At 31.3% G+C, this 141308-nt stretch overlaps 9 protein-coding genes across 10 annotated transcripts; 2 read left to right on the top strand and 7 right to left on the bottom strand.

Moving 5' to 3' along the window:
- Window positions 1–1287: 1287 nt before the first annotated feature.
- Window positions 1288–8945, bottom strand: lovit (loss of visual transmission). The gene is made up of 10 exons (XM_077441087.1): window positions 8796–8945; window positions 4773–4995; window positions 4440–4702; window positions 3887–4183; window positions 3708–3809; window positions 2991–3235; window positions 2552–2899; window positions 2339–2469; window positions 1933–2107; window positions 1288–1827 (listed from the first exon to the last, which is right to left on the bottom strand). The coding sequence occupies exons 2-10, from the start codon at window positions 4976–4978 to the stop codon at window positions 1597–1599; spliced, it is 1998 nt and encodes a 665-aa protein (XP_077297213.1). The 5' UTR covers window positions 4979–4995; window positions 8796–8945; the 3' UTR covers window positions 1288–1596.
- A 14097-nt stretch (window positions 8946–23042) lies between these two features.
- LOC143918822 (synaptic vesicle glycoprotein 2B-like) lies at window positions 23043–32330 on the top strand. Its single transcript, XM_077440892.1, has 11 exons — window positions 23043–23389; window positions 24256–24309; window positions 27761–27922; window positions 27999–28161; window positions 30098–30219; window positions 30304–30545; window positions 30633–30838; window positions 30917–31173; window positions 31466–31625; window positions 31703–31830; window positions 31906–32330. Exons 1-11 carry the CDS (start codon window positions 23386–23388, stop codon window positions 31959–31961), a joined length of 1554 nt encoding a protein of 517 aa, XP_077297018.1. The 5' UTR covers window positions 23043–23385; the 3' UTR covers window positions 31962–32330.
- A 1565-nt stretch (window positions 32331–33895) lies between these two features.
- LOC143918578 (phospholipid-transporting ATPase ABCA3-like) lies at window positions 33896–48910 on the bottom strand. The gene is made up of 32 exons (XM_077440518.1): window positions 48905–48910; window positions 43742–43791; window positions 42681–42917; window positions 42361–42596; window positions 42080–42253; window positions 41744–41994; window positions 41530–41640; window positions 41013–41157; window positions 40751–40930; window positions 40457–40669; window positions 39197–39288; window positions 38991–39120; window positions 38683–38912; window positions 38417–38582; window positions 38066–38317; window positions 37846–37987; window positions 37665–37771; window positions 37200–37582; window positions 36815–37024; window positions 36624–36728; window positions 36360–36531; window positions 36148–36273; window positions 35938–36061; window positions 35752–35861; window positions 35550–35674; window positions 35294–35477; window positions 35034–35195; window positions 34796–34953; window positions 34624–34720; window positions 34371–34550; window positions 34158–34290; window positions 33896–34076 (listed from the first exon to the last, which is right to left on the bottom strand). The coding sequence occupies exons 1-32, from the start codon at window positions 48908–48910 to the stop codon at window positions 33896–33898; spliced, it is 5172 nt and encodes a 1723-aa protein (XP_077296644.1).
- Window positions 48911–54160: 5250 nt separating this feature from the next.
- On the bottom strand, window positions 54161–76587 carry LOC143918577 (phospholipid-transporting ATPase ABCA3-like). The gene is given in 31 exon segments (XM_077440517.1): window positions 54161–54341; window positions 54423–54609; window positions 54689–54868; window positions 54943–55068; window positions 55174–55272; window positions 55353–55514; window positions 55591–55774; window positions 55839–55963; window positions 56041–56150; window positions 56215–56368; window positions 56459–56584; window positions 56669–56840; window positions 56934–57038; window positions 57128–57337; window positions 58219–58601; window positions 58691–58797; window positions 58873–59014; window positions 59093–59344; window positions 59444–59609; window positions 59706–59935; window positions 60014–60143; window positions 60225–60316; window positions 60464–60676; window positions 60759–60938; window positions 61021–61165; window positions 62198–62308; window positions 62411–62661; window positions 62749–62922; window positions 63034–63269; window positions 63359–63722; window positions 76281–76587. Coding segments are annotated over 30 exon segments (5181 nt in total). The 5' UTR covers window positions 63607–63722; window positions 76281–76587.
- A 973-nt stretch (window positions 76588–77560) lies between these two features.
- Window positions 77561–80352, bottom strand: mRpS7 (mitochondrial ribosomal protein S7). Its single transcript, XM_077441710.1, has 5 exons — window positions 80151–80352; window positions 78656–78841; window positions 78322–78556; window positions 77740–77948; window positions 77561–77658 (listed from the first exon to the last, which is right to left on the bottom strand). The coding sequence occupies exons 1-5, from the start codon at window positions 80231–80233 to the stop codon at window positions 77649–77651; spliced, it is 723 nt and encodes a 240-aa protein (XP_077297836.1). The 5' UTR covers window positions 80234–80352; the 3' UTR covers window positions 77561–77648.
- Window positions 80353–82057: 1705 nt separating this feature from the next.
- Window positions 82058–85808, bottom strand: drongo (Arf GTPase activating protein drongo). The gene is made up of 6 exons (XM_077441708.1): window positions 84919–85808; window positions 83216–83641; window positions 82998–83128; window positions 82842–82910; window positions 82633–82760; window positions 82058–82561 (listed from the first exon to the last, which is right to left on the bottom strand). The coding sequence occupies exons 1-6, from the start codon at window positions 85395–85397 to the stop codon at window positions 82511–82513; spliced, it is 1284 nt and encodes a 427-aa protein (XP_077297834.1). The 5' UTR covers window positions 85398–85808; the 3' UTR covers window positions 82058–82510.
- A 3155-nt stretch (window positions 85809–88963) lies between these two features.
- LOC143918848 (heat shock factor-binding protein 1) lies at window positions 88964–90079 on the top strand. Its single transcript, XM_077440922.1, has 2 exons — window positions 88964–89227; window positions 89352–90079. Exons 1-2 carry the CDS (start codon window positions 89042–89044, stop codon window positions 89505–89507), a joined length of 342 nt encoding a protein of 113 aa, XP_077297048.1. The 5' UTR covers window positions 88964–89041; the 3' UTR covers window positions 89508–90079.
- Fam92 (CBY1 interacting BAR domain containing protein Fam92) lies at window positions 90066–91678 on the bottom strand. Of its 2 annotated transcripts, XM_077440920.1 has the most exons (7): window positions 91500–91678; window positions 91262–91421; window positions 91028–91177; window positions 90731–90955; window positions 90586–90618; window positions 90328–90447; window positions 90066–90255 (listed from the first exon to the last, which is right to left on the bottom strand). In XM_077440920.1, exons 1-7 carry the CDS (start codon window positions 91631–91633, stop codon window positions 90196–90198), a joined length of 882 nt encoding a protein of 293 aa, XP_077297046.1. In that variant the 5' UTR covers window positions 91634–91678; the 3' UTR covers window positions 90066–90195. The 2 variants fall into 2 exon arrangements, with proteins under 2 accessions (XP_077297046.1, XP_077297047.1); XM_077440921.1 differs by lacking the exon at window positions 90586–90618 and having other exon boundaries at window positions 90072–90255.
- Window positions 91679–110554: 18876 nt separating this feature from the next.
- On the bottom strand, window positions 110555–115447 carry LOC143918576 (uncharacterized). The gene is made up of 2 exons (XM_077440516.1): window positions 114735–115447; window positions 110555–111699 (listed from the first exon to the last, which is right to left on the bottom strand). Exons 1-2 carry the CDS (start codon window positions 115192–115194, stop codon window positions 110555–110557), a joined length of 1605 nt encoding a protein of 534 aa, XP_077296642.1. The 5' UTR covers window positions 115195–115447.
- Between the last annotated feature and the right edge of the window lie 25861 nt (window positions 115448–141308).

Genomic DNA, 141308 nt, shown 5'->3' with positions numbered 1-141308 from the left:
GGCTGCTCTTTCGAAATTACTATAATTTTTTCGGGGTTAATATGCGCTTGTGATTTCAAATAATCGTCAATTTTTTATCTCAAAGATGCTAATTTAGCGCTCATGTTGTTTCCGTAAGTGTTATAGAAATTGAAATCGAGCTCCATTCTTCAGAAATGCTAACTCCTTTAGATTTAGAAGTTGAAAGACTTTTAAATTACAACAAATATCACATACAATATTATTAGACTTACATATTAACAAGGGATATTTGTATTTTTTCTTTCCACATCTCCATACTCCAAACATCTGGCCAGGAAGACAAACATATCGCATCACCATCACTACCATCATTTATTATATTTATACTACGAGATTATAAATTGATGTTATTTTCTTCATTTGATTTTACAGACGCAACACTGTTTTCAGATTCATTTAATTTACTTCGTTTGACAAAAAAATTTTGTATCGAACATAACTTTCGTTTTGAAAAACTATTTTTATAATTTTAAATCAAATTGAAATACGTATATTGTATATGTATAATGCAGTAAACAAAACAATAAACATACATATGGTTAAACTACTTGATGACTAAACATGAATTTTAATTACGACATAAAGCTATTTAGCACTGTCTAAAATATTATTATTAACTAGAATTAAATTAACTAATTTAAAACTTTAACAACTTTAACTATTTAAAATAAAAAGAAAAATATTATCGCCCGTCTAACTCAAAGGATGAGAACGAACTACAGAAAATACAGTATCATGTTATTTGAGACACTTGCCAGATGCGCACCCAATACTCCTTAATTTATTGCATTGCTTCTCGTGACCATACAAAAAATATCAGACTTTTTTTTGCATTGTGCAAGAAATACATCCTCAAAGCAATCTTCGAGCGATGAATGTATCCTTCGTCGCCGCCCCTGAGAACACTTAAACATCCACCCTAAACAATGGTTTGAGCTGTCATACTCAAAAGAAAAAAGGTCCAGGCCCCATTTATTTCGTTAATGGGTCCATGAATGGGGACCAATATTTAAATGTGCTAGAGACACATCTGGTGCCTCGTATATATACAGCGCTCCTTGTTTATAGTAACATTTTTCTAAAAAATTAAAATTTTATACTAATTATTTTTATTTTTGAAATTTTTATGGCGGGTCGCGACCCGGTGCTGATAATAGGCAGCGGGACGCCGTACCGGCGCGTACCGGCTATTCTACAACCATGAGGATAGCTTTAAAGAATCTTAAAGTAAAATAAAACTCAGAAATACATTTTTATATTTTTATTACACATAAATATCAATAAAATTAATAATACTATTTTGCTACCATTGAAATAAAATATAGAATCATAAATCATAAAGCTATATCATACTCAACAGCAAATTTGTGCTTAACGGTAAAATTTACATATACTTCTGAAATAATTTAATTTTTCTTAACAATTAGATATACATACATTTCAAAATTCAGTTTAATTTGATAAATAACATTTTTCCATAGATGAATATCTAAACCCTGTTCTTTTTTCAATTCCCATGTTTAGACATGAATAGAAAATGTTGCGAAAATAAATTTCTCTTTTATGTTTTTTTTTTTACAAATCAAGATACATAATTTGAGATGCAGATATAGCACCAAGAAAAGCCAAACAACTTGCTACACTAACAACTGCCGTGGTAGTTCCTGAATAGCTCACAATTGAACCCATGCACATTGACAACATAAATTGTGCTAAAAACACCATACTGCTAACGATTGCTACATCAGTTCCGAGTCCTCGAAGTTGACTATCAAACTTAGCCTCACCTTCAGATGTTACTTCAAACTAAAATGAACAAGTATATAACAAATACATAAGTTACACTGCGTGGAGAAAGTTTAATATTAATATTTTATACCATTATTTCATATTTAAAATATATATATTTACCACTCCTCGAGCATGATAATGCGCCACTAACAAATAAGGCATTGTAAACAATGTAGAATACATTACTCCAGCCGTCCAACTAAAGAAAATCACTCCTGCCTTATGCTTAGTCAAAGCCATTAACATCATTCCCAAACTGTATGTAAGTAAACCTCCTATATACATTTTTTTAGCTCTGAAATCAAATTATACAGAAATGAAACAAACTTTGCAGCTTCATAAAAAAAAATGCTTATATCGATTTTTTTGCATATTTTGTACATGATATGTGTACATTCGATTAATGACGTGTGCGAAAAGAAGCCTTATGAACACAGTACAGTGCTAAAGATGAAGACATTGACATTGGAAAATATAATCTATTAAATCAAGGTTAAATAGGCTTTAGATAGAAATGCTTAATAACCCATATTTCTTGATCAGTTTTTCTATTACTAAAGAGTAGCAAGCACAAGAAAGCGAATACATCGACATTCCCCAACATCCAAATCGAACACCTTGTTCGTATAGATCTCGTGAAAGTGAACCTTCCGGTGCCTAAAACAGATATATTCACGTATTTTAAAATTTGAATTATTTTTGATAATACATAATGCATTTTTATTGAAATGATCAATACCGCTGGATTTCCATGAAAAACTGCTTCTCCCACAAAATCAGTGAAGTAAAGTGAATAGCACACATGTGCCATCCAACAGAATAAATTAGTCAAGCATACTATTCTCAAAGAAAATGGCATTATAACAATTGATAGTAAATAGTGTTTTAATGATATTGTTTCCTCTAAATCGGTAACTTGTGAAACATATGGTTCTTTTTCACAATTGTATGATGTATTTTGATCACTACATAAACAATCGTTGGTTGTTTCGATTACTGTATGTCTGAAAGGATTTGTTTCTTCAAAATTTTCAGTACTTCCACCATCTGACGACATTTCATTTAAAGCATTTTTAAATGGATTTTTCTAAAATAAATAACAATCCCACATTAAACCTATTTTTTTAGAATTACATAACTACGTTAAAATAATTATATCAACATTAACATTTCATTACATTTTCTGTGGTTGTCAATTGAACATTATCTTCTACAGCACCATAAGATCTTTCTGGGTCACAATTTATCATTTTATTTTCATCATGAGCGTTTGATGTTAAAATAATATCATGGATATGAGCTTCATCTTCTAATATATTAAGTGGAATTTCATCAAAACTTGTAATTGTATACGTGACACATATTATAAATATGACAGTAATCAGAGAAAAAACTGCCCTTACATGTCCACCAAACAACACTCCTAAAAACAATAATTTATATAGAATCTTTATCTTCTTAAGGTCTGTTCATACATATGCAGCACGACCCGAATCCTGCAAGTATCCTGCAAGTACGGACAGTATTCTTTAGTACATTATATTTGGACGCGCATGATTGCGTAAATGCGCATGCGCGAATGGAGTATGAATACGTCCATATAATGTACCAAAGAATACTATCCGCACTTGCAGGACACCTGCAGGATACGGGTCGTGCTGGATAGGTATGAACAGACCTTTATGCATCTTTTCAAATTATGTTTTTTTATTTCTCTATTAATGCACTCATACTTCTAAAATACCATTTACAGCTGAAATTTACATTTAAAGATGAAATATTTATAAGAAAAATAAAAAAAACCTATTTTACCCAATGAATCTGACAATTATGTATATGTATGATTAATTTGAATTATTTTATTAAATGGTTTGAAAATAATAATAGTTGTATACCTAATGCAGTTACGTCCCAGTTTATCCCACCAAGAGCATATCCACAGAAACCTCCAAGACCAGCCATGACTGTAAATGTGCTTAATCCCCTTGCATGATCTTCTGTAAATGTGTGCATATATATTTTGAACAATAAAAGTTTTAATATATATTTCAGTGATTTATTTTAAATGACTTACCCGGTAATGTAACGTCTAACAGATAAGCTCTAGCTGGACTTTGACAAGCGTCAGCGTCGAAATCTAATAAAACCGTACCCAGTATTGTAAAAAATACTCCCCAAGGATGAGGAGTTATTGCGTTTGTTTGTCCGGAGTAGTCGGTAGAATTGTTTATATTAAATTCAATGTCTTTATTCGCCGATGTTCTATGGGACAATATTGGTAACGACATTTCGATTTCAGTTTCGTTTCTATGCGTATAAACATCTCCGAGGGCATATCCAATATCTTCACCATTTGGAACCAGTAGTAATCCTTGATGTTATAAAATTATTTGTTGTGAACATTGTTGATTTAATATGTGATATTTTGTATGTTATTCCACTACGCTTTTTATATTTCATTGTTAATTTGTTGATGCAAACATTTAATAATATTTGATTTTGTAATATTATACTAGGTTAGATTAAAATTTATTTGCTACATAATGCACCTTGATATATGATTGATTAATATACATATATGTATATGTAATAAACATACCCAAAGTAAAAAAAGCGCATCTGATTACCTAAGAACACACCGACAGAGAGCAAAAGTATGAACGGTCTTCTCCGTCCAAAAGACATCCTGCAGCGATCACTTAACGATCCCAATATTGGAGTCAGAAAGAATCCCACCAACGGAGACAATGCCCATACTAACGTCATGTGCTGATGCTCCACGCCTATCTTCAATAACGTCGGAGACACAAAAGCAGTTTCACCAGCATATGAAAATTCAATCCCCATAACAGCTGAAGAAATGCGTACCAACTCTCTTCTGGTTTTCTTTCTGTAAAATAATTGCTAAAATCGTTTTGTTCTAATATACCGTATTATTAATAGAAATTTTCACAAATTACCTGTAAATATGTGAGTAATCTTCATCAGATTTTTTCACTTGCGATATCTCGAGATCTGTAGGGGGCCTTGGTTTTCCTGAAAGTTTTGCTTGGAGATCTTTTAAAATTATGGGTTTTTGCCAATTAGTCACTCTTGCACGAATCTGGTCTCTCCATATATGAGCTCGACCCAACCATCCTTCGTATTCGTGCAGTTTATCCACCATCTTAACTCTTTCTTTACCTAAAATTTACTTTTTGGTTTAAACTTTTTTAAAAATAAATTTTGTTACAAATATTAAACACATTATATGTATATGTATGACATATTTCAATCAACCTAACTATGAAATTAATTAATTAATTTTTTTTAATCAAGGCAACATGTTTATTATTCACAATAAATCTCAAAAATTAAAATGTATATTCATCACCGATATTTTATTTAATAATTCAGTGAATTATTATGAAATAAATGCTAGCTTTCAATCTTTATTGTTTATACAAAATGATATCGATTCAAATTTAGATACTTTGTGACGAGAAAGGAAGAGATCTGTCCTCTACGCTGGACAAACGTTCACTGAGGAAAATTCGTAGCGCGTCGTAGAACCTACTACGCCGACTATAATACGACCTTTTCCAATACAATATACAGTACATATACTGTTTACAAATTTAAAAATACACATAGCATTGGAACCTTCGAGAAACGTAGCGTAGAAATGATTAAGAATAAATTTTAATACAATCTATGAGAAAGGACAAAAAATTAAATTAAACGAATAAGTAGAAATTTCAGTACATTATATATGTATGGATATATTAAAGATCCAAAATATATCTATATATATAAAAATGAATGTCTGTGTGTGTGTGTGTGTCTCGAATAGGTTGCTAAACCACTGAACCGATTACGATGAAACTTTCAGGATTTGTTGTGTGCATGTCCGGGATGATTACTGTCAAAAAAAACGGTAACGGAAACGGGAAAAACGCGAATGAGTGTCATTGCAACGCAATAATTTCAAATGTGTTCGCTATCTGCGTTTTTCCGACAAGTGGGAACGGGAACGAGAACGGAAACGGGAACGAGAACGGGAATGGGAATTGCATGCGTTATTATGGCATTGCAACGCATGCCGGGGTTCAGCTAGTATTATATATAAAAACAGTATGTACTTTAATCTCCATCTTCGGTTGTTCAACAATATTAGATCCATGAAAATAAGTGCATTTTTAGAATTTTCATTAAAACTGTAAGCATTTACATATGTATATGTACTTATGATTCCACGTTCCTTGGATACGTAATAATTGGACCAGTCTGCTCAAACGTATCTACATAGAAACGCACTTAATTATACGATGTAAATTGGCTTCTGGGATTCGAATGTCAATTAATTCTTTCAGGCGCTTCAACCTATCCAATATCCGGTTGAATTCATGCATGTAATGAAACTGAAAAATAAACCTCAGTAACAACTGTTGCAATATAAAAAACAAATTAATTTGAGGGCATTGAAATTTAGATGCATTTCCACGAACAACAATAACCATACGAAGAAAATTCGAAGGAAATCAGTGTTATTCGTCATCGATTTTCTCAGTAGAAAGGTTTAAGAAACCCTCCTTGACGGTCAACACGTGAAGACCTCGATCTTTACATTGAATCTTTTCAACGAGCACTCGCTAATCCTTGAAATGCCTTTAGTTTACACTTGACAAACATCGTAAAAGCTTTATCGACTGTCTTTATTGTGGTGTCTTTTGACTTACCTCCGCTCTGTCATATCTCAAATTTCATTCTTTTGTGTCGTTACACTGCCATTAGCTCTAAGTAACCTTTTCATGACTACCAGTGGTCAATTAAAACCCTATCAATTATATTTTGTAATAGCGCAATATTTTATTCAATGGCCATTTAACGTTTTTTTTATTTAGTATGTGATTTAATAAAAAAAACTACGCATCAACCACTTGTAGTCTCATTTGAACGATTACACCACCTGTTGAACAATATTCCGAAAAATTTAGACGAATTCAATAACGGAATGGACTGAATTTACATATGTATATTTTATATACAATGTAACTTATCCCAGCGATGCACAACCCGTGGCAAAATGATTTAATTCATCACCAAGTGTTTCATTGAATATGAAAAATATCTACATATGTCAAAATACAGAATCAAAATATAAGCCGCTATTTTGAAAGTGGTGAAATTCCAATTTTCAGTTCCAAAAACACTATTTCTGTTTGACTTAATTGAAAATTTGCTTCTTTCAAATCACTTATTTTAAGTCGTTATGTCCAGAATCTCAGAAAAACAGAATAAACGTATTACAGGCCACCAGTATTTTTAAATATAGATACATATTAAATATAAACGCAATATATTTTATTTAATGTTTTGCGAGATATTTCTCGAAATGAAGAAAAGGGGACTAATGCCACTTTCAATTATAATTGAATTCTATATAATTTTAATATGGTTATTATTAAAAATATCACATTTTATCAAAACAAGATTTTTTTTTAAATTTTTACACAGCACAACAAAATGTATTTAAACAAATTTTGACATATAAACAATATGAACATTAAGAGTAATAAAGAAAAAAACGGCGCATGCCTTTTCTGTAGTAGTTATTTCACATTCCAAAAAGGGGGAATATTGTATTTTCAAAATTATAAACAAGTTCCTCCCCCAAAAATGATTCAGAATTATTGTTTTCCCAAGGCTTGAAGAGGCTTCACAATTGGATAGCCTAGTCTTTATTCATTTCAATCCAGCTCTGTCTGAACAATTAGAAAATAGACAAATTGGCCTATCTGTCAAAAAGGTTGTGTATCACTGACTTAACCGCTCATTTTTTTTTTTTTATATTTGAGAAACTTCGCCAGGAAATTTCTCTATGGATAGAAAAGATAATTGCACTGGAAGCTCCTCTCAGATGAGCATTTTGAGAAAAGTAAACACCATTGTTTTGAATACGAACATAATGAAATAATATGAAATTGACAACTTATTGTGAAATTTTGATGCAATATTGCATAAAACGATAAATATTGATTGATTATATTATGTTAGATTCAACTTCTTTTTTATGATTCTATACAAAATTTGTACCAGAAAACATACACCATCCCTACGAAACTAAATAATTGTCATTTATTACTTTCCATTCCATCCTATCCAGAAAGCAATGATGACAGATAATTTATTTGAATATGGAAATATTATAATTTAATTTATTTGAATACTCAAAAAAAAGAAATTCATATTGAAATATTACTTTCATGTTTGAATGTGAACAAAGCGTTTACTTATCTCTAAGGTTATTGTACATAATAATAACGCATTAACGTTCAACACTCTATAAAATCCTTTGATTTTCACGGCTACACGTAAAAGCTATTTTTTCCTACAAATGATTTTCCGATATCAAAATGCATTTTCAAAAGTTGGTGTCGTTCGGCGATACGTATTTTATACACTTGTACAACTTCTTAATCCACCGTTGACTTAATTTACCAGCCCGTTGTTTTGTGACAGTTTAACGGATCAATTGCTACCACGTAAAACTATGACGTATACACATAATACGAACAAACTAATCAATCGCCAAAAATACATTACTTGAAAAATCAAATATTTCCGAACTATAAAATATGCACATATATATTTTATGTTACAGCTGGAACATCGCTGGAACTTCTATAACAAAACTAAGACCCAAAATAAATGAAAACTCATAACTGTGTAGAATATTTATATATTTAAAATAACACATAATGATTGATCTTCCCTGATATTTCTCATATCGTCCACATACGAAACCTTATTGTTCTCGCACTAAATCCTGTTATGTGTGTTAACTAAACAACCACTGGAAAATTGTTTGTGTGTGTATGCTTTCTCTAAACAAGCAGCCGAACGAAATTAAACGTGGCTCAACTTTATCCAGGGGTGTTCAATGATTTAATGCAAATATTTTATCCCTATCACAATAATCTGAAAATAAATATAATATTTACTTAAAAGAAGTTCTGTTTGGTTCGGGCGTTTCCACTCTGCTTTTCCTGCGTCTGCCTTTGTACCACTTCTTTTGATCCACCTTGTAATTGAGTCCTCTCGGATATACAGGAGAGCTCCCACTGGCTGCCATTCATATCTGCGATTTGTGTTTTTACCTGCGATAGTTTTTTTATTGTTGTTGCAAAAATTTGTCAGTTGACACAGTCATTTACATATGTACAGTAGTTATAGATCATTATTTTATTGTCATCATGTACATATACTCAATGCTAACATTTTATTGATTATTACTCTGCAGTGTAACTGACACATACATATTTAAATTGTTTGATTTTCATTTGGATTTGAATGTGTATTTATATATGTACTTGCTATAAGTACGGAAATGTCATATCCTTCCTCAACATTTATGTACACATTGTTATTTTTACACATTCAAGTGTATGCATGTACATATGTATATAAATATATTATAATTCAATATTGATTTATTTCGTGTATTTTCTTTATCGTCAAAAAAACTAAAATGAGAAAATATATACCACTGGGTTTGGTGCAAACGATCGAAAAGCGACAGACAGACTGAACCACAGATTAACTGGATGGCTACTTTAAACGCAATTCTCGACTTCACGAATGATAGATTGCACATCAGATGACGAGTAACCTTTCGATGTGCACAGATGCAATTATTAAAATGGTAATTATTAAAATTGAGTTGGATCTTTCTGGCGAGTTTAATAAGGCAAAATTTGGAACTAAAGTATCAGAAGCACAGAACGTATACAGGGTAGGTATGTCGGGATTTCGGGTAGATTTCGCTTAGTGTAAGTGCGAGAAGTGCGCACGCATAAGGTACATGTGTCGTTAATCTGTGGTTCAGTCTGTCTGGCGCTTGTCGATCGTTTGCACCGCATCGATACCACTCTATGTATGGAAAGTAAGAATAGATGAACATCCTCAAAGAGCTGGGAGTCTCACAAAGACTGTAGTGTAAACAACGTGTAGGAAAATAGTTCTTTCCTACTTTCCTATATGGCCAGGAAGAATGTGAAGAGTCTGGTAGTCACCGGAACGCTGGAGGGAAGGCGAGCGAGAGGACGGTCTCCCAAGAGATGGTCTGACCAAGTTCCTTAACACTGCCTTTAACTTGGCACAGAACCGGGAGAAGTGGAGGTGGATCGTCCATCAAATTCCAGACATCGATGACCACGACTCACAGCATTGAGCAAACGAGGAAGACGAAGATGTATGAATATTTATGTATCACTATTATTTTTCATCTGTATATATTATTTATTCATCCTCACTAGACCATTCAAAAAGATAAACTACATATACTTCGCGAAATCCAAAAGTGTAACGTTTCATCTCCAGAACGTTATTAAATTTAGCTGTAGTCTCTCTGGGAGAAGTGGGGATGTGGTGGTGGCGCAATACTCTGGGCTTTTAATGATGTATGGAACTATCTATGTATATAAAAATTATATGTATATAAATGGAATTGATTCATATCAATGCGAATCTACATATGGTATGTATGTAATATTTATACATCAAGATAAAGGCGATGCATTTTGTATTGGATCTATGATATATTATTTATGTGTGAATTTATAAATACTAAGCTATCGCATTTCGATGTGGCAAATAAATTGAAAGATTCATAATTTTCATTGCGAGTTGTTTATCAACACGTATTTTCATAAATTAGAGGTTGATTAATTATCTTGAAGTGCGATCTACTATGACTGTTAACAATTATTTACCGAGGTAAACATCAAAACTTTAGCAACAAGTTATAAAATCGATACATCGATATAATACGTGACGGGGAAGTAATATAAAGGTGTTTGTAAGGAAGAAGCGGAAGGGTTATGAAAATATTTGTATCAGTATGCCGTTGGGAAATTTCAAAACAAGGCAATAAGGAATGAAAGATTTTTTCCACCATTTTTCAATGAATAATAAATTAATTTTTATATGCGACTATGAAAAAATTTCATTCTATTTGTAAATACATACATAATTTATATTGAAGAAACTGAATGATATATTACATATAATATACTGTCGGTGGAACAAATATACGGACGAGACAAATAACACTGATGAAATTTTATGTTCGGCCTTTAAACGAATAGAGTCTGCAATGTGCAAACAAAATGTTCTACGTCTCTTTCCTACTAAATGAAATAATATGATTACATTTGTCAATTGATCCATATTATAAACAAACTAGTGTTGTTCCCGATGAAATATCATCGCATGGGTTATGGCATATTAGGTTATTAAATAAAAAAAAATTAAAGAAATGTGTCGGTGCTGTGTTTGATCCGCATGCGGTCGTATTTTATTCAAATACCTTTTAAATATATTTAATTTAATATTAACATTTAATTGTTTAATATGAAAATAATGGTAGAAGCTACCTACCTACTTACATATAAACAATATAAAACACAAGTAGAAAAATTAATTAATTAAATCAATTTTCAATAGATGGCGCTAAATGCTCAGAGACTTAGTGCCGTCTATTAGCCGAGAGGAGTGATTCCCAACCTCTTTTGACTCGCGTACCACTTGGTAGTACATTACGCTAAATTGTACCACCATATAAAAATGATTGTATTTCATGAAATTAGTTATTGCAAGTGTAATTACATATATAGTATTTGCATGGTAATGAATTTGAAGACAGCGTAGACGCTATGGATCTGTTTTGCTTGAAATTTTGTGGAACAAAAGTTATTTGCAGAGTTTCAATTATAAAATGCTCAAAGTTAAATAATTATTTAAGTTTCATCTATTATTTCGTCATACTTCTATTACTGATAAATGGTTTTAATAAAAGCAAAAGTTAACAAAGTACATATAAGATATGTATTTTCCTTTCGTAAGTAAATCTCCTTACAAAATAAATTCAATGAGATTCAAAATAAATTCAAATGGTGCGAGATATACCCTTAAGTCTGGAGCTGCATTTAATATATTTCCATATTTGTCTTTTATAAAAATTATATGAGGAGATAGCTCTCTCAACCAGTGCAGTGCTAGTAAACGGTAACAGAAATTTAAGCGCTTTGTCAGCAAGCTGTTCATATTCTTCACAGATATAGATATTATAATATCTAGCCAAAAGAGAATTACCTTATTTTTTTAATTCTAAAATGCTATCACTTTAAATTTCAATCAAGTTCTGTTTTTCCTCGATTGATAAAGATTGTCAAGTAAGGATAAACACTACTATACAATTTCAAAGAAACAGCTCAAATGTTTCGTTTTGAAAAGACGGCACCAGGTTTGGTACCATGAACGCCATATTTTTAAAATATGGCGTTCATGGCGCCATAAAAAAAACCACGTCCCACATCCCGCGCTGTGTGATTTCGCCCTTAACCGCGCACCACCGAGTGGTACGCGTACCACGGGTTGGGATCCGCTGGCCTAGAGGTAACATTGGCAGCAAACAGTATATATATAATTTTTTTTCTTTTGTTATTATATTCGTACGGTTTGTTAGCAGTATTTTAGCTGTGACGTACATATGTATGACGAATCGAAACGACTATCGTACGGCAAGCGTTATCTTACACAGACACACAGAATACCGATATTATTTATATGATGTATGTTTATACAAAACAAATCTAATATAATAATTTTGTACAAATAAACTTATTCAAATCGTCGCAAACATATCATACATATATAAGAAAATATTCCATGCACATAAAAGTGTAAATTGTCGTCACTGAAAAGGTTAATAAGAATAAATAAGGATCTATTATAAATAAGATCATTATTATGCGATTAAAATGTTTACATGACAATTTATTGTAATTGCGTAAATATATCACGCGAATATACATACGTACATATCATGTAAAGATGTTCACGATAATGTTTGATAATATCTTCATCAGACATTTAATTAGATACAATCTAAATTTGACAAAGTCAAATAGTTGAATGTGCATTCAGAATGACAATGATTTTTCAAACATATATCCATTATTTCGATTTTTGATGATTTTACCTACAGATAGAAAAATCACAAAATTTTATTATAATTTTTATTTAACCAGCAGAATATACTAGTGGTTAGCATATGATGCTTTGAACAAAGTGGTCACGGGTTCAAATCGCACTGGTTTATGTTGGCCAGAACTTAGATTTTTGACTCTAGGTCCGATCGTTTCATACCAAAGTTTACAAATTTATCTGATTTGCATTGAAACGGTTCCAACACATTGGCAACCTTACCCATTTTCTCGCAAATCTCAAGTTTTCAGCAATCTTGAATTTCGCTGAATTGTATAAAATGCTGCAAATTTATAAATTTCACCAAACATATGTATGTAGATGTTTGTATTAACTTTGTATAATACTAGTATCAAATGTATAATGTTTCTGGTCAGGAAGGCGCATTGGGTTTCCTGTAAGGCCTTTCTCGTATAAATCTATCTATGTATATATGTACATATGTATATAAAAATCAATGTTTGTCTGTTTGTCTCTCACGTATGCGTTCCTATACCATTCAACCGATTGCGATGAAATTTACAGGAGTTATTGTGTGTATGCCCGCGATGGTTTCTGAGAAAAAAATCAGCCAAAAACGGGAACAAGAACGGGAAAAAAGGAATGAGTGGCATTGCAACGCAATAATTTCAAATGTGTTCGCGTCACAATCTGCGTTGTTAGGGTAAAATAAACAAACAATTAAATAATTTCAAATGTGTCTGCGTTTTTCCGACAAATTATCATTACTATAATTTAATTTGATTATTAAGTATTAATTTTAAACTGAAACATTCACTTATCGAAACACATCGAGAAACGAGATTGAGAACGGGAAAACCGGGAACAGCAATTGCATGCGTTACTATGGTATTGCGACGCATGCCTGGTTCAGCTAGTTAAAAATTATTTTGAATATTATTTTATGGTTACTGCAGTAAAGATAAATTAAATGTGATGCATGTACATATGTATTCAACTCAACATCTAAAGCATTTTCTTATTTTCCGTGTCAATACGTGGAAATGGATTTAGAACACACTCCCTATAGATCGTCACTGTACGTAATATTGGAAAACCAATATTTAACAAGATGTCAGTAAAGCCCCTAATAAAACAGCAGGCATCACTATACGAGCAATATTGCCAGGCTTATTTCTAAGCTGAAAGTTTCACTATAGAGCGACCGATTCTCAAATATTGTCCTCGGGTATTCGTAATCTATTTGCAATTCTCTTTATGCGAAACGACAATTTTTCCGCGTCGCCGTAACGATCGCCGCGGGAGAGAATATTCGCAAACAGATTGAGGACCATTTGTTTTTGTGGTCCCGCGGGGAAAAGCGCTGAAAGCTCATTACCAAAGGACGTGCCGTTCCCTCATTATATACGAGGACAGAAAACGAAAGACATTTTCCTGCACAAATCCAATTGTCAGTAAGCTGATCGGACTAATTAAAAAACAATCTGTTTTTACATGTCTATTTTTACGCGGATGTTCAATAATTCAAAGATCAACAGCTTCGAGACGATGCATTAGCGATATGGTCGGAAAACACTTACATAAATTTGATAAATTTGGACGTATGCTAAAAATGTACCATTGTCTTGAGATTATTTCGAACTTCCATTCATTCTTTTGATCATGTTCATTATTCACTGTAGGTGATATGATTGCCATCTTCAGGCACAAACAAAGAAGTCTATTTTTACAACAGCGATATTTATCGACTACGGAAAAAACCGGTCAATTTGAAATATCCATACAAATCACAATATCGTTTCTAGATAGGATGTGTCAATTTCTAATTATACATATGTACATTCACTCAAAGAAGTAAGGAACGCAGTATGCTTGGCATAACTAGGAAATACAGGAAAGGGAATACGTAGGTGAGAAGTATGACAAGAGTAGTGGATATAATGGATAGAGTGAAGAGATTGAAATAGCAATGGGAGGGCCATGTAGCTAAAAGAATGGACAAATAAAGTACTAAAATGGTACCCGAGAGAATGCAAAAGGGTAAAAGGAAGACCGGAGGGAAGATGGGTAGATGAAATTAGGAAAATGTGTAGGGTGAGATGGATGAGAGTTGCGCAAAATAGAGACGAGTGGAAACGTGTTGGAGAAGCCTTCATCCAGCAGTGGATGGTGAGCGGCTGTATATGATGATGCTGTACATTCCTCATGTTAAATGAAATAAAAAAGCGTTAAAATGAGACTTATAAATAAAATATTATATTTACTCAATGTTTTATGATTTTTATAATATCAAACATGCATAGTATATAATATTTATAAACAAATTATAATTCTCTTCATACTTACATTACAAATTTTAAAATAAACTTTTTATATTTTGTTTTTTTTATTCGTTCAATTATTTTCAAAATTTCATAACTTTTTGTGTACAAACTCATTTACATATGTAAGTTTTTAATTAAAAATATGTAATGAACTTTATATTATATGTGTAATATAATACTATTTACACTGATTTGAAATTGTAGTATGCAGTTGAATAAGATGGAAAAAAACATCATCAGTTCACTTTTCAATTCAAATACGAACAGCGAAAACATATCGAAGTCACATTTAAATTTTTTCGAAAATGTAGCAAATAATCTACGAATTTCTGAGCAAAACCTTTCTATAATTTCCTCTGAAAGTGATTTGGACGAAGCATACCATGTTTTCAATTATGTGTTGGTTGAGTATTGCAGACGAGCTTGTCGCATAATATTGGAAAAAAATAAAGAAAAATCAGACTTTCTCTTACAAATTGCACCTACTTTGGTAACAGCTGAAAATAATGATTTACTGAAAACAGAAAATAAGAGAAATCACACGAAGAAAGTCGACTCGGAAAAGGAAGAATCATTGAAATGTTTCGTTTCTTCTGAAAGGAAAAAAAATGCAAACGCAAACAAATCAATAAATAAACAAATGAATTCAACAAAACCCAAATGGCAAAACATATTTTCGTTTAGAGAAGACCTCGCTAAAAGAACTCAAAATTTGACATCAAAAACGACTAAACATCAAAAATCACTCCCATTAAGAGTTCGTTCGATTGATACAAAATTTATGTAAATATTATATTTTTCTACATTATAATATATAATACAATTTGCTAGAAAAATCTCGCATATGTACATATGTATGTATGTACATATGTATTTAATAAACACAATGTTACACTGTTTACATAACTAAACATCCTTGTGTTACGTTACATGAATGTGTACGAAATAAAACGTAGCATTATATTTACTTTCTCAGCACGTTATCAAATAACTTGCCTTGGTGAAAACATTGATTTTTAAAATACGAAAACGTACACATCGCTCTCAAGTTTGCACGTCGTCTTTTTCGCTGCGAAAATCCCCTTTTCTGCCATTAATAAAATATCTGCATAAGAAAATTAGTCGTGAAGCATGAAAATGTTCCGTATGTTAATTGATATGAAATACGAAAATTTATGAAACGAGTAATGTCAATGCATGATTTTCATTTTTTATTTATTTTCGATCATATTTATTTTTCAACAATATCAATAGTGCAACTATTGTGTTTTTACGATTTGAGATATCGCTTTGTTGAAAAATTTACATTCATGCACGTATTTTATTGCACTGAATGCCTTTGCCGCATATTTCGCAATAGTACGTAATTAATTGTATGTTAATCTATAAAAGATAAGAAATTGCTTTATTTATTTTTATTCGTATCTTAAACTTCTTTGGGTGTATTAAAATTTACCGAAAAATAAATAATACACAATTTAATGCCTGCAGTATTTTCATTTTAAATTTACAAGTTTTAATTATTAATGTAATAATATCTTGCAAGCCATAAAAGTGGCTTCGGTTCATCATAAAAGCAATTTATTAAGGTAGCCCTTATTCTGAGAAGATATTTTATTTTATCGATCACGCAATAAGCATATGCAAATCGCAAAAGTATAAATAAGTACACATTACAATAATTATTTTTATACTATAAAAAAGTTTAATCAAATAAAAATAGCACCAGTTTAGTGTTAAATACATACATCTTAACAAGTTACAATTTTTTTTATTAATATAATAGTCCATTTCAATGACCATGCTCACAAAAAAAATCTATATGTCTACTTATAATAGTTTTTCTATCGATATATTGAAGAATTTAATTAAATTCACTCGGAAAACTTTCTCACAACCATCGTCAATTATTTCTACATACGTATGTATGTACATATGTTTTAAATAAGGCCTTTCCTACTAAAGCCATTCATAAACCTCTCAGTGAAGTAAGATAATGATTCAATACTGATGAATAATAATACATTCAGGTCTCCTAAAGGAGACCTGAATGTATTATTATTAAAATGGGGCTCATATTTAACACAAATTCTCAAAAAAAAAATTACAATTTCGGACGTTATTAACATAATTTTGCACCGTTATTTTAGTTGTTTACATACGCCATGTCTGAAATCCGATATATATATATACATTTCGCAGTAGCTGTATCAATACAGAAAGCTCTATATATACAGAAATTTCAATGAGGCGTGTAGCCACTCGAGGGCCGTCATACAATGAATATGTCGAATAAGCGTTTTTCAATTTGAAAAATTTGGTGTCACCCCAAAAATGGTGCATATTTGCATTTTAGAAAGTTCAATAGTGAATATTACTTTTCAACGAAAATATAATATTTACTGTTGTTCTCTTTTCAGTTCACAGGCTCAGTCTTTCATACAAATTTTGTAGGTGTGTATGTATGTATGTGTATACTCAGATCTTGTTAAAATTGTAAGTTAAATTTTGAGATACAATTTAACCAGTTTATGCCGGCTAATACCGTCAATGTCTACTCGGCGATGAAAACACACACTGTCTTTGACGTACATAGCTGAGCACACATAAATTACGTCAGGATGGAGAGAGAAAAATAACGCATAAAGTAAAAAGTATTTGAAATATGTCGGGAGAAACACACGCTCTGTTTATACGCGGGATTAATTTCCAAACGATAACGAAATAGTCGTGTCTTATTCGACGGGGATTTTTCGCAATCGTCCGGTGAAAATAATGCAATAGTCGCGCGCGCAATGGCGGATTCGAGTCACGCGGGAATTTCATCGATATTCAAATTTTCAGAGCTCGAGCTCGTTTAGTATGAGTATGATCCGATTCGAGATTGGCACGGTGCCGAATCACGTGCACCAACCTATCGTTTTTTTAAACTTGACCGTTTACACTTGACCCGCAAATGTGTCACGCAAGCGGATCAACTAGTAAACAGGTAAAGTCCGCGGTAACTTGTCGCGGTAATTAACGGTTTGACAGTCGAAATGTGTGCATGAATCTGTTTGTTGCTTTTATGACAGCTGCCACTGATCGAGATAATTTAATCGAAACATTGCAAGGTGTATCGAATCCAACAGCAAGAAGCACTTGCTACTTGATGTAAATGACTTGCATGAAGATTTTTTCAATATTAATTACCTAGAAGAGCAATTCATTGGAATACAAAGTGAAGGGGCACTTCGCTACAGTATTAGCAAAAGCACCGAGTCGTTGTGTGTATTCTGGTCAAACTTTTAAAACTAAAAGCCAATCATAGTAAACCAAGCACTGAACGTGAAGTGAGCTATATGAGTTGGGGTTTTAAGCTTGAATTTATAATCATATTTAAATAAATTTAATAAAATCATATTTCGAAACATACTGCAACCTGCCTAATATAACACCATGATTTGATGATCTCTCAAAACTTATCCAAAACCTATTATGATACAGTTTTCCAGTTATTTTTATAGTTAGTTTTACAGTTGTTTTTATAATACTTATCCGGGCTTATACAGTTTTTACACTTCTAATTCAACCTTTTGAAAATGAAATTCAACTTTTTGAAAATCAAATTCAATTTTTAAGTTTTAATACGATTTGTAATAAGGTTGAATTTCATTATAGTATCTCATCTTGTTGCCAGTGCTGTATTTCGCATAATAAAATAATAGTAATCGTAAGTGAAAGTAAGTAGAGGTATGTAAATAAAAAGGAACTGTGTTTGTACAATTAGTTCATATTGTATTGGGTCGCGAAATCAACACCATTTGAAGTTTAAGAAACGTTGTTCCATTCAAGATTGGTTCAATAGCTTAAAAAGCGTAAAAATTATGAAATGAAATAAAGTTTATGGTCCTTTTTCATTGACTTTTAAATAATGGACCATACAATGTTGTCAATGTGCCTTTGACGTTAAAATTAGAGCAGGTTGAAAAAATTCGCGAAATCGGCAAGATAATTTAATAACAATTTTAAATGATGTTAAAGAAAGGCTGTTATGTCTTCTGTAATACAATAATAATACCGCTCTTTATTGGTGAAATATCCGTCCGATTGTGATTGAAAAATGGATGCAGTACCATGGTGGTTCTTATTTCCAAAAGCCATACTAAAAATGTATAAATCTATCTACATATATATATAATATTACATATATGTAATAAACATATTACATGTTTATACATATAATACATAAACAAGCAGTATAGCTCAGTGGTTCCCGTTAAATTTTAGCAGCTGAGGGGTCACTAGTTCGAGCCCTGATCTAGTGTTGTTGACAAGACCTTGGATATATACAGGCGGGTCTACCTCACGGCACCGAAAGTCAAAAGATCGAAAAAGCAAATATCAGAAGGCAAAGATCGAAAATCAAAAGATCAAAAAAAAACGGTGCATGGTAAACGGTACTATGTATATATAATATATATCAGTGTCATGCGGTGAAATTATCTCTCTTTTTGTCATACGGCCTTGTTTAATGTGCGCGCGCAGGATATGGGAGAAAAAGCCTGTTCCTCTTGTTCCTGTTGTATCATGCTCGCGCAAATTAAGTGAGGATGTACGACGGGGGGAGAGAGAGTTTTACCGCACGCCACTGATATATACATATACTAACCGTTTTTCATATGTATGGATGGTAAACGAACATTTTTGATTTTTTGACTGTCGGTGCGGTGACAGTCACCCATACAGGGCCGATGAAAGGGGGTAAAGCTTCAGAGACTGGACTACTCGAGGGGCCCCGTGTCGGAAATCGTACCTATTATATCATATTTGCTTATTCAATTATTTAAAAAAACAGCAACCAATATTTTTCACATATTAAAAATATAAGTATAAAATCTTTTTTTTTAGTTTGTCATAAGGCACGAAATAAATTTTTCCCAGGGCCCGGGATTTCTCTCGGCGGCTCTGGATATATGTACATATGTACATACATATGTCACTGCAGGTCAATCGTTTCCTATCAGAGTTTGCCAATTTATCTGATTTCATTGTTGAAACGTTTCCTACCAAATTGGCCACACAACCTCATTTGTCACCATTATTTGTGTTTAATTTCAAATTTATAACAATATTATAAATTTATATATAATAGTAATGAAATCATGGTAAAAATTGTAAATGTACATACAAATGAAAAATCTCATTCAAAATAAATCGACAAATTTAATCATTTTGAAACTACATATTTAGGATTAAATTCAATGCATGCATTTAATTTGTTCATATGTCAAATCGCAAATTAGGTCTAGGTATTTAATTTTACTGGTGATAAAATTAGATTTTTCAAGATTTTCAGCAGTCTTGACCCAGTATACAATTTAGGCTATTTAGTCACATCTTGTGCTTTGCCACGACTCCCTTTTACTATCGTCACGTTTTCAGTGCAAACATAGAAATGTCAAATCTGATGATCTGATGAATATATGATCACGATAAGACAGCAAAAGGCCGCGAACGCGCGCCACAGTTTAAATCCCAAAACAAACTGTGCGTTGCAGCGACTGACAGCTGGCACCTACCGAATATCGTTCTGTTGACATTTTATGCGAGTGACTTTGCAAATATTTTCACGGGAGGCTGTAAAACCCTGTCGACGGTCGTCGTCTGTAAAAGCTCCATAAATATATGTATATACATACATCTTTTTGATTATTCATTTGTAGGCAGAACGTAAATAGCAATTAAGTAATCGTGAAACTTATCTCTTCGCCTTCAAGGACACAAAACATTACTGTATAATTTCAAACAATTTAATTTGTACCGTCATCAAACGTTATGTTGCCGATTTAAATCTAATTATTTTTATTTAAAAAGAAATAAGAATCCGAATTTATGAAAATAAAATACCATAATTGTAATAAATAAATTTACTAAAGATTGCGTTTTTCTATTAACTTAATTTAAATTTGTAACATTTAAGTCGATCATTATCCAGCATATGTATTTATCTTTACATTGTCCAATAATCCTGTTTTAAAACTAAATAGCTTTCAGAATAGTTCAAATTTCACATCAAAGATAAGTCCATTCCGGAATAAATCTTAAAATTTACATTATCACTCAGTTTCTTTTATTTACATTTCTTTCTATCACGATTTTTGATTTGTTTATTGCCTCAATATACTTATTACACAATATAATAGGATTATATGCTTAGCATACCATTTTTTTCCATCGTATAAATGTGCTAATTTCAATTGTATCTCAATATAAAGTATATTACCTTTACATTAGAAGATACAAATGTACATATGTACATGTGTATGTACATACGTACATATATCCGCTCGTCAAAATTGCTTTTAAAATTTAAAGTTAATATCTTAGTATAAACTAGGCTGAGATCTAAGATCTACGGTGTAGTATGTCTATATTATATATGCATATATTCTCAATTGTTCCAGGTTTCAATTACATCATTAATTTATTACAATTATTGATTACTCCTAATTTTAATATGTAATAATACTTGATTCTAATTTATTTTTGGAATTCAATTCAACATTGTATTAAATGAAATACGTATAGCATATTTACTGAGTAATAAGATCAATGATTTGAAAAAAATCTGAATCTCATTAGGTCATTCAATAATCTTATTCAGGCACGTAATCAAAATAAACAAAAGACTTATTTAGGGAATTTTCTATTTTGACGTTCCTCATATTGATAGATAATCTAATATATAATTTTGAAAGAGACTTTGTATGTTTGTAAGTATTTTTGGTTGGGAACTTTTCAATAGAGTAATTATTTTCGAAAACGCATTAAAACTTATCGAAAAAAATGATTTTGCGCTGAATTGTCGTTGCGCTGAATATTCCATGCGCTGAATAGTCCATGTGCTGAATTGTCATCCGCTGAGTTGTCGTTGCGTTGAGTTGTCTGTGCCGAAAGGTCGGCGCTAAGTTCGTTTGCGCTGATTTGTCGTGCCACCAGCTATATCTTATAAAGAAAGTAATTTTTTTCAAAATAAGAACGTAAAATTTTGAAAATGTTGGGTATGAATTAAGGCGCAAACACACGAACGGGTACGCGGTACGTGTTTTTTTTAATCAGATAATTTTGAACATATAAAAAACCGCTAGCAGACCTGATCTATAGGCATCAGGTCCGAAATTCTTGTATTGACAAACTACGTTTGATAATAATCGATAACGGTGATTCCCATATTTGAAGAAATGTAGGATAAACTTGATGAAACTTGAAAGCTCGAAAAAAAAACTACTGCGGTGTGAGATATACTCTTTTACCACAGGAAGCCAAGAACGTGCCCGTGCCGTAAAATTCAGTGTGTTTAGTCTTTATCTTATTTTCAAACAATTTTTATAAGAAATTTAAAATTTTCCACGAAATTTTCTTATAAATTAAAAAGAAGAGATGATTACATACCTTTCGTTGTTATTAAAAAAGTGAATAAAAATTATTTGAGAAAGTTTTCATTTATATAAATGAAACTATTTATATATTACAAATTGTTTTAAATAAAACAAAAACAGCTCGCCTAATATTCTTATATTTACATACATAATATGTAATGATGTTGACATTTATAGACTATGACATAAAAAAAATCATGGAAGAACTCATTAATTAACAAAAAACTCTCGCATTATCTCTACAAATGTATAAAATCATAATGAAAATTAAGTAAATCAACTTTAAATCTCGTCGTCCATATTCGCAAATGCAGTGAAAGCGGCAAGTAAAGGTCGATTCATCGAAACTGGACCTAATTAAAATTTTACATCCACACAATTGTCTCGATTACTATCTGCCAAACATCTCTTCATAATCGGACTTCACCGGTGTCGTCAGGTGGTGGCTACCCCTACCACCATTTTTGCGGTTATCGCGACACCACGTGCTTCCTTTGAAACTGATTTAAGTTCGCACCACTGATGATATGTTGGTCATTATACGTGATGTAGTTCGACAGTGAAATAGTGTGATCGCAGAAAAGCACAAACTGTAGCCGCACGCGTATCTGAAAACGCACGTTTTGCCATTTTTTTTATCTCAATTAAAAAATAAACTAGTATTAATCGCACGTAAAATGCTATTGTGGAGATCTGCGTACAAGTTTAAAGTGATGGGACGATAAAGTGATCATAGACATTCGCTAATCGACACTTCTTTATTCTTCTATATAAGAATAGAAAATTGTGAATTTTGAACCGAGTTCATTGCAATATTTTTAAAATTTAAATAGTACAAAATGGGTGAGCTATTTTTTTTATTTATCATGCTATAATAAAATTGTAAAAACAATTGATTCAATTTTTAAAATTAATTAATGAAAATTTTGTTTTTTTTTTGTGGAAGTAAAATTCAATTTAAACTTTGAAATTATTCATGAATAATATAATATATTATTATATAATATAATTTTATTATTACAAATTTCACGTTTTTTATGAGTTGAAAACTTTGCTTTTTATTTTTATGAAGATTTTACCTATAAATTCAAGAAATATATTTTTACAATTTTAACAATACAATTAAAAATTATATTTTGTTTTGCATTTTAAAATTCTTTTTCATATTTTTATTTATGCACATTGAATTATTTCCTAGTTAATTTATAAAAAACCAATTTCTTTATTTTGATAACTGTTCTAATCATATTTGCAAATGTGTTAATATACTACACTTTTTTACATTTCATTTAAAATATAAAAAACATGAATTGTACTTAATCAAAAAAAAAAAAATATCTATTGTATAAAAAATTGATATTAAATGTATGTACATACATATATATTTTTTATGAAAGTTAAATATACATACTACATATGTATGTAGGTATATGTATGCAGTATGAATCAATGAGTCAATTAAGTCATTATCAACTATTATTATAACTAAGTCATTCGCACTTATTAGAAATAACTATTATATTAAGTAATGAATTTTCATTTTTAAATATAAATTACTTATTTTACAAAATAAAAATGACTGCTTTTCTAAATATTAGACATATATTCGTATTATAAAATATTGCATGTACTAAATATCAACATTCATCTTCAAAAACTCTAGATTACAGCAAAGTAAACTGAAATTAAAATATTATACATAATTTTAGGTCTCGACTTCGTGGAGCATGGGGCTGATTTCGAAAATGCCATTACAGCTACAGGTAATTTTTTTTAATTATTTGTTTTGTCTACTTTGATATACGCAAAAAAAAGTCGTATTTTTTTGGAGCAGACAGAATCGTAGATAAGTGATAAGTTATGAGCCAGTATTTACGTATTTACAAATGTACGTAATTTGCCAGTTGCTTCTGTTAATTAGCAGTGTAGGAGCTTTTACGATATTTGACGAGAAAAATTGAGTTTACATATCGCACTAACCATGTACCTTGATAACGGAGACAAATTCTAAATCAAATCTGCCCCCGCGTCAGCGGCTTATCATTCTAGACGCGATCGGGCGTCATTAGGTCTAGGCCTAGGCAAACAGTGCCTAGTAATCGCCTTGCGAACGCATCACATGATAATCGTATGCAGTTTCCTTGGTTGCCAATTTCACTCTTAATGCACGTACCCGTTCAGGAAGTGAATTTGAATTTTGCACAATGCCGTGAGACTTCTGTTATATCGATTAAATTCAACGTCTGGGTCACCAAATACATCAATATATCAAGGGCAGATTATCTCGGTGGGCTATCGTTAGGAATGCAAATTTTGAATTGAAGATCAAATGAAAAGCATCATGAAATTTAATCATAAAACCCATTTTTCTAGAGCCGTGGCTAGGGTAGTTGGCGCCCGAGGATAAACATGCTGCCAGCACCCCTCCTTACTTCCATTACGTTTCTCATTTAATACGAGCAACAAATAAATTCAATTAAAAGGAGAATACTGTAATTTTTGTAAATAGATAGGGTGAATGGCGCCCCTCCTTGAAACGCTTATCTACATTTTAAATACATATAAATTGTAAAATTTCAGATAATAATAAACATTTTGAAAATCATATGAAAAATACCACCTTTACGCCTCTGAATTTTTTATTAAAAAAAAAAACAAAATATATCCCAATCGGAAATTTCACTTAATTATGTATACAAAACTAGAATTGAAGAATTTATAAAAAAAATATGTATAACTAGAATTTAGTTTTCTGATTTATGAATTTTGCCTCGCAGAAACCTGAAACGCTAAATAAATCAATGAATTGTATTTGTACTCTATTTTTATTATTTATTTAAAGAATGACTTTTTTTTCAAATATCCCTTTTATTTGATATGGTGATAGGATAAATGCACTCAAAAGAGCCGCACTCTACAGACGAATTCCACAAAAAAGCGTCAACGGATATTTGTATGTAATCCGAGGGTGTTAACCCTTTTTTCTGGAATTCTGTTGCGTAAGTTTTTCTTGAGTGCCTCTATTCAGAGCAATTCAGTGCATTCTTCCGGTAACCATTTGATATTAAATAAAATTGAAAAAATTTCCATTTCCAGGAAAACCAAACGGAAAATTTATTTTTACGCCATTAATTAATTTAATATCGGATAGTTTCATTTCAAAAATGCTTCTTCTTGGTGAGAGTTCGTACAAAGCTTTTCTTAGAAATGACCCTCATTTTAATTTGTGCCGATTGGCCATGATATCAATGTCGGCCATTGATACCAAGAAAATAACCAAAATCGCGGTTCAACTTGACAATGGCAAAAAAATATATATATATTATTTTTATTTTATTTTATTTTTACATACATACATATGCACATATATATTATACATATACCAGGACGGCCTAACAGGTACTAAATACGCCTTAGGTAAACCCCAATACGCCTTCCTGGCCAATTATAAACATCGATATATAATACAATTTTTACAATAATTTTAACAAATTTATCATGGATAAATTATGACCCGTTTTCGGAGGATTTTTTTAATATAAATCGTCAAATTTCAAAAACTCGAAATTTGATGGAAAAATTTGCAGTATTTTTATACGAATCTGCGAAATTTGAGATACTCTAAACTCGAAAATAGCGAGAGATAGATAAAGGTTGTCAATTTGTTGGAACCGTTAAGATGAAAATCAGATAAATTGGCAAACTCAATCACAAACCACGGTCTGGCCATCAGCAACCAGTGGGACTCGAACCCGTGACTACTATGTAATCTAAAATCAGAATTCAGAATTCAGAGAAAGCATCGCTTGCTAATTAAATATGTCCATATGCGCACTCGCGCTTAATGACCGAACGTTTAAATGTCCGCGTAATGGCGGCGCGACTACAAAATGTCGCACGACGACTCATTCATTTCTCATTCTTTCCTAATGATCTGTATCGGATCGGTCAAAAGCTTTCGATACTAGTACCTATTCGCAAAGATATAAGGAATTATTTTTGAGTAGTTCGCGCGCTGTATATTTAATAATATGAGCTCGCTCGCTCTTGTTTCGAATTCGCCACGCGCCATTGTCGTTGCTCAATTTGCGGCCTTCGTCGCGATGGCCGTCTACGTCACGTACCTCAAGACAAAGCACACACATTTGTATTTTTTTACACCGATGAGCAATGGCACTTATCGATCGATCTGATGTAATCATCTCGATCACTTCACAAATTCGATAAAATCACTGTAAAAAGTGCAACGAACCAAAAAGGCATACACACATACATTTATTTATGTATAGACTTCTCTATGTACTATCTACCTATACATCTAATATATAATTTCGAAAGAGACGTTGTATGTTTGTAAGGTTTGGATGGCAGAATCCGTGACGATAAATTTAATAAAAAAACAAACGAATATTAAATGAAATAAAACTATACAACTAAATTTTATAAAATGCTTACTATTAGATTTGCCATGTTTAAGCAGTTTATATTACAAATACCGAGCAAAGCCGGGTAAAACCTCTAGTACATTATAAAATAAACATATGTACACACAATACAAAAATATTTTTTTAATATAATTTGTCAGCATTGTGCTAGATTCCGATTTATTTTATTATTATTTTTATCATAGCACACTTTTTCTATTGATACTATTGTATTTGTAAGATGCATGGTTTTGATAAAATAGTTTAACCAACAAGGTATTTAAATTCAGCAAATCACTAGCATCTAACCAATAAGAAAAAATCGACTTCATGATTTAGCCCTAGACTTACAGTGTTTTTACTTCAAAATCGTCATTTTACAAATCAAATTCGTCGTTTTACAAAATCGAATCTAATTAATAAATTAATACCATTATTTATTTACTAATTAAATTATTAATAAATGAAAAGTCTGAAATTACATGCAGCTGCAGCAAATGAACTTTTATAAATTATAAATAATACATTCTCTATGTATAATAGGTATATTCTCTATACATAAATATTGTATTAAATATTCTCTTTTTCTCTATAAAGTTCCCTATGTATAATAGAATATTTAAAAAACACATGTAATTGTTTAATTTGATTTGCAACATGATGAATTTGATTTGTAAAATGACGAATTTGATTTGTAAAACGACGAATTTGATTTGTAAATTGAAGAATTTGATGTGTAAAAACTGTATATTCTTTTTTATAATCTTTATAATTTATAATTTTCATTTAGGATTTGGAAAATTCCACTTCTTACTATTGACAGTATGCGGTTTAATATACGCAAATACTGCCATGGGCATTACGATTGTGTCATTCGTATTGCCATCGGCTCAATGCGACTTCTTGATGACGTCTGAAGATAAAGGTTTACTCTCAGCAACACCTATGCTAGGTAATGTCTATTCTTTTATTTTTTCAAATTAACCTTACTGCTTTGATTTGATTTTCATACGTACTTTCAATTTCAGGTATGGTTATAGGGTCATACTTTTGGGGTTGCTTGGCCGATACCAAAGGAAGAAAAGTGGTTTTGATAGCAACTCTTCTATTGGATGCTGCTTGCGGCTTGGCTTCTTCAGTTGCTCAATATTTCGCCTTATTCCTATTTTTTAGATTCTTCAACGGATTCGCGTGAGTATATTTACTATATCATATGCACTCATTGGAAAATAATGTTTGAAAAAAATACTAAATATAATAGTATTTCTTATATAATAGTTTCACTAGCAAAAGCATATATTATACTATGTACGTAAATCCTAATCGGAAAAATAAGCAATATTCTGTTGGAGTATTTAAAATTTAAAGTACATATAGATGGACCCCAATTTTGGAAATCCATCAATTCACGCGGTGAGCGCTTTTCCTCGAATTTTCCGTCGCTCTCGAATATGTTTACATACAAATTGCAACGGGTAATAGGCGAACAACCGCATGTGGTGACAATGCCCGTGAAATTTGCGTTCGCATAATGAGAATTTTTCTTTCAGCCGTATATTGCCGTGAAAATTGGTCTAACACTTTTCGACGTTAGAAGAATGGCGCGGGAAAATAAAAATTTTAACTACTCCTCTGGTCAAACGGCCGCGTTTTGTCACCGATTATTTTTTTCTATTATCGAATGTCATCACTCGATATATGTATATTGACCTGATGCGGTAAATCCGTATATGGAAATATCAACCGTACAATAAAAAAAATATTTGACAAATTTAAACTACGACATACTCGCATGTGCTTCTTTATTATATGTACATATGGAAACCTTGTATAATATTTCTGCTTTCAAAGAAATTAATTCCTTCTTTTGTTATTCATCTCTCGGCTTAGTAGATTTTTATTGAAAAAACAATTTAAACAATTGAATTTTTTACTTTGCCCTTTATTTGAATTTCTATTATTGATTCAAAACCAAACACAAGTTTATTCAATTACTAGTGTTGTGCTTGATGAAATATAATCGCATGAGTTATGGCATATTAAGCAATTATTAAAAAAATTAAAAGAAATATGTCGGTTCTGTGTTTGATCAGCACACGGGCGTGTTTTTTTCAAAAACCTTTTAAATATATTTAACTAGTATTGTTACCCGGCTTCGCTCGGTATTTGTAATGTAAGCCGCTTAAACATGGCCAATCTAATAGTAAACATTATTTTAATTAAATTTATTTGAATATTCATTTGTTTTTTTTATTTAATTGAACGTCACGGATTTTACGAACCAAATAAACATACATACAAAGTCTATTTCATATTTAATATTTATATGTAAATGTTTAATATGAAAAAAATGGTATAAACTATACATATAAACCATATAAAACACCAATAGAAAAATGAATGAATTAATTAATTAATTAAATAAATCTTCAAAAGATATACATATGTATATATAATAGCGCTATCCTGTGTGTCTGTGTGTGTTTGTGTATGTGTCTGTGTGAGATAACGCTCACCGTACTATAATAGTCGTTTCGATTATTCACATACATATGTAAAAACACTGCCAAAAAAACTATAATGATAAACTATATATGACATACATATGTAAAAACACTGCCAAAAAAACGTATGAACATAATAACAGATGAACAAAAAACTTCTATATACACTGTATGCTACCAATGTTTGCTCTAGGGAACTTAGAACTAAGAGAATTTAGCGCCATCTATTGAAAATGTATTTAATTAATTTTTCTATTGGTGTTTTATATTGTTTATATGTAGGTAGGTAGGTAATTTTTACCATTTTTTTTATATTAAACTGATTGAATATATTTAAAAGGTATTTGAAAATACGACCGCGTGTGGATCGAAAGAGAACAGACACATTTTTTTGAATTATTTGTATTTAATAACTTAATATTCCATAGCTCATGCGATGATATTTGAACAGTAACAACGTATACGATAATATTACAATTAAAAAATACATATAATATTCACAATTCACATTCAACAAGTTTTTAGTAAATACTTTGTAATTTTTCATCTGAATCTAATCGATGAAATTAAAAAAAAATAACAGGCAAAATAACCTTAAAGCGTATTATTTTTTAAATCCAAAGTGTCGCCGGTGCTATGGGTATCTGTTTCCCTTATTTGGGAGAATTTCAACCGACAAAGTACAGAGAAAAAATCCTATGTTGGATGGAAATGTTTTGGACTGTCGGCATTGTAGTACTTCCACGTAAGTTTTTACTTATATGTATATATGTGCATACTTCAAAGTATTATTTTTGTTATAATATATAAAGAGTGTGAATAATTTCAGTAATCGCTTGGGGTATTATACCGATCGAAACAATACGAGTGGAAACTGCTCATTTTATATTTGACTCATGGAACCTTTTCGTTGCCGTGTGTGCCATTCCAAGTTTACTGATAGCTTTGTGGCTGTTTTCTTTCCCTGAAAGCCCCAAGTTCATGATGGAGTGTGGAGACTACGATGACGCTCTTGATGTTCTTAAAAATATATATCACCAAAATACAGGAGACGCCCCAGACAATTATGCAGTACGCATAAAAATTTAACAGTTAACTACTGAACATTTATGTATGTACATATGTGGGGCTTAATTTGTGAATTATTTTTAATTTTAGATTAAAAGCTTGCGAGAGAAAGTTCGCCCAGTGTCAACGGTATCTGGAGACGTCCAGAAATCAGTTCGCAACTTGAGCATGAGAAAACCCAAAGATCTGAAGAGGCTATTCTCTGAAATTTGGGACCAGACAAAGTCACTATGTAAACCTCCCCATCGAAAGTATACTATTCTCACGTGCCTCATACAATTCGGACTCACTACCAGGTGTGTATGTACCTATTTACAGGTACCATATGTTATTTGTTATCAATATTTAAAGTATAATTGTGTTCTTTTTGGTAGCTACTATACGCTTATGGTATGGTTTCCCGAGTTGTTCAATCGTTTTGAGGAGTTTGAGGAAATGTTCCCAAATAGAACTGGATCCGTTTGCGAAGTGTCTTCCATCAATCTGAAAGCTGATGGTACAGAAATATTTTGTGGAGATACAATCAACGAATCTGTTTACGTACACACTCTCATTGTCGGATTGGCATGTATTCCCACAAGTTTGTGGCTACCCCTATGTGTACATCGACTCGGAGCTAAGTTTTTCTTAAGTAAGTTGAATTAATTTTCTTCATTGCATAAAAAAAAACAACTTGATTATACTATTTTTATAAGTGTTTGCTTTTTATGCTAACTTTTTTCGTATGCACATATGTACTATACATACATATGTACATACAATGCATAAGAAGCCCTACGCATTCAAGTATTATCAACTAAGCTTGTCTTGGCATGAACTTTCACCCAATTTTTTAATAGTTATATAATAAATGTGAACTAAATTAAACCTGGCACTTACATATATCTATATTATTATATTTGACACAAATATTTGTTTTAAAGTTTTCAGCTTGGTAGTAGCTGGTGGCGTAACAGTTGGACTATATTTCGTACAGACAGCTTTCCAAAATTTAATATTATCTTGTATATTTGAGGCACTGACATCCCTCGGCATTAGTCTTGTATATTGTGTCATGGTGGACTTGTTCCCTACAAATCTTAGGTAAAATATTCTTTGAAATATACTTCAATATATGTATATATGCAGATAAGATTTAAATTTATTTCATCTACTTTCAGAGTGATGGCAGCAGCATTGTCATTAACAGCCGGACGTGGAGGTGGTCTAATAGGAAATTTGGTGTTCGGCTATCTCGTAGACCTCAACTGTGTAATTCCAATTGCACTATTCGCTGCTATGCTGTTTGGTAAATTATAAGAATCATGATAAACTGTGAATATATTATTGTGTGAATGTATTTAAAACAATGTAAAATTTGCAGTGAGCGGATTCCTATGTTTCTTCCTACCAAAGACGGGTAGTGAAGCGCTGGATTGAAGAACCACCAGCGGTATCTACTATGTAGATTAAATAAGACCAGAAAAATCTTTTCAATACAAATGGGTTTGAGATGCAATCATACTCATATTGCTCATAATCTTTGATTACAACTGCGAGTGGATGAATTTATTGACCGGCCTTATTCAAATATGTCCATACTTTCAAAAAAATGAAAACATGTAATAGATAAACAATTAATTAATTAATTTACCAAACATGAAAACCCAACTTATTTGTTTCACTAATGTAATAAAATATAATAATATGAGAAATTGCTTGAATAGCAATCAAAAGAAAAACCAAAAGATATTTTAAACTGGAATAGATTTTATTAAAAACAAAAAATCTATATTTTTTTCAAATTTGATTTTTGATTTTTAATTATAAGATATATATATATATATATATATATATATATATATATATATATATATATATATATATACATACATATACATATGTATGTATATATATATATATATATATATATATATATATATATATATATATATATATATATATATATATATATAAAATATTAATATTTGTAAAAAATTATAAAGATCTTTAAATTAATAAATAAATAGAAAAATATACATCATCATTTTGATCATTTTGGATTTTTGACGAAATGTAATAAAAATAAATAAAACGGAATTTAGAAATACTTAATATAAATAATAAATAACACATACAGACATTAAAAATATTAGAAAATATAATCAAAGTATGTAGTTATATGTAGAACGATACAAACGTGTTTAAACCATTACATATGTACATATTTTTAATAATAAATTTTTTTTTTCAAACTATTACTAATTTTGTTTTCAAACTATTACTAATTTTGTTTTCAAACTATTACTAATTTTGTTTTCAAACTATTACTAATTTTGTTTTCAAACTATTACTAATTTTGTTTTCAAACTATTACTAATTTTGTTTTCAAAAAAATTGTTAGAATATCAAATAATATATAAAAACATACACATATACATAATACATGAAGTATTATAATTAAGTATAAGTAAATATCTATTTATTTTTTTGACAAAAATTTTGACCTACTCAAGTCTACCAGTGATAATTATGCAATGTTGAAATCAAAAATTTTCCAAATAAAAGCAACAAATGGGTCAACTTCATGCTTAATCAAAATTAGTAAACATATGTTTAAAAAATTTCTTGTTATAAACAGCATACACATTTAAAAGAACATTTCATATTAATTACAAATAAATAAACCAAACTAAATAAAAGTACATACGGATATAAAAATAATTTTAAGTATTATCCTACTCTTTTATATATAAATAAATATCACACATTTCAAAATTGTTCTATTGCACACATTTCTTAAGAAAATAACAAATCAAGGCAAACAATTTGCAAACCAATATATGTTTACTTAATCAAAAATAAAACGTTATGTATAAGATTAATACAGAAACATAAATTGCGTTTAATCGTATATGTACATTTTGGTCAAAAACTTTGAAACATCACAGTCAAGTACACAATGGTATAACTTCACAATACTAAACTTCACAGCTGTGAGTTACATTACTGCACTTGACTATTGTCATTATAAGTCACTGTAGAACAAACAAATGGAATGTCACATGTGCATATTCATATTATTCAACATTTCCAGACTATGTTAGCTCTTCTTCGGACCATGAGAATCTTGAATTTTCTTGAAATTCAATAAAATTGAGAATAATTCTAGGGCTTGCTTTTCAAATCATTAACAATAGGTGTACATATTGTCATCTTATAAAATAACAATATTCTTAATGTTGAAATAATAAATAGATCACAGTTGACAATAAAGTAACTCGACTGATAAATAAATAAATAAAGTATAATTATAATAGGGTAAATATTTTAGATTAAGTATCTAAAAATATATTATATAAAACTATAAACATTCAAACATGAACTCTTTGATCGTTAGTAAATTGCAAAAATATTTGCTCAAGACTAGTTTGTCCTATTGAATAATCTTCTATATTAAGTTCTTCCTTTGCTGCTTCCATCACACCGAAAATTGTTGACCACCTTACATTTATATCAGGAAGATAATATGTAATTAATCCTTGATAAGATTCACTGAAAACAAAACATTAAACATTAATAATTTCAAAAAAATAGTTTGGTTTACATATAAATAATTAGATAATAAACACCAACATCATTTTGGCATCCGGGAATTTTGAAATCAAAAATTGATTCAAAGGTATAAAGTCAAATGAGGAATTCAATTGGAAGTTCTGTTCAATTGGAAGCAAATTAACTCTCTGTAACTTCACTATCAACGTATACCCTGCAAATATAAATATTTATTATAAAAAAGGATTATAAAAAATACACTATCTTACAAAGTAAAAATAATACAAAACAAACCTTGAGAAAACTTATTTTTGAGATGTTGCGGTGAGCCAAGGCACTGAGGTTTTCCATTAACCATTATAGCGAGTCGTGAACACAAGGCTTCACACTCTTCCATACTATGAGAAGTTAATACGACGCATGGGCATTCTGAAATAGCATTCCACACGAGACGTTTAGCTCCTGGGTCCATACCTGTATCACAATAAACTTTATTTTTAATATCAGTTCGAAATTAAAATATAATATAAAAAAAACAATTCAATACCAGTAGTAGGTTCATCTAAATAAACTACTTGGGGATTTCCGAGAAGTGCTATTGATGTGCTCAACTTTCGTTTATTACCTCCGCTGTATGCTTGTACCTGAAACAATGAAATAACTTTTAAAACACGTCACTTCTTTAATCAGCTTTAAACAAAAACTTAATTTCTAATAACCTTTTTATCTAAATGCTTTGTAAAGCCTAGTTTGTCACTAAGATCTAAAATAAAACGATCTCGGCGGTTTGAAGGTATCCCTCTAAGTAAAGAGTACATTTTCAATGTTTGCCTTCCAGTCATTTCGTCCAACAATGCGTCAAACTGAGGACAATATCCTAGAAATCATATTAGAAAAATAAATTTAGCTGCAAGTTACAATTGATGAAAAATAATAAAAATAAAAAATTTTATATACCGATTTTTTTATAAACAGTCTTCATGTCGTTGTTGATAGAAACACCTCTCACCCAAGCACCTCCTGATGATATTTGTAAATCACCAGTAAGCATTTTGAAAGTAGTTGTTTTACCAGCACCATTGATACCTAACAAGCCAAAACACTCGCCCTCTTTTATGCCTGAAATTTTTTTACAGCATTATTGTAGTAAAATCATTTAGTTATAAAAAAATATATTTGTAACTAATTGAAATAAAAATTAACATATATAATTATACCGAGAGTAAGTTGATTAACAGCAAGAAAATTGTTATAATATCTGGTCATATTTTCAGTAATTAAATTGTATTTCTGGTAATCTGCTGGACTCAACGATAAAACGCGCTTTCGCTCTGAAGCTACATCCGAATCTTCTTCATCTGGCATTATGGGAGATGGAGGAATATGTCCTGGTCCACACATCTAAGAAAATTAAATATTTTTACTACATTATTACAAATGGAAGACTAGATAATCGAAAAGGAAAAGTCTTACCATATTGTGTATTCTATATTCTTTTAAGAGTAGAACCAGGAAGAGTACAATCCCAACAAATATTAAATATATTAAATGAACACCTACTCCAGGCCGTTTAATGTCAAAATAAGGATTGTCAGATACTAAAATTCGACAAATTACAACACAAATTAACCATATAGATAATTTATCAAATATTAAAAAAAAAATTTCTACTCACAACAACAAAATTCAGAAATATAACATAATGAACTTTGATCGCAATCGTCCCCTGCAATATCACAAAATCTTAAACAATTTGTCAAAGTCAACGAAGCGAGACTAAGGTATCTGTAAAATGAAACATACATATAATGACATCAAATATTAAATACATTTAAATATACATAGATGTCAAAATGATTACTTCATTGCACTGCACAAAGTGTAATGTGGAAATAGCAAAAACACATAATGCAGTATAGTTCCAATATATTTCAAATCTAATCCTGGTGCGTTCATCACTTCGACTACTAGAAACATTGCTACACCTAAAATCAAATTGAGTGCAGTTATGAAAAGTGTGAATAATAAATGCATAAAGACAATATATGTATGTATTTACAATATAACTCACCAGTAAACACATTGAACAAGCACATTCTAGAAAATCCAGTAGACGGCGAAAGGAAGAAAGATGATGCTAAATAATGTAGAGGGAGCATTGCCCAGCCAAATAATATGAGAAGCAAAAACACTCGACCTAATTACCCAAAACACATATGTATCATAATAATATAACAAAAATTAATAATTCTATGAAAAATAATCATATAAATAAATTTGCACCTAGTTCATCGCCTGTTGAAAATCCTTCTTGTTCGAAAGCCAATAGCGTAATACATGAAAAGATCGAAATAACGACGAAACACAACATGTCCCAAAGGAATGCCACTGTCCACAAAATAAAAGGAGATGCACCAGATGCCAATTGCAGCAATTTTGAACGGCTCACGTTTTCCTATTTTCATTAAATACATACATACACTCATACTTATATATATTTATTAGAAGTTACTTCATAAAAAAATAATATGCAACAGTCAAGCATACCTTTATATAGAATAATACGAAGAATGATGAAACAAACGCCATACTAAAACCAATGTTAAAAGCTATTTGGAAACCACCACCATCACCATACTGAAGTAATTCAAACTGAAATTGATAAGACAATTAATGATATGCTCTTAGTATGTATGTATGTATGTATGTACATACATATACATAAGTAAATTATTAACCTTGGATTCTAGTGTGAACGGTAATGGATAATTCACTAAAGATATACTGGATTTAGGAGACACTGACTTTAAAATAGCATTGTGTGCCAATATAAAAGAAGCGGGCAAATCATGGAAGGCGAAATTCGAAAACCACGCAATAACTCTCTTAGTGTCAATAGTTGCTCCAATTAAATTCCTTCTTCTCATTGAAGGCATGTCAACATCTGCCTGCAATAGAAAAATATTTAGTATAAAATTATACTGGTGCCAGATTTGATTGGGGAGTTGCACAAAATCAAACCAGTAGCCATTACGGATTTGACATACGATTTACAACATGCATATGTATACGCATAATTGAACCTTTATAATATCTGAGTGAATTCAATTTCCCAAAACTTACAGTTTCCAAATAGTAATCTTGCATATCTTTTTCAACTTCTACCAATTTCATGGACTCGATATCATACTCGTCGAAGTAGTTTTTATAGTGTGTTTCTATAGCTAAACTTTCTGTAGATTCACTTATCGTATTCAAATAGGTCACACTGTCTTCATATCCGTTTGCAAGTTCAAGATTCCTTGCGGGAAGTTGTGTAGGATTACCCCACATTCTAGACACTACTATAGCAATTATCAGGAAAAGAACGGGAATAACTAATTGCAAAATGCCAAGAATCCATGTATATCCGGTGACAAGAATTTTTTTAAAAAATATCGCAATCCACTGATTTAAAATTAGGTCCATTCCAGTATGAGCAACAGGTGCGCAATCAGGCAACTCCTCTGAAATTTTATAAAAAAAGCAAATTTTACTCAAACATATGTATGTATGTATACATATATCGTGCGTATGTAGAAAACTCACGTTTTTCGATATTTTCACTGTCAACTTCGTGTTGAATAAAACCATTAATATCGTCTTCTTTAACACTATCGTCTATATCAAAAGTATCGACTGTATCTGAACCAACCCTTTATAAAATAAGAAAAATTATAATATTATGTGAATGTTAAATTCATTTCATTAGAAAAGAAAAAAATATAACCTCATAAACACTTCCTCTAATGTTGTGGCAGATATACCAAAGCTAACCAACCCAAGTTCAACTTGTCTATTCTCCAAATCTATTAACATTGGTTCGAAATTCCCCGATTGATCCTCTGGCAATATATATGATAATTCCGATCCTCAAAAAATTAAACAAAAATGATAAAACACTTGAACGTGACGAGAAATATATAACAACAAATGTTTTGAATAAATACCAATATCGGTGTAAAGTTTTATAACAGGTATATGTGTTTTAAGCAAATTAGTCACAGGGCCAGCCGGAGCATTATATGAACCATCTAGAGATGTTTTACGGGCTGCAGTCAATCTGTATCCTATTCCAAGTTTCTTTTTCAGATAAAAAGGTGATCCAACACACCGTAGCTTTCCTCCAGATAAAATCGCAACTCTCTCGCCCAAAATCTCTGCCTCGTCCATGAAATGTGTGGTTAAGATCATGGTTCGTCCTGTGCATATTTAAAAAAATATATTGTAAATTTATCACTGGTGTGGTTATCTTTACTGAATATTCCATATGCAATAGATATGTATTTATTTACACCCACCTTTCTTTTCAAGATGTAAAAGATCCCATAATTCTCTGCGAGCGGATGGGTCCATACCCGATGAAGGTTCGTCCAATAAAACAACTCGAGAGCCTCCACACAATGCAGCTCCAACACTCAAACGACGTTGCATTCCACCAGACAAAGAACTCGAATTTACATTTTTCTAAAATCAATTTCAATCGTTTTTATCAATATTTCTCATCCAAGAACTATGTGTACATGTGTGCACTTAATACGTACATATTTATCTAAAAGTCAAATACCTTATCTTCCAAACCCAGTAATTTGACATATTTTTCAACTTCTTCATCCAGAGTTTTTCCGGCACAGCCTTTAAGACGCGCATAAAAATAAATATGCTCAGCTACTGTGAGATCAGAGAAAAGGACATTGTGTTGAGGGCAAAGACCTAAAGATCCACGAACACCACCTATGTCCTTTCTTATGTCGTGACCTGCAACTATAGCAGTTCCTGATGTAGGAGGAGATATACCTTAAATGAGAAAACAAAAAAGTTTAAAATATTTTCACTGGTTTAAATGACATTAAAAATAAATATATAAATTCAAACCAGTTAGCATAGACATTGTAGTAGTTTTTCCTGCCCCATTGTGTCCCAAAAGTACAGTGATTTGATCTTCAAATATTTTCAAATTAAGTTTATCCACAGCTATTTTCTTGTCATAAATTTTTGTCAAATTCTATAAAATAAAATTTTAATAATTTAATAAATCAAATAAAATTAAAAGAAAATGTAAAAAAATATTCCAGACTTACAATTATATTAATGCCGACTCCCAAACCTTTTGGATCTGGTTCAACTGTATCACCAATTTCAGTAAAATCGTTGTGTGGAGTATCCATAACGGCTAAAAATGATACACAAAGCTCAACAATCTTAATGGGCACTTGAATTCAAATCAAAATTGGCTGTTATATTATCACTTGATTACATTTAAGTGTACATATGTCAGTGGCGTCGCTAGGGGTGGTGTCACCTGGTGCGGTAAAACAATTGTCTCCCAAACTTTAAACAAAACACCCCCGGAAATCTTTAAGACGTACTTTAAGTAAAAAAAGTTCACGCAGAATAACACTTAGAGATGGGCAAAAATGAAAATAAAAACAAAAATGAAAAACGCAAATATCGGAAGGCAAAGATCGAAAATCGAAAGATCTTACGTCGAAAGATCAAAAAAAAAAATAGTGCATGGTAAACGGTACATACTCACTTAATTTGCACGGGCAGGATACAACAGGAACAAGAGGAACAGGCTTTTCCTCCCGTATTAATGTGCGCGCGCAGAATACGGGAGGAAAAGCATGTTCCTCTTGTTCCTGTTGTATCCTGCTCGCGCAAATTAAGTGAGTATGTACAGTTTACCAAGCACCTTTTTTTTTTTTGATCTTTCGACTTAAGATCTTTCGATTTTCGATCTTTGCCTTCCGATATTTGTGTTTTCTGTAATTTAACATTCTGTCTCGTCACGTAGACCCCTTTTTATCTATTTTATTTTATATTTTTATCTATTTTATCTATTTATATTTTATTTTTATATTTATTTATATTTATTTTATTAATTAATAATATTTGTTAATTCTTATGACTTACAATAGAGAAACACCAAAATAAAAGCCAAGTTTACACGTTGTTTCTGGATTGCGTTTACATCTGACTGAATCAGTTTACCTTCTTACTTTTAGATTAATACATACATTGATTTCTTAGGAATTCGAACAAAAGCCAATTATGGCTCAGATTTGATGCTATATATAGCTGCACCAGATGAATCACGGTAGCAGTATAAATACAGAAAGCTGTATATATATACAGAAATTGCGACGAGGCGTGTAGCTACTCGAGGACCATCAAACGAAAATGTCGAATTAGCGTTTTTCAATTTGAACAATTTGGTGTCGCCCCAAAAATGGTGTCACCCGGTGCAGACCGCACTCCCCACACGAACGCTACTGCATACATATGTACATACCTATATATGCGATGAGAAGCATTCGAAGATTCAAACGAAAACTCACCCGCAGACGATCCACAAATGCCCGTCCAAAATTGACAAGTGACTGGAAAATACCATGGTTGAGGAACACCATATGAGCCAGGAAATATCTGCTCAACGTACAGGGCTATCAAAAGATAGAGTATGGCATCCACGATCAACATCAATATTACGTGAGCCATCACAAATGAATCGTCAGTGGTTAACGGTTTAAAGAAATTTGACCATTGTAAGCCTGCAAACGAGGAAAAACTTACAACTATCGCTCACACTTACACGATACATAGCCATTAAAAATATAATAATTATTTTATACCTCCTCCAGTCCCTTCATTCAATAAAATTATTTCAAACCCATAAGCCATAGCTGTATTGGACGCAAGGCAAGCAAGCAATCTTGTGGCAAGGGATGGAATTACTTTGTCGTTAGCCAAAAACATGTATGGGGCATACGATAAAAACCATACTAGCCCTGCTACTGTCGCTGCGGTATTGGCTGAAAAATATTTATTTATCTTTAAAATATATAATTTCAGAAATTTGAATATTAACTATTACATAATAAAACTTATTATTACCTTTGGAGAAAAATGTGCTAATCATAAAACAATAACAAATTGAAGTGATTATAAAAATTATCATAAACACCAAAATAACGTGCCATGGAGTAAATGTGAACACTGAGTAGCCTGTAAGTCCTTTTTCAGTCTTATACCACTCAACCTATAAATTATAATAAATTTTAGTACAAGATAATTTGTTTTTTTTATTTTTCCAGATTTCCAACAAGTAACAAGGCTTTTGGCGAAGATCTCATAGTCTAATAATTTTCGGTGCTTGTCATTATTACAGTTGGGTCTTCAGTGATAAAATCAGTATTCGCGCGCTATCCTGACAGTGACATTTATTATAAATGTCATTGTTATAATATAAATGACATTTAGAACGATATGATTTTTATACTAATTCTATAATATGTATATACATTTATAATCAGACCATGAGACTTCCACTAAATGGTTCATACCAAACATACATATTATTGAAAAACCAAAATTAAGTTTAGTATAAAAAAGAGCATATTTTTATGCATACCTTTAAAAGAATTACTATCAAAATAATAGATCCGATTAGATACGAAAACGCCTTAACGAACCACGCCATCCAATGTAACCAATTCGATAAGCCCATAATTTTCATTACTTCCTAAAAATAAAATATCAATATATACATATTATAATGTCAAACAAGTACATACAAATGTATGTACAATATAAATAGAACATTCTTATATTAATAAATAGTTAACCTTCAATTGCATCTCTTTTTCTATTGCGATCACTCTTACAGTGTTTATGCATGTATAATTAAAGCTGAGCATAATAATAATAGAGATAAATCCTTGCAGCGCTGGCAATAAATCGTCTTTTAAAAACCCTGGATGTGGATATCGTTGCATAAACAAATCTGGCACAGCAAGAGCATTATTTTTATTTAATTTATTTGTGATTTCACGAATGATTCCATGTGCTATTTGTATGAAACCTTCTTGAACGTAGCCTACGGATTTTTTTTTTAATTACAATATTTTTACATAAACTTTATAATGTAGATAAACCAAATACAAGGCATTTAGATTTTTTACCTGGCCAACCTCCAGTGCTTTCATTACGACTTCTAGGACCGGGAGCTTGTATAACGGAATACAGGAAATTTGTTCTCCAATTCAGAAAAGGGTTAGGTGGAAATATAGTGCGCAATTGAGCTGGAAATCTTAACGCTATATTTATATGATCCGGCCAATTTTCAAATGTCATGCCTAAAATTAAAAACAAACACAACATAAGTTTAATGACATAGAGGCATCCGTAAACCAAACCAGTTATATATGTAAATATATATGTACTGAAAAATTAAATTTCTGACCTGCTAAATCATCATCAAATTGTATTCCACAAAAATTTGAATCATTCATGCTGGGATCAATTAATTTTTGTTCAAGTGTTAATGCATTTGGATATGCATTAATACGGACCCCAAGCAGTATCTTAAAACACGGCAAAGTTTCATTGTTTTCCGAAGCCAAGTAACAAACAGCATCTTCTACAATTTTTCTTATAACAGAAGATTCAGGCGAATACGATATACGATTTGGAATGTTACTAAAATATAAATAATATATTCAAAATCGAAAACCATTCTTTGCAAATAAGTGTGTAGTACAAAAACATTGTGTTTGATAATACCTTATATTATTATTGGTTATATTCGAAGGAAGTCCAGGCAATTTAGGCGAAATAAAATGAGATGGATCAAATCGGTCAAACCGTACTTCTTTGGCGGTGTCTGGTTCAACGAGACTTCTAACGAGCACCAACAATGTAACAAAAATGACTGGTGCGAGTATTTCAATCACCGTTTGCAATTTGTGCCTCTTCTGAAGCACAAAATTCTTCCATATTAAAAGCTTGAATTTATCCCAATTACCCGGCATGGTTGCGGTGGTCGATTATAAAACCTGATATTTTTTCACTGCTTAATGTTATCGACTAAATATCATGATAGCTTGTTTTGTAGATAATGTAGGTCTCACATTCATTTCCAAACCTAAAAAAAAAAACAGCTTTCAATCAGTTACAGGCAGCATAGTCAAACATGTATGTACATAAAACATGTCAATTCAATATCTTCATTGATTTTATCATATTTAATTTTAATAATTATTTTATCAATCAATCAATCGGAATCGGAACTAAAACAGAAATCGGTAATCGGTAATTTACATAAATAAACATATTATGTATTTATTAATTGATAAAGATTTAATATTTCTACCTATAATTATTTTATACAGGGCTTTTTTTTAATAAAAACGTACCGAAACGCACTTCTTGTTAAGTTAATTTCGAATCAATCCATATTTCATCCCCTTCATAAAGACAACATATTTTATCATTTTGGCCAATTATCTAATATATAATTTGGAAAGAGACTTTGTATATATGTATATATGTATCCTTGGTTCGTTCGTTCGCCGTCCGTAGATCGGGGACGTCATCGAACAAATGATTCGATTTATTTTTTTTTTCGATTCATAGGCGCCGATTTGATTTATTTTTTAAAGGTCAAATGCTCAGGGGGCGCCGAGGGCGAAGCCCAAGAAGGCAAAGGCTCAGGGGGCGCCTAGGGCGAAGCCCTCGAAGGTAAAGGCTCAGGGAGGCGCCGAGGGCGAAGCCTTAAAAGGCAAAGGCTCAGGAGGGCGCCGAGGGCGAAGCCCTAGAAGGCAGAGGCTCAGGGGGGCACCGAGGGCGAAGCCCTAGAGGGCAAAAGGCTCAGGGGGTGGCTGAGGGCAAAGCCCTAGAAGCAAAAAAAAAAATATTTTTTTTCGATTTTTTTTTTAATTTTAAATTTTTTTTTTAATAATAATTTGTATGAATAAATAAATAACTTTTTTGGCAACCCTACTTATAATCGATTTACTTATCTTTACAATCATATTGACATAAGTAGATACATAATTCAATCATTTTTTATTACAAAGATAAAATTAATTTATCAGAAATATGTACATGAAGAATGTGTCAGCAGAATTCCACGATACTACAGACGTATCACAAAATACTCTTTCCTGTAGCGTTATTTGCGAAACTTAAAGAATATGTGACAAAAATGTGGAAAACATGTGTTTATTTTCACTCTAGTGCGTAGATCGAATAGCTATGTATATTCACATATGGTGGAGGAAAAAAAACACAATTTTCGAAACTGGGGACGAAAGAAACAAAGAATCAATTCACAGTTAGTTTTCGTTCTTTTTACTCGTTTCAAAAAAAATTAAATACTCACTTAAAAAATAGACTTAAACTTTTATTATTTTTAAATATCTTAAATATAAGTTGTTACTTAATATATTGTTTTTACGTTCGCATTAATTTTTTATCAAAAACTTTTGGTTCCAAATTTTTTTGGCTACAAAATGACTCCAAATAAAACCGTTTCAAATTATGTGAAAGTGGTCATCGCAACGCTTATTGGTAAAAAGACGTACAGTTTCACGCAAATGAAAAAAAATTATAAATAATTGTCACCCTTCAGTGTCAAAAATTGTACAATCGGTGCGATCGGGTGTTTCTACAACTGCTACCCTACACGGCAATTGTGGAAGATTACGAAAAACCAACTCGTGAATGAATCGAAAAATTATCACTACAACTTTGTAGAATCGTTGGATGCCTAATAAAGGTGTTCAGGCTATTCTAAGGGCTAAATCACACAGCGGTGAATGTGGGACGTGGGTTTTTTTAGATAGTTTTAAGCATATATAAAAATTGACGCGTTCGTGGAATGCGTACGTGGTATAGTCCTTTGAAAACGATACATTCGACCGTTCGTCGTTGAAATTGTATGGTAGTATTTATTCTTGCTTGACAGTGATCTATAACGAAACGACCCTCGGACTGAATTTTACCGAAAATGGTCAGAAGGGTCATTTTTTTATAGATCACTGTTCTTCTATATATGTTTTTTTGCCGTATTTTGTGTCTGAGGGCATGGATGCACATATGTACATAATTACATCTTTATGCAAGATGGTGCCCTATGTTACACGGCAAAATCGATTAAAAATTACCTGGCCATATAAAATATCCGAATTTCATTATGGTCAGGTTATTCAACGGATTTAAAACCAATTGAAAACTGTTGGGGGCAGTGGTGTAGTCGGGCCAGGTCGCTGCCCTGGTACTTATTTTTGAGCCAGGTCCCCACCATAGCACTTTGATTGATATAAACATTGTTTTTATAGTACAATTAAAAAATATTTTAACTAAAATTTCATATAAAATTTTGTATTACAAATATTGTGAGCAGGCTTTCGCTGTAACACTCGATGACCACAATCGAATAGTAATCTGAGCACATTCAAAACTTAAAAGCCATTTCATGAAATGTATTGGCTTATTTATTTAAAACCACCCAAAACTTCGAAAGAAAATATTCTTTGAACTATTTACCATACGCACTTAAGGATAGATAAAATGAGGGAACTCAGCTTAAATTAATAGTCATCTCTAAATTCACATGTTAAAATTGATAGTTTTTTGACATATGTATGTATGTATACCTACATATGTACATGGTTTTAGCATTGCTAAAAGCAAATGTTGCTGTTGACATACAAACACGGTTTTTGCAAAATCAAAGATGTTGAAGAGAATGCACTATGGCAGTTTTTATAAAATATAAAAAATACATCATAATTTCAACAAGTAAGAATATTTGTTAATTATTATTTGATTTTTTTTTTAAATATTTGAACTACCATTATTAGGATACAACTTTTTTTAGTAAGGAAAAAAGCGGGGGGGGTGTCGTAAAAATTAAACACCAACCTGGTTCTTTTTTATTTAGCACTACACCACTAGTTGGGGGGTATTAAAAAGTATTGTTTATAACAGCCTTAATACTAATTTGAATAATTTAAAAGAAAAAATAATAAATACCTGAAAAAATAATTCGCAAATAAAAAAAAACAATAGTCATGCATAGAACGTATGTATGCCGCGTAGGATTAGTGCTGTTATAAATAATAATAATAGTGATAAGCCCGATGAAATATCATCGCATGGGCTTTGTCTTAAATTATGCAATAAAAAATAAAATAAAATAATAAAACCCATAGTCAAAATCAAAGGCGAAATCGAAAAAAAAAAAATATATATATATATACAATGCCAGTATACAATCTCTACAATGCCAGTAATGTTGAGTTGGTTAATTATTATTTATTTGTTTTTTATTATACATATTTTTTACATGCTCTATATTTATATTTTTATTTGTATTATAACGAAAGTGAAGATTTGGAGCTACCTGCCAAGTCACTCTAGTATTGTTAAAAAAAAAAAAAAAAAATATATATATATATATATATATATATATATATATATATATATATATATATATATATAGGGTCTCCGTCACGGCCCCGAATGTGAAACGCCCGAAAACGCAAATATCGGAAGGCAAAGATCGAAAATCGAAAGATCTTAAGTCGAAAGATAAAAAAAGGGTGCATGGTAAACGGTACATACTCACTTAATTTGCGGATACAACAGGAACAAGAGGAACAGACTTTTCCTCCCGTATTCTGCGCGCGCACATTAAACAAGGCTGTATGACAAAAAGAGAGATAATTTCACCGCATGCCACTCATATATATTATATATACATAGTACCGTTTACCATGCACCATTTTTTTTTATCTTTCGACTTAAGATCTTTCGATTTTCGATCTTTGCCTTCCGATATTTGCGTTTTCGGGCGTTTCCCATTCGGGCCCGTGACGGAGACCGATATATATATATATATATATATATATATATATATATATATATATATATATATATATATATATATATATATATATATATATATATATATATATATATATATATATATATATATATATATATATATATATATATATATATATATATATATATATATATATATATATATATATATATATATATATATATATATATACATATATATTTTATTTTATTTTTTTTAACAATACTAGAGTGACTTGGCAGGTAGCTCCAAATCGTCACTTTCGTTATAATACAAATAAAAATATAAATATAGAGCATGTAAAAAATATGTATAATAAAAAACAAATAAATAATAATTAACCAACTCAACATTACTGGCATTGTAGAGATCTAAGGAATGTATGTGCCGGTAAGTAAAGAAGTCGAACAGCTCTCGAGAAAGGGGAGTTTATGATTACGTTTGTTCTAGCCCTAATTGGCAACAAGATATCGTGTTTTCGTAAAACCCTATGATTTTCCGGGGCCAAAAATTTTAGCTTCTCCAAGTTTATTGACATTAGCCCATTCGCTATATGTGTATGTATATATCATATATTGTAAACAATATTGCGAAATTGCGCACAGCTTACCTACGGCCAACCAACCCGATATCGTCTGAAACCTTGGGGTCAATCTGGATACGAATTTGCACTAGAGAAACCTTCGCCGTGAAGTGAGATAGTGGCACACACACACCGATAGCCCCAAAAGCCAAAACTCATCTAAGTAATTCATTACTATCAATGTATTATCTATCGATTTTTATCAGACCGTAATCGCGTTTGATACTGCGAATAAAAACAATGAAATACATACTCTCTATGAGAAGCTTGAACTTTGGAACCTACAAATTATTTCAGATCTCATAACCACATGTACAATACGATAATCCGCGTCATACCATAGGACTTATAAATTTGTTATATAAGGCAGTTAAAATGAGTCGGACGGGCGAATTGACGTAGCGCAAATTGCTAAGCGATGATATTCTACATATATATTTACGTAATTTGTTAATTAATATTTTTCGTCTAAAAATTTCGGTTCTGATCCGTGTAAATGCAAAAAATTATACAGCAGAACTTGATTACACGAAACTTCTGTAAATCGCTCGAAAGACAAAGACTCATATTAAGAAATAGTTGTTTCTAAAAAATATTATGATTTGTTTGCTCAAAATAATCACTATTTTCCATATAGACTTAATGTGTACGAAAATAATATCTCATACTAAGAAAATAGCAAAGTTTTCTATCGATGTCTCCTCCTGATAAAATCTTATCTCCTGGCATCTATCGATGACAGGAGAATTGAGCAAACTTCTAAGAAATTAAATTTCATTCTAATTTTCACGATACACAAATAAATATGACATGACTATGCAATAACAGATTACATATACTATATGGCGTGTATTTAATTGATCATTAATTTATTCAGCTTTTGATCAACAAATATAACTAAATTGTAGGTAAATATTTCGAAATTATCGGTGAGCATTCTAAATCAGTACGCTGTGATCAATTATCATACATATACTCAGTTATTAAACTAAATTGTCAGTTATTAAACTAAATTGTCAGTTATTAAACTAAATTGTCAGTTATTAAACTAAATTGTCAGTTATTAAACTAAATTGTCAGTTATTAAACTAAATTGTCAGTTATTAAACTAAATTGTCAGTTATTAAACGAAATAATCAGTTACTAAACCAAAATGATCAAATAATAAAATGAAAAAGCTTTCATTCTTTTCCTTTTCATTTGTTTATCTTGTATTTACCTTTTTCATTTGTTTATCTTTGTAAATTTCCATTTCTTCTTCTATTCTATTTTATAACCTTTTTCCAATATTTTAACACTTTAGTTTAGTTATGCAATGTGCTATTTTGTCATGTTATAGCTTTTATTATTTTCTTTTTCATTTGTTTATCTTGTATTTATCTTTTTCATTTAGTTATCTTTGTAAAAATCTGTAATTGGACTCGGATGTTATATACATACATATATTTTATATATTTACTCTTTGTTTTTATGCATGTCTACATCTTGTTGTCTCTCGATTTTTCAATAAATAAAATAAAATAAAAACAGTACAGCCATATCGTCAGTGTTGCCATATCGCATTATGTAAATTATGTAAGAATAGATAAGAATATGGTTTCTTTCGGAAAAATTTCCAAAAGTCCAAAAAGGCGTACGACAGAGATGCATACTTAATGTGACCATTTATTTTTGTTCTCAAAACGGGACATCTACCAATTTTTACGTAATAGTATGTGTATTCAAGAAAACGCGTATTTTTTCAGTTTTTATTTATTAATAAAAAGAACAGGAATGTTGATGAAGAATAGAAAAGAACAGGGATGAATAATATAAATATAAAAAAAAATATTTTCTTTTATATTTTTCTGCTGAACAAATTTTCTTAAGTATTACTGGGTTTGCTTTAAAATAAGAATGAAATTCTTGGCAGGATTTCTTAAAATTGATTTTAATTAACAACATTGCTTTAAGAACTACGACTTGCAATTGCGTTTTTTCGGTCGTTCACAACTTGTTCGTCTGTGAAAAGACTCTTTCTAAGCGAATTAAGACTGGAAACAATTTTTAAATTGTTACCGTGTGTTGCTCTCTTTTTGAAAACGGGACATTTCGACGTCCCGAAGCTGTGCTCGGGGACAACGGGACAGGCTACCTAAAAACTTGACGGTCCCGTTCAAAACGAGACGTATGGTCACTATATGCATACTGCCTCTTTTTATTATTATTATTACTAGTCACCGGAGCCTGAGGGGGCCGTGTATTGTTCAAAGGTTGTAAATGCATTGTTAAAGGTTTGCCGAACAATGGATAGCACTGTGACTATCCTACCTCTAATTATTACATACCTCCTTTACGTTTCACTTGCGATTACAATTCAAGAAAAAGTTTGCCTCTTATCCGATTGTTTTCATACTTTGCCATATTGTTCATGTTGGTCATCAATACAAGTAAATGGATCCTCCGCCATTACGATAGAGATAAAATATCGTTTAAGAAGCGAAACAAGTCCGAACATTTTTAATATCGGTGACAGTTGGTAGTCATTAATTTTATACAGATGGCGGTAGTAAAAAAAAATTATTGGTATTTTTATTCAGAATAATAATTTTATATACAAATTATGTACAGAAGAGGTATGTTTTTAAAAAGCTTTTTTTAGTATATATGTACTTGTGTATATGGGGAGCACACAGGACTGTCTCTGTATGATGCAAGTCTTCGAAATTCCGCCTCCAAAATGTTTTTCCAAACCTTCGATTTTGATTTTAAAAAAAGGACTGCACAAAATGTACGGATAATATTTTTATTTTGAAAATATAAACTACTTTAAAATAATGATATCAACTTTGACAATCAACTTCAACAATTTACTATATTTTTACCCTTCTAACTTACATCCCGCAATTAGTCTTGAAGATCATTTGCATATCTGATTCACTTTTCTGAAAGTCCATCGGGAATGCTCGAAATCCAGTTTCCGAAAACAGTGCGATAGGCAGTGGCGTGCGATAAATCATAAATCGTATACATTAATATCAGAATAACACAGACCAAAAGAGAAAAGCGTTGCGTACAGATTTTTAATAATTGAATGGTTCAAATTGTATTTTGATTTCGCTGCTTATGCCGCCTCCCTTCAGTTGCCTTTTTTGTTGCTCAGTGTAATTAATTCATTAATTTACCAAAACATGAAAATTTATCACATTTTGTTTCACTAATATTATATAATAAAATAAAATTATATGAGAAATTGCTTGAATAACAATCAAAATAAAAACCAAAAGATATGTTAGTTTGAAGGTAGATTTTATTATAAACAAAAAAATCTAAATTTTTCTCAAATTTGATTTTCAATTTTCTAATTGTACGATATATACAAAATATTCCAAATGCAACTATTAGTATATATGCATAAGTATGTAAATACATATATGTATATTATACATACATGTACAATAACTATGTGTGTGCATTTTAAATGTATTTATATTATAAAATATTTAACATAACAAACATTACATACACCCATTTTCAATGTGTAGAAAAATTACATAGACCTGTAAATTAATGAACATATAGAAAAAATATATCATCCTATTGATCATTTGTTGATTTTTGATTAAAATTAATAAAAACAAATAAAAAGGAAATTAAGAATTGGTGATTAACCCTCTGAGTGCTTACATTACGTCTTTTCTGTTGAAAGCATAGAAAGGGTAGTATTCTTGTTTATTTTTTACATACTCAAAAAAACAACGCCGATAGTCGTATTTCAGGATAATGGGCTTATTGGCAAAACGCCGATCGGCGTCGTTCAGCATGCAAAGGGTTAATTGAACTTTAATTTAGACCATATTCACTTTCATAATAATAATGTACACTCTAAACAAATTATTCAACTTAAATTAAATGTATTCAACATTAAATAAAGTATTTCAACATTAAACAAATATATAATATTATACATGAGAAAAATTATTATCACTGGAACTTATTTGTTTACACTTTGAAATTATTAAATCACATTTTTTTACTGGCAATGGGATATTTGCAATAAAGTACGTTTTTGTCCATAATCTCATTTTTTCTGTCAAATTGAACGTCACTGTGTTTATTAACATTAATTTGTTTATTAGTGACATAATAAGCGAATTTATATATTATAGATTAATTGATTAATTCATATTGTATGATAGAATATGGACAATTTTCTTGAATTAAGCAATAATTCTGATTCGGAAATTGAATAGAAAGCAAGTGAAATATCTCACAACATACGTAAAGCAAAGATGAAACGACAATCCTTGACCACTCAGTTTTAAGCAAAATTTTATCAACTTTCTTCAAAAATATCTCAAACATTTAATTGCCAACCGAAAACTATTCAATCAAAAGTGAAATGATACTATGTCAAAATTTTGAAAATTAAAGTGCATGATATTTAACGTATCGTTATTGGAAATAAAGTTAAGGTGTACCAAGTGAATAGTATTTATTTCAAAGTTTAAAGTATTCGAAATTAACTTAAAATTATTCGAACTTATGTAAAAGTATTCGAAATTTGATAAAACGTATTCAAAATTAAGTTAAAATTATTCGAAACCAAGTGAATAGTATCTAATTTAAAGTGTCAAGTACCCGGATTAAAGTTCCGTGTACTTAAAGAACACTATCAAAAATTAAGTCAATAATATATTCGCCATTAAGAAATGCTTAATTTATATGTACAATAAATAACACATACAAATATAAAAAAATATCAGAAAATATAATCATAGTATCTAGTTTTAGAACATTACTAAATAAAATGAAAAATATTGAATTCAGTGTATTAAACCTACTTTGTGGAAATAATAGATCACGTAAACAATGCGAAACTTTTACATCTAAATATTACTATGTGCATATATGTATATATAATTGTTGCATACAATTTGATTAGTCATATAATAAATGAATGAAAATGACAAGTCATTTAACAACTCGCGATAATCACTCTGATATAATATTGATAAAAGCATCGTGTCGCTATGTCAGTGTTAATATGAATGTGTCAATATGACAAAAACCAATAAAATTTCATCATTGGTTTTTTAATAGTTTTCTACGCAATGTAATATACTATCATAACAAAAACTGCCTCATACGAAGAATATTCACAGCAAAAACACACAGACTTTAGTCAACGATTAAAAGGTATGTACACTGTTTTTTAAAATTGTACAAAGTCACAATGATGAGCACCCCAAACAAAAATAATCACTCACTACACAACATATTAATATTTAGCATAGAAATTACAATGATAACCTTTGAAATTGGGTTTAAAAATTGTCTATATACATATAATTGTGTACACAAAACACTATACATATACATATTTAAACTTTGACTTCACATATAATTCAATTAAGTAAATGACTATGAATGGTTTTAAAAAAATTGTTAGAATATCAAATAAAATATAAGTGTAATACATGAGGTAGTATATTTTAGAATATCTATTTATTTATTTTTTTGGCATAAATTTTGACCTAGTCATCGGCGAAGATGACAACAGTCCCAACAGTGACAATCATACAATATTGAAATCATAAATTTTCCAAATTATATCAACATATAAATAAACTTTATGCTATATCAATGTTTTTAATTTAAAATGATTTTTTTATTGCTTTCTAACCTACATATGTTTGTACATATGTACATTTTTAGTATGTATTAAGAAATTTAAAGGAAACAATTACCCTGGTTATCAATTTTGTTAATTATATTGCAATACTTACATACAAACACACAAATAAATAATAAAATTATATACTATTTTACAAAAGAAAATTTTTAATCGAAATTAGTTAAAATATGTTTAAAAATTCTCTTGTTATAAACAACATAAACATTTAAAAGAGAGCACTTCATACGCAATCCAAATAAATAAACCAAACTAAATATAAGCACATACATATATAAAAATAATTGGAACTATTTATTATGCTCATTTATATTAACTTCAATAAATATCACACATTTCAAAATTGTTCTAATATCACACACATATCCGAAGTAAATAACAAACCACACTAAATCAATCTTGGTAAAGCAAAAGACGAAAATTATTACATTATATTTATCGAGATATACATATTACGGTAGGTTTGTTGAAAGAATACTTCATGGCATTGAACAATTCGCAAAGCAATATTTGCTTACCAAATCAAAAATAAAACGTTAAATATGTATAAGATTATTACAGAAACACAAATTGCGTTTTATCTTATACATATCGTATATGTATGTATATACATTTTGGTCAAAAACTTTTAAACATCACAGTCAAGTAATTGTATAACTTCTATATTTTTTCCTATTTATATTATTAACCCTCACGGCTGCGTGTTACATTACTGCACTTGACTATTGAAGTCTTTAGTTTAAAAAAATAAAGTCAAATGGAAATAGCATATACATATTCATATTATTCAACAATTGGAATGACATTCTAGACTACGTCAGCTCTTCTTCTAACCCTGAGAATCTTGAATTTTCTTGAAAAAATTCAATAAAATTGACGATAATTCTAAAGCTTCATTTTTAAATGTACATCACTAACAATAGGTGTACTATCATAGTATAAAGTAACAATATTTTTAATTAAATTATTAATGCTGAAATAATAAATAGATCACATGAAAATATTCACTGTTGTTAATTAAGTAACTCTACTAGTAAATAAATAAAGTATAATTACAATAGGGTAAATGTTTTAGATTAAGTATCTAAAAATATATTATATAAAACTATAAACATTCAAACATGAACTCTTTGATCGTTAGTAAATTGCAAAAATATTTGCTCAAGACTAGTTTGTCCTATTGAATAATCTTCTATATTAAGTTCTTCCTTTGCTGCTTCCATCACACCGAAAATTGTTGACCAGCTAACATTTATGTCAGGAAGATAATATGTAATTAAACCTTGATAAGATTCACTGAAAACAAAACATTAAACATTAATATTTTCATCCAAATAGTTTGGTTTTCATATAAATAATTAGATAATAAAAACCAACATCATTTTGGCATCTGGGAATTTTGAAATCAAAAATTGATTCAAAGGTACAAAGTCAAATGAGGAATTCAACGTCGTCGAACTACTATTGTAAGTATCTGGATTTACTAATATATCAGGATACACAGACCCGTTCTGTTCTATTGGAAGCAAATTAATTCTTTGTAACTTCACTATCAAAGTATACCCTACAAATATAAATATTTATTATAAAAAAGGAATATAAAAATACACAATCTTACACAGTAAAAATAATACAAAACAAACCTTGAGAAAACTTATTTTTGAGATGTTGCGGTGAGCCAAGGCACTGAGGCTTTCCATTAACCATTATAGCGAGTCGTGAACACAAGGCTTCACACTCTTCCATACTATGAGAAGTTAATACGACGCATGGGCATCCTGAAATAGCATTCCACACGAGACGTTTAGCTGCCGGGTCCATACCTGTATCACAATAAATTTTATTTTTAATATCTGTTCAAAATTAAAATAGAATATAAAATAAAACAATTCAATACCAGTCGTAGGTTCATCTAAATAAACTACTTGGGGATTTCCGAGAAGTGCTATTGATGTGCTCAACTTTCGTTTATTACCTCCGCTGTATGCTTGTACCTGAAACAATGAAAAAACTTTTAAAACACGTCACTACTTTAATCAGCTTTAAACAAAAAAGTAATTTCTAATAACCTTTTTATCTAAATGCTTTGTAAAGCCTAGTTTGTGACTAAGATCTAAAATAAAACGATCTCGGCGGTTTGAAGGTATCCCTCTAAGTAAAGAGTACATTTTCAATGTTTGCCTTCCAGTCATTTCATCCAACAATGCGTCAAACTGAGGACAATATCCTAGAAATCATATTAGAAAAATAAATTTAGCTGCAAGTTACAATTGATGAAAAATAATAAAAATAAAAAATTTTATATACCGATTTTTTTATAAACAGTCTTCATGTCGTTTTTGATGGAGAAACCTTTCACCCAAGCACCACCTAATGTTATTTGTAAATCACCAGTAAGCATTTTGAAAGTAGTTGTTTTACCGGCACCATTGATGCCTAACAAGCCAAAACACTCGCCGTCTTTTATGCCTGAAAATATTTTATAGCATTATTATAAAAAAATTATTTAGCTATAAAAAGATTAACATATGTTTGTAACTAATACCGAGTGTAAGTTGATTAACAGCCAGAAAATTGTCATAATATCTGGTCATATTTTTAGTAAGTAAATTGTATTTCTGGTAATCTGCTGGACTCAACGATAAAACGCGCTCTCGCTCTGAAGCTACATCTGAATCTTCTTCATCTGGCATTATGGGAGGTGGAGGAATATGTCTTGGTCCACACATCTAAGAAAATTAAATATGTTTACTACAAATGGGAAAGTATATAATCGAAAAGGAATAGACTTACCATATTGTGTATTCTATATTCTTTTGCGAGTAGAGCCAGGAAGAGTACAATACCAACAAATATTAAATATATTAAATGAACACCTACTCCAGGCCTTTTAATGTCAAAATAAGGATTGTCAGACACTAAAATTTCACAAATTTCAAAACAAATTAACCATATAGACAATAAATCAAATATTAAAAACCAATTTTCTACTCACAACAACAAAACTTAAGAATAGGACATAATGAACTTTGATCACAACCGTCCCCATGAGTTTCACAAAATCTTAAACAATTTTTCAAAGTCAACGAAGCAACACTAAGGTGTCTGTAAAATAAAACATATGCATATTATATTAAAATGAGATAAAATATTAAATAAATTTAAATACACATTAAAATTTAGATGACAAAATGATTACTTCATTGCACTGCACAAAGTGTAATGTGGAAATAGCAAAAACACATAATGTAGTATAGTTCCAATATGTTCCAAATCTAGTCCTGGTGCATTCAGCACTTCGACTACTAAAAACATCGCTACGCCTAAAAGCAAAATGAGTGCAGTTATGAAAAGTGTAAATAATAAATGTATAAAGACAATATATGTACATACATATGTACAATATAACTCACCAGTAAACACATTGAACAAGCACATTCTAGAAAATCCAGTAGACGGCGAATGGAAGAAAGATGATGCTATATAATGGAGAGGGAGCATTGCCCAGCTAAATAATAAGAGTATCAAAAATACTCGACCTAATTTCCGAAAAACACATGTTATATAATAATAAATACATTTTAATGCAAGTAATGAAAGTAATTATATAAATAAATTTGCACCTAGTTCATCGCCTGTTGAAAATCCATTTTGTTCGAAAACCAATAGCGTAATACACAAAAAGATCGAAATGATGACGAAACACAACATGTCCCAAAGGAATGCCACTGTCCACAAAATAAAAGGAGATGCACCAGATGCCAATTGCAGCAATTTTGAACGGCTCACGTTTTCCTATTTTCATTAAATACATACACTCATATTTATTATATATATTTGTTAGAAGTTACTTCATATAAAATATAATGCAACAACAGTCAAGCATACCTTTACATAGAACAATACGAAGAATGATGAAACGAACGCCATACTAAAACCAATGTTGAAAGCTATTTGGAAACCACCACCATCACCATACTGAAGTAATTCAAACTGAAATTAATAAGCCAATTAATTACATATATGGTCACATAAATATATGTGTGGAAGTATGTATGTTCACATAAAAGTAAATTATTAACCTTGGATTCTAGTGTGAACGGTAACGGATAATTCACTAAAGATATGCTGGATTTAGGAGACAGTGCCTTTAGAATAGCATTGTGTGCCAATATAAAAGAAGCGGGCATATCATGGAAGGCGAAATTCGAAAACCACCCAATAACTCTCTTAGTGTCAATAGTTGCTCCAATTAAATGCCTTCTTCTCATTGAAGGCATGTCAACAACTGCCTGCAATACAAAAATAGCGTACATAAAGATTTAGCATACAATTACAACATACAATGTACAATTATACTGGTGCCAGATTCGATTGGGGAGTTGCACAAAATGAAGCCAGTAGCCATTATCGATTTAACATACAATTTACAAAGATTACGAAATTTCATTCACAGTCGTTCTTTAACCGACACTTCGTTCATTGACGCTTCAATCACAGACGGTTCGTTCACGACCATTGGTTCACAGATATTCCATTCACAAATATATTACTAACCGATATTTAGTTCACAAATATAAAATAGCTCGTTCGTAGATCTCGTAAGTGACTGTTAAATATTGTTTTTCTATGTTTTATAATCAAATTATTATACAATGTAAATTGTAAGGTATTCTTGAAAAATTTAGATTTTTTAAGAAATTGCAAAGGTAATTTAGAATTAATTAAACTATTAACACATTAGTATCTCCTGTTCTGTAATAATAAAAATAGTATTATCTAAATTATTTAACAAAGATTTATAAGAAAAAATTCCGATTTGACGCGAATTTAAACGCATTGAACTCATTATTAAATACTTATTTAGAAAACATAATTTTCAACAATAACTATTGAACGGGAGTTTCAAATGTGGTTACTTTTGAAATTGCTTTAAAATGCAATTTTTTTTCAAGAATTGCTTTTGCGAATAATATACGATATAAGAATTTAATTATTTAACGGAAAAATAATTCGATAACTACTCTTCACCATTCACTTGCGAGCTTCACGAACAAGTTATTTTATATTTGTGAACGACTTGTCGTGACACCATTAAAACCTTTGAGCTAGGGCTTATACGCATAATTGCACCTTTATAATATGTGAGTGAATTCAATTTCCCAAAACTTACAGTTTCCAAATAATAGTCTTGCATATCTTTTTTAACTTCTTCCAATTTCATGGACTCAATATGTAAGTTGGTGAAGTACTTTTCATATTGTTCATATATAGCTAAACTTTCTGAAGATTCACTTATCGTATTCAAAAAGGTTACACTGTCTACATATCCATTTGCAAGTTCCAGATTCCTCCCAGGAAGCTGTGTAGGATTTTGCCACATTCTGGACACCACTATAGCAATTACCAGGAAAAGAACGGGAATAACTAATTGTAAAATGCCAAGAATCCAAGTATATCCGGTGACAAGAATTTTTTTAAAAAATATCGCAACCCACTGATTTAAAATTAGGTCCATTCCAGTATGAGCAACAGGGTCGCAATCTGGTAACTCCACTGAAAATTTGACAAAAAAACTTTAATATTTATTTAATCCAAATTTTACAAAAACATATGTACATGTAATGCGTATGTAGAAAACTCACGTTTTTCTATAGTTTCACTGTCAACTTCATGCTGTATAAAACCATTCATGTCGCCGTCTTTGGCACTATCATCTATATCAATAGTTTCGATTGAATCTGAACCAACCCTTTATAAAATAAGAAAAATTATAATATTATGTGAAGGTTAAATTCATTTAATTTTAAAAGAGAAAATATTTAACCTCATAAACACTTCTTCTAATGTTGAGGCAGATATACCAAAGCTAACCAACCCAAGTTCAACTTGTCTATTCTCCAAATCTCTTAACATTGGTTCGAAATTCCCCGATTGATCCTCTGGCAATATATATGATAATTCCGATCCTCAAAAAATTAAACAAAAATGATAAAACACTTGAACGTGACGAGAAATATTTAGCAACATATGTTTTAAATAAATACCAATATCGGTGTAAAGTTTTATAGCAGGTATATGAGCTTTAAGCAAATTAGTCACAGGGCCAGATGGAGCATTATATGAACCATCTAGAGATGTTTTGCGGGCTGCAGTCAATTTGTATCCTATTCCAAGTTTCTTCTTCAGATAAAAAGGTGATCCAACACACCGTAGCTTTCCTCCAGATAAAATCGCAACTCTCTCGCCCAAAATCTCTGCCTCGTCCATGAAATGTGTGGTTAAGATCATGGTTCGTCCTGTGCATATTTTAAAAAATATATTGTAAATTTATCACTTGTGTGGTTAGCTTTACTGAATATTCCATATGCAATAGATACGTATTTATTTTCACGCACCTTTCTTTTCTAGATGTAAAAGATCCCACAATTCTCTGCGAGCAGATGGGTCCATACCTGATGAAGGTTCGTCCAATAAAACAACGCGAGAGCCTCCACACAATGCAGCTCCAACACTCAAACGACGTTGCATTCCCCCGGACAAAGAACTCGATTTTACATTTTGCTAAAATCAATTTCAATCATTTTTATCAATATTTTTCATCCAAGAACTATATGTATATGTATGTACTTAATACGTACATATCTAAAAATTAAATACCTTATCTTCCAAACCCAGTAATTTAACATATTTAACAACTTCTTCATCCAGAGATTTTCCAGCATAGCCTTTGAGACGCGCATAAAAATAAATATGCTCAGCTACTGTGAGATCAGAGAAAAGGACATTGTGTTGAGGGCAAAGACCTAAAGATCCACGAACACCACCTATGTCCTTTCTTATGTCGTGACCTGCAACTATAGCAGTTCCAGATGTAGGAGGAAATATACCTTAAATGAGAAAACAAAAAAGTTTAAAATATTTTCACTGGTTTAAATGACATTACAAATAAATATATAAATTCAAACCAGTTAGCATAGACATTGTAGTAGTTTTTCCTGCCCCATTGTGTCCCAAAAGTACAGTGATTTGATCTTCAAATATTTTCAAATTAAGTTTATCCACAGCTATTTTCTTGTCATAAATTTTTGTCAAATTCTATGAAATAAATTAATAAATTAATAATTTAATAAATCAAATAAAATTAAAAGAAAATGTAAAAAAATATTCCAGACTTACAATTATATTAATGCCAACTCCCAAACCTTTTGGATCTGGTTCAATTGTATCGCCAATTTCAGTAAAATCATTGTGTGGAATGTCCATAACGACTAAAAACGATATAAAAAGCTCAACAATCTGAATGGGCACTTCAAACTCAAATCAAAAGTGGCTGTCATATTATCACTCGATTACATTTAAGTGTACATACATACATACATATATACGATGAGAAGCATTCCAAAGTTAAAACTCACCTGCAGACGATCGAAAAATACCCGTCCAAAATTCACAAGTGACTGGAAAATACCATGGCTGTGGAACACCGTATGAGCCAGGAAATATTTGCTCAACGTACAGGGCTATCAAAAGATAGAGTATGGCATCCACGATCAACATCAATATTACGTGAGCCATCACAAACGAATCGTCAGTGGTTAACGGTGTAAAGAAATTTGACCATTTTAAGCCTGCAAACGAGGAAAAGCTTACAACTATCGCTCACACTTACACGATACATATCCATTTAAAATTACAATCATTATTTTATACCGTCAGCAGTCCCTTCATTCATTAAAATTATTTCAAACCCATAAGCCATAGCTGTATTTGACGCAAGGCAAGCAAACAATCTTGTGGCAAGTGATGGAATTACTCTGTCGTTAGCCAAAAACATGTATGGGGAATATGATAAAAACCATACTAGCCCTGCTACTGTCGCTGCGGTATTGGCTGGAAAATATTTATTTATCTTTAAAATATATAATTTCAGAAATTTGTATAATAACTATTACATAATAAAACTTATTATTACCTTTGGAGAAAAATGTGCTAATCATAAAACAAAAGCAGATTGAAGTGATTATAAAAATTATCATAAACATCAAAATAACGTGCCATGGAGTAAATGTGAACACTGAGTAGCCTGTGAGTCCTTTTTCAGTCGAATACCACTCAACCTATAAATTATAATAAATTTTAGTACAAGGTAATTCATTTTTTATTTTATTTTTTCAGATTTCCAACAAGTACAAGGCTTTTGACAAAGACCTCATAGTCTAATTATTTTCGGTACTTGTTCATTCAACCAATTATTACGCTTGCGTCATCACGTTTCGACAATATGTCAACAAATGTCTCTAGTGATGAAATCAGTATTCGCGCGCGTTCCTGATGATTACACGACATTTCGTTCAGAGATTCCGTTCGATAACTACAACTTGCTCACGATCATTCGTTCACCGACATCTCGCTCACTGACGCTTCGTTCACGACTGTATAAAAGATCTGTGAACAACATGTCAATTTCCCGACCTAATGCTCTAAAACTTCGATAGTTTCAGTAATTTTGATTCAGTCATTTTCACAAAATGTCACAGAAAAAATCTTTAAGTCTATTAGCGTTTTTTGTATACTTGATTTTAAAAATAAAAATCGCTCAAGCAAAGACTATTCCACCTGGTTTTACAGTTTAATATAAGTGAATGTTCTTTTCCGTGCTTGTTTCCTCCGTTTTTTTTTTTTTTTGTAGATCAGCAACATTTTAAACGGGTGATCCTTTAAATGAAATTTTTCGATTTCCGATTTTTTGCCTCGAATTTTCTCAATTTCAATCCCAAGATTTTTGGGATTACGTTTTGGGTTTCATAGGTAATGGAAAACGCCCGGGATTGGATTCCCTAGTCGTGAGCGATTTGTCTATCTTTATATATAAATATATTTTAGACATATTTTTAATATGCGAATCTCAGAACTATTAAAAAAATGCCTATATGTTGGTTGCTATTTTTTAAATATGTAATTAAATAAAAAATGATGATATAACATGAATGATTTCCGACACGGGTAATCAGGGTCCTGGAACTTTACCCAGACTCCACCCCCCCCCCCTCTCTCGTCGGCTTTGCTTATACCATACATATGTATATTATTAATTATTATTAAAAAACCAAAAAAATTAAGCTTAACACAGGGCACCTTTTTATACATACCTTTAAAAGCATTACTATCAAGATAATAGATCCGAATAGATACGAAAACGACTTAACGAACCACGCCATCCAATGTAACCAATTCGATAAGCCCATTATTTTCATTACTTCCTAAAAACAAAAAAATATCAATATATTCATAATTCAATGTCAAACAAATACATACAATACGAAATGAACATTCATATACATAAATATAAATAAATAATTTACCTTCAATTGCTTTTCTTTTTCTGTTGCGATCACTCTTACAGTGTTTATGCATGTATAATTAAAGCTAAGCATAATAATAATGGAGATAAATCCTTGCAGCACTGGTAATAAATCATCATTCAAAAACGCTGGATGCGGATATCGTTGCATAAACAAATCTGGCACATCGAGAGTTTTATTTTTATTTAATTTTTTTGTAATTGTATGAATGATTCCATGTGCGATTGGTATGAAACCCTCTTGAACGTAGCCTACAGAATTTTATTTTAAATTATTATAATTTTACATACATTTTATAATGTATATAAACTAAATAAAAGCCATTTAGATTTTTTTACCTGGCCAACCTCCAGTATTGTCATTACGAGTTCTAGGACCAGGAACTTGTATAACAGGATATAGGAAATTTGTTTTCCAATTCAGAAAAGGATTAGGTGGAATCATAGTGCGCAATTGGGCTGGAAATCTTAAGGATAAATTTATATGATCCGGCCAATCTTCAAATTTCACGCCTAAAATTTAACATAAATACAACATTAGCTTAATGACGGAGAGGAATTCGTAAAACAAATCAGTCAGATAAAAATCAACTGAAAACATAAATTGAAATTATAATATCTGACCTGCTAAATTATCATCAAATTGAATTCCACATAAAGTTGAATCATTCATGCTGGGATCAATTAATTTTTGTTCAAGTGTTGATGCATTTGGATATGCATCAATACGGGCCCCAAACAGTATCATAAAACACGGCAAAGTTACATTGTTTTTCAAAGCCAAGTAACAAACAGTATCTTCTACAATTTTTCTTATATCAGGAGATTCAGGCGAATACGATATACGAGTTGGAATGTTTCTTAAATATAAATAATACATTCAAAATCAAAAATACACTCTTTGTAAATTATCGTATGGCACAAGAAAATTGTATTTGTTAATATGTACCTTCTTGTAGTAAGAGTATTATTGGTCATATTCGAAGGCAATGCAGGAAAATTGAAATGAGATGGATCAAATGGAGTATAGCGTAATTCTGGTTCGGTGTCAGGTTCAACGAGACTTCTAACGAGCACCATCAATGTAGCAAAAACAACTGGTGCGAGTATTTCAATCATTGTTTGCAATTTGTGCCTCTTCTGAAGCACAAAATTCTTCCATATTAAAAGCTTGAATTTATCCCAACTGCCCGGCATGATTGCGGTGGGTTTTTTTTATAAAACCTGTTATTGTTTCACTGTTTAAAGTTACCGACTAACTATCATGATAACTTGGTTTGTAGATAATGTAGGTCTCACATTCATTTCCAAACCTAAAAAAAAAAACATATAACATGTCAATTCAATGTCTTCATTGATTTTATCATATTTAGAATTTAGAAATTTTAAAAATTGTATTCCTATAGCGGATGTACATATTTTAAAGTCAAAGACCACATATTAATCGTCTGGGATTACTTTATGGTTTGATATTATATTTTCAGATAAAAAATATAAATATTATATAATTATTAAAAAATCATGTGAATCTTACATAAACTTATTTTTATAAATTAAATTCTATGTATATTAATGATGGTTTACTGTTTGGTCTAAATGAGATGAAAGAACCAGACAGTTTGGAATAAAGTTTTAAATTCCAGTGATTTAAAGTATAACTACGGTAACAAAACATTTAAAGGAAATTATTAATTTATATTAAAAATGCAAATTGTAAAAAAATATGTATAAAAAAAATAGGAACTTTCATCGGGTTGAAAAGTAGATTTATATGCAATTACTATTTTTTATTCTTTCTATTTTAATAATACACTAAGTAACCATGTACATATGTTTTATGACCTTCATTATAAAAAATGCAACAAGAAAAGGGAAATAAAACATTCAAACAACTTTCATACTGACTAATATATAAACATGAATTAATAATCGACATTAGCGTAGTGCTGTAAAAAAATGGCACAACTTAAAAACTTTCATCTTCAATTGAAAAATAATAATTTTCCCGTAAAATATATCACTTTCGCTCAAGTACAAAGATTCAATATTTTTTTCACTACTTGAAAAACTTAAACCTAAACCACTTAATCGCCACAAGTTTGTAGAAACCGATTCGATTATTTTATTATATGTATTTAGCGTCAACCATTGAATATACCTCTTGAATATATCACAAACGAAAAATATTGACTTTTTTCAATTTCATTAGTATCACAGGATATGTTTAGATGTCACTGTGAAGAAACGAAAATGAATTTCGTGTCATAGCCTTAAATACGAAGGAGCGCGCACCGGTGCACTTATGGCGATGAAGTGGTTAAAGTGGTCACTTTGATGATTAATCAGATTAATCAGAAGTATGTATTTCATTATACAGTTTATAATTTAATAAAACATTTTTCTTTTTTTCCAAAAAATTAAAATATGATAATCTTGTCAAGTGAAATTTTAGGTAATCCTGTTCTTTCTATAGTGGCCTGTTTTTTATTACATTTTTGTTTTAATCTAAAAACCTACACATATATATTGACTATATTGGGTGTCATATTTTTTAATAATGAGGATATAGTAACCTTAACTAAACTGAAAAGAGCAATCAGTATATATTATATAATAATATGTAGAAACTATGACGAAACAAGCATCAGAAAGAGGTAAAACAGCAAAAAATAGCCGAATTTCCAATTTGACCTACATATGTATGTATGTACATATTTACACATAGCCAGCAGCATAGTTCGGTCGCTAAGCTTCTGCCTTACACTGAGAGGCGCCGGGTTCGATCCCAAGAGCTGACCTCAATTGAAAATAATTTTTCTGAGTATATCTGTAGTGCTGCTGGTCAGACTTGGATATTTGTGACTTCTGGTCGATCGTTTCCTATCAGAGTTTGCCAATTGTCTCTGATTTCGTTGTTGAAACGGTTCCCGATTAAAAATTGGCTAAAATCCTTCCTACCTACTATGTTACCACTATTTGAGTATGATTAATGTACAATAAAAATTATGTACGATTCATAGATGTCTCATTAATTTGCGAGTTTTCAGTGTCTCAGAATTCAGCGACTTGTATAATAAAAATGCTGTATTGTTTGTAATTGGCCAGGAAGGCGCATTGGGGTTTACCTGTAAGGACTTACTGGTATAAAATGTAATAACAGAATAATAATAATAATATTGGATTATATTGATATTTTACTGATCTATTCCAAACACCAGAAAACAAAATATTTAGATTGTCAAAGATAAAATAATTTGCAATTCATTTACATAAATTTGTTTAAAACCAGCAGCGTGGACTAGTGATTAGCATATATGTTTTCGAAAATAGTGGTCACGGGTTCGAGTTCCACAAGTTGCTGCTAGCCAGAACTTGGTTTGTGAGTCCAGGTCGATCGTTTCCTATCAGAGTTTGCAAATTTATCCGATTTTCATCGAAACGGTTCCAACATCTTTTTTCAGCATCTCGAATTCCGCTGATTTGTATAAAAATACTGCAAATTTGTCCATAAATGTCTCGCAAATTTCGAGTTTTTCAGAGTTTGAAATTTGATAATTTATATAAAAAAAATGTGTCAAATAAAATAAAAAAAGTTTATCAAAAATGTGTCAAAATTTATCCACAGACGTCTCTGACGCTTTGTTAAAAAAATTGTATATCGATGTTTGTAATTGGCCAGGAAGGTGCGTTGGGGTTTACCTGATAGACCTTCCTGGTATATGTATATACATATGTATGTGAAATAAATAAATAAATTAATATACATACATATGCACAAACGACGAAAAAGACATTTTAAAATTTCTAATTTCTGCTATTTAAAATTATAACTATTTGCTATCTCGATACATTCAGATGTGAAGTATTGTACAGTATTTTCCAAGCTTTGATGCGGTTTCTCGAATGTATCTATACGTGCGCGAACGCTCAATCGTCGTAGGGCGAAATCACACAGGGAAGACCGGCACGTCGTGTGCTTAGCTCCCCGCTGTAGGGGTTCTCCTACATTTCTTCAAATATGGGATACACCGTTATCGATCGCTATCAAGCAGGGATAAAATTTTACCGAACACATTCCAGGGGGTGATTTTGGTACGGTGTGTGCTGGGCATGCCACATTTTTTTCACATGTTTAAAAGTATCTAAAAATAACCTTGTGCCGCGTTCCTTCCAGTCTGATTTCGCCCTACTACTAACAAACCGCATTTAACTTTCAAAAACATCATACTTTGAACAAAAATGTTCGACTGCCTTAATTATGTCAGCATAGGGCGTTAACCTGCCTACGTATGTACATATGTACTTACATAAATACATATCCACATATCGATGAATATTTTATTAGGTTAATTACAGAAAATTAAATTTCCATTATCCAATTTCGAATAATTCAGGTTATGACTGAGCGCAATTCGTAGAAAATCAAGCCTGTCTAAAAAATATAAATGACTGTCCATAAAATGTGCGTCAATCAACATTGACTAACAAAATATACATATACACACTTGTGTACGAGAGAAGCAATATTGCCACTTATCTACAAAACGACATTACAATTACACAATATTTCGAATAAAGGACATTTAATCATGCGATGTCATCGATGCATCACTATTCACACGAAGTTGAATAGAAAGCATTTGACCGGTTACACGACAATTGGTGCAAGTCCAAAAGGTTCAACGACAAAATGTACCCGAAAATTAGTGCACTGACAAAATGTACCCGCGACAAAATGTTCACGCGACAAAATGTACCCGCGACAAAATGTTCACGCGACAAAATGTCCACGGAAATAATGTTCAAGCGACAAAATGTTCAAAAATCCTAAATTTTCAAAGTTAATTTTAAATTATTATTATTTTTCAATTTAAATAAGTAAGTATTGGATACGGTTGAGAACACCTGTCATTTAAACTAATTAAATAACGCCCGCGATGTATACGATAAAAAGTAAATTATTCATTTTAAATAAAGAAAATTTTGGAGACGGTTGAGAAGCCCTGCCATATAAATTGATTCAATGTAATCTGCAGTTCATACGCTTAGAAAGTTTTTTTTTTTCAATTTAAATAAGAACCCCTAACATTTAAACTAATTCAATGACATCTTTAAATGATATTCAATGAGTCACAATGACATTCGCTTAAAATGTAATTGTTCAATTTAAATAAGAATATGTTGGTGCGGTAGAGAACACCTGTAATTTATACTAATTTAATAACATCCGCGATCTATATGATAAAAAGTACCATATACATCGATAAATATGTATAATACAATAAAAAGTTACTTTTTCCATTAAAATAGGAAAATTTAGGATTTTTGAACATTTTGTCGCTTGAACATTTTGTCGCGGGTACATTTTGTCGCGTGAACATTTTGTCGCGGGTACATTTTGTCAGTGCACTAATTTTCGGGTACATTTTGTCGTTGAACCTTTTGGACTTGCACCAATTGTCGCGTCCCCCATTTGACCTCAGTGGTGTAATAAAAAAAGAAAGATTTCAGCATAGAATGATATGAAAAAATCATGAAACTTTGACACGTAACGCCAGCCAGTCACAACGTGCTGAATAAGGATTGTAAATAGGTTTTTGAGCTCTTTTTCCTATTATGCTGTAGATTAACATTAGAATAATATAATACTATGATTACTAACCAAATTAAATTAAATTGTAAAATAGAAAATGATCAGTAGATCAGTAGCTATTAAAATAGATATAAGATGTATTGTGAACATAATTTCGTAATAATAAAAAAAGCAAAAAACAACGTGCTGAATGTACATATACCAAGAGGAGATACATATGTTCATAGCATAACTATTCATCCTAATTTGTTTCAGTGACCGGAATATAGGAACCTGTCGCAAATTGTTTCGGATGTACATATGTACATCATGTACATACGTAAATCACTAAACATGATATTCCGTCACCCATCTGAATTCGTGTTTAAATCACTGACCATTTCACATTCTACTTACTTTCTCCGTCTTTTTTATTCTACATCGCATTTCTTTTTAATACATGTATGTATAACACACATAAGACGGCACAATTCGTTTACAGCATATTAGCGAGCAAATGCTTATAAAATATACATTTTAACCATGGAATTAAGAAATTTTAAGTTTAAGTACGCTGGAAGAAGTTCTAAATGAGTATTTTTTGAGCATGTTCTCGCGAGAGCATGTTACATAAATCGCTGGATTTACTAAATTACCTCATATGCCATGAGACTACATATATATGTACATTAATATATGTAAGTATAAAACACGTAACAACTTCGCGATTTTATAAAAACAAAATCCTTTCATCAAAAATTTAAATATGTATGATCTTTTTAATGTTTGTTACGTTTGATATACATATGTAATTTAAAGGAATTTTCTGTTTTCTGCGTATGTTCGTTATTTTTATAAATAACTAGTGGTTTTACCCGGCTTCGCTCGGTATGTGTAATATATGCAGACCGCTTAAACATGGCTGATCTAATAGTAAACATTCATTTGTTTTTTCATTAAATTTATTTGAATCGAAAAAAATTATATAACGAAAGCCAATCAGAAACGAATGTTTTTTTTATATGTGAGGGAATCAGAAATGAAATTGGAACCGTGAAACGGAATTGGAACTGAAACAGGAACCCGGATCCGGAACTGAAACAGGAATCGTGAATTGTAACTGAAAAAGTAATCTGGATCCGGAACTGAAAAAGGAATCCGGATTTGGAACTGAAAAAGGAATCCGGATCCGGAATTGTAACAGGAATTCGGATCGAGAACTGAAACAGTCGTCGTTATAGAAAATTTGATTTTTAGATAACGTCACGAATTCTACGAGCCAAAACTTACATATGTACATACAAAGTCTCTTTAAAAATTATATATTAGAAAAAAAAATCACAATTGTTTTATGTATTTCACTATTAATCATTCTGACTACTTAGAATATATTCCGTCTAACCCACTTAAGTTAATTCATATGGCGAATTATGTACAAATGGTAAAAATCATAGAAGTAGAATGCATAGGATGGTCATTGTTAGCAAAAATACCGTCCAAAAGCGAGCCATCGAAGAGAGAAACGGAAAGTAAGAAGAGAGACAAGAGAGAGAGAGACGAAGGTTAGCAAACAATGAACAAACTCTGCCGCGCAGAGTTTTTGTAGCAACATTTTTGGAGGCTGAGAGCGATTCTATGCATTCTACTTCTATGGAAAAAATATATTACAACTGTGAATACAGTACAATTATAGGTGGGTACTAGGTTGGGTGGAGAGGTTAGGTTTTCGTGAAAACGTCACTCGACTAATAAATTGAGTTGGAAAGTCACATTTATTTTTGTTTTGAACACATTCTTTGAGTTATCATAATACGGAACTCATTACCTTTATTCGTAATACCTAGCAAATATTAGCGCATTATTGAATTATAAAGCATTCGTAAGAAAATCAGAGCTGTCAAAACTCAACTGTTATATATTACAACTGGCGCAGATTGTTGAAAGTGTATTTGCCCTTGTAAAGTTATAATTTACTAGTTGAATTGTATTCGAATGTGAATGACCTAAAACTCCAGTTGGAATATAATATATTACAACTGATATTACACTTCGACTGTAACATATACAAAAAAAAACTTGATTGATTGAGTTCAAATCAGTCAAAAACTCGAGATCGAATTTTCGCATGATCACAAAACAAAAGTAAATAAACTAAAAAGTGGAAGTTTCCTGTAATAAAAAAAAGTTTTAGCCTTTCACATTATGCAGTAGTAATGATACCACGTATTTAATTACGTACGTTCGTCATCGAATTTTGTAAAAAAAAAAATAGACCAAATGATTGACTACGATTCGTTGTGCTTTACTGTCAACTATGGATTTGATTCCTCGAACTTCGAATCATCAGACAGTGAAGTTTTCTTTTATATTTACATACTAGCTGAACCCTGCATGCGTTGCAATGCCACAATAAGGGCGCGATCACACAGCGAGGGAGCGGTATGCTGTACGCGGGATATTTTTTTTTAGATAGTTTTAAACACACACAAAAAATAGGGTCATACCCGGTATGATACGCCGGATCTTGCGGGATCGTGCGGGATCGGAGCGGTCTCGTTGAAATTCTATAGAATTGTTTATACTAACTTGACGGTGATATATACCAATTCGTCGACCCTCGGACGACGCTTGACAGTGATCGATAACGGTGTATCCCATATTATACTAGATAATTAGAAACGGAAAAGTATTCCGTTTTTAGATGACAATGGAGTTTTTTTGGTAACATATGTGCAGGCAGCGAACACCCTGGTCGCGACGCGAAAACATTTAAAAATAATAGCGAATGACACTCATTCCCGTTTTTCACGTTTCCGTTCCCGTTTTTTTTTTCACAGTAATCTTCCCGGACATGCATACAACAAATCCTGAAAGTTCCATCTTAATCGCTTCAGTGGCTTAGGAGCCTATTCGAGACACATACACACACAGACATTCATTTTTATATATATATATATTTCATTTTCGAGAAAAACTTTGAAAAATTAATGTATATATGCGTCAAGCATGCTTTGTCGTCAGCCTGTAGTAACCAATATTGTCATATTTAGAGGTAGGACCGGAAGCGTGCCGTTTATTGTTCAATTGAACATTTGAACAATATACAGCCCCCTCAGGGTCCGGGCTTTAGTCATATTGGTCGCTCTCTCGCTGAACGAACTCTACTGCGCGCACATACAAAAAAAAACGAACAGCCCTGGTGTTATCAAATGGCGGCAAACAAATACTCGCCGACACACTTCTTTTTAAAGTTCGCAATTTTGAGTGACGCATTAGGCGCGACCGCACTAATGACTTGTGGAAATTCTAAAGATTAGATCAAACACAATTGGTAATAACCCGGAAAGACATTATCGTTACATATATTTGTATGCATACGACAAAATTGCGCACGGCTTACCTACGGCCAACCAACCCGATGTGGTCTGAAACCTTGAGGTCAGTCTGGATATCGATTTGTACTAGAGAAACCTTCACCGTGAAGTGTGAAAGTGGCACATCCACACCAAAAGCCAAAACTCGTCTAAATAATTCATTAACATCTATATATTATATTAGCTATCGATTTTTTATTGAACCTAGCGTAAAACAATAATGTACGAAAAAAGCTCCCATGAGAGAATTGAACTTTGGAATCGACAAAATATTTCAGATCTTATAACCACATATACCTATGTACCTATTATACGATAATCCGCGTCATATATTGAGTGTGTTATATAAGGTGGCTAAAATAAGAGTCGGACTGTCGAATTGACGTAACAGCCAAATTGCGAAGCGTTGATTTTCTATATATGTAATTTGTTAATTAAAATTTTACGTCTAAAAATTTCGGTACTGATCCGTGCAATCGCAAAAAAATGTACAGCAGAACTTGATTACGCGGAAATTGTGTAAATTGCTCGAAAGACGAGGACCCATATTAATAAATAGTTGTGTTTCTAAAAAATGTTATGATTTGTTTGTTCAAAATAATCACTATTTTCCTTATAGACTCAATGTGTAACTGTTAAGTTTGACTGTACATAGTTGATTTTGATTTTAATTTTTAGAATAAGCAAAAAATATTTTAATTTATAATACATACATTGTTATATATGTACATATACTAACTATGATTTCTGGTAATTTTCCTCTTACATATAAATTTATAATAACAATAATAGTTCGTAAAAAAAAAATTCATCAAAATCCGTCAACTAAATGTGGCAATTTACCTCAAAACAATTTTATTCGCATTACAAACATATTTCCCAAATATGTATACCTATACATATATACATATAAAGGTAGATATAAACATGTTTTATTCACCAAAATATTTTTTTATCAACTAACTGAAGAGTGAAAGTTGTGTTATAATATGTAGTTCTGTGTCATAATTTTATGAAACCAAAATGATAAATATGCTATAAAATTTGCCATTATTGTTATGATTTGAAATTGTTGTATAACGTAATATGTACATATACATACATAAACGAACACTTTACCATTATGTTCACTTAAAATTTAAGGCTCTATTATATACATATTCTGAAGTATCGATCTTAAATTAAAGGCTATAAATATCAAAACTTCAAGATGAATAAATAAACAAAAAAAAATTAAACTAAATTTTTTATATACCGTAATTCAATGTTTTCATTTATTGTATTACAAATAATCAATTTTTAACAAACTTCCATCAACTAAGAATATAAGCAGGGGTGTCATTTCTGCTTTTCCCAAGGGGGGGCAAATTTTTGACCACTAAGGAATGACTTTCTATTATATTAAAAAAAATGAGTGTACATATATGAATTTTAATCATTTTTTTATTTATATATTTATATCAATAAAATTAATAGTAAAATATCTATTTAGATATTTGGTTTGTTGGTTTAGTATTTTAATTCATAATAATACATTAAACAACGTGGATAGTACCGTTCAAATCTAGGGGAGGGTAGCTGCCCCCCCCCCCCCCCCCAATGACACCCCTGAATATAAGTTATGTTTCTTTCAACTTAAGTGTAATTAGGGATTCTAATACCGGTTCTCCCGTTTTTTTTTGTCAAAATTCGGCCTTTGCTACTACCGGTAGTACAAAATAAACTCATAAGTGGGGCCGAAATATCATAATTTAAATTTTATATTAGTTGAATTGTTTTGAATTTATAAGAAAACGTTTTATCAGTTAGTTTATATGGATTAGTCGAAGAATGAGTCACCAATGAACACTCAACATCCTTTTTGACCTGCTATTAGAAGAAGCCGCTAAGTTTATCATAAATTTAAAATCAAAGATAAAGAATACCGAAAATATCATAATAATAGACTTTGAGACACTTTCCGAATACATATTAAAATTGGATTTATAGTTTTAACAATGGAAAGCCTCGTCGCCTTTCGATTTTATAAGAAAACCAATTTTTTTCCTTTGACAATTAATTGAATACATATACATGTATAATATATATTCCGCACAAAAATTTTTCGAAGTAAGGAACACGCAAAAAGTTAATTATTTGATACTCGCTGATTCTCGCGATGTAGAAGGACTCAACCCATTATTTTGAAGTTTTAAAAGTAGTTAATTAAAATTGAATACATTAATAAATGATTAACCTAGAATGAATTACGAATTAATACCGGTACTATCGATAGTGTGATTTTTTTCGACAGTACCGGTAGTGACGAAAGTCGGTATCTTCGGAATCCCTGAGTGTACTGTGTAAGTATGGGTATATTTAATATTTGTCCACTTTCTCCATTGAATCGTGTCTACTACGTAAAATCAAAATGATTTATTTACCAAACAATACGAATGCGGATGCAGACGATCATTTATATTAAAACTTAAAGAAAGTCACATGTGTGCACACACTTACATATTATATATGTTGTAATATAGTATACGTATTATAAATTCTAGGATACGATGAATTTATTTATAGGCAAAATTTCTACTTTCTAATGATGGAAAAAATATAGTCAGGATCACGATGTCGCGGATTAGTGGATACTTGATATATTCATCTCGTAATCAAAATAATAAATCACCTGCAGACAAGAATCGAGCACCGTCATCGCAGAAAACTAATAATCGCGAGCTATGTATGTCATAAAGTTGACAATACAAAAGAATTGGCGTTTGGGCGCGTCAAATGTTTTTCATAGAAAATTAATCATCAAATTATACATATTGATTTTTCAATTTGCATTTTTATAATTTATAATAATAAAAAAATTAATTTCAAAGTAAAACTCCAATGTTTTTTTTTTTAAATAAATACAATTTCAGTATCTGTTTGCTGATTATATAAAAGCGCGATGAGATTTACCAAGCTGTATATAACTTACAGTATTTAAATTCACCATTGTTAAGTGATTCAATGTAAACACAAAAAATTGTTGCTTAGTGTAAGGTAAAAAGATTTTTCCTAAATTAGCATTGAATAAAATAAATTAATCTGTTTTTTTCTCGGAAACCTTTGATACACTGTGTCATATATAAACAAAAAATAATCATCATATACATTATGTATATTACCATATTTCTAACAAAAACGTTTTAAAATAAATTAACCGTATGCTGAAGAATCACCGAATGACAAAACTATAAAGAATAAAAAACAATCCGAAAATCGTTTGGCTTATGATTACAATTCTACGAATAAAAAGTAACATTCATTATTATTGTCATAAATTTAAGATGAGTTACTAGATATGAGTATACTATACATATGCATATGACATTTATAATATTCAACCATAATAATATGTTCAATAAACAGTAAATATTTTCCTTAATCCTCTAAAGTGAAATTTCAATTTAGCAAAATACAATACATGACCACTGTAAAGCTTGATGAATTTGAATTTGAGGTATTGATATTACTAATTATGAATGTTACTAATGAATTATAATTAAAAATATAGAATACTCACACTGAATATAATGTATGTACATATATTATGTATTTACCAATGTGGAACTGAACAGATATGTACTGCTGTAATTAAACAAAACAATTTCAATCAAATCTAATATCAATCGTACAAGATAATGTATCCTGTAATTTAGATTCAGTGAACAGCGTTTCACAAAAATTCCAAATTCAGGCTAATTATTGTATTATATTTAACAAATACTGTACTTAAAAATGTGCATCAATTATAGGCACAATGGTCCATTATAAACATATTTGATATAAAAAAAACAATCATTTCGAGTAGATGATGAGCATCATAAAAAATGTTACATTTCATATTTTAATAAATGATTGTATTTTATATGTACCTACGTATAGTTATTATGAACTTGTTATAATTGAGCTATGAGAAAATATAAATTAAATGTTCAAAATTACATAACATATGTATGTAGATCGGCATGTGGGCAGATCAAACGATTTATTAAGTTAAAAATGATCAATAAGAAATTATTATATGTATACAATAAGGACACTTATAAAATGGATTCTGCGCACTTAAAATAAATTGATTTCAATACAGATTAAAATCCTAATCCATTCAAATGTATACAAAGCCTCATAAATAGATTTATAAAAAGTAACCGGAATATACATAAATTATATTGACTGAATCATCACATTTTAAATTTCTAAAAACTATAAAATAATAAATTCATTATATACGTTTTTCATTCCAAATTGACGCTTTTTCAATTCAAGTAGACATTGAAAGTCAATTTGAAATGAAAAAGGGTCAATTTGGAATGAAAAACCTGTAGCAGGGATGATTGCATTACATGAATACCGTACAATGTATGTAAATAAATAGTGATTAAGTTTATTTGGCATGTTCCCAAGTGTCATGTGTATGATCTTATGATCGATCACATAATTTTAAATAAAAATATGAAAGACACATGCAATTTCGCAACGTCGCCATAGGCGAAAAAAATTGGTAAAAAGAGTATCTGAAATCATTGTATAGCATTGAAAAAACATCACTGAAAAAACTCATTACTGAAACAGTTTACATGCAAAATGAGTACTTGTTCACGCGTGTATTCACCACATCAAATCTCCGGGTTGGTACATTTTCTAACAATTAAATAAATATGTAAAATTAAAACCGATTTCAACATCGAAGGACGATCGATGATCGCAATAGCAAGGTCGATTTGACTAATTTCAGTTCGAACTCGTTTAGAATTGTAAAACGATCTAACACAAATAGGGCTATTACAAAACTATGCGAAAAAAATATGGTTTACTTAAAATGTCTCACTTTTTCGTATACAATAAAAATACACAATATAATATATGAGGAAAAAATTGGCACTAACCAAAACAACCAATCAGCACCGCAGACGGCACGCTACTGACGTAATTTGACGTTGAATTTGACAGAAGCTCTAATAGCGGAATTGGTCCAGACAATAGCATTTCCAATCTTATACTAGCTGATACTGCGTATTATTTACTTGTGCTTTTGCACAGAATTTAAAGTTGAATAACAGAATCTTACATGATTTCAACGATTTTCTGAATATAAGTACACATGCAAAATTATTACACGTTACATTTATTTCAAGTAAAACCAGTTGATATAAATTTTCCAGGGCTGTGGAGTCGCTTTAAAATTTACCGACTACGACTCTGACTCTTAGCTTATGCTTCGACTCCACAGCCCTGAAATTTTTTAATGAAATTAAAATCGTTGAGCTGGTATTCAAAAAATCTGTCTTTGAAGAAAATTATTCATGTCTGTACTTTTCTTTTGATCACTATGTCTCCTTCTGACAGAATAATTTTTATAGCCATGCACTTATTTTACGGAGTGTATTTATATTCAAACACTAGCTGAACCCCGGCATGCGTTGCAATGCCATAATAACACATGCAATTCCCGTTCCCGTTCCCATTTGTCGGAAAAACGCAGGTAGCGAACACATTTGAAATTATTGCGTTGCAATGACACTCATTCCCGTTTTTCCCGTTTCCGTTCCCGTTTTTTTTTCACAGTAATCTTCCCGGACATGCACACAACAAATCCTGAAAGTTTCATCGTAATCGGTTTAGTGGTTTAGCAGCCTATTCGAGACACACACACAGACATTAATTTTTATATACTTATATAGATAAGATTAATTGTTCTGTAACAACACTACTGACAATTTTCCTGTTCTATTTATCAATATATGTATGTACATATCGTATATAATAATTGTATAATGCGTGCGTGCGTATAAAGTACATACTGATGTCCGCTAGCACGCTCCGTTTCCCTTTTCCCTCTTCGAATCGTATATCGTGGAAAGAGACGCGGCATATTCGTTCACACGAATGACTGACAATTTTTTTTTTTCAAAATAATTAATTAAATTTTAAATTATTAATTCCGTTGATCCGAATTGCGATATTTTACCGGGTGCACAATTATGTGCACACATGCAGCTAGTATAATATATAAGCACATCAGTACCCATTTAATAAATTATATTTATTCAATATACTATCAGTCATATTGTGTATAAATCGTGATGTATATATTTAACAGCAATTCTTATTCTCTCACATACTGTGAAACTTCTACTTGAAATAAAACATTGTATGTACACAGTAGTATTGATATACAAAATTTTATTTTGACGAAACAGAAAAAATTAACCAACTAAGCAACATTTCAATATGATAATTTGAAGATATCTATTTTAGCTCCACCTGTAACATAAATCAGATTTTATTTGTGTATTTAAATTTATTTTTACTTAACTGATGAAAAATAATGATGATTTAAAATACCTATAATGTGCATATGCTCTGTTGCTCTCACACTGCCTGTGAAGATCTTGTTTACGTTTTATAACTTTGCCTTGATTACTGGCTGCATCTATCAACTCCCAAGCTAATTTTTCATGAAAACGCATTTTGGAATCCTTTTCTTTAGCAGCAGCAATCATCCACTTTATTGCTAGAAATCTAGCGCGATTGTCTCTAACAGGAACTGGTACCTAGAAATGAATTACGCACTGTGTAAATTAATAATAAAAAATCAACCACATATTGAATTACTGGAAAAAGTTTGCAACGTTGTCACATTACAAGTACAAATCCTTTTGCGCCACAATGTTTAAATAAATATATACATATAAAGATAAATAAATAAATTAGTAACTAAACCCAGTTAAAATGTAAGTAGATATGATTTCACTGAAACGTCAGTGTAATTATAATTTCACTATGATATATACAAAGATTACATCTAAATGATTTATAAAAGACAAATTCTATTTTCCTCAATTGGTTTAAGCCACTTTAAAATCACACATACGCAAATGAAAACTACAAGAATGTAAAGCTACATTAACTTAAAAATATTATTACCTGATAGGTAGCACCCCCTCTTCTGACCGGCATCAATTCAAGCATAGGTCGGCAATTGAATATTGCTGTATGAAATATTTTAACAGGATTTAATTCAATTTCATTCTTTTTCTCTTGATCTGTTGCCAAATGATATCTCTCAATTTGCTTTCGTTTTATATTTTCGAATGTTTTTTCCATAAGTGTTCTTGCCAAAGTTTTGTTACCAGCTTCCATTATATGATTTATGAACTTTCTAAAATCAGATTAATACATTTGAATAATACAATCAAAGATTAATATTTTTTCTTTAATTTGTATATAATCATCTTAGGAGTAGTGAAATATTACACACCGGACAAGTTCATTATTAAAACTGGAGCTAGTTTGATCCACCAATGGAGCTTTTACAGGAACGCCCATATATTTAGAAATTTCATCATTTTCGATTATCTTATTCAAGTCCTCCTTTTTAATTATTGGTTCGATGTAGTAAGGCGCATACACAGACATTTTCTTGGCATTGCACAGAATCGATTCTCTGGAATTTATAAACATGAGATGATCAAATCAACGTAAATTTTCAACATATACAATTTCTTGGGACATAAAATGTATACAAAATACATGTTAAATTAATTTGCTTCAATTTATAACATACTGATTTTTACAAAATTTGATTTATCACATTAAATTTTGATACTGTAGAAGACAGATACCTAACTATTCCCGAGTCTATGATCTGTCCAAATGATCTGCAACCCTATTTTATAGAAGACAAGTGACCACAATACATTTTAAAAAGGATTTTTTAATAGAAACAAATCCAAAAAATAATTTTTAGTAAAATGCAATATAATAATGTATAATTCAATATAATTTTAACTCGTACGTATTTAATTAGGTGGTTGAAATTGCTTGTCGTCAAACAGCCCAAATATCGCAGTTGAGTTTTTGCAAATACTAAGCTCATGTTAGTCTCGACATTTAATTTGTTACTTGCTTTTGTTTTCAAATGAATAACCATTGCAGATTCACTTTAAGAGATATCTATGTAGAAGAATGGGAGTAAAAATCGAAAGATGATCATTATGACATGAATTTAGATAAAAATTAAAGTTTCAGCCGACACATAAAACCGTTTGGCGTCATGGCCCCATGAAATACATACCTAAAAAAATGTACTATTATATTTATGAACAAGTTTAGTGTGAATAGTCATTCATGATCTCTACAACGGTGTCACGACAAATCGTTCACGGATATTTCGTTCACTAACAACTCGTTCAAGAATGTTCGCATACCGACATTTCGCACACTGATGATTGGTTCATGACAAATCGCTCACAACTGTGTGTTCTCGACTGTTGGTTCACAGATATTTCGTTTAAAAATATAAAAAAATTCATAAATGAATGGCGGAGGGTCGTTGTCGAATTATTTTTCCGGCTTTATGGGGGTGCTGCAGCGCCGCAGTTTCTATGCACGAGCCGCGCCTGCATATATGTACATATATATACATACATAGTGTAAACAGCTTTGGTTATTGAGGTTCTGTTATCTCTCACTGGAAATATATTTGTCGCAATCAAAAATTCAATTACCAATCAATACAAATATATAAAATACCATTTGAAGAAAATCAGTTTAAGAAAATATTTTTGGGATTCTCTTTTCTAACATTAATTATATATTTAAAAAAGGCGTTAGAAAAAAATATGATATACACGTTGCAATTCACTGATTTAAATTCATTATAATAGACAACGGAAGTTATCGAGCCCCTTGTACAAAAATTTGAAGGTTATGTATATAGGTTATGCTTTCAAGAATAACATAAAAATAGAAACCGAATAGAATTGATAGTATGTGATGGAAGGCGCAGCGCTTGTAGCAGCGCCGCATTCGCCACAGCACCACTTCGAGCCCACATTATGACAAAAAGAGCCCCAAGCTCAACAGCAATCGGCAAATCGAGACGAGATTCGGCTGTCAAACTTGCAGGGCAGCCAACATCATTTCTACCAATCCATCAGCTCAATTATTTTCGATTATCTTCCCACTTGTTCTCAATGTCAAAAATTTTAATTATGATTTTTTTTATCATTTCTTAACTCAGTTATAAAAATGTATACTTATTTGGGTATTTATTTTAGCAGTGCGGCTCAACGCTCAAAAACAAATTATTACGCTTCACTGTGATATTAATTTTCTTCTATACATATATAAACAGATGTCTCGAGTGTCAAAATCAGTATTCAAGCACGTTCTTGAAATTTATACATACGTCCCAATACTTTTTTGTGTTTCTTACCTATTTAATAATAATGACATCTATAAATCTCAAAAAAACCCAACAGGTATAATAAATATGGTGTCATATCAAATAGGGGAAATAAATAAAGACGAAAAACGAGCAAGGACTTCGTGGACTCTGGGCGAGTTTATCTGGCTGGAAGCTGGATGGACACGATCTCTCCGAGACTATTCTTCAAAATATATCTTCGTTTCCGCTATAAGGCAGAATTAAATTATATACGTTACTACGCCATGTGTTAACAATGTGTCGAAACATAACGTAAAAGTAAATGCGAAACGTGTTCTTATTTATGCTGAAAGTACTCTTATTTGTGCTTCTTGCATTTACGATTACAATGATTCACCTGAGACTGTTCCTATTTCATCACTTTTATCAATGAACTAATAAAATAGCCTAAATCGTATTAGATTCCTTACAAGATAAGTATTAGTGACAATAAAAATAATAACAATTTTTGAGATAAACAGCAATATTAAACAGAGATAGAAGTAAACGCGGGAATAATATTGATAGTGCAAAGTAATATATGAAAGAAATCCATTAGGGCGAAATCACACAGAAGGAACGTGTCACATTGGTTTTTTAGATACTTTTAAACATGCGAAAAAAATGTGGCATGCCTTGTAAATATTCAAGACACGCCTAGCACACATCGTCCCAAAATCACCCCCTGGAGTGTTTTCGGTAAAATTTTATCCTTGCTTGACAGTGATCGATGGCGGTATATCCCCTATTTGACACAGCAGAGAGCCAAGCACACGACGTACCATTCTTCCCTGTGTGATTTCGCCCTTAGTTTGTATTTATTTTGAAGCGAAACTTCTTTGCAGACAGTATAATGAGTCGCTTTGATGCTGTTATCGGTACAACGCTGAGGTCGTACAAAACTAGAATGAAACATAGAAAAAAAATCTCATCACCCCCCCCCCCCCCTGTTTTACATAATTGCCTCACAAGCACAGCCTACTTCTTATCTAATATGAGTGTAATAATTTCATATACTGAAGTTTTAGTTTTGTAGGATTTAGTGTAAAACACATGATAGATTTAGTAAAATATGGTGCTTATTTATGTACAAGCAAAGCTGCGGTCGGCGTTATCTCCCACTTTCAGTACAGTGACCTACAAACAGATTGACTACATTCAAGGATTCTATGAATCGGTGAAAGTACAACGAGAGATATCTGTTTTGGTTTAAATAACATGCAAATCTATTTATATGTATGACGAGCTTATTCGTTGCAGTTTTTTTTTCTGAATTAAACTCATCTATTTCAACCAAAAAATTTCAACTCTGAATTAAGGTAATTAAGTATCAATGTTACAAAACAAAGGATCAAATTCATTGCACAATTATGTACATTATGCCAAAAATTTAATATTTATATTTAAATGAATGATCAACAAAAAAAACTTGCACTTAATTCAAACAGAAGTGGATTCAAAAATAATAAAAAATAAATATTTATTTACAAAAGCGTTGTGCAGAATTGTGACAAGCTTCAAATTTATTAATAACAATAAATAATATAAAAACATTCTCATTACAAACATTTTGAAAAAGTATAACATTTTTAATAAGCATTATTGACTAATTTGATCATATACAATATAAAATTAAATATTATGTTGACTGGGCAATTTTACCACAGATTAATATATATAAAAAGAGAGCAACAGATAATGGGTCAATATTGTAAAATATCTACAATGTTATTAATAACAAAATATGAATCAAGAAATATATTCTCTATGCATGTGTAAATATACAATGATACAAGCATAAGTGTTATTAAATATACTATTATTATAAAGAATAAAATACTCATATTTAACATTTATAAGGCATTTATAGTCTTTTAAAGGTCACTTAAGGATGCAGATTAACTATCACAAGAATGGATTTTTCGATTGTCCAGAAGGCGTAATACTGGGGCCCATCTGCAAAATATTTATTAAAATCAATTATAAATTTCACTATAAAAATTTTAAAATCTTATAAGTATACTCACAATAAAAGGATTAGGATGGTTAAAGGAATTCCCATTGGCCTGTGTATTGGGATAAAAAGGATTTCTTGAACCATTAGAAAAATTACCACCATCAAATGGATTAAAAGCTGTAGGTTTCGCGCTCTCATCTATAATAATAACAATATACATACATTATCAAATTTAGACATGATTTTAAAATATGGAATCCGATTTGGACTATAACGAACCTTTACTTTGAGTCTGGTTTTGCTGTCGCAGACTAATATCCAAGTCTGCTAAAGCTGCATAACGATCCGCTGTTGAAAATTTAAAAATATACTCAATTACATGTGTGCTTATAAATACAGATAAGTATGTACCATAATAAAAAATAAGCAACTTACGAGACACAGTATTCGCATTCACCGTATCAAATGCTGCAAATGAACTTTGGGGAGGTGTAGAAGGAACATTGAAATTGTTGTTCAATTGACTAGAATTATAGATCTCAGCATTAGAAAAGTCAACAGGAAATCTGGAAACAAATACAATAATTTAAGTTCTAAAATGGTAGTCTTTAGTAATAACTTGTCGAATATATATTTTAGATATAAAAACACACCTTGAAGTGGAAGAAAAGTCATTCGTATGATTGGTCAGTATAGGTTGAACAGGGGTCACATTTGCTTTTAAAGATATTCTCGCACTAACATTAGGAATCTTGACCGGTTGTTTAAGCGCAATGCTACTCCAAATACTGTTTTCGTTTGGCGTAGAACTTTGGGGCGTAACAGATGGCTCTTTGGCAATTTTTGGTCTATCGGAACTAATACTTGAATCCAAATAATATCTCTTCTTTTCATATTTATCGGATAAAAAATCTTTTAGATTTTGTTCTTCTTTAAATTTGGGTTGTTCGCCCTCGAAAAGCGCCATCCACATACTCCTGCAATAGTCGTTGCCTTTACTTTTAATAAAGACTATTTCTTCAGGTGTGAACGTTGCCATTGAAATGGACTTCACCCTGTGTGGAGGAGTGAGACCTCGTCTGCAAACATAGTTACAAAATTAGCACATCAAGTGAATGTAAGTTTTATGTATACTTCACAGTCTTATCAAACATCTCGGCTACGAGTCGTTCATTGTTGAATGGCGGAACACGCTTCTATTCATTTCTATTCATAGTTACACACATTCATTCATCTGACCATACACAGTATCATTGACCTGGAGAACTTTTGACTTTTTATATTTTTAAAAATTAAAATTTTCGTATGAATTTAAAATATCTACATATATGTACATTTAAATTAATTATCATAGAAAAACGGATATTTATTAGGCATTGATAATTTCAATCGACTGGAAGTGAAAGTTTATCTTGACTCATATTTGATTTCAGTTCACTTTCTCTATTTTCATTAACTCGACAGTGTTTTATTTACCAAACACATTTACAGTTCTGTAATACGATAAGGAAAAAGGTACGATTAGGTCTTCGTATTACCAAAGTATTTCAACATAATCCGATAGGTCTATGTACTGGCGACAGTGTTATAATATAATATCACGGAATCGATGCTTATCAGCTAAATATAACATGAGATAGTTGCTTCATTATAAGTTGACTTGATACCCATTTTTGTTGTGTACTCACGTTCTCGATACGGCAAAATGTCTACACAAGCTTATAAAAGAAATAGATGACGAGTCTATAATTTTTACTTTATCTATGTACGTAGTAACAATAGATAAAGTTTTGTGATCATGCGAAAATTTTAACTCGAGATTTTGACTAATTCGAACTCAGAATCGATCACCGATCACGTTTTCATGATCTAGAAAAAATGTGTCAGTGAATTTTTTTTTTGAACAACGTTCGTCCTATCGAACAGAAACATATCGGTCACTGAAATTATTATCGATACGACGTGAATTTTTTTCAAATTTTTAAGTTGACCGGAAATGGTACCTCCCCTTATAGTCCTCTTTTTTATTTTTCATCGAGAAAAACTTAATATCTAATCTAACTTTGAAATAAAATCATTGTAATAATTTTGAATATATTTATAAAGGCATTACAATTAATTTCATGTATGATATATTTTTCCAAACAAAGTCTCCTATGGCCGTATATACGTGTTTTTAAATTCATATTATTTTATTACAATAACAAAAGAAGATTGAAGATTGTGCTACATAATTGAAAATGAAAACGTTAGGTTGGCAAGCTGGTTGTCAAAAGATGTGAGATGTTGACAAGTGACAGATGGGTGGGGTGGGGTGGGGTGGGGTGGGGTGTGAAATGGGAATGGGGTTTCTTACAGCAGGCCCGAGCATCTGGAGCAGACGAAGGAGCCGATGGTGACGTCAACGTAGGTGGGGCCTCTTTGTTCGCATTCGGCGCAGCTGGTGTTGCCTGGGCGGGCGGCCACGGCTCTCATCGCCACCAGCGACTTTTCCTCGGCAGAGTCTCCCGCTGCCGCCCCCGCCGCCCCCGCGCGACGCATCCTGCGCTCCACGATTGCTCTCTGGCCTGGGCTTTGGCCTCGACTGCCGAGCACTGACCCACGCACCACTACGACTATCTCGACTCCTGACCAAAAAGCTCGGCCCGCTGACGGGACCCGCCCTCGACCTACACCGACACTCGACAGCCCGAAAGGCGACCGCTCCAACGATGGACACACAATAACAATTTTGGCCCCAACACTACATCGATACTTCACCATTTCTATACATACATTCATTTGCATACACTGACTCACCGCTTCTCGCCATATCAACAAACTTGTATTAGTCATTTCTCATGAATGTGCATATCGGAAATGATTGTACCCGAACGTTTTCCGTAAAAGTTGTTTTCCTCGTGTTTGTAACATATTTTGTATACTTATCTGTTTAACTCAAATTTTTTCCGAGTAATTTTTACTTTATAAGAGGAAACATTTGTAATAGGTGATGATGATCAAGCCTGTGACTTTCGTTTTTTACGATTATGTGGTTTGTAAATACGGTTATTATTCTATTCAAAGACAATTTTTGCCATGAAAATTGCGAATACACAATATTTGGCACTGGAGTTCTTGTTAGTATTGTGGCGGCTCGCTTTACGACATGGTCGAGTTTGGTCACCTTCCTGCGAGTGGGGACCAACTCGGCTGTGTTCAGAGTAGCTACCTCACTCTGCCTTCAGGTATTATAAATAAAGCACGTGCATCAACATGCCAGCCGTCTCATTCGTTCATCCCCCATAGTATTATAGTTATCGTTAGTATGATGGACTTTTCGGCTGCCAGATGTTCCGTTATAGAGGTTTTAGTGACTTTGTGAAGAATACTTTGTGACCAGTAATCACCGAACCGTAAATACTTACATATATACATAAATGAGGTTGTGTGATGTGAATTCAGCGTGGTTGGTTGAATTGAATTGAACTGAGCTGCCGAGTAAACTCAAAAGTATATCTGATATGTATTAAAACCCTCAATCTCAACGTTATCATATGTCCGGTAGACGGTTCGGTGATTACTTCCCAAATGTGAATCGCTACCGGGATAACCGCCGCTACGAAATTCATCGCACAGGAAAACTGACCAAATATTACTCAAAACTGCCCAAATCTCGTATAAAAAAGCATTTGTTGAGCAATATTTAGGCAGTTTTCTGTACAATTTTCCTGTGCGACGAATTTTCGTGTGACAGGAAACCGGCGCGAGCGATTTTCGTATGACAGGAACCGCGAGAGCGATTTTCGTAGCGGCAGTTATCCTGGGGATGTAACAGCGGTTACCCTAAGGATCCACATTACATATCCCAAATAAAACTGAAAATTTTTCATTTGTAGTTGAAATCGTGAGTTTTTCAATTGGATGTACAGGTCTGTTATTGAGAGTTGGCGCGTTCTCGTACTCACACAAAAGCGCGCGAAAAAGACAGAGCGTCTTTTTATTATTGAATGCAGTGTGAATGCACCGACATAATGGTCCGTACGCACCAAACCAACGACGATTTTGGGCCAACTTTTAAAACCAGTAGCGTACAAAATATCGAAATCAAAATTAAATTAAAAAATTGAAATTAAATATCAAAATTAAGCTAAAGAGCGAGATTGAGCTAAAATTAGATCATCGTTGATGTTTTGAATTACAACAATGTTTTGAATTACGACGATACGCATTACAACCAGAGAAATATTATAATTTCTCTGATTACGAGCGAAAAAAACCTCGTTGTTATTTCTTATTAAAAGTCGTCACGATATACTACTGTGTTTCTGCCATCGATGAAACATTTAACAAAAAAACTGTCGGTGATTTGTCAAAGGGTTTTTTTTCTTTCATCGAAATAAAATTAATAATCACACATTATCCGATAAATTTTACCTCTGAGATGGATTTAATTATTTGATTTATTTCGACGAGAGAAACAATTGAAGACATTATCCGATAAAATTTACCTCTGAAATGATTTAATTAATTGATTTATTTCGACGAGAGAAACAATTGAAGACTAAAAAAATTTCGATTGATATACCGACAACGCACCGGATTGTGACCATCGCTCGGTCACCCATACTAATACATGAGATATTCTCAGTAACTGCGCATTACGGGGAAGTAAAAATAATAATTCTTTGATTTTTTTTCGATCTTAGTGCGTATCTTCGTAAGTCAAAACATCTTCGACAAACAAAAGTCGAGGATTACCTGTATGTGATTGTTGAAGATCTCATTTTAGGTCAATCTCGAAAATTTATTTAAATTGGGCATGTTCTGTTTTAACTTTCAATATTTTATTTTAATTTTAATATATTGATTATAATTTTATTTTGATATTTGAATTTAATTTTAATATAATAATAATAGTTTTAATTTTGATATTTAATTTCAATTTTTAAATTTAATTTTTATTTCGATATTTTGTACGCTACTGGTTTTATCCTGCTGGTTAAAACGTTGGCCCAAAATCGTCGTTGGTTTGGTCCGTACGCAGCATAAAACAAGCGCATTTTTTCGCGCCAACTCTCGGTAACAGACCTGCACCTTCTATCATTCAATTCTCAAACGTCCCGGTCAGAATCTCGACAATTACGGCAGCTGTATCGTAGTGGTCCCAATTCGAGCATGCCAAATGGTTATGATCGAGTTATTTCTTTGTTTATAAGGGACATTCGAGGTCATCCATGGGCTAGTATCGAGAGGTGACATGTATCGAATGAGAGCGCATGTTACGAAATCGAGGTCATCCTTTATTCCAGATTTTTTGTGATGAACTCGTGTTGCTTTGCTCATCAATATTTGGGGTGGAAATAGTTAGATTTTATGGGTCGATATCGATACTTGGAATTGTGTCTTCGGATACGCATGATTTGTGACACATGTAAGATTTGATTCCTTACACATTACAGTCGTGGGTTATGTTCTTTTATGCGTTGGACATTTGAATTTGAATTTAAAAAAATGAGATCCTTGTTACATTACGTACAAACTTTTCAATGATGTTGTTCACTATTAGCTCATACAATGGAAATCGTTTATTACAAAAATATTCAAATTTAAATTCACCCATATTTATAATCAAAATCAGTGGTTCTTAACCTTGCTGGAGGTACTGAACCCCACCAGTTTCATATGCGCATTCACCGAACCCTTCTTAATCGAAAAAATAAAATATGATTTTTTTCAAATTCAAAACATAGGTATATATTTTACTGGTGCACAAAATGAACCGTGCGTCAACATCACTGTGTTCAAAGAACAAAATCATTAAAACATGATTTTCACACAAAAACAAAAACATAATAATGAATATTTACTGCAAATCAGTGTGACTTCTGCTGTTGCCTTTCAGAGATCAGTTCAGAAATGCGAGGCTTTACCTTGGCAAGTGCCACTCTCATGTTTTTTTCGCAACAAAGTCTGTTCCTTTTCTTCGTTTTTATGTCCAGCATCCTCGAAAAGGATTGCTCGCAAATATATGTTGTAACAAACGGTATTAAAATCTCCAGAGCTTTCTTAGCAATAACAGGGTACGTGATCATTTGTTGACACCAAAACGTCGAGAGCGTTGTTGTTCTGAAGAGTTGCTGTTGAACCTGGCTCTGCTGAATTTCCGCCGAACCCCTGAGATTGACTCACCGGACCCAGGTTAAGAACCACTGATCTAAATATTAAAGACGCCTAAATATTTGTAATCGCCAACATTCGGTAACTTAGAAACCTTTATCGAAAATAAGACGATATTGATTTATTAAATATTTGTTTTTTAATAATGACTGTTATTGATCAAACAAGTCTATAAGTTATATCTGTACATAATTCAAATAAGCAAGGACTATGCGTAATATTTAGCCCGTTTAGATCAGTTCAGTGACATTTGAAAGGAAGCCGGCGAGTGGGTTTGATCCGTCAGTTGTTAGCGAGGTTGAAAAAAGTAACTGCGGAGAATGTCGGAATTGGCAGGTGTGAATGGCGGTGGCGGGGGCGGTGGCGGTGGCGGGGGCGGGGGCGGGGTTGGGGTCGGGGGCGGAGGCGCCGTACCAGCACTTCCGGCCGGATCTCCCGTCTCGGCGAATGCTCCTGGCTCTTCTCCATCACAAGACCCAAAAGGCATGCAGGATTTGACACTCTACGTTAGTACACATCAATCGCCGTGTCCATATTACTCATTGATTCCACATTTCTATTAAATTTTATTAACTAGATTTTTTTGTCAATAATTTATCTCAGATTATAATTATTTTCTCACAACTTCAGGTGCAGACACTACTACAAAATATGCAAGACAAATTCCAAGCAATGTCTGATCAAATTATAACCAGAATAGACGAAATGGGCAATAGAATAGACGATTTGGAGAAGAATATTTCCGATCTCATGACTCAAGCGGGAGTGGAAGGCTCCGAAAAATAAAACGCCAAATATTTACCCGAGCGCATGTGTTTCGAAGGCTCGTCTATAAGTTGTTTAAGTATTTTCGCACCTAGGAATTTTCGAATACTTAAGTGGTGCCTTGCACAGCTCGGTACCGTGGTCTATTGATTTATTCCAATTTTGAATTCCTAATTATGTACACGTAATCTTATTATATATATATATATATATATAACACATATATTCGATCTTAAAATCTATCAAAATGTATTATTTTATACCCAAGCACATACACACAAATTCAATTATAAAAAAATTATATAGAATTATCAACAGATAATAAAAAAAAATTGAATTTTTTAATAACTTAAGGAATTTCATAGCAATTTAAGTTGTAATTTGGAGATATGCTCCTTCTTTTACTAGTCAATCGTCGTCCATTGAATGATACTATCATCGGAGCGTATAACGAAGACTGATAAAACTTCTACTATAAAAATTGACTAGCTTCAATACTTAATAATTATTATTTAAACACTTATTGTATTTCTTATTCTACTGATATTATTTTAGACATTAATTATTAAAAACACAATAAAATTTGTATAACGTATTTTATTACATACCTCCTTTATTTTTAACTATGATAATAACACTCACTAATTATAATTGGCAACTCGCGCACTTTCAAAATAAAAATATTATTTCATTGAAGATATTTTCATTTTTAAGAAGAATCTTCAGAATAGTCATCACTATTTTCACTGGAAGTTCCACTGTGTTTTGACTGCAATGAGTAATTAATATTTAATTTATGTGTAAATAACACTAAAGCAGTTTAATTTTATTACAAAACTACCTCAGAATTTTTTTCGGGAGGTTTTTCTTGGTGACCCAAAAGTGAAGCAATTGATCCTAGTCCTTCTTTTTTTTGAAGAGATTGTTGACCATCTACCATTTGCAACTGTGTTTGATAATCCTTGGAAATAAAATTAAAAAAATTATATACATATACATATATATTTAGAATTATTTTTAAATTTAAATTTTTGCAATTTTTTTATAATACAATTTAATAAAATATATGCACAGCATCTAATGAATATAAAACATATACCAAATCTAAATTTCCTCTGGATTGCTGAAAGACCTGTTGATTTATTTTAAGTTCATAAATAGTTTTAACTTAAATCCCCATCATTGATTATATAGTATTAGTAATTAATAATCTCACTAAGAAATTTCTTATAAGAACTACTTACGTATAGATCTGCTTCATTGTCGATATTATTTATTTGTCTGTATGCTACTGTGTAGAGTTCCAAGGCTTTGGTGTGAAAAGCCAACTCGATCTCAATGAAATTCTTCAAAACTGTAGACATATTCTGAAGTTTTTGTTTCTCAAACGAATCTGTCTGTTCTTCGAGCTCTTTGACAGTACGAGACATATCTCCAGATGCCTTCAGAAGTTCTGCCTCAGCTTGTATCTTTAAGCATAGGTAATTGTTAATAGTCAGACATTAAAAATATACTTGGGTGCGATTTGATAATTTCATTACGATTTGTTGACGATTAAGAGGATTTCTTTCTTTCACTCTATCCAACGCTTTCTTCCGTGATATTTCATTATCTCTTAAAGAAAGCGTATGCTTTATTTCAGTACGTACATGTCTGCATATTCCTTCATACTGTGACAGCTGTCCAACAACCTATTTTTTTTTAAGAAATAATCTTTTATAATACATCATGCAAACATTTATGTAATAAAGAAAAGTATTGATAGACAGGATTACCTTAACTTCTAATCGTTGTGCACGAGCATTTCTATATTCTTCAATTGCATATAATGTGGCGGAGATGTCAGAAAGTCCAGAACTAAGAGACTTGTTCACAGTTTCATTGTCGGAATATAATTTTAAATTTTTCGATACATCATCTCCTGCATCACGGAGTCTGAACCCAATGTAAAAGGTTATTTCATTGTAAAAATTAATATATTTGAACGGTTAATCAATGGGAATTACTATTTACCTTGCAACCTTCCTTGCATAGACAGCAAAAGCATTACATAGTTCTGCAAAATGTTTTTCTACGATGGTGATCCTATTCTGAATAAATTTTGATTGCCTTTCGCTGGCCACCGTTTGATTTCGAGACGAAAGCATCGTTGAGTGTTAATATATTTGCAGAATAACTAAGCTAATATCATTGTGTTGGACTTTGGTTGCTATGGAAACTTCATTTTCGTGTTTTAGTTTGCGGGAAATATCATACAGTGTATAAATATACTTATCTACAGAAAAACTGCATTTGTATTTAAATATAAAATATTAATATTCCGCAGCATATGTACTTTGTAAAAAATGTAAGTTATATTTTACATAAATATTTTATTTTATTACATTTATAAATTGGTTTGAATACGTGATATGCAACTTCAATGTATACATATGCTTTAAAAAATTTCAATAGATGTCTCAATTTAAATATTTGAATGAATCATTTATATAAAATTTTTATTATATGTAAGTTAAATAGTGTTTAAATGTACATTGTAGTATTATTTTAAGAAAATACTCTTTTACTTTACTTTAAGATTCTAGTTTAGTTTACTTTAAGTTTTTAATTAAGTTTGCTTGGAGTAAAGTGGAAAAAAAAGTTCCAAATTTTAAAAGTTTAAAATTGAATAGCATTTAAAATCCTTTATGAAGAAATTATTAGGTCTTCATTTTTAATCATAAGGTCTTCGTTCTTATTTAATAATATAAGTGAAACAAAAACGTTTTGCATGAAAATTTTCACAATACACATCGTGTATTTAAATGAAGTCGAGTGTTGGCCAAACATATTGTTTTTAATAGATCTATTTAAAAATGTAAATGTGGTCTACTCTCATTAGAAGTCGAATCGATCTGCGTTTGCCTACGGTTTGTTTGGATTTTTCGCATTAAAAATGGAAAAGTTTACAGAAAAAGCGCTCATCTAGGTCTAGTACATCTAATTTTATAGGTTTTTAAACTGTTTTCCCCGGGATGTTGGTGTTTTTTTTTCTTTCCAAACTTTGTTTATTACGCGCGCGTTACATTTATACGGCGCCTCCTTTCTTAATCACATTCCTAACTATTGATATACCCGTCCGAACCAAAACATTTATCTTATTACTCTTCGCTAAATCTTTCAGTGCGATTAAACAATCTAAAAAAACTCTCCTCTGACGTACATCTGCTCAGAATCTCGGCTTCTCAATGTTCTACGTATAATTACCGATGACATGTCATTGCTCAAAAATAACACTACATGATTGTGTATTTGTACTATAATTTTTATTTGTTCTACAATTTTTTTCATATTTTATTTGAGGAAATTTGCTCAAAGTGGCTTCGAAATGTTATTGGTTTTATGATTTGAAGACTTTTTGTGCAGTTTTAGAAGTGCTGTTAGTCTTTCTGAGCTTCAGTCTGGCCCTGTGTTCTGTTTACCTTTGGCCGCCGATTTGATTGCCTTCCTCCGCTGATGGACTGCTCCTCCATTACCTAAACTGTTTACGTTCTCCATTAAAACGAATTATACTGTATTGGAGATCGCTTTCTACCGCCGTTTTCACCCAAAATAATCACCTACTAACGCAATCACAAACCGAATATAATATGACAAGCTCGATATCGCTTTGAAAACTTTTAATTTAATTATTTTTTCATCTGAAAACTTGATAATGACAAAATACATTACAATATTTATTATGTATTATCACAATTAAGGCAACTTAAGTCAGAATTATAGATATACAAACTCACATTGAGCATTTAGAGACAAGAAGCGTTTTTTGCGCCATTTATCCTATAAGACTGGTCTTAAAAAACTGTTACCATCTTATAATGACAGACTTTCTTTTTTCCATATTGCAAGTTTGCCTCAGCGCAGAAGGGTTTCTGATTTGTTAATTTTATATAAGATTGCTAATGGTATTTTTGACACATCTGTTTTAAGTGAGATTAACTTTAACGTTAATGTCCGATTCACCAGATGCACAAATCTTTTTTATCCACCAATTTGTCAAAGCAACACTTCTTTCAATAGTGCAATCGTTCGTATATGCCGTATTTACGATAGCTTTGATGATTGTCCTTACCTCTTTAGTGACTCTTTTAGTATTTTTAGGACAAATGTGAAGAAAATAATATGTGGTTGATTTGCTTCTTCACCTTCATTGTCTTTCTTTTTCTTTTTAACTTTTCTGTTTCTTTTCTTTTTTTAAAATCTTGATGTTTTTGTAATTTTACTTTTTTATATCACCATGTGGTGCTCACTGTAAATGGAGTATTATATTTTTATTTGGGTTTATTATTATTTTTTGTCTCACTATACAACTTTCTTTTTATATTTTATTCTGTATATGTGCCTATTTAAATAAATAAATAAATAAATAAATATGTGCAACACTCATAACAAATTATTAAAAACCACTTCAAATCATTTTTGATTAAAATATTACTCCTTTGTTTTATAATTTTGTTATGCATTTGTTTTTTTTTCATACTGGCAGAAAATATCAATTTAAAAGTCACACTATATTTTTTTATGAACGGGTGAGAATTTTATACATTATTTTTAAAATGACATTTTATAATTCAATCACGTATACATTTATATATACATACCTATACATATATACATAAATTGCAGATATAAAACGTTGAATACTGGCAATAATGGGCTTTGAGAAAGGTCTTAAACAAACTGTGAAATGAAAATGTCACTTTAAGGTATTTTTATGTCATTTAATACCACATAGCCCGCTAGGGTACTATATATTTATCATCATCATCATCATCTACAGCCACTCACTATCCACTGCTAGATGAAGGCCTCTCCAACACGCTTCCATTCGTCTCTATTTTGCGCAACTCTCATCAATCTCACTCCACACATTTTCCTAACTTCGTCTATCCATCGTCCCTGCGGTTTTCCTTTTACCCTTTTGCATTCTCTCGGGTACCATTCTAGCACTTCTTTTGTCAACTTTTGGTCTATTCTTCAAGCCATTGTTCATTGCCATTTCAATCTCTTCACTCACTATGCACTATCTCCACTACCCTTGTCATACTTCTCACCCACGTGTTCTGCTTCCTGTCTTTCCTCGTTATGCCGAGCATACAGCGTTCCATAAGTTTCATACTTAAGTTCATTGGACTTTGTGTAGCATCTACAAGATACATATATCTATGTATGTTGTAACAATAGATGAAGTCTTACGATCATGAAAAAAGTCAACCTCGAAATTTTGACTGTTTTTTTCTTGTAATAGTCAATATGACAATTTGTATTTAAATGGGGATTAGATCTGGAAATTATATTATGAAGTAATTTACAGTTTATTTTTATATTTGTGTCGACAATGGGGGAATGGGAAGCTTCTATCTGACCCATTTTCATTCATTGTTTTAATGGAGTATTCTGAAATATCATGAGAATTTCCTACACAGATAATATTAAATTTATATATTATATATTTCTGATACAATCCATTGCATTGCATCAGAATGATGATAGTGCAATATGTAGTTTTGTCTGCAAACTAGACTGCATTGTCGATTAAAATCAACATATCAACGAGCACGCGTGACATGTGATTGCTATGTTAGTTTACGTTGATTAGTACGATTTTTTTTTTTGTATTATTTCCAATCGTCCATCATGCTATTTTACAAACGTTTGATAGACAACCGGAAAAGCGCGAGAAAGCTTCAATTTAGACAATCGTAAATATTTTACAATCTAAAGTGCCTTTGGTGATTTTTTTTAAACAAATCAACACATTCATATAGTTTTATAGATCTAAAAGATTTCTTTAATAAATGAAAATCACAAAAAAAAATACAGTTTAACCGATTTAGACTTGGTAGTATCCAATTGCATCAATGACACATTTTCCATATCGATTTCTGAACGGGAAAATATTATTATTTTAATTAACAGCGGCCGCGGATGCGTGGATGTTGAGAAAAAAAAAAGCGCTAATGGCGCAAGTGTTGCATCATTAGACCATTTTTAAACCTATCAGCGAGCTTTCGGTGGCCTGTCATCGTTGATGTAGCCTGAAAGCTCAGTATATCCGTACAATACAAAGAGAGCTTCACAAGCAAATTCTCAATATAAACCTCAAATATTATTATAAAAAAAAATCAAAACATTGTGCAATATCGTAATCATGTATAATTTACATATGAATATGTATATGTACATATGTATATGGATACTCTAAAATGAAACTCATTAATGTTAATTATTATTATTTGTGTATGTTGATGTTATGTATGATATATTATGTGGATTTTTCTATTCGATCTATAAATTATGCGATTATATTTTGTGGTTGGTCTGCTCTGGCATGGATCCACTCTGCGTTAAACTCTCCTCGCATCGGCCTCTACAATTTAAAATGTGTTGTTTTTTCAAGACCAGCATTTTGGGTATTGGTTTACAAATGTTCCAACCAGATTTCCACTATGTGCGCGCGAGTGCGTAAACACTAGGTATATTTAAATGATCTCATCCATCAGCCGCACGGAGCGATTTTCATTTCCGATTATAATAATTAGAAGATACATAAGTAAGCATCATATAAGTAATTAAAATCATCGTTTTTCATAAAACATAAATCTTATTGACTTGATATGTATATTTTATTGACATCTATATATATGTATATATACTAGCTGTATTACCCGGCTTCGCTCAGTATTTATAATATAAACCGCTTACACATGACTAATCTAATAGTTAACATTTTATTAAAAAAATTTTTTTTTTCCTTCTAGGGCTTCGCCCTCCGCGCCCTCTGAGCCTTTGCCTTATATAATAATCGTAATAGACAAGTTTAAAAAATGCTACAATTTTGTCCATCTTGACATTTAATGGTAAGTTGCCGTATTTATTTAATTATGTATAGATATGTATGTACATATGTATGTTTGGAAATGTAAGTTGTATTTTTAAAAATCGGCTTAAATTTTTTAAGCTTTTAAAACGAACGTTGTATTTCGGTGCAAATTGCAGAGATCGATTTTATACATTTGCAACATTTATTCTCAAATTTACGATTCTTAATGTAAGAAAAATAAACGTACATAATTTTCCACGGCACTGACTGAAAAGCAATTAAAAGCATTTTATGCGTGATGTGTTACAGGAAAATTATGAAACGTACTCTGCTCAATTCATAATGCAGAAATATAAATAAATTTCTGCAATACAAATTAATTAATTATTTTTTTTATATAATATATAAATTAATACTGGGAAATTATACAATTGGTAACCATTCTTGGAAATTTTACAATGTTGAAATTACATACATATCGTTTATATGTATGTATATGTTATAGTCCAAGTGTACACTTTGTTCGTTCATGAACATACTAGTTTGTTCATACACGAACCAATCTGGCCAGTTATAGTAGACACAAAAGAGCAAATTAACAAACGAACTTGTTTTTTCATGCACAAACTATTAGGCATGAGTTTAAGTATTCACAATCACTTCTCTTTTATTCTCAATCTATTCTCTTAATCATTTTTTGTCTTCTATGTATGCATACCCTGAGTTGCAATATTTAAAAATCAGCGGAAATGGGAATTATAGCAACGTTTCTCAATTGTTTTCTCCCAAAAGTATTCTCAGTTGTTTTCCCCATCCTCTACATATGTACGTATGATTTCCCTGGATTATAATATTTTAATGTTGGTGGAAATGGGAATTATAGTAACGTTGTAGTGATTTTTCCATAGGATTTCAAATATTTTTCATTTTAATATGTCATAGGTTTTTGACAACTAAAAGTGTCATGTGACACCCGGTGGGTTTATTTCAATATATGTAGCTTTTGACTGCTAGAACTAAAACCAATAAATAGTTCGTGTATGAATAAACTACGTAGTATGTAAATATGTTCATGAACGATCCAGGATGGAAACTTGGATTGTAACAAATATACATATATCTTTTTTATTATTTTGGCTTATTAACATTGCATATCTAGAAGGAATGCTGAGAGTATAATTATTATTAACTGAATATGTGTAGGTTTGTTATTCAAATGAAATTTTTTTATCATAATTTTTTTACTCGTAATAATATGGAAAATTTTTCATTTACTGTGAATTTTTCTCGGAATGTTTAGTTGTTTAAGAAATTGGTTTTATATACAACGCGTGATTTTATACATGATTAAATCACCAAGTGAATCCTATTTAAACAGGTTAATCTATTATATTTATTTATGCTTTGTGAAAGGCGGCATAGCCGATGGATTTAATTTTTTTTTCCATGATGCCGTGTTCGGATTGCCCTTGATCATCATCTACATATGGTGTTAAACTTATACACATGTACATATATCAATTTATAGATTTCTAGTGGTTTTACCCAGCTTCGCTTGGTTTTTTTTAATATAAACCGCTTAAACATGGCTAATCTAATAGTAAACATTTTATTTTGAATTTATTTATTTGAATATTCATTTGTTTTTTTATTAAATTGAACATCACGGATTCTACGAACCAAAACTGACATACATACATACAAAGTCTCTTTGGAAATTATATATTAGATAAATTTGCCAATTTTAATGGAGGAACCGTTTCAACAATGAAATCAGATAAATTGGCAAATTCTGATAAGAAACGATTGACTTGGAGTCAAATATATCAAGGTCTGACCAGAAGCACTACAGATAATACTCGGAATAAATTATTTTCAATCGAGGTCAACCACGGATTCGAACTCGAACATTAACGCAACCACCAAGCTATGCTGTTGGTTTTGATAGAAAATGTTGTTGTAGTGTGCGTGTCCTCTCTACTATATATAATATGTACATATGTCCCATTTTACATAATAAGACACTTAATTTATAGAATTCTAGCTGGTAATATCGAAACATAATTTATCCATCGAGCCATTTTTATTTAAGCGTAGAGTACATTTTATGTGTGATGTTGTCTGTATCCACTTCCTTCCCGGAAAGAATCCGATATATAACATTAGCATCTCTCGTAAACGCTCCAGCTTCTGCGTTTCTTAAAACGTAAACAATCTTATTTTATTGACCCAGAGATGGCGTTTGTCGAACGCGATGAGAAAAAAAAAGAAAAACAATAAAATCAAATTAAATACGAATAAAATTTCACCATAGTTCATCATCACGGTACAAAAATATCGACCGGGCCAGTATAAATCTCTCTCTTAATGTGAGTTTTTTGATTGTGCGGTTCGTGAGTTGTGTACACATTTTACAATCGTATACGTATGTATAATGCATATCCAGCTGTTCGTTAGCGGTCACGAACCGAAAAACCGAAATGTGCAATTAAATTATTACGTACAAAAGACGGTTTACATTGGTCGACCGCGACGCAACATTCGATCGCTCCGAAGAAACGCTCCTCGCATTATATGTAGATATGTATGTTATTATTATATTCAACGTATTTGGATATTGTTTTAGATTCGAGTGTTCGGATTAATTTTTATCATGTTTTATTTCATTCGGATATAATCCGACGGTGGAATTATCTGTTTACGCGTTTTAAAAATTTAACGCTCGCGTTAAAATAAAATCGCCGATAAAATATTTTTATGCGCGCTATCCGATTTTTATACGTACCATTTTGTGTGTGTATAAAAATCCGAATTTCAACTGGGAATATCTCGTAAACGCAATGTTGAAAATAAAATGGGAAAAAAAGAGAGTCGGGGATGTCTTGAAGCTTACAGATCACGTCTCGGCTAAATTGCTTCTACGAATATATCTGTAACCGGCTAATACGTATCTATAGGTATCGAATAGAGCTTTCGAACACTTGGTCAAGTTTTATTTTGCCAATTTGAAAATATATATTGATGCGACTTTTTAATTGTACAATTTGTAATAAACATATCTAGTACAACTATAAAGATATACAGAAATAAATTATGAATTGATTGAACGAGTACAAGGTTCTTAAAAACAATGTTCTAAAATTTGAATTTGAATAGAAAATCTATGATTGCATTAGACTTTGCATAATCTTGTGTCTGTATAAGAGGCAACTGCTTCTCTTGCAATTTTGTATGTACATATGTACTTATACGTGAAGTAGTGCAATTAATCGCACATTTCATCGCGGGGACAGCTCACTGACAGATTTCTTGCAAATATTTTTATCCGCAATATTAATCTTTAATTTTTATGTTGACTTTACTTTTTGAAATTTTTATTGAAACTTTTATTCGAATATTTGGAGCAATGTTTTTTTCAGTCATTCATATGTAGTTACTCTTTTTTAATAGAATTAACCGAAAACTTTCTAGATTTCTTTTATCAACAAAACAATAAATTATGTGTATTTTGTTGGAAAATTTTTAATGCCGTGTAGTTTAATTAAAATATAGTTGAATGAAATCTGTCGACGAGTTGTCCCCGCCATGAAATGTCTTAGAATCGCAATTAGTAGATAGTGTATAGGTCTTTTAGAGATAGTCTTTTGAGAAGATCTTTTAGGACATCTTGTTGAAAAATTCTTCGAAATTAATTTGGGCCAATAAAACTACAATTAAAATTAAGTAGAAAAAAATATCTAAAGCGAAAAATTTGCTGCAAAAGCGATGGTTCTAATAGTTTTGAGGTTTTTGATTTTTTAACTGAAATTTGGCATTGGCAATATGAGCAATGGTATTTCGATTCTAATTATTTATTTAACCAGTATAAGATGTGTATGTATATTTCAGGAATTAAAATAACGAAAATAAAACAATTTATCGCGTTCCAATATGTTACAACTTCATAAATGTTAGAAATTTCATAAACTTTAAATTGTTTCAAAAAAAATATTGTATTGAAAAATATATTGTATACTTACAGCTTGTAAGTATATGAGATCAAAACAGAAATATTCAGAAAAAATCTAAATAATCTAAAATCTCGATAATTTTCCTGAATTTAATTGATTTTTCCAAATAAGAAGGCAAACCCCTGACAGTGCGCGGCAATTCACTTTAGTCGAGCGGCGAGCTTTCGTTTTCCCGTACTTGCAAAAAGCTTAGAAAAGCTCCCGCCGGTGAAAAGGCAATCTCTCAAACTCCTTTCATGTCCTTTCAATCGACTTTAACGACAAAAACTTAGCCACTAATGAGCTTTGCGCCTCGCACGTGATTCTTTTCCCCAAATCTTCCAACCCCTGCCGCCACCTACATATTTATCGGCATATCTTTTTTATCGAATTCAACTTTTCGAAGATTAGCCATCACACAGCAGACAGACGTCCAATTGATACATGAAAATCGATGATTATATTTAATTTTTCATATACCTACGTCTATCTGTCTAATATTTAAAAATATCAACAATTCAATTACAATAATAAATCCAAATCGTTGTCCATATTGATATTGTTCAATTGAAGAAACCGGAATAAGCCCTATCTGAGTTAATACCACTAGCCCGTATAGGGCTGTTATGGTATAGTCCGTCGCATCGTTCGCTTGTCTCAATTCTGTTCCCTTCTTGGTACTGGCGAATTATTATATATTGTTGTCTCTTCAAGCATTTATAAAATTTTCACTAAAAACATTCTAATTTGTGTCTATCAAACATCATTCTAAACTAATTTTTTATGTTAAAATAGCACATATTTACATTTTTAATACAAATATGGCAAGGGACTCGGCTTGCGAAACGATTCCCTCAGAACAAATCAGTGTAGAGCGCATGGAGACAAATAACGAGGCTTTGGAATGTTGCATTCTCGATCGATTATTCTACAAATCATCCAGAAGATTAAGTTTTGAAGACAAACTAGATTTTATTAGATGATACTTAGTTGTTTTGTTAAGATATTACTTAGCATATTTCTGTTAGCACAAAAATTAAAAATTATACTCGTCACTTCAAGATAGATTGTTATAATTCAGAAATAATATTTTTTGTCCATACCTAGTCCCATGTTTTAAAAGTAACGGCACGTCACTGTATAATTCATTTATTTATTATGAAAAATTCAGGTAATTGTCACATTATTTTGAATCATATTGTGTCATGATTATCAGTGACAAGGTATGGTATAATTTATGATAAAATAAACATTTATACTATAATATTAACATGATGTTCACAAACATATGTATTGTATAAGACAGCGGTGACAACTATGAAATGAATTAATGTTTGTAAAACAATAAGTATGATGTTTTCATTTCTGAAAAAAAGTCCAAAGCAAGGGCACCGAGTTGTGTGTACTTTTTTTTAAATTTCAGAACGTGTACGTCCATATGTATGTACATACATATATTAGTATAACGATCAAGTGGTCTGCGAAAACCGCTTTCCAAATTTGCTTAGTCAAGTAAACGGGAGTGCTTTTTCACTTTAATATATGGCATATCGGTTTACGCGTGCCGAATTATCGCATCTATCACTGTCACGTCTCATTTTTGGACTATTTGAATCGAAACGTCGCGTCGGGTGTGGGTGGTGTATGGGGTCGGTGGGGAGATTTTCGAATTACGGTCAAAACGATTTAATTCACGTCAGAAAGATAGGCGAGATTGTATCAGAAGCCTCGTTGTATCCGAACGGAACCAATAACGAACATTTTGTCCCCCGCACCTGCGAGCACAATCGGCTACTAATGAATCGCTAAGTCACATAATTATCCTATTCCTTTTTACTTCGAAAGTGTCGCGATGCGAAAGTGTCGAACTGCAAACGTTTCTCATTATTAAATATTCTTTAAATTGTGTACGTATGTATGTACATATCTACGTAATTGCAAAGTGAAGAATTAGTTATCAATAGTCTCGTATTGGAGATTACATATGGGTATACGTATACATATAGTTTTTCAAGTGTCCGTTTTACGACCGACTTTTTGCGTACTAATTCATCGATGTGTATTTTTCGCTCAAAGTATATCACTTCAGACGTATTCGATAAAATCGAAACATCAACGTTCGCATCCACTGTTGGACGAAGGCCTCTCCAGCGAACTTCAATTCGCTTCTGCTCTGGTCTGCGTTCTGCCATTGAAAACAAATATTCTCAGTATATTTGTCAATCTTCTCAGTAAAGCCAAAATTTCAAAATTTAACCAAATAAAGAAATTTTATTCTCATTAAATAGTAGGATATGTGCTTTTAAGCTTTGAAATAACACAGTCTATTTAGTAATCTATGTATGTACACATGAGAATTTTACTAGGCTGAATGTTTAGAATTTTAAATTAAATTTTTCTTTTGCAATTTAGAGAGCTTTCTCCTTCATTTATTGTCAGGTTGGCACACTGGCGAGTGGAAAATAATGGGAAAGTAGTTTTCCGGTTGAGTAGCTGAAGGGATGGGGAGGTTTCTCGGCCGATTAGCGAATTAACCCCGCCTTTGTGTTCCACCGCAGCCTTTGCCATTTTTATCTCTTTTCTTTATTTTATTTTGAATGGGGGTAGGGGAGGGGATGAGGAGGAGGCACTATCAATTTTAAGGAAATGCCTACTTATTGTAAAGGCGACATCAAAGAAACGAAAAGAAAGCACCGGCGCCATTGTGTCGAAAGGTCATGGATATACCTAGCAAACGGATGAAAAATCACACGCGTTTCCAATTCATAAATTTGGCACCAATAAGAATTAGCTAGTTGAAATCGTTGGGGATGAGAAGGGGTACAGTATATAGTTTTCCATTTTTTTTTTAACTTATCGTTATACAAATATTGTTTAACTTAAAATTTACACGCTTCATTTGTAAAAAAAATGTCAGCAATGACGCACTGTATTTATTTATAAAACATTTAATTTAAATTTAAAATTGTCATTTTTGTTATTATAAAAAGAAATAATTTTATTGAAAAATTTTCAACATTCGAAACGTTTTTAATTTTTGTAAAATTTTACCATAGGCTACCATAGCCAAAAAAATCATAGGAATGCCAAAAAAGTTGCTCAAAGAAAGATTCTCCGAAGAGACCCCGAACGCTATTATTCGACTTATAATTTTCTTGTGATACTTTTTATCAGTGAAACTATGTAGCTTCATGTTATTTTGACCAAAAAATGCAAAAATCCCACAAAAATGAGATCTCATTTATGAGTTCCATTTTAATTGCAACATTTGACAATTTGGCTGTCGAATGTTGCAAATTTATGCGAGAAACTTGGTTTTCAAAACCGACCATCCGTAATAAATATATAATCTAATCTGGATTGAACCTATTATTTATTTTAAAGGTACGATTGTAATTTAATTTTGTACGGCTTATTTAGCCCCTATTGAAAACTCCAGAATATGTCACTTCACTTCTTATTAAATGAAATAAATAATCTTTTGAAAAATTATATTAATCTATCGATGTTATTGCTCTGGATTACTTTTTCGGTCAAAATTATAGAATTAGTATACATATGTACATTGTACATAGTTTCTAAAATTGTACAGTTCTAAATGTTTCTTTTCTAATGTGAGGGGTGAGATGGATGAGAGTTGTGCAAAACAGCGACGATTGGAATTGGTATGTATGTTATTATTCAAGAGACCTTCATCTAGCAGTGGATAGTGGGATCATTTACAGCCGTAAATGATAATGATGTATGTATTAGCAAAATTTCCCAAATTACCAATTTTAAGATATGAATATTAAATAAGTAAATACTTCAACTAAAGGATTTGTCATTTGATATGAAATGTTATTACTAAGTGGAGGTACATATTATAGACAAAATGCTTTCTAACACATGTAATTCTTTAACAGAATACCAGGGTTCTAGGTTTAATTGCTACTTTTATACAGTCTATGAACTCGTAGATATTTCCTAATGTCACTATTTATGTAAGAGATGTTTGAAAGCACCAATACTTTAATTGCGAATCTTCTATGAATTGAATTATGTATGTACTTACTTACTAACATCCGCGCTCGTAATTAGCGCGGTTGAATTTACGCGCATTTCGAACGTAGGTAGATGGATATATGTACATACCTACGTACATAAATACACGTAGAGTACGAAATAGCTCTTGTTGTTTCTGTTCAAATTGCATAACGGCGTTTTATCGAGCACTCGTGCGCATAATATAGATTGACGATGAACGAATTGTACCAATCCCGGAGGCATTAAATTAGGCCACTTAGGCTCGTTTTGAAGTGGCTTGAATTCGAAAAATTTGGCATAGCGAACGCCTCTAAAAATACGCGTTTGAAACTTACTCTTTCGATACACTAAACGCCATAAGTTTGAAATTGTACAGCCATAAGGTATACCACCATACATATGTACTTCTGGATATCTCTCGTCCGTGTGTTACGCAGTTTAGCCGCCACTTCAGATCGCTGTTAACCTCGATTTCATGCGCTCAGATTCAATAATCGCCGGTTTATGTCATCGCTCGGTTATCGGAATCGCCCCCGGTTACGGTAGGAAATTGTTTTCAAATATTTACATTCGAAAAAATCGCGCGAACCCTGTCTGCGTTTCGTCAAAATACGCACAGATTTATCTGAAATTTTTTTTAGTGTAAGTTGTTTGGGTGGTTTGGTTCACCCTTGTTTTGACAATTTATTCTAGTGTGTTTGAAGTGGGCTCCGTGGAATATTAAGCTTTTGTTGGGCCCTTCAGATAAATATCGTGAACTGGAGCATGTTTAAGGGCATGTTAGGAAAAAATCTTCAGTTGTTTACAAAATTGTACGTAAAGCGTGGGAAGACAGTAATGAGACGAGTTAAGTATCTCGCGTTAAATTCGGATTGACAGTTTAGTTTAGGTTAACTTTGTGACGCAATTTTAAACGCAGTAATAAAATCCTATTCCATTTTTATAGTTGAAGCAAATGAAATTGAAAGTATTCTCGGTTTAATTGTATCATTTTGCTGTTTGAGATTTGGATGTGTTTGCTCTGGTAGGCACTTCTTCCTTTTTTGATGTAAACAAATATACTTATTTTTTTTGTATGTTTTACTGATTAACATAAATGCAATTGATGATCCTTTTCATCTATTTATTTATTTATTTTGTAGCAAATTGCTAATGAATATGTAACAAATAACAAAATTAACAACTAAAATTATAACTATAATATAGCACAATTAACAAAACTATAATTAATAGCCATACCATATTCATATATAATGACAAACATAGCATTGATTAAACTTATATACATAATTACATCATCTTCCACGGAGGTATCCATTACAAATATACAAGAAAAATATTTAATAAATATTTCATCTTCAATTTTCAAAATATGATAAAGATATATGATTTTATGTATATATAAAGGTTAACATATTAATAAAAATGTATTTGATTATATGAATTAAATAATGTTTTTATAGATTTCAGGTTTGAAATGAGGCCAATTGAAAATTGAGTCTTTAACTTTTAACCCCTAATATATAGGGTATGTAGCAGTGTGTGGTTTTTTTTTGTGGCAAACAGAAAGTTCGACCCTTGGGTGGGCTCAAGTTGAGATTTAAAAGGCTTTAAGTGAGCCTTCATTCTGGACATAAGTGGAAAGTCAAAAAAAGGAGCGCTTCTGTTTCGTATCGTACTTGACTAATTTGTAAAAATAATTATAATCTCATCTTAGTATGTAGGTGGGTATGCGATCCGTTAAAGTGAATTCTTTGTATAAACATTTTTTGTGAGGAAATGTGATATCATGGTTAATTACGTGTTAAGTTCACTCGCAAGTAGTTTAACATGTGTAAATATTTATTCGTGAATATATGTATGAACATATGTATGTATGTATGTATCTTGTGAGAAATTGAATAATCCGGTAATGATAATCATGCAGTTTTCTTAAAGGGAAATTTTGAATTGGAAAGTTGTATGAATGTTTTGTGGAGATTTTGATCATTAAAGTTTTTTTTCGGTAATGTCTGATGGAGTGGAAAGGGGCAGTGAATGCGATCTCTCGTTTTTGTAGCCAGTCGAATTATATTTATAGGATTCTAAAGGCACACACGATTGTGTGAGACCACCATGATCTAAAGACGGTGTTGCAGGCGCCTATAGTTTATAGCGCGTTGTAGCAGATTTGTTTATTTAACTTCGCCGCTCGGAGACAGAAAGCATTAGGTTACCTACGGTAGAATAACAACGGCGGCAATTAGCCGTGAACGAAAGGTTAAATATCACTGACGTTTCGGTAAAATGTTATACTTTAAAATCCAGGAAGTACCTGTCTGTATACAAACGTTTGTGTTGGGTATTCCGTTATATTGAGTCTAATGCACACGAAGGAAATGCATAAGTGCCAATTTTAAGCTATTTGACGTATGTAAAATCATCGTCATCATTTATAGCCATCCACTGCTGGATGAAGACCTTTATAACATATGTATATACATATGTATGTACTTCCGTTCATCTCTGTTTTGCGCAACTCTCATCCATCTCATTCCACACATTTTTCGAATGCCACACACACACATCTTCCTTTCAACCTTTTACAATCTCTCGGGTACCATTTCAACACTTTTGTCCACCTTTCATCCATTCTTCTATCCACGAGATCCACCCAATGTCATTTCAATCTCTTCACTCTCTCCACTATATCAACTATCCTTGTCATACACCCACGTATTCTGTTTCCTATGTCTATTCCTATTTAGAGTTTTATACTTCTTTGATTGCATTGGAAATGGCGTTCAATGTCTATCACATTCATAAATCATCTGTGACGAAACACATTGATCAAAGATTTTTCAGGCAAAGTGGCATTTTTTTATTTAAAAAAACATTCATTCGCCCAAATGCACTCCATTCTTATTTGTCTCCTTACTTCCTTTTCCATTCTATATATATATGTATATATATATATATATATATATATATATATATATATATATATATATATATATATATCCTTACTTCCTTTTCCATTCTATATATATATGTATATATATATATATATATATATATATATATATATATATATATATATATATATATATATATATATATATATATATAACTAAGTGGTACTACCCGGCTTCGCTCGGTTCCATTTTTGACGATGTCTTCCGTTTTAGCACGAATATAATAAAAGTAACTTGAAATTGAAATGCTGTCTAGTTAGTGAGAATACCGTCGAACCATGAAAAAAATCTTCATTTGATTTTTTATTAAATTTATTTGAAGTTGAAGATTACTAGCTGCTTCTACTATGGTGAATTTGTCGGAAATATAAATGTGGTAATATTAACAGTTTATAAGATCAAATGATGGCTAGTCATCAGAGTGTGCAGATAACATGTCATATTGTTAAAGAGCACACGTCATATTACTCTAGGACGTATTGCACCAAACGTCAAACGTTAGCCAGATTGACACACTTTAAACAAGAGCAACGATGTGGCTTTTGTATGTCATATTTCTGTGAAATGTCGATTTCTTTTGGTCGCATCTGTGGATTTTTGAATCAAATGCAATATGAATCGATTCAGTGTGGTCTATGTTTTGTACTGACATTGTATTAAAGTGGTAGTACATATAATATGTATGTTTATACTGATGTATGCACTTGTATATATGTAGAACGGTAGTCGTTCATTACAAGTGCGGCAATATTAGAAACTTGAATTGAACAAGATAACAAGCGTTGAGAAAGGTTTTTCATTACAGCAGCTTTTAAGAATCTGCGTTTAGTAGGGTCAGTAACACATTTTCGATTATGTCTACTCATTACACGCATTCATGTCATTCAGTAAGTACTTGAGTACAAGTGGTTTTTTTTTCTTACTTCACTTTAAACGTTTAATTTTATTATCAGTAGAACAAATTAACGGTAGTGGAATATGTATATGTTGTATGTGAGAGAAATTCGATACTTGAACGAAAACATTTGCCATTTATGGGATCTTTCTCTCGTTTTAAATTTATGTTGTTGTATACGAAATTGGCGATAAACAGTTAATACTTTGGCGCACTTTATTCACTCAAATTGCACTGTAAAGAAGCACGTGTTTTCAATTACGTTTTCGCGCATACTGACTGACGAGTTTACATCTTAAATTCATCCAAACGTTTAACTGTCGTTCAAACATCATCAAACGAAACGAATCAGCGACGAGCTTTCATCTTTTTGTAAAGATTCTCAACAAAGTGAAGAATTTAAATGTATGCACTCTCGGGTCGTTTTTAAAACAACATCCACACGATATGAGTTGTTTTTTTCAACAGAATTATATCTTTTGAAATGTCCGACGATATGTTGATTTTTAAGTGATGTCGTATTTTAGGTTTTTTAAATTTTTTTTTTTGATTTTTGAAAATTTGCGATTATAAGATGTATGATTTCTAATATATATTCTTCTTTTGTATGATTTTTTAATATGACATTAAAAAAGTTAAATGTTTGAATTTTATAATTATACACAATAATTTCCATTTTGTTGTGTATCATTTAATTGAAGTATACTTTCTGTATCGTGGATTTTTTTTTTGACATTCATAAATCGTAGTGAATTTTATACATTACTATATTTTGTAAATTAAAAATAATTACAGTAAAATGAGTAATGAAGTTTAAAACTGATGTTTAAAAAATACTCACGGGGCTGATTCCATTAGACATAATTTTGTACGTCATATTATCATATTATATTTATTCATTTTTAATAAAATATAATATGATAATACTTTAAATTGATGATGTATCCATTATGCTTCAGTATGAATTGTTTACTCTTATTGTTATGAGATCATATACATACATATGTACATATGTATGTATGTATGTATTCTTCAATTTGTAATTGGTTAATTTTTAGGTATCAAGAAGCACTTGCAAGTGGTTAGTTTTCTTTTTCAGTTTACTGCTCAAATTATCATAGCCCGTGACTATTTAACTTTTGATTTGCGTATCCAAAAAGTTAGTATAAATAATGACCAGTTATTAATTCAAGAATAATATTGTTCTCTAATTGATCAGGGTTACAAATATATGCTATACATAATATAGACCAATACTAAAACGATTGAAACATTATACGCAGTAATAATGTAAAATTTACAAACTAAATCGATGTAATATTTATAGACTACAATTATATTTCCAAAAGTAAAATAAAAAAGGTGTATTGTATCAATTCTTTAGTTTAGTTTATGATTGAAGAGTGAAATTTTATGCGACGGGCGTGTTTTAAACGGAGGGGCCTCATGGAAAATCTGTAAAATTTACATCTCAATAAGACGAGTGGTTCGTCGTAGCGAAAAGCGGGAAATTGGGCATTCAACATTTCTGAGAAGTTGGATTACGGATTCAGATTATAGACGCTCTTACGACACATTTACTCAAAATTCTCCTCGCCCTTTTCAACGGACGCCTTTTCGAATTTATTCTCACCTTTATTATATCTACTTTGCACTCGGAGCTTGCGAAATAACTTTTCCTGGAGCGCCTCCCCGCCCCCATTCACGACGGATAAATTGCAGATGGAAAATTTAACTTCATACCAATTTAGGGGTTTCTCTCTACCCCCTTCGTTTGATTTGTATACTTAAAGACATATTAGGCGTGAAATAAAAGCGTGTTTCGTTTTTATTTTTAGTGTACGTAATGTATTGCGTTTTATTCCATATTATAATATAGTGTGTGCACATTGAATTTATCAGTAGTGTATTTACAAAATAAATTCAAAACATTTCTACATACAATATTGTGATTTCGTATACTTTGTACCTCTATGTGCTTCTTATTATTTTAAAAATTAATTACAATATCGATTCGAAAACACTCTTCACTATTAGTAAATATATTTATAGTCTTAATTTTATTTCTATTTTACTATTAATATTTATCATATATTGCAACAGTGATATTATTTATAGATTATAATTAACAACAAATTTGTATTGCACACTTATGAGTAAAAATTAAATGCTTTTAATTGATACAAAAAAACATTTTTATTATGTATTTAAAATTTTTTAACAAATAATTAATTTAAATTGACTATTTAAAGAATTTTTTTGTGTAAAGTTTGTTAATTTACAATTTTTATTTGTGAATTGATTTAAAAAAAAATATTACACACAAGTCTATTACGGTGGTTTTAATTTTCTATTTCTATATCATTACAGCTACTAGCTATACTGGAATTGCTTTTGCAATCATCAAATGACATTCTTTCCTTTGTTTCCGTTTTACTTTTATCGTCACAGTGTTTCTCGAAATATTCTCGCTTCTTTTTCTTAACGTAGTCCAAATTGTCTTTATTTTTATATTCGGAATCGTTTTTCATTTGCACGTCTGTAAACTTCCTTTTGGCAATCTCTTGTAACTCTTTCTGTATATCAGCTTCATCTTCATCTCTAGACATTTCAGTTATGGCCGACAATGTGGGAGAGTTGAAGAAAGGATTCGATGGGTAGTAAAAGTATGACAGAGGCAATGAAGGATATCCGTTCAAGTGTTGACCATATAGAGATTGAAGCATGGCATGATGGTGGGACATTTGATTGTAGGACTCTTGAAGTAGATGCTTGTATTGACTCTTCGGCAATTCGTTATTGTTATTGTTGTTGTTGTATATGCCTGCAAAGTGCTTTAATATCGGCGTTTGATTCGCTTGCAAAGCGTTACTTCCTGAAAACAGTGGAATTGCAGAGGATTTCGACAAGTGTTGGCCTGACTGCTGGTACTGACTTCCGTTCGGTCCGAAATGATCCATCTGTTGATTATCCCTGACCAGGACTTTGACGGCGACTTTTCTCGCCACGGCTGCTGCCGCCGCTAACAGTCCATTTTCTTGCATTTGTATTTGTTTACGTTTGGTCTTGTATCGTCTATTTTGAAACCATATCTTCACTTGAGTCTCGGTGAGCTTCAGGCTCGCGGCCAGGTCAGCCCGTTCAGGTCCGGATAAATATCTCTGTTGATTGAATCGCCTCTCCAATTCGTAGACTTGAGCGTGCGAAAAAGCAGCTCTGGATCTCTTCTTTCTGTTTTGATTCTGATTCGGAGAGAATTGACCCATTAGAGGGGTAGAAGACAGGTGACTACTAGGAGTAGGTGATATGCTGAGCACGTTGGACGAAGCTAGTTTCTGTTGAGCGACGTACTGGTGTAAGTTTTGCGGATGTCCTGACATGAAGGTCTTTGCTGTGTTGTAGGAATGATGAGGTGGATAATTGGCAACGTCATTCGGGATGAACGTGGGTGGTGTTATGGCCGTCGACGAGTGGGAATCGTAGTCTTCTGAAACAACCAAAAAAGAAAAGCTTTGAAATCAAATGATAGTCGTAAATTTTATTATATTTTAAACACGCGGCCTATTATGATTCGATTCATCCCCATCCCCCATAGTTGCGTGCCGATTGAGAACCCGCGTACAATAGGTGCCAGGACACGGACCGTCTTCACTTTGGCACTTAGCGATATTACGCTGAATACATGTTCAATATGTTTCTTCAACTTTGACATTAAAATTATTCTAATTTATGTATCATGATTGGTTATGTGATCGGAGACACAATTTTTTGCAAGGAAGTTTATAATAATTTTTATTTAAATTTTAAATTATTGAAAAATATACTTAAGAAAAATAAATAAATATGTAATAAAATATTTAATCGGCTTGCAGTATCTACATTCATACTAATTCAATCAATAAATATGCGCGTATTGAAAATAATTACTTCCGCTTTTTATCTTATGTACCTATGTATGTATATAGTTCGAATAGTCGTGTGGATTAAGTGCTAGTTCAAAATGTGTAAATGCTTCTGAATAAACGTGTTTTAGTTATGCAATATAATTTTAGCTAGATGTTTAGACGTTCAGATTCAATTTAAATACCAGCAATTTATCCAGCAACATAGCTCTATGGTTAGCGTATAATGCTATCAACTGAGGGATCATGTGTTCAATCCCTGGCACGGTATTTCTGGCCAGACCTTTGATATATGTGACTCCAGGTTAATCAATATTTGCCAATCTATCTGATTTCATTGTTGAAATTGTTCCAAGCAAATTGGCAACCTACATACATATATTCACTTATCACCATTGTTTGAATATAATTTCAAAATGATAATAACGATGTTATAATATTACATAAAGCCTTGGGGTAAAGCCCGTAATGTCACCATGTAAATATAATTTTTTAAAAAAGAAATAAAAATGCATAGTACATATTTATGTACAATTTTAATGGTTGAATTACAGCTTATACAATTGATATTTTAATATTATTTTAAGCTACTTAATTTTATGTGAATTGAATATTTTTTGATTATTATATAATAAACGAATTTTTTTTTAATAATGAGTAAATAATTAGATATTCCATAAGTGTTTCCCAGAAATAAATCAACTCAAATTTCCCGCATGTATAAATGTAAGCTTTTATTTTGATTTGCTTTAAATTAAGGAGAGTGCCTATTCTTTTAAATGAAAATGAAACCGAGTTTTTGATATTATTGTTTTTATAATTGAATTTGAATGCATGTTAATGAGATTTTTACCTGTCTGGAAAATATGTATATATGTAATGTTATGTACATGAAATGAATCAAATATTTCATGTTTCCAGCAAAATACCACTTTGCCTCGTACTTTTGATTAAAATATAATGTAGAGATATCGTGTGGCTGCATATTTTCTATTTTTATTGTATCGAATTCACCCGTTTTCACCCCAGTTTGGGAACCGCAGCCGCCATTGGACAATTTGGTTGTGTATAATACGCGACCGCGATACTTTTAGTATAAGTTTTTAAAGAGCTAAGTTAGTAGACATCTAAAGGTCGCAACAATGGCTTTAACTAAAACATCGAACGTACAATAAACGATAAACTTAGCGGTCGCGCGGCGCGCCACGTTACCTTAATTTTCTTAATGTATCTTTTGTTAGGTTTATTACTTATTTACGTGCACGACTTCCATAATACGTCAATGCTTGCTTCGACGAAAAATGCTGGGTTTTTTTTGCGAATGAAACCTTCGTTTTTGAAGCTTTTACGTCGTTTGCGCTCGATTCGGGCCCCTATTTTAATGGCAATTTAATTGGCGCGTGCCAATAATGTCACTTTTGCGTATGGACGTTCAAAATCTATTTATGACGTGTCATTACGGATGGTTTTAATTTTTTACCGAAAACAGTGGCACACAATTGAGAATAATTTTCAATTTCATTTGAATTGAACAAGATCCCATAGACATTGGGTTATATTTTTTATTTTAAAATTAATTAAATCAAATTTATGAAACCTTCTTATCATCAAAGGAGGTCCAAGGGGGGTGTCAAGGGTGCCAGCCCCCCCCCCCCTGTACGAATTTTATGTTATACATATGTACATGTGTTTTGGTTTTTCCAAATCCTCATTTTGACTTTCAAAAATCTATCTTTACGAAGAATAAGTCCTTAAAATTTATAGCCCAATGGTTATTTGGACAAGATATTTTTTATGTATTATATTTTTGAATGCCCCTCCCTAGACCATTTTCTGGATCCGTTAGTGCTTATAATTTTTTTATTTAATCATTTCGATAATCATGAACTTTTTAAAATAATCTGCAGGATTGTGAATAGTGACTTAATACTTTTTTTTTGGTATTGTTATTATTTAAATAGTAAATTATAATGTGATATGCTAATTAAAATTTGAACTCAAATAATTTTTTGTGAATAGAAAGCAATTGATTACAATAAAATATCCTTTAAAAAAAAAAATTACATACTAAATAAAATAGTAAATAGTAAACGGGTAAAATATTTTTTTGTTTATATTCAAAATGCTATTAAGAATAAGTTAAACAATACAATCAAATAATTGTGATAGTAATTTTATACAATATATATTCATGTTTTTCTTTGATACTAAATTAATAAACTATACTTAGTTTATTAAATTTATTTTTAGACTATTTAAAAAAAATGTTTTTAGAAAGAAATATTCATTTTTTTACAACTCTAATGTACATACATACATACATACATATATACAAATATACATTCAATCTAAAAGATGATCCCCCGTCTTTATGTGATTTTTTACAAGATTTTTATAAGCTTTACTTGTTGTTTAAACGTCGATAACTGTATCTTTTTCATATTACATATATATGTATGTGTAGCTAATAAAATTTGCATTATAGGCTCCCGTCATCTCTCATATATATTTTTACTTCACTAATAGGTTATTAACATAATAAAAACCTCGTCTTATAGTTGGTTTAATACAGTTATTAACTGAAATTGAGGGATTACAAATCATTCAATTAAAAATGTACCTGAATCGCTGTCCACTCCAAACTTCCTCGTCATATCCAGTGCTTCATCAGTCTCGTAGCAACTTCTATTCGGCATGATTTTTTTCTCCTTGACGCCATTGTAGTCATGATAGGTTTGTGCTACGTAATTTTGATTACAATTGCACTTTTTGTCCTTGCTCTTACAGCTTTTACCGCAGAGGATTGTCGATATTTTGCCGTATTTGGCCGCCTCGCACTCGTTCTGCAGGGATGATTTGTTGAAATGTTGATTAGCCTTCTCGCCTCGTCCTTTCTTGGGATAATCGTCCTCGTCCATGTCGACGTCTGTTATTTCAGATGCCACCGCTATATCGGGCCTGTTTTTATTTTTTGTCAAGATGTCGTTGATTGAAAAAGGTGTCGTGTTGCTGTGCGATGAATAGTTTCCGTTTTTTCTATCACTAGACGATTTGTAATCCAATTGAAACGCGTGATCCATAATTTTTTTACAAAAGTCAAATTTATTCGGGGTATTTACGTTTCAATTTGTTCGTCGGCACCGTGTTGAAGTATGCTTTATCACTGTGTACATTTTGAAAAATAATAAATGTTATTTTGTATTAATTCACTCGCGGGAAAAACTCGTATGATTTATTGTTATAAACACGTGGTATAGTGATTTTTGTATATTGGCGATCGGTGTGAGATGTTTACGAGGAATTGGCTTAACTGACAATGTACACCGCTCAACTGACAAACCGTAATTGATTCAGCTATTTCAACATTGTTAAAGAATGGCTTTGACGCACGTCCAGAGCTTAAAGCTCAACGTGGACAAGGGTTGCCACCACTGCTGACTATTATTTTCATCGATATATATATTGTTCATTTTATGTCATAAAACAAAATACACATTAAGCAAGAAACTGTATTTTAAAATTGTAAATATGTTGATAGGAACAAATCAACTTTTTTTTTGTTTATATAATATTATACCTGTTTTATTTTTTTTACTGTAATTAAAAGAACAGGACCATTCAACATAGGCCACAGTGAAAGAAAAAAAATAATCATCATGCTAATGTTTAAGCTGATTTCAAACATGTGTCACAATAGGTTGCACCGCCCCTAAAAAAAATATAATATGTGCCTGTTCTCCGGTGATTTAAATATACATTTGTATATGTACCTACATATTTTCGTTGAACTTTCTTATATCGAATGAAAAATTCTAATTTTCAAAAAGTGAGTATTCTAAATGAAGAAATTTGAAAGATTATAATAAATGCAAATTTCCAAAAAAAAAAGCAACAAACAACTATCCAGATTGCTACCTAGTGCATTTAATGAATAATAAAGGTTCAAACTGTGAATTTAAATCCATCACTACAATAATTGTGATCGGAAAATCACAAAATAATTTAATATTTTTCTTTAAAAATGTAATGTTTCTAATTTTGAATTAGATTTGTAAATATTGAATGATGAATTAAATCGTATTAAGTCGTATTTTGTGTTAAGTCGTATTTCTAGCATTGAGTTTTAGTAGTTATTTGATTTACAAAGATACAATCCAAAATGTTTATTAATTAATATTCTCTTTTTATTGAAATAATATGTCAGAGCGCCTGTTGATAACCCTGATTCGCGTATACCGAACATATGTTTCAAACCCATTCTCTGAGAGCGTTAGAAAAAGACAGCAGTAGGGAAAATTTACGGCCACCGAATGAGAGAGACAGAGACGAATAAATATTTATTAAGAGTGTAGACATATTAGAAAAGCGTCGAATAGTTTTTTCCAGTATAAGAAGCTTTTAAAGTATTTTGTTACGCTGCAGAAACGAGCACGGGCCTAAATAACCTAATTAATAATTACAACTTATTTTTCATATTAAACGCACGTATTACTGCGATGTAAATATTTTAAATATTACATAAAATAAAATATTCGCAATATGATATTTTCGTTTTAAAAAATAAAATATGAAATTTTCATTATAGTTAATTCTAAATTTGTTTCAATGGAAATGAGCACAAACATAATATATGTACTTAGAAATTAAACATACACATTTACATGTATAATATAGTAATTAATGAGAATCTAGATGAAAGATAATTCTTTAAAATAAAAAAGTAAATTAAATAGTGTTTTCAAAATTAACCCAATATTTTTGATAAAGCTTTCATTGTGTAAGTGTCCGATCAGACAGTACAGGTTTTCCACCTCAAATTCAATATTTTCCATTTCAAATTAAATATTTTGATTTTGTATGATCTCCACCAAATTTAATCTGATCGATGGAGTCTGCAAGAAAATTCCTGGCAGAACATATAATCTTAGAACATACTTCTTCAATGGGATTAATCATTGGTGAGTATGGAGGTAAGATAATTAAAAAATGGTTTGTACGTTCAACCAGCTCACGCACTTCTGTAATACTTTTTAAGAATATTTTCTTCCAATTTCTGCAACAATCTTTCAAGAAAATCGCAAAAAATATTGGAATTAACTGCGAAGTGCTCAATGATTTCATGCTACACACTTACATCAATATTCACTGCCGCAATCAATAAATATTTAATTTGAAATGGAAAATATTGTATTTAAGGTGGAAAACCTGTATCGGAAAAGTGAAAAGTGCCCATTGAAGAAGTATGTTCTAAGATTATATGTTCTGCCAGGAATTTGCTTGCATATTCCATCGATCAGATTAAATTTGGTGGAGATCATACAAGATCAAAATATTTAATTTGAAATGGAAAATATTGAATTTGAGGTGGAAAACCTGTATCGGAAAAGTGCCTGATCGATGAAAGAAGAATCTGGAAAACGTTGTTGGCTAATTTTTAGAATGAACAACGAGAAGTATATTATTTTCATTATATCTTAATTTTTTGCTTTTGCTTTTTGTTCTATCTATTAATTTTATATTTTTTGTTTTCTCCCTCTCTTATTTTATTTTATTATGTAGGCCATTGTGGCGCATTAGGTTCTTCCTGTAATGCCACAATAGTCCAAAATGTTAAATAAATAAATAAATACCAACTCATTTCACATTCATCCTACATATGTATGTACATATATTAAAAAGAAAATTTTCCAGTTAGAATGAAAATTCATAAACCTAATTCCAACTAGATTCCAACAAGCGTAAGCATTATGCAATATTATTTTTAATTTTATATATGAAATAATATTTAAATAAAAAAATGTAGGCCCCCATGTCGGATCGCCATAGCCACAGTAGAAGCTTTCAAAGGAGCGTTCCCCCACTTAGTGACTCGCGGACGTTCCACTTGAAGATGCGCACGGCACTACTATCGCCGTCTCTGTTTTCGCGAGGTTTCACAAAGGATTTTTATACCTGTCTTGCTCTTAATAAAGCTCTAGCAAAGTGGAGAGCCAATAAGGTTCGATCGAATGGAGTGTCTTGACCAATCGAACGACGGAAAAACTTCATCCGCTCCATCATTTGTCATTAACAATTACATACTTTGCGCTCAATTAAACATTGCGGTTATTACTTTGACTCGATCGTTATTGAAATTTATTTTGTAGCCGTGTAAAAATGGCAATTTTTAATTTAATTTTATAAAGATAATTTTGTTAGCTTATTAATTTTATCGTGATATTATTATACATTCAAGTATGTATGTAGGTACATACGTATAAACTTGCTTACTCTTAGGCGGAAAATACGCGTTGGACGTTGATGTAAAATGTTTATTATACTTGTATTCTAAAAAAATATCGATTAGAATATAATCTCAGGAGGCGTTTTTAATTAAAAAACTACGGGTATACAATTGTAAAAAAACAAACCAAAATTAGTATTCGATTTGCTATCATCCGTGTCAATTGGTTATCAAAAATGATATGGGTATACCAAGAAATTCAAAATATTATATGTAGGTACACATGATTTTTGTATCATGACAAGTTGTCCTAAATCGATACTTATTGGGTCATACTTTTCAATTATAATCAACCAGACAGTGGTGTCGACTTGGAGTCACAAATAGCCAAATCTGACCGCAGAAATACTTCAAATCATACATTGTACGATTCTTTTCAATCAAGTTTTAACAGGGCTCCGGTAATACACTATCCATTGACTTAATTGAAAGTGATTTTCTATTTTCATAGTATCTTCTTTTGATTTTATATGTCCATTCCTGAAGCCAGCTAAAAAAAATATATTGAAAAAAAAAACACTTATTTTGCATTATTTTTGTGTCTTGCTACATACATACATACGTATTTACATAGTGCTGAGTTGATTTAGAGGATTTGAGGGTAGCCAGTGTGCGAAAATCAACCCCATTTGAAGAGAGAGAATAATGGGTAGGGAGGTGGGGTATTTTCGAGTCCACAAGTGATCATTTTACAGTTGGTCGGTCAACGGTAATGCTTTAATAGTCTTGGGGTGTTCGATATTGTTGAGAGGGGTTGAAATGTGTACATTGTACAAAGTCCTCTCAAAAAGCTTAAAGTTTGATTAAGTGAATACATACTTTAGTTTCCTGTAGTACATATTATGATTTTTGCAAATTATTTTAGAAAGATCTTATTGTATTTATTTAGCATATATACTAATTTTTGCACCTCTTAAAACGTTAAATGGAATTGTGAGTATTTTATTATAATTATTATAAACAATGACCAAATATTGTAGATTCATAACTAATACATTTTCAATAAATGGTGTATGTATAAAAATTTATAATTTTGAAACCAAACTGTAAACAAAAATAGCTACCGCTACCATTCAAGTTAGTCTGGTGCGGTTTATTCACTCCATTTTTCCACTACAGTGAATCTGTGGGGTACTGTCGATAATGCAGTCTATTAGGAGGCATTGTTATGCAAACAGGCACACTTTGGCCTCTCTCAACCCCTGGAGGGTTATTTCAAATCAAAGATTATTGTTGGAGTTGGAAGAGCTCTCCCAGACATGTTCGCCACTTACTAAATAATATTTCAACATTTTATTTTATTTAGTTTCGTGTTTTAACGTTTCGTCGCTGAAAAACCACACTTCCTGGCTAGGTAAGCTTCTGGCTACTTATCGGAACACGAGCTCCCAGTGTGTTGGTTAAAATGTTTGTATACAAAGGTATAAGTTTTCAAATATTTATTATGGGGTAGTAATCTAGGCGTATAATCGGTCTCCGCTCTATATTTGACTTGACTGAGAATAAAGTAAAGTTAAATATTTACGCAATAAACTTGACATCCCCTCTATCGGCCGTAGCACGTGTGGCTATAGAGAGGATGTTGTAAACTCATATCTGTTCTAAAGTAAAACGATTATCTACATCCATATATTAATATTATATATGCAGTCAATCACGCGAGGAAAAATATTTACGCGTTCAGAGTAAAAGGATGATATCATTCGCGCGCATTAATTCGACTATTTTTATCAATGGGGTGAAATCGATTTTTAATGATATTTAATTCTGCTAATAGGTCGGCGAATTCGTGTGCAACGAATTCGTGGCACGTGCCGTGACAGACAGTGCCTAGGGGTGCGAGTGCCACATTAGAGTTTCATTTCTACGACTGAAACCCCCCTACTATCACGACGATTATTTTGTATAATTTAAGCGAATTTCCTGGCTTTTGTGTGGCCACCAAAGGAAAGTGGATTCAAACGAATGGGTCGCATTCGAGTGACAATATGAAAATTGTTCTGCGTGGGAAACTTCATTGCGGATGTCATGGATTACAAGTTAATATTGACAGTGAATATAAGAAAATATTTTTGTAATTATTTGTGTGATGTTTTATAACTATTTTATTTACATCCTTACAATATACGTAACGTAACCAAACTTATAATATACAGATATCTACAATGAAATCAATCATTGGAAAAAATATTTAAAACATAAAACATATAATAATTTTGAGTATAATTATATATAATTAAGTATGAAATAATATATGATAATGCAGATTTACAAAACATTATCTTTAAAATATCAAAGTTGCAAACTTTGAAAATTTTCATACTTACAAAACTCATAGAATAATCTAAATAATTATTTAAAAAAATTCACACGCCAAAATTAAATATTCAAATTAAAATAATATATGATAATGCAGATTTACAAAATATTATCTTCAAATATCAAACTATTTATTTTTAAAAGCTATTTAGTAATGGTAAAAATTCATAGATGTCTCTGTGCTGTGATGACATATAATCATTCAAAATAAAATTTATTTTGTATAATTTTGTAATTAGCTTCAAGAATACAGAAATTTTAATTTATGTCTTTTGAATAATTTTTTTTTTATTTTATTGAAAAATATTATAAGCTTATATTAAAATATACAAGTAAAGATTTGAACCATGGTAATTTTTCACTCGTATCTTATAGTTTGAAAGTATTTGAATAGATGTCTCTTGCGTAATTAACCAATATTCCTTAATTTAAAAATATAAATCAATTATTTTACATATAATTATTAAAACATTTTTGTTTCACTGAATATAGCAAGACATTGTAATATACATTTTATTCAAATTCGTTATTGAAGATCGTGGTTAAGGTTTGAAAATTTCATATGATTTGAATCTACATTGTGTATACGTATATATTATACATATGTATGTATGTATGTACATATACATATATATGTATATCATATGTTTAATTTACAAATTGTTCTTCGACTTGAACATCTTAATTAGATAAAATGCATTACATCTATGCCAACGTTTGAAAATACATTAACTTCTCCAAAGAATTTCAGACACGCATTATAAATGAGCTGCATTCAGCTTGATCTTCATATTATCTCACGGAGAGTCAATCCCATAAATAAATAAACCGGGTCGAGTCGTCATTTCAGTGCTCTGACACATCAAGATTTCACAGATCGTATTTCAATAGCGGATCGTACATTTGGATATATATTTTTTGATGATAAACACACGACTAACATGGTGGATTACGCCGGACGGGGGCCATACAGTAGTGAATGATGCAACTGTTTGCATCGAGAGGTAGCGAGTGTTAGTTTATATAATATGAAAACTATTACACACGGTTATAGCTAATTGATCTATGTCTTTGACTAATGTGTTTACCCGCCGAATGACGATAGAGTGAAAAAATTAATCGGATGCGAGTGAGTCGACTCAATCACGTATTATATTTATGTAATACATATACAGCAGCGGTTGAGGTATTTTGTATGTAATTTTTCGTCTTGTGATTTTTTTGAACGCGAATGCATATTAAACGTGGAGTCAATGATATGTCTAACCGAGTATATAAATGAAAAGAGCGTTTGTCGGCGATATCGCTTACAAGCCACCCCTCTAATGGGGCTGTGATTCTCTTCTGACAGTGATTACTGTGTGGTCTGTAAACATATCGATATCCTGCACAAAAACAATGTGTCTTTGTATGACGTATTTTTCTGAAATATTATACCTGACGTCTGTATTTTCATTAGGTTGTAAAAAATTTTAAACCCGTAGGATATAAATCCAAAACATAACATATGTATGATCTATTTATATGCCAAATTAATTAAAATTTGTTCCCATTGAATGTACATACATATTTATATATGCATGTATGTTAGTTGTTTTCAGGAGCAAAAATTTAAATTAACATATTCACGACAGCTTTCGATATTGTCGTTTTTCTTGGTATAATTTGGACGCATATAGAGTTATTTTTTGACATCATTTTGGATTTTTTCCATTTAGAAGATCCTGTACTATACTGCTTCTAGAATATCAACTTACGAACTGTTCAGGCTTTTCCACTAAATTTCATGAATAAATTTTTCCGAGTACAAATCTGTTTTACTCCACTGATCATTTATCTCTATAGTCAAAATCATTTTCAATTTTAGTGGAATATGATTATTTTATCTTAACCAAGTTAATTGAAACTCTTCATAAAGAGAGCTAATGATTCGCTTAAAATCAGGGCTGTGGAGATGGAGTCTTAGTCCTGGAGTTGGAGTATTTCAAGCGGAGTCAGAGTCCAACCCCTTTTTATTATTTTCTTTAATTAATGGTATTACGGTATGTGTCACCGAGGGTAATTTAGTTAATATAGAATTCTATTGAAGTAAATCCACTAATAAATTTAAATATAATAATTTCATTTTAAAAATCATGATTTTAAAATACATTATAAATTAGTCGGATTGGAGATATTTCGATGTTTTGTGGCCAAAACTAATTGTTTCCTCTGTCTCATACTTATTTTTTTTCCCATTACAAGCTTTTTATTATTTTTACTCTCATTTTTCGCATTATGAAATTCATACACACATTCTATTCATTTAATTAATTTTTTATATCGATTTCATCATCAATAATTCAATAACTTGGGCTACATGTCAATTTTTAATATAATATTTTGAAAGTCGCTATTATTTTTACTACTAACAATTTTATATATTGGCAATAAAAGTTGATCTACATCTGTTCAAGTTGGAGTCGGAGTTGGAGTCGAAGTCAAATCTTAAAATAAAGTCCAAGTCGGAGACGGTAAATTTTAAGCCGACTCCACAGCCCTGCTTAAAAGAGTTATTCGTTATTTAGTGGATGAATTTCATTCTATGAATCACTATTATAATTAAAATTAAAATATAAATGATTTCATTGAAAAATTACTGAAACATTCAATCAAACTAGCCTAATTAGTGCAAAGTTATGCAAACTATAAATATTTTAGGTTATACATATGTACATATGTATATGTATGCAAAAATGCAAATTTGTTCTATCTATGAGAGTGTGTCACTCTCTTATCTAAGCTTTTAAATTGATCATAAATTTCATTTCGGAAAAACACCTATTCTAGTTATCCTTATTTGTAAAAAGTCTTTAATAGATACACGTGGTAGGTAATATTGGAATTTAGCATGTTTTCCCCTAACTGATGTGTTCCGTGAAAAGATGCAGTTGTTACTTTTGGGTCCATATTTTAAATAAAGCAAAAAATAGTACAACTCGTGCTTTCAGATGTCACCAACTTATGTATCAAAAAATTCTGGAATGTACACATTATATTGTATCATATGTATAATGCAAATAAATTGAACATTACATTTTCAGACACTATAAAATTCAATAAAAATAATTGCCAAATTTACTTTACGTGTCTTCATATTCGTCGAAGCAAATGCAGCTGTAACTTTTTCATGTCGCTTTTTGTTTCAATGTCCCGTCAAGTTGAGCACATCTGCTTAGCACACATACGAATTTGACAGCGAAATAGCGAAGCCCAAATTTGACAGGTACATGTATAAAAACAAAATGGAACAAGCGTGTTCGTATCTCTTAGATAGTAGAAAAACCTAAACGGTAAAATGTATATCTCAGATATGTATATCTCGTATGTGTACTAATTTATTGTTGACACGTTTTGTTGGTCTCGACAAGCGCGGTGGCAGTGCGGCGCCACAGGATCAATTCGGGATCAACAGGGTCATTTCTGTGAACTTCTACCGACCCGAAAGACTGCCGAAATTGCTTTTAGTGTCTACATAGTTCAGACCCGACAAATTAATTTCGAATAAAAAAGTCAAAAAGCGATAACTAATTTTTACCGTCGCGTAAAATTTTAAAAGCTTTGTCACACCGAGTGCACTATTTATTACTTTTTTACCATCACTTTTTATGTCTTACTGACTGCTTTCTATGACACAGGGATAGGAAGTCCATTAAAATGGAATTGTTTATTAAGATTGATCACGTAAGGAAATGTTTTGCTGTGATCCATCAATAATGATATTTATCGACTATAATTTATCGATGTGTCATTTTTTTATGGAGTGTGATTGCAATCAGATTAAGTTATTTGATGAAAATTTGAATTGCCATATTTCAAGCGGTTTTTCACGTTTAAATGAAAAGTACTCTATTAGTCTAGTTCGAGAAATACTGGCATTGTTCAGATTAATGTGTGGTTAAAATTTGGAAATGTATACCAAATAAATTGTTGCTTCTAGTAACCCAAATCTCTTTAAAAATAAACTTGATAATTTCCTAACTATGAATTTTTCATAGTTCTTCTTTTTCGATGTATTCATATTGTATTTCTTTTTATTTTGGTTACTGCTTTTTATTATTACTAGAGATACGTATTTTTAGCATTTTGAGATAAATATTAATAAGAGGCAAAATTTTTCCTTAATAGTAATCGTAAGGTGAAGTAAGAAGAGGTATGTAAAAATATGTATGTAGAATAGTATAGCTGCTAATACATATTTTGGATGAGTATTGGCGAATATTGGCAAATATTGGATAAAATCACAAAATGTATACTTCCAAACATTGGGTGAACTATTCAATCCATATGTGGCTGGTTCAAAATCCAACATTAATATAAAATAAACGGCTGTTGTTTAACACATTAACATAGGCTCAATATTTGGACTAATATGAGCATTTTTTTTTCAAATAACTATTAAGTAATATAAAAAAGTGAATCCACCCCAGATTTATTACAATTATTAATGGCAACAAAAATTCAATATGAAGAGTTTGTTTGTGCTGCTCTAAGATCAATTTGGTGTCCAGTTAACAGTGTAGATGCTGAAAGATATTTCAGTAAACATAATTTATAACTGATCGTCGCACAAATATTAAAGAAGCATCTGTGGAAACATGCTCCGTGCTTAGTTTTAATAAAATAAAATTTGATATTGTATTTTAATATCCATGTTTTTACAAAACGTAACGTAATTTTCTATTACTTTTTAATCGTTGGGCTATCTTTAAATTGTATGAATGTATATATACATTTTGTTAAAATTCAACGCAATTGTTTATTATTTGAAATTAAAGTCTTTTTAATGCTCTAAAACGCTAAAATTAGAAATGAAACTGTTAAAATTGACAAAAGAAAAGCGAAAGATACGTTTCTCTAATTATAATATTATTGACAAAACTCTTGGATCCATCGACTATGTCGCCTCTCCCATGTATTTTAAAATAAATATGTATATAAACGAAAAAAGCTCATCTTTGATAATTTGATGATAGCAATTGGTAATAATAATAATTTGGAAATTTCGTTTCTATTGCAATATACGATAAATGTAACAATTAATAAAATTACAGCAAAAAAAAAATGTCTTACCAATAAGAGATTAATTGAAGGAAGGATCTTAAAATGCCATTTGTTGTTGTAAATGAATTCGAACTTGGAAAAGAGAAAAATTGACGAAATTAGCTCATAATATATTACTAAAAAAAGTATATTTTTGACTTTAAAAATTCGCTAGATAGTTGATTATGAGTATTTCAAAACAATAAAAAAAAACAACCGACTATACTCACTTTTGTCAAAGCAAAGCAATGAATTAAATATAACAAAAGCCAGACACCTGTAAAAATTGCCCATTTCTTTCAATTTCTTAAACAAGGGCAAGCCAACAAAAATCATTGCCATATTTAAATTTAGTGGGTCAGTGTAATTATTAAATAGTTCCATTGCGTACTGAATAGAACACGATAAAAATAAAGAAAGTTTGGAAATTTTGGGAACTGCGTTAAAAATTGACGTATTCTGAAAATATCTGGGTATAATATTTTAAAATTTAACGAACAATGAGTATCATTTAAAAAATTCAACTTTCAATTACGTTTCCAACTTTTATCGATTCGACCGACTTTTTACTAAAACTTCGCATAAAAGATTGTCTACCCCTAACATGACAGTTTTCGTACTTAATTCTAGAAATATACTGCTTTTAAATTACTAACGTTATTTTAAATAACAACCATCGAACATGTCATAAACATTTCTCACTACTACATAAAATGAATCAACGACAAACGATTCAGCGAATCTTTATCTGACTTCTAAATAATTCAATCAATTCATTAGACCCATTTCCGGGTCAATCACGTCACGGGCTTATAGTGACCACGACCGATCATCCATTCGTATATTATACATATATATTTTATATTATATTGCCGGTAGTATTGGTGTTCTGGTGCGTCACGGGCGTCGCGGCGCCCAGCAGCTGTTTGTTCAGCTTCAGCCAACAAGCCAGACCACCTTCCTTTACTGATAACCTTAAAAGCTTCGCGAGGGAACCCAAAGCTCCTCGTGACCCCACAAATATATCTTTACAGCGGTCTCTCTAATATATTTTTTTATATTTTGATGTAGAACTGTGTTTATTCTTTGGGGTAGGTACATATGAACGGTAGCCGCGACGTGATATGTCAGATAAATATACATATCAACTTGAAAACCGATATGAATCTATAGTTACTTCTCGCATATCAATAATATGTATATCTCTGAATAGAGCATGAATGACGTTCTGACATATATTTACATATACATATATATAACAATAATTGGTTGGTCTACCGAACTTACAGTATGAAGTCTCTAATGTATGTTAAAATGTATGAAGTTTCGTTATATGTAGACCGTAATAAATTAAAGTATTGTTCATTTCGATGATGTTTCCAAAGATAATCTACGAAATCCAAGGCTGTGGAATCGGAGTCGTGAAGTCATTGCTTCTTGACTAGAGTCGGAGTTGGAGTCGAAGTTGATAAAAGTTCGACTCCAGATGCAGATCTGGATTTTTCTATCTTTGTCTGTTTAGGTCAGTTGAGAAGAAGTATGAAGTTTGTTACGCCAAGTGCGTTATGTACCTATTCATAAATAAAATAAAATAAATTATTCAACGAAAAAAAGTTGAATTATGAGTTGATGATTTATATCAGCTCACTATACATACATACATATATGCGGCACCTCGTATCAGTACTCCAGATATATTCCAATGGAATAAAATGAAATGTTAAAATGGGAGTTGTAGTTGGAATATGGGAAAATGTCAGAGTCAGGGTCATGTTTTTTTAACGACTTCACAAACCTGTATGTAATTTGTATTGAGATAGATATATGTACTTTTAAACATAGAAATCGAATTTACTTGTACATATATACATATGTATATCAATAAAATCTTCTTAAATTTTTTTGAAATTGTATCTATCCTTTACGATTGATATGTTTTTGAAGTACATATGTACGTATGTTTATATTTCATATAAACGTTTATATTTCATACTCAGGGCTAAATCGAATCTTTGGAAGTTTGTCTGAAAATTGTTTTTGTACCTTTGGTCTGAAAGCTCCGAGAAGCCGCTGTAAATATATGCCGATGCGTGAGCTCGGATGCTGTACTAATTGCGGTTGATGCTGATTTCTTGGATGAAATTATTAAAAAATCCTTATCTTAATCGATCGCTAGATGGCTCCGGCCGACCCCGGCTATTCGAACCATCAGCCATGTTGAAATCAGGGCTGTCCATTCGCTTTCATTTAAGTAATAAAATTTTACGATTGAACAGGTGCAATCTTCATCGTTTGTTGATTTATGTATTTTGGTTTTCTATTAAGAACTGGTATTTATTAATTCAACAATATTTCAAGTTATTTAAATTGCGTGAAATAACAATATTATGTACATTTTTTGAGGTTTGTATGTATGTATGCATGTATGTAATTTTATATTTTGTAGTTTTTTTAAACATGTAATCTTAATCTTTAGAATTGAATAAAATAAAAGAATATCGGAGTTTTTATATTTTATTACAGACTATTTACAATTAGGCACGGTTTCTATACGGTTGAAAAAACTTAACATAAACGAAAAACTAAACTTATTTTATTTTAATTAAAAATATATCATGTACATATGTAGGTAATATTGTACACAATAATTATCATTAAGTACATGTTTTAATTAGTAGTAAAAATACATTAAATTGTATAAAAATATGTATTTTTTATTGAAAATTTCTATAATAAAAACTACATATTATACATACATATATAGATATACAGAAAAAGAAGCAATACTTAAAAATAAACTTTATTTGTAATTTTTAATCGAATAATAAAAGAAAACTCTTTGGCGTAGAAAATAAAATAATTAATTTTATATACACAAGAATTGGAACAAATTTTCTTGATAGTTATAAATACGTACATACATTCATACATATATGTATATGTATGTATAAAATACAATGTAATATAAGATATTGCACAGATTCTTTGGATTAAGAAATTATTTTTTCTTTTTAATAACAATACTGATAGCAAAATATAAACATACAATTATCTACTATACAAAACGTTAACAGTTCGTTTAGAATTTCAGAACGAGATCGATCTTAAATTGAAATATGCAAATAATGTTTGCTGTGGTAAACTCTAATCAAAATGCGCGTGTTGATCATCTTCCGCATTTCCCCCATTATAATATGAATCATTTAGTGATGATTGGCCGGCAACACTCATATTTGAAAAGTCTTGAGACGGTTGAGAATTAACGTATGAATTTACATTCGAAATATTTGAATAGAGTTGCGAGTCTAAGTTTTGACCATACGGATTTTGAGAAATTGATAAATCGGATAGCCTCTGTTGTATAGGATCCCTATTATCGAATTTCATATTGACATTTTGTCTGCAGTCATCCATTTGAGAGGAATCCGTTTTTACACCATCTCTTACCAAAACTGGAACCGCAACTTTTCTTGGAATTAAGTTGGAATAATTGAACAAATTCGATGCGGACGAATTCAGGGAAATTGTGGATTTTTTCTGACCGATTTTTAATTGCGGATTTTTGACGTTCGATGGAAAATTCGCACTTTTGTCGCATATTTTGGCAGTGTTACTAGATGCTTTAGTTACTACTATGGGGGATGTGAAATCTGTGTTTCTCGAACGTTTGTTTTTGTATCGTCTGTTCTGGAACCATATTTTCACTTGAGTCGATGACAATTTGATTCCACGTGCCATTTGTTCTCTTTCTGGTGCTGACAGATATTTTTGTTGCTTGAAACGCTTTTCCAACTCGTATACTTGGGCTTGTGAAAATAATACTCTCGGCTTTCTTTTGGATCGCTGCTTGCCGTTTTTTCTCAATTCGGTCCTAGAGCTTGTTACGTGATTTTCTGTAACAATAAAAAATTAAATTAGTAGATATAATTTATTTATATTAAATATTAGCCCTTAGGGATTTTTGATTTTATTATATATGTACATATGTTTGTTTATAATTAGGTAAATATGTATCTATGTGAATAATAGGAGGATCAAATTATTGATCACTTAAACTATTACAGTTTCATATGTTTCCTTAGCAATGCATAGAATACATAAGAAATACATTAGAAAATAATTATATTATTAAAACAAATTCAATATACAGTGTAAATAATTAAAAAACATAATTGATAAGTTCGTATTTGAAATATGAATCTAATATATAATTTCGAATGAGACTTTGTATGTAAATATATTTGTTTATAAATAATTATGGTTGGGAATCGTAAACAAGTCAAAATTTCTATGACGAGTCGATTTTTTTTCGATTCAAATAAATTTAATAAAAAAACAAATGAATATTTACTATTAGATTCGCCATGTCTACGCTGTTTATATTAGAAATACTGGGCGAAGCCGGGTAAAACAACTAGTATGCAATAAAATCAAATTCAAACAACGAATAAAAATATGTACTTATGTACATTCACAAAATATGTTTACATCAAATAAGTTTCCAACTACAGCATTTAATATTTTTTCATTTGGCTGCAAAGAATCTATACGCAACTTTGACTCTTCAATAAAAAAATTATTATAATAAATATACAAAATGAAAAACTTACTTTGCATAGAATCAGCGCTCTCAACAGCTTTGCTCTTTGAATTGTTGCTACTTTTTTTGACATCAAACGGGACGCACAGTGAGTTTAGTTGTCTGACATGTTGTGAGGTGATTCCAGGTGTAATATTTTCACTTTCACACATCATTGATGACACTTCTATTTCTCCAGAATAGTTAGAAGTCAACGCACAAGAAGGTGGTGTACTTTTTTCAACATTTTCTTGAACGAATGCAGAATCACAAATGCTCTTTGCTGGACTAGAAATCGTACCCTTCTGAGGTGGTTGGACAGCAATATTTTGGTTAGGTAAATCATTTTGATAATATGCCGGAGGAGTCGTGTTGTATCCGTTGTTGTAGCAGAAACTTTGCCCGTAGTGACACTGTGCCAAATTTGAATTTGGGGAAAATTGCGTGCAATAATCGGGGGCTGCTGCCGTCGGGTTTGGATGGTATGAATTTCCGTCGTACGGATGATGATGATAGTAGTTTCCGTTTCCGAAATATACACTTCCGTGGTCGGCAAGTCCGTTGTAAAATGCTGAAAATCCACCGTGATGATAATTGTTGTAAACTTCATATTGACAATTAGAAGCTGGGTCGTATTGTTGATTCGGCAAGATAAACTCGGATGATGTTGCATCGCAATAGTTCTTTTGATTCGTTTGATCTACGAGTGTGTCGAAATTTTTCAATGCATCCACATCTTCGGCTTCGTAGTTGGCTCCGTTGAATCCTGAGATTTTATTGAAATTCGTCGTATTTTGATCAACCATATTCAGGATATCCTTGACGGAGAACGGGGTTGAGAGGCTGCCGGAATTCCCTTGATTGACGTTGATGCAATTCGTTTCGCTGTCGGACTGGTCGTTTTCGCTGTTTTCGCCGGAATTCATAGATGCACTTTGATTTTCAGTTGATCTGTAGTCTGAATTGATCCAATCGATTCGATTTTTGCACGTGTTTTGATCGCTGCTGTCGCAGTTTTCCTCGGAAATTTCATTCTTCATTACGGGAAATGGAGCTTTCAGTGTTGAATTTTTCACGTAATATTCCACGCATCTGAAGGCTTCTTTAGATTTGTCGTTTGATGAGTTGATGATGTTGTGCTGGTTGCCGTAGTATGCTGGGGGTTGTTGTAGCATCATCGTATTGTATTTTGATGAAAAGTTCTAATCACATTAGTCACTTGTTATCAGTTGCCGACTTGTACCGCGATTGTTTGACTAAAGTCAGCGAAGTTCAAAATTAGGATCAGCTTATGACAGAGTGTAGGTGCTAACTAATTGGTAAAGTCAAAGGTCTAAAGCTCCATTGCTTGCGAACGATATCTTTTCGAAGGGAAGCTGCGATATCTCTCTCTGTCTCTGTTTGGCTCGAAGTTTTCCGATCGTTCGTCTTTTTCTTTGCCACATTATAAACGAATGAGGAGTTTTCTAAGAGATATCGTATAATATTATACAAATGTGCATTCATTTATTTTAATAAAAAATAAAATTCATTTAAATTCGATTCACTAAAAAATAACCACATTTTAAAATATTTAATAGGTATGTACATATATTGTATATATGTACATATAGACATATGTACATACGTATGTATGTGTATAGTTATAGGCCAGCTCTCATAATAACAATCCGTATAAATAAAAATGGGAAATATATAATTGCACTTAGTTTTTGATAGTATACACTTTGGTACATGGAACATAAATAGATGTAGGATAGTCACAGTGCTATCCATTGTTCGGCAAACCTTTAACAATGCATTTACAACCTTTTAACAATACACGGCCCCCTCAGGCTCCGGTGACTAAACATAAATTCAAACAGTTTGCACTAACTTACTAAGATCTGGACAATTTCCAGATCTTAGTAACAGTTTGCACCGAGATTTGGAAAATTTGCTCTAAGTTTTGGAAAATTAGCACTAAGATCTGGACAATTTCCACTAAACAATTTAATTTCAGTTAAGTGAAATCATATCCAATTACATTTTCACTAGCCCTTATTAGTAAAATTATAATTTTTGACAGTTGGAGGATAGCGCGTCGCCCCGCTCCTGTCCATTCCCACTCTTATATTTTACATATTATATATGTATAGTGTTTTTATTGTGGCATCTTTGGTTTTTTTAAAGTCATCTATCACCCCCCATTAATTTAAGATAAGGCCTGCCCTTAAGTGTTGTATGTGTAATATCTTATTTTTGCTTAGCATTATACTTATTTAAAAAAAAACTTATCAATAAAAAAACTATATAGAGGCCAAAAGTTGGCTGTAAACGATAATAAATATAAGTAAAACTATTTATTTTGTTCGAATTAAAATATATTATTTTATGACGTGGATTTATCTTATTTTGTTTTGGTATTTGATATACATATTAAGGGGACCGAAAAGTAATCAAAAATTTTCGATGAACGCTTTCGCAGTTCAGTTTGTGTTGATACTCGGTCCAGTAAATACTTAAGTTTTGTTATTATGTTCAGTGGTGTCACCCTAATGGTTTTCATGGGTTTCCGGAAACCCGTTGTTAAAAACCAAAGGTTTCCGGAAACCCATTGTTTAATCTAAAAATTTATGTCAATAATTATACAAATCTCCAAAATTTAATGAACTTTCATTTAATAGGGCCTTGGATGAAAATAAATGTATATACATATGTATATGTACATATATATGTATGTTCAAAATAATTTTGTTGAAAAAAATTTGGAAACCCGTTGTTCCAAAATTGGGGTGACACCACTGATTATGTTGAAGTTATTGTTTGAAATTTATTGTTTCTGTTTAAAAAAAGTCCTACCTAAGTAAGGATGTCGAGACCAATAATAGAGGAAGGGCACTTGCGTAATTTTATGCTGTTTATATTAGACCAAGTAATAAAGGCAAACGAAACAGTGAAAAAAATCACCGACACTTAAGGGGATATTCTGAAACTAAACGAGTGTCATCGGTGGTATAAAAAAAATAAAAATGGGACATCAAGGAGATCGCACGAAAAGAAGAGCTCAAAAATTAGATGATGATATCTGGATGTCAATGGTGGAATCAGATCCTCGTCTAACAATCGAGGAAATATCGTTGAAGATTGGTTGTAGTTCAGGATCATCTTCGTAGGGAATTTGGGAATATTTTTTTGATTACTTTTCGGTCCTCCTAATATATTTAACTTAATAAAATAAATTCGATTTATATTTTCATATTAATTCAAATAATTTTATTTAAGAAGAACATAATCTTTATTTGTAACAGGTGTAAATAAATTTTATTATACATGTGTTTCATTCCTGGAGGTGAAAACGAACAAGTCAATTAATTTCGAATATAATTTGTAACCATTCAAACCATCCTCTTAAATTGAATCAAATCTTCCGCCCTTCTTTTGTGCGCATATACGCACGTCAAATATCTGACATTCTCATTGTATTTTTTAAACACTATTTAATGATTTCTACAGTTTACAAAGAGTACATCTAATTTCTTCGGAACCTGTAGCTTTTAAATGCAATTTAAAATGTACCATTGTTTTTTTTGCATTTCTTTGCACAATATGTATGATTACAATTGCACTACGAATATTTCCCAATTTTTCGAATATTAATTAGCAACGGTTTGAGATTATAATCGTTGCCATAATAAGAGTGATTCCATTGGCTGCAATTCGTCCAATGAGAAACGAGTAGTCGAGTCTGATAATAAACGGAATAAAAATGGGAGGCACCGTTCCACTACGTTGATTACACTTGCGTGACTACACTCACTATATTATGTTCACTGTATAATACAAAAAGGCTCATTATGTTAACTATAATTCATTATGTCACATTAAAATATGCATACATTCTTCTGTGAGCAAAACTTTTGCGTATTTTTTTACTGCTATGAATTGTATTGCATCTATGTAAATTAACACTTTCCCATAATTGAATCTGAATTTGAGATAGATAGATTTATGTCAAGTGAAACGTACTATATACGAGAATATTTTTTTAAATATGTATCGGAAACGTAACCATTATTAACACTTATTATATCTTAAATCAAATTTACATAAACTCTTCACCTATAAAATTTACATAATATACTCTCACATTATATATAGTATTTCAATACAATTATCATGTATCTATTTATTGGGTTTATTTTTTCCTTAAAAGTATTTCTTGCTTATATTATTATAATTTTTTGATTGGAATAAAACACTCATTTTTTCATTATAAAAGTGGTTTATAATATAATATAAATCATTTAATATAAAATTGCTGATGTTAATAACCAGCGAATGAAAAAGTAAACTGAATTATGAATGAAGAAAGTGCTTATGATAAATGATTCAATTATATTTAGAATTATGTATTAATTATGAAATTTAAATGCTTATGTAAATTTCTATAATCAATTTGTAGGTATCAACATCATCTTCATTGTTCATCTATGTATCTACTGCTGGATGAAGTTTTCTCTAACATACTTCTATTCGTCTGTGTTTTGGGCCACTCTAATCCATATCATCCGACATTTTTTTTCTGATTTCATCCACCCATCTCTCCTGCGGCCTCCCTTGCACCCTTTTACATTCTCTCGGGTAACATTCGAGCACTTCGTTCGTCCAAATATCATCCGTTTTTCTAGATAAGCGAATCGCCCATTGCCATTTCAATATCTTTATTTATATATTTATTTAAAGTTTAAAATATTGTGGCATTACAGGAATTCCCAATGCGCCATAATGGTCAAAAATATACCAGAAAGAAACAAAATAAATTACTATACAGAATTTAATACATATTTATACACACAATTCATAAACAACAAAAGTTCAAGCAATAATCTTTATAAAAATAAAGCTTTATTCTCACTATTACATTTAACTACCTTTGTCTTTGTATTCCATTTTCTATCTCTCCTCGTTATGCCAAGCATAAAACGTTCCGTACTTCTTTGAGTTCACTGCAAAATTTATATAATATATTTACACACATTATGTATTCTCCACGTGGCCAAAACATGTAATTGCATCTTTATGGAGTCTCGCAGCATTGAAGTGAATGTGCTGTTACTGCACTAATATTATTATATAATTTCTGTCTGTAAATCATGGAATGTAAATAATAAGATAATTTGACATAACTTGTTTTGAAATTAAAATTATAACTGAATAATCCCTGTGATATTCAAATCGTTGACCAAAATTCCACTCTTCACTTCGACGTGTTCGTCTCTTTACTTCGACGTGTCATGAAGACAATACGATGACCTTTATATATTAGACCAATTTAAAATTTTATCAAATGTTCATACAATACGTACAATGATAATATATACAATTATTATGTAATATACACACAGAAAATGTATGTATATACATACATATGTATGTATGTTTGTATAAACACAAAAATTTTATACTCCTAATAAATCTTATATTGCAGAAATTGCTTTGAACTTTCGAACGTTTTTCATACAATTACTACGTTAATAATAAAATTGCCTTTAAAATCTACTTATTTATATAAGATCTGTTATCGGAGTTTAAATAGAAATTTATAAAAAGAAATCCAATCTAATCTTAATCGAATTATATAATTTTCGTTTTGATGAACTACTGTACATATGTATGTATATTGAACTTCAAACTACATATTAATGAAATTCGTCAAAAAATCGTCATTTTTTATACAAGCGTAAAAAATCACAAGGCGAAGGGTGAGCTCACGGATCCTTTTAGTGAGGTTCAAGTAGAACTATGAATAATAAAGCATTCGGATAAGGACACTGGATCGGGCGAGATTTGACTCGGTTATCCGGCCGCGCCTGGGGCATCTGGTTACTGTCGCGGCGCTGACCCGGCCGGCGCCAACTGCACTGGACCAAACACACTGCACACACAAATGCACCCATCAATTCCCACATTTGATTTACGGGACATCCCCCATGTGCAGTTACAGTTGTCGCCCTTTTATTGCGCCTTTCGTCGAAATTTGTCGCATCTTATTTAATGGAGCGTCTAAACGCGCGTGTCACTTAATTATTATGCCTACATATTATTATACTTAGTCGTAAATCATTTCGTCTCGATTTGATGGATGTCTTATTATATTATTCGATTTTAAGAGCATCAATCGACAGCGACAATTTCAATAACCGAAATTTCATGATATTATTTGTATTTATAAAATTATATGTGTAAACAAATTTGTATAAAATTATATAAATTTTCTTTATGAAATTGCACTGCAGAAAAATTGTAATTAAATTAAAAACTGAAATAATAAATCCTCACTCTTTATTAATTCCAGATGATATGCAAAGGCTGATTTTCTTGAAGACGGTTAGAGGCAATTGGACTCCAGCCCGAATATGTTCAACTTTGCTGTTCATATCTGGGAGAAAACTTTCCGTTCAATGTCCTGCTTTAGCTCCAGTTCTCTTCCAAAGACCTATAATAAGGTGAATTTAAATTTTCTCGTCTTCCAAAATATCTTGGGCACAAATATGTAGTTGTTGTAATGCTTTGAGAATTTATTAAGTACGTGCAGACAATATAAATTATAGCGTGGGAAGTTTTGAGTGTTTTCTCCTGTTTACTCTCGTTCTCATACATTGGTAATAATATTGACACTAATGATCCTTTGAATCCTTAAGAATAATTTCGACCCCCCCGGAAAAGATGGGTTCTTTAGGATGTCTACGTATTTATTGGTGATTTGTGTCAAATAATTTCTAACCCTTCGAACCACTTAGAGTTGTGGTGGTCTCAAAAGTACTTCAATAGCGGAACTCGGAACTCGGAATCGAAGAAAATATGTATGTGTCTGTGAAAATATGCTTAGTTACATTATTTTGAATTACATACTCTTGAATAAAGGTGGTTCATATTTTTCAAAATACTTTATCTGTATTATCATATGAGCCGTTATATTTGAAAGTGGCGGAAGTCCAATTTTCAATTCCGAAAACAATATTTCTGTTCAACTTAATTCACAAGTTGTTGTCACTTCTTTTTATTCGATATATTCGAAATCTCGGAAAAGTAGAATAAACGTATTACAAGCCACGAGTATTTAAAAATATTGTTAAACGCAAAACATTATATTTAATGTTCTGCGAGATATTTCTCGAAATGAAGAAAAGTGGATTTATGCCATTTTCAATTATAACGGCTCATATATAAATATAACTCGGTCTAAAATAAATTATACGAATGATATGTTGGTAATTATACTACTAAAATTTATTTTCTTTAATTGCAATAATAACATTTGAATCTATGTTCTGCCGAATACCTTAAAATAAATCGTCAATATTTTAGATTAAGATGAATTCTTTGAATGCGCTAATTTTGCATCTTTTTTCAATATTTATATGTCTTATTTCCAAAAATAATCAAATTAAGAAATTTTATTAGTTTTCAATGATGCATATGATAGACATCTATTGTTATAATATAAAACTATTTTTACTTACTAGCATTCAATATTATTGAACAAATTTATAATAAATAAATAAATTTAATTATTCTACAACAGAATAACCGTTAAATTATTTATATAAATAATTCAATGAGCTTTTTTTAATATTATAATTATTTAAAATTTGCCTAAATATATAATAAAATGGTTTGTACAATGGATAATATAGCTTTTAAAGGTGTTCGATAGATGTCGCAGTATTTTAAAAGTTTTATGCCAGTGGGAATTCTAAATTCAAATTTTGAATTTATATAAATATTATGTATTAAAATTAACAACGTTACATTTTTTCAATTGTTCTTTTTATATATTCAATTGTTGTTTTTTTCTCATATGATAGAAATGTTCAACATAACTCTGTTCGAAAATTAAGTGGAAATAGAAATCTGAAACCAGATGATCTTCTTAATTGAAAAATCAGACGTAAAAATCGAAAGCGAAGTAAGAAGAGGCTAGTAAAAAATAGTATGTATAGTTTATGTATGAAACAAATTCCGTATCTTAGCATTCCATTCGATCTTTACAATACGATCTACATGGAACTAAATTGGCAAATAGACACCGATCGTATTCGCGGCGGCAATCATTCGCGATGGCAAATGTCAACAATTTTTTGCGCCCATCACCGGTCAACACGCCGATGAAGAGGGATGATTAAGGTTGTATTTATTCAGTTGTTGAGTTGGAGAGCGGTTCTTTGATCGGACGACGGACCAGGCCTCTAGCGTGAGGCGGTGCGGCATTTGTGGAAGCCGAATTTGCGCAAGTCATCGCGCCAGACAAATTTCTTCCTTATCGGCGGCCCCTTTGCACTCGAGATCTCAAATTAAAATCGTTTGTTTGATTAGGTCGATTCTCCCGGGCGGTATCGGACGTCACATATACCCGCCCATACAGGGCCGGTGAATCTAGAAAAAAATGTCATGGATCAGAATTCGAAAAATTATATAATTTACTTATGTACCTACATTATATAATTTATATTATACTAAATGAAATATATACATACATACATATATACACAGACTAAAAAATACATTTATACATAATCATAAAAAAGCAATAGCAGATAAAGTAAAAATATCAAATAATAAAATACAAAGTCAGGAATGTCTTGCACCTACATATATATAGCCAGCACTAGTGAATCCAATCCCGGAAGGTTACTTCAGCACCGGGATTGCGGTGCTGGGAATTTCCGATCCCGGGATCCCGGTGCTAGCACCGGGATTAAATGTATAAGAAAAAAAAGTTCAATTGCATGTTTTAATATTTCAAAAACGTTCAATTGCATTTTGCAAACTCTCCCGATGTTTCACGCAAAAAATACTCCCATATTGGCGTTCTTATTTTGAGAGTTGGGCTACATTCTTTAAATTTTAGGTTTGAATACATATATTTCTAAGATTGAATGAAATACAATAAATAAATTAAAAAAACATCACTTTGATTCCGTCATGATAGATTGTACCGTCTAGTAATTATTCATAGAAACAATCCACCTAAAATAAAAATTGCAATTACATACATTGACTTTATTAAAAAAATTCGGATGTGATCAACCCACGACTTTATCTATGTATTTGAGGATTATAAGAAGGATAAAAATTCGATAATCAAACATATGTACATATGTATGTACATACACGTTCACACATACCGGCTATGATCATTTTCGATACAAATTGAACACAAATGTAGGGAAACTTACACAAGACAAAAGTTCTACTTTTGATTTCTGAGAAAAACATAAAAAACTTGAATCTCTAGAGTAAAAGTACTACTTTCTGTTTAGGAAAAAATATTGGGGTATAATATTAATAATTTCTATTACAAGTAAAAAAATTTCAGTCCGATTTGATTAGCGGTTTGGCAGATAATTGAATTCAAAAACTTAAAATAAGAGGACACCTATAAGGGGAGGTACCATTTCCACTCAAATTGAAAATTTGAAAAAGTTTAAGTCGTATCGATAAGAATTTTAGCAACCTATACTAAGTTTCAGTTCGATTGGACGAACGGTGTTCAAAAAATCCCCAAAATACACTGACAAAATCCCCAAAATACACTATATATATATAGTTTTCTAGATCATGAAAAGGTGATCAGTGATTGATTCCGAGTTCGAATCATATAAAATATGCATCAAATATCATTGCGGTTGAGCACAATATCTGCGACACAATACAGGCCTTTCATACCATTTCGTGGAAACAGCAAGCCGGCCTCGAAACGGATTAGAGCAAACAACTGGACTGTCATTGCTCATCCCACTATTGTTCATTATATAATGTTGTTTTATGTTTTTTCCATATTATTTTTGTAATAATAATATTTTTAAATAAATTTCTGCCAGCACCGTAATCCTGGTATTCAGACTAGTTTCAGCACCGGGATTCACGGTACCAGAAAACACCGGGATTCTGGGATCCCGGGATTGGAAGCCTTAGCCAGCACCAATATATTATATAAGAACCATTTTTATATAAGAAGAAAAATTTAAATCAATCCAAAGTGTGAATTCTTCCGCGAAATTCCAGTTAAGGGTTCAATATTGGGTTCGGCTTATTTTAAATATGAAAAATTTTGATTTTTCATTTCGAATTTTCTTTCTAGCCATTTAAGGTTTTTTCATAAAAATGCGAATAAAATCGGTTTCAATTCAATTATACACTAACTATCATTAAACAATTGGATGAAACTTCTATTCCTTAGTCGTATTTCATTTTTTTTATTACATTGAATGAAAAACATCATACAAAAAAACAGTTTTAATTTTAATTAAATCAAATTTAAATTGAAAAACTAGTTCCATATTTTTTTTTGATAGAGTTATTAGTATTTTAAGAAAATGAAATAACAGAGAATATCAAATTATTCATGTATCAAATTAGCGAAGTTCCACCTGTATAACTATTTAATAGATAAAAATTCATATTATAAAATGCAATTAGTGCGACCACCCACTAAATGACGACACGATTTAATTAACATACGAAAGTCGTCAAGTTATTATTCAAATTTTTACAATACAAATTATGCCGAATTTATACACATTTTAATCGTATGCAAATTTTTAATGCATTTTATCGCCATTTGCAGAATCGTTCGCTTGCAATCAATGAAATTGTTCGCCGGTGCGAGCCGTCCCTGGCGAATACCTGGTGCACAATAAAGGATTATGATTCGATAATTAAATAATAGTGACAGGTGAGTCATAAAAACAACAATAAAAAGTGTACGTATGATTAATGGTTGCTCCGAAAACAGCCACAATATAAAAATAATATATATGTACATATATACGTATGTGTATATATTATTAAATATAATATTTCGTTGGGTCCATTGTGATGCCCCCGCTCGAGTGGGACTATTGTGCGTCTGGAAAAAATCATATTAGAGGTTTATTCAACTTTTA

This window comes from Arctopsyche grandis, chromosome 11, assembly GCF_051622035.1.
Source record: "Arctopsyche grandis isolate Sample6627 chromosome 11, ASM5162203v2, whole genome shotgun sequence".
Lineage (NCBI taxonomy): Eukaryota > Metazoa > Arthropoda > Insecta > Trichoptera > Hydropsychidae > Arctopsyche > Arctopsyche grandis.
This window is presented reverse-complemented; position numbering and strand designations above follow the sequence as displayed.

What these genes read in the sequence shown, in the direction of transcription:
- lovit (XM_077441087.1), bottom strand. Translation starts at nt 4,978, where the DNA reads ATGGTGGATAAACTGCACGAATACGAAGGATGGTTGGGTCGAGCTCAT. An exon ending in TTTTTCATGGAAATCCAGCG is followed by an intron (nt 2,470 to 2,551) that starts GTATTGATCATT and finishes TATCTGTTTTAG; the next exon opens with GCACCGGAAGGTTCACTTTC. An exon ending in ATTATCATGCTCGAGGAGTG is followed by an intron (nt 1,828 to 1,932) that starts GTAAATATATAT and finishes TGTTCATTTTAG; the next exon opens with TTTGAAGTAACATCTGAAGG.
- LOC143918822 (XM_077440892.1), top strand. An exon ending in ACGCCCCAGACAATTATGCA is followed by an intron (nt 30,546 to 30,632) that starts GTACGCATAAAA and finishes TTTTAATTTTAG; the next exon opens with ATTAAAAGCTTGCGAGAGAA. An exon ending in CGGAGCTAAGTTTTTCTTAA is followed by an intron (nt 31,174 to 31,465) that starts GTAAGTTGAATT and finishes TTTGTTTTAAAG; the next exon opens with TTTTCAGCTTGGTAGTAGCT.
- LOC143918578 (XM_077440518.1), bottom strand. An exon ending in GAGTCGGCATTAATATAATT is followed by an intron (nt 39,121 to 39,196) that starts GTAAGTCTGGAA and finishes TTTATTTTATAG; the next exon opens with AATTTGACAAAAATTTATGA. An exon ending in TTAGAGGAAGTGTTTATGAG is followed by an intron (nt 37,772 to 37,845) that starts GTTATATTTTTT and finishes TATTTTATAAAG; the next exon opens with GGTTGGTTCAGATACAGTCG.
- mRpS7 (XM_077441710.1), bottom strand. Translation starts at nt 80,233, where the DNA reads ATGTGGGCTCGAAGTGGTGCTGTGGCGAATGCGGCGCTGCTACAAGCG. An exon ending in TTTAATAATGAACTTGTCCG is followed by an intron (nt 78,557 to 78,655) that starts GTGTGTAATATT and finishes ATCTGATTTTAG; the next exon opens with AAAGTTCATAAATCATATAA. An exon ending in GAGGGGGTGCTACCTATCAG is followed by an intron (nt 77,949 to 78,321) that starts GTAATAATATTT and finishes ATTCATTTCTAG; the next exon opens with GTACCAGTTCCTGTTAGAGA.
- drongo (XM_077441708.1), bottom strand. Translation starts at nt 85,397, where the DNA reads ATGACTAATACAAGTTTGTTGATATGGCGAGAAGCGGTGAGTCAGTGT. An exon ending in GACTTTTCTTCCACTTCAAG is followed by an intron (nt 83,129 to 83,215) that starts GTGTGTTTTTAT and finishes ATTTGTTTCCAG; the next exon opens with ATTTCCTGTTGACTTTTCTA. An exon ending in ACCATCCTAATCCTTTTATT is followed by an intron (nt 82,562 to 82,632) that starts GTGAGTATACTT and finishes AATATTTTGCAG; the next exon opens with ATGGGCCCCAGTATTACGCC.
- LOC143918848 (XM_077440922.1), top strand. Translation starts at nt 89,042, where the DNA reads ATGTCGGAATTGGCAGGTGTGAATGGCGGTGGCGGGGGCGGTGGCGGT. An exon ending in TGCAGGATTTGACACTCTAC is followed by an intron (nt 89,228 to 89,351) that starts GTTAGTACACAT and finishes TCACAACTTCAG; the next exon opens with GTGCAGACACTACTACAAAA.
- Fam92 (XM_077440920.1), bottom strand. Translation starts at nt 91,633, where the DNA reads ATGCTTTCGTCTCGAAATCAAACGGTGGCCAGCGAAAGGCAATCAAAA. An exon ending in CTCTTAATCGTCAACAAATC is followed by an intron (nt 90,956 to 91,027) that starts GTAATGAAATTA and finishes CTATGCTTAAAG; the next exon opens with ATACAAGCTGAGGCAGAACT. An exon ending in CCAGAGGAAATTTAGATTTG is followed by an intron (nt 90,448 to 90,585) that starts GTATATGTTTTA and finishes TTTATTTCCAAG; the next exon opens with GATTATCAAACACAGTTGCA.
- LOC143918576 (XM_077440516.1), bottom strand. Translation starts at nt 115,194, where the DNA reads ATGGATCACGCGTTTCAATTGGATTACAAATCGTCTAGTGATAGAAAA. An exon ending in TGGAGTGGACAGCGATTCAG is followed by an intron (nt 111,700 to 114,734) that starts GTACATTTTTAA and finishes TGGTTGTTTCAG; the next exon opens with AAGACTACGATTCCCACTCG.